This window comes from Haliotis rubra, unplaced genomic scaffold (genome assembly GCF_003918875.1).
Source record: "Haliotis rubra isolate DU_JTF1 unplaced genomic scaffold, ASM391887v1 Scf27, whole genome shotgun sequence".
NCBI classification, from domain to species: Eukaryota; Metazoa; Mollusca; class Gastropoda; order Lepetellida; family Haliotidae; genus Haliotis; species Haliotis rubra.
Genome location: NW_025766780.1, coordinates 3,243,845 through 3,388,023, shown reverse-complemented (window position 1 = coordinate 3,388,023; position 144,179 = coordinate 3,243,845). Strand labels below are relative to the sequence as shown.

The window sequence follows — 144,179 nt, the reverse complement described above, 5'->3', positions numbered from 1 at the left end:
GCATGTAAAGTGATCATCTTGTGAAAACCATTGTAATATTCAGTTAATATGTAAGGAGGCATGTAAAGTGATCATCTGGTGAAAGCCATTGTAATATTTAGTTAATATGTAAGGAGGCATGTAAAGTGATCATCTTGTGAAAACCATTGTAATATTTAGTTAATATGTAAGGAGGCATGTAAAGTGATCATCTTGTGAAAGCCATTGTAATATTCAGTTAATATGTAAGGAGGCATGTAAAGTGATCATCTTGTGAAAACCATTGTAATATTTAGTTAATATGTAAGGATGCATGTAAAGTGATCATCCGGTGAAAACCATTGTAATATTCAGTTAATATCTAAGGATGCATGTAAAGTGATCATCCGGTGAAAACCATTGTAATATTCAGTTAATGTAAGGATGCATGTAAAGTGATCATCTGGTGAAAACCATTGTAATATTCAGTTAATATGTAAGCTAGCATGTAAAGTGATCATCTTGTGAAAACCATTGTAATATTCAGTTAATATGTAAGGAGGCATGTAAAGTGATCATCTTGTGAAAACCATTGTAATATTTAGTTAATATGTAAGGAGGCATGTAAAGTGATCATCTTGTGAAAACCATTGTAATATTCAGTTAATATGTAAGGAGGCATGTAAAGTGATCATCTTGTGAAAACCATTGTAATATTTAGTTAATATGTAAGGATGCATATAAAGTGATCATCCGGTGAAAACCATTGTACTATTCTGTTAATATCTAAGGATGCATGTAAAGTTATCATCCGGTGAAAACCATTGTAATATTCAGTTAATATGTAAGGATGCATGTAAAGTGATCATCCGGTGAGAACCATTGTAATATTCAGTTAATATCGAAGGATGAATGTAAAGTGATCATCCGGTGAAAACCATTGTACTATTCTGTTAATATGTAAGGATGCATGTAAAGTAATAATCTGATTAAAAAACATTGTAATTTTAGTTTATATTTAAGAAGTCATGTAAACTGATCATCTGGTGAAAACCATTGTAATATTCAGTTAACATGTAAGCTAGCATGTAAAGTGATCATCTTGTGAAAACCATTGTAATATTCAGTTAACATGTAAGCTAGCATGTAAAGTCATCATCTGGTGAAAACCATTGTAATATTTAGTTAATATGTAAGGAGGCATGTAAAGTGATCATCTTGTGAAAACCATTGTAATATTCAGTTAATATGTAAGGAGGCATGTAAAGTGATCATCTGGTGAAAACCATTGTAATATTAAGTTAATATGTAAGGATGCATGTAAAGTGATCATCTGGTGAAAACCATTGTAATATTAAGTTAACATGTAAGGAGGCATGTAAAGTGATCATCTGGTGAAAACCATTGTAATATTCAGTTAACATGTAAGCTAGCATGTAAAGTGATCATCTTGTGAAAACCATTGTAATATTTAGTTAATATGTAAGGAGGCATGTAAAGTGATCATCTTGTGAAAACCATTGTAATATTCAGTTAATATGTAAGGAGGCATGTAAAGTGATCATCCGGTGAGAACCATTGTAATATTCAGTTAATATCTAAGGATGCATGTAAAGTGATAATCTGGTTAAAAAACATTGTAATTTTAGAGTATATTTAAGAAATCATGTAAAGTGATCATCTGGTGAAAACCATTGTAATATTTAGTTAATATGTAAGCTAGCATGTAAAGTGATCATCTGGTGAAAACAATTGTAATATTCAGTTGATATGTAAGAAGGCATGTAAAGTGATCATCTGGTGAAAACCATTGTAATATTCAGTTAATATGTAAGGAGGCATGTAAAGTGATCATCTGGTGAAAACCATTGTAATATTAAGTTAATATGTAAGGAGGCATGTAAAGTGATCATCTTGTGAAAACCATTGTAATATTCAGTTATTATGTAAGGAGGCATGTAAAATGATCATCTGGTTAGAACAGTTGCACTGTTCAGTTATCATCTAATGATGCGTGGGAAGTGATAATCTGATTAAAACCCCTGCAATAATCAGTTAGTGATTAAGGATGCATGGTAAATGGGAATCTGGTTTTAACGTTGCAGCCAGTATATAAATTCAAAGTGAAACTGAGCAAAAGCAAACCATACGCTCGTTTTCCCTGGTTGTTACACTTCGCAACCGCTTCCGGAGACGACCACCAGTCGATGCTTGTGCCCCACCAGTCAGATTCCACTAGCCCGATAGGATAGTTCAGGTGAGGGTACATGCGTTCTCCAAACATGAAACATAATGCTGAAAATCCGTACAGATCCTCTGCAAAAGAAATTTGATCAGTCAAATATACATGATACTGCTCCGCATAGGGGGTTTGAAATTCTGCCCATGTATCAATGCTCATTGTATCATACTCATTCAAAGTGAGCTCAGACTCTCTAATCGGGTTCATTGCATGGCATTGTACTTGACAGTGTGGCAGGTTACCCTGAATATCTATCACACATTTGTCAGTTCCAGAATCGGTTATGAAATCACCTCCGTTATAGCTGAATTATTGCTGAGTGTGGCGTTAAACAACAAAGATATTACACAGGTACAGTGTGACCCAGATGTCAGTGGGTTCATTTCCATGTGCTCAGAAATACTACATGGTAACACAATCTTCCTGCCTGCTTGTGTTGAATCCTTTGGAGGCTGAGATGTGATGTTACAGTCTCAGGAGATGTTTAAAACAAGCATACATCGCGTTTACGATGTCGTCACCATTTGTAGTGAACACAAAGATGGTACTAAAGAATGTTGTTCATATATTCGAAACATGTATGGTTGCGAATGGGATCAAGGTTCTTTTAAAAGTAACATTTAACATTTAGTATGGAGACGACCTCACCAAACTCTAACAGATACATGAACATGGAAATTGAAAACAATAAATAAACACACGTGTAGCGACAAGGAACAAAGACATCCCAAATGGGACAGAATCAGACAGGACATTTTATGTCAGTGACTTGGAGCAAAGGTGTGGTGATCCATTATTGATGTCATTATTTTGAAGAGATCTGAACTGAAATATACTTGAGTTTGGAGTTGTCCACGGTATCTTGACCTTCTGTAGATCCATAAGAGGTGTCGATGATGACACATGCTCAGCCTTGAATAGACGTATGTCAGTGAACTTCAAGCCACTTTGTACTTCATATGTATTATTCAGAACCTACAAAGAAAAATACTTCAATAACAGGCGGGAGGATTTGGATTACCAAGCACGCGGGTTCCTCCAGGTGGTAATGGACATGATTTACATTCCATCGAGACAATAAGGCAATATGTGTTCAGTCAAACGGCATTCCCCTGGGCGTCAGAAAACAATGGGAGACGTTGTCAACACATGATACAGTGTTGCGCAACACACCGGGCACTCCAACAGGCATTCCATAACCCTTTCCATGGGCATACTTTGTGTGGAACTACAACTGTGTCCATGCATATATCGCATGTAGAGTTACAGCATATCATTAATTACACATTAATTACCTGATACATTGTAAACTCCATGTTGCTCTGTCCAGAACACACCCAGACATCGCCAAACAACACATCATGGAGACTCTTGCTTCCTTCACTAGATCTCACAGTCACATCAAAGGGGCCTATTTGGTAAACTGCTGACAACTTGACCTTCCAGAATCCTTTCCCATCTGATGCCGTTGTTACTTTACCGCTTCCCTTGGCAACACCGTTACCAACTGTTACTGTAACAGTATCGCCGATCGTAGTTGCCCGTCCAGTAATGATAGCATGCTTGGGACCTCTCTGTAGAACCATGTGGTCGCCATAGTAAGATGAGAATGTAATGTCTCCATTAACAACTGAAAATACACGCATCACATTGCAATCGTTTTCTCATAGAACTGATGATGCTATACATTTCTGCTGCACAAGCACAAGTGTCAATTTTTAAAACTGAAAGGTTTGTATGTTCATTAATCAGGATTGTTGTGTTATATTGTTCACCATAAACAGTCACTATACCGTATGTTCCACGCTAAAGGGAATGGAAACAAAGCCGTAATGGTAACACGAACGTCAGCATAGCCACATCGCACACAAAAAATATACTCACCTGTCAGGATCAAAAACACAAGCAAAACTCCATTAAGAGTCAACATGCTGACGTCCATACGAGACACCAACTGTACAACATTGTGACTTATCTCACTGAGACCACATGTCGTTTTCCCTCAGATGCAAAGGCACAAAAAGAAATATGCTTAGAACATGGTTTTAAATAACCCAGAAGATTGTGCATGCAATTGTTACAGCGTGCTGTTAATTCAAACGGTTAAACAACCATGTGCCTTTGACAATTTAAATATCATTTAGCTAATTATCATGTGCTGTCTACTTAAGTCAGTCATTATCTTCAACACCTTGTATTATACGTACCAGAGACCCGTGAAGATCCGAGTTAGAATTGATCTTCAGTAACCCATGCTTGTCGTAAGAGGTGACTAACGGGAATGGGTGTTCATGCTCGCTGACTTGGCGATGTCATCGTATCCAAATTGCGGATCGATGCTCATGATGTCGATCACTGGATTGTCTTGTGCAGATTTGACTATTTACAGGCCGCCGCCATATAGCTGGAAAGCTGCTGAGCGCGTCGTTAAACAACAACCAACCAGCCAGCCAATACCTACTAGGCTTCATATATATTAAACGTACAGTGGCTATGTACAAAATATGTGTTTGGTTTTTAACACAACACTCAGCAACTGGTGTGTGGTGTTTTCAAACTTGGTCAAGATTGGGATTGAGGAAAGTCAGCGGAAAACCTTTCCCATAGAGTATAGTACTTATCCAACTATAAACTACATATACTAGGCACATAAAGAAACTGTGCATACAAAAATTTAAAATCTAAATTTATCAAACCTGTATAGACACATAAGGATTTAAACTCAGAGATTAGTGACATGTATCCAACATGCATGCACGTGCCACGTTCCGTGACGTCAGTGGGTTCGTCCTTGAGACGTGCAATACGTTGTTGCACTTGCGTTCCTAGAAAGAGAAACAGAGCAAATGAATGCCACACAATACTGTCACTTTGGAAAGCTTAACCCCTGCCCTTGCGATCGTTCAAAAAATTAAACGGCTATTGAAACGCATAGCATGCCAAGGCTCACGTCTGCACAACGTCATGAGGCCATTGGGATGGTCCGTGGGGGAATGTCTAAACGACAAGTGGCTGCACATTTCCACTGCCACCGGAACACCATTTCTGCACTGGTGAGACGCTACCAGAACACAAATGACGTCATCGATCGGACACGTTCTGGACGTCCACGTGTAACAACGCCAAGACAGGACAGATGGATAAGGGCGACCCATCTTCGCCACAGGTTTCAGACTGCAGTGATGACTGCCCGAACCATCCCAGGACTTCGTCGTATCCACCCAAACACAGTTCGACAACGTTTACGTCATCACGGAATCAGACCACGACGTCCAGCCATACGGCCTATCCTGACACAACGTCATCGACAAGCTCGCCGAATGTGGTGCCGAAATCATGTCCGCAGACCCTTGTTTTGGTGGAGAAATGTTGTTTTTACAGATGAGTCCAGGTTTAACATTTCACATAGTGATGGACGTCAACGTGCCTATAGACGCGTGGGAGAACGTTATGCACAGGCCTGTGTCTTGGAGAGGAATCGCTTTGGTGGTGGTTCCGTGATGATTTGGGATGGATTAACAGCACGCCAAAGAACTCCTTTGGTGATTGTTCAGGGCAACTTAACTTGTGTGGGCTACAAGGATCAGATTCTTCGACCTGTGGCAATTCCTTTTCTGCAACGTCATGGCCCTGGGTTAACATTCCAACAGGACAATGCCCGCCCTCATACGGCAAGGGTTGCTATGGATTTCTTGCAACACCACAACGTTGACTCACTGCCTTGGCCTGCAAATTCACCGGATCTCTCCCCGATAGAGCATGTTTGGGACGAGATGGATCGACGTCTACGCCGTCTTCCTCATCCGCCAGATAACGTCCTTGACCTTGCAACAGAACTTGAGAGAATCTGGCGTGACATCCTACAAGCCTTCCTTGCACGTTTGATAAGCTCTATGCGTCGTCGATGCACTGCTGTTCTCAATGCCGATGGTGGACATACCCGTTATTGAGCTTGTGACATGGTCGCCTGTGGACTCGTGACGTCATTGTGATTGACTTTCCAATTGAAATTCTCCCGACTTGTTATGATCTTATGATCCCTCCATTAAAGTTTATATGTACCTTTGACATTGTTACCGTACTTATCACCTGGGATACAGTTTCTTTATGTGGCTAGTATATGTATATCCGTAGTAATCATCTGGTATCAGTAGGGGGCACGACACGTCTAGAGACGTTTAACACCTAATAAATATCTTTTCATTCATTATTCAAATAGTATTTGCCAATTATGGTCACTTTTTTTCATGCACGCAGTGTTGCTTAATAACCATGAATGAACCAGTTACCGTGTGCTGTGTGATCGTGGAAGCGGACTGAATGTCACGGTCTGTTTGGTATGTTTGTTTGTTTGTTTGTTTGGTGTGTAATTCCGCACTCAGAAATATCCCATCCATATGACGTCGGTCAGTAAATTATTGAGGCTGGAACAGAAAATCCAGTGACAGACATCATGAGAATAGATGACATTGAGTCAGCGAACCTGACCACCCGATCATATTTGCCATAGTTCCCATTCTAACCCTAAACTGAAACGAATATATCACAGCGGCGGGTGTACCCTGAAACAGACCAAGCTAAGAGACACCTGCTGCATACTAAAACTGTTTCAGCTATGCGCAAATTGGAAGTCCCATTGTTTTAAGCGGGATATTGAGAGGGTTTTCAGGTTTTCGTTTCTTACGGTCCATTGTAAAAACAAAATCATTGTTAAGATAAGAAAAAGCTCTCTTACTGCATTTAGCAGTGATATCTTATGAATGTGGAAAAGGTTTTGTTGTTGTATATATTTACGTGACAAGTGAAGTAGTTTTGAGAGTCAGGGAAGTAAATCGTCGTTACCCTTTGTCATCGGTGTTTCTATATAATATACCACCCATCAAAAGTTTTGACTCATTAGTGTAAATGTAGCCACTTACTTCAGTCAACTGTTCTAAACTACGTTTTGCTAAATATTCCATACTGTTTAAAGGTACTGTTTATACATGAATTGAACATATTCGCAAGTTTGAAAGTATACTTGTCATGAGTTCAATAAATGATGAAAATCAATGAAAATTGGCGAATTCTTAACAACACCTTACACCAAAAGGCAGCAGTGGACATGCACGATATTTGCACGTGCTATTCAGCATTTTGATGCATGTTCCTCGTGCAATTCATCTGCATATGGTTTGCAGTTGGTTCCCCTAAGTTAGTGGAGAAATTCATCTTCGATGTAACCATATATACAGTGGACTCTGGCAATACCGGCCTCTGTAAACACCGGCACTCTGTCTACATCGGCACAAAGTTTCAGTCCCGGCAGAAATGCACGTAATTATCATTTAGAAACATCTGTAAACATCGGCATCTGTCTATTCATGTATACATGCACGCACACGCACGCACGCACACACACACACACACACGCAAACACACACACACACACACAAAACACACACAAACACACACACATAACATAACATAACATAACATATAGTGAGTGCTTTAAGTGAGTCTAAACTTTTGATGGGTAGTATATCTTCAGTACACATTCACCATATATTCAACAGCAACATATAGTTGAAAACACTTTATTGACCCTGACAGACACATATATATATTACAATGGGTGACTAAAACCCATCATATTTCTTGAAGGGTAATGCAGGCAGATCGGTGTCCCTTCCATACACTGCACAGGACCTGAGAGGGCATGGGATCTCCCACCACAGGTAATGGACACAGGTAGACAACGTAATTGATGCTGTGTCGTGACTCACTATCGCAGCTTCTTACCAATGATCATGGGACTGACAGGTCCTATGGCCAGAGCAACAAACCTGTCACAGGAGATACATTCTTACAGATAGTACGACAAACCCGATTATAGAGATCGAATATTTCTGAAATCCTTTTAAAAGTTATATATAAAGGGTAGTCCCAATAAAGAGTGCAAATGCTAAATTTGTGACTAAATATATACTTGACATTAAAGTTAGCGATAATGAAAACTTTGTCAATATAAGTTTAATGCAGGCAGAGTACACAAGTTCATGAAAATATCCCCAAAATATTCATGATCCCTATTTTTTGTTCACTATAGCAGAACCCTCTACATGAACAGCATCCTAATTTGGATGTCTTTTGTTATACGCCCCACATGAGGAAGGGAAAACGCGGGGCATTTATTTCTCTGCAAATCAATTTCATAAATGCATTGTACCTCGTAACCATGGCTGTTTCTAACAATGTCCTGCTTGAAGCGAGGATGCACACTGTCGGGTACAACAAATACCAGGTCTTAGCAAACAGTGGAATCATGACGGCATCTACATATCCACATATGGCATCGGTGGTGGGTCCGCTGGTGTCTGGCCTGTTGGGTAGATGATCCTAAAGGAAGATCATAAATAGAGGACGCATCATGGATTGGGGTTAGTTGCATCTGTACCGTCCTACCACCAAGGTGAAACATGCACGGAAGATGGTGATTGTCCCTGAAGAGTTATGGCAAAGTCTGCAAGAAGAAAAACGTCAACGGCAGTTGCTCAAGTCCAACCTGTTGGAACAGAAACACTTGCACACGCTTCACGATATGGATACCCTCGTCCGTGATGACACGGTTTCCTTTAGGGACAGAGAGCACCAGTATAACACCTTGTTGCAACACACCTTGGCGTTTCAAGACCAAGCAGCGACCAAACCACGGTCTTTAGATGCAACTGGAACCCCTAGGACTGGAACCCCCAGGGTTGGAACCAGGGACGAGACACCCAGGGATGGAACTCCCCTAGCTCACCGTAAGTACGGTTTACTTACTGAGTCACACTCGTGATCGTCCCGCGTAGAGGTCGCATTCATAAGAATCAGTCCGCGAAGCCGGTCGTAGAGCAGTGGCTCATGTTTTTTTGTTCTTTGTTTCAGAACCGATGTCAAAGCGATTCTGAATGAAGTCGTGCAAACGGTTCCCAAAACGCTACAAGCCGAGGCCAAGCAGTTGATGGCACGTATTCAAGCCCACCCTGACTTGGGTTGGAATGGGAACGGTCAATTCGTGGTAGAAGGGGAACCCATGCCTGGGACTCACATGCTGGATCTCATCAATGATCTTGTTCGACAACGTACCAAATCAGACCCTCCACGGGGCTGGAATATTCTGGGCCAGTATCTTGCTTCCAGCAACGTACCCCATGAACTGATTGGCAACCCTCTACGTTGGTCCTGGATGATGAAAACCAAAGGGTCATCCACCCAGCCGCCTGCCACCCCCGTGAAGCGTCAACACCCACCAGGGGAAGGTGGGTTGTTTTGACCCCACCCCCATCCAACTTTCCTCTGGAACCCAAGAAGAAGAAGAAGTCAGCAACGACACCAACAACAGCAGAGACCCCCTCCTCCTCCTCCCCTCTCAACCGGGTTCGTCAGTGGATTCACTTTTCATAAAAGGGAGCAGAGGGTGATGTCAACGACAGTGTCAACATTAGAAAGAGAAACAACAACAGCAAAGAGTCCTCTTTGTCTCCTGCATGGACACGATGGCTCCACAACACCTATTACGATCCAAAATACCCAGCAGGCTATGGAGGGTGGCTTTCCTTGTGGCAAGCAACAGCAGCAGGACATCAAGCCAAAGCAGGACCCAGGAATGGGGGACCAAGACCCACACAACGTCAGGTTCGCCAATGGTTGAAAACCCAGGACGCGTACACCTTGCACACCTTGCACACCTTGCACCAGCCCGACGCTCGTTTCCCAGGGATCATTACCGTGTGGATGGCGTGGATGAATTGTAACAGGCCAATTTGAGCGATCTCCTTGCGTATCAGAAAGAGAACCAAGGCTACCGGGATTTGCTGTGTGTCATCGATGTCTTCTCCAAAATGGCTTGGGTGCAGCCCATGAAAGCCAAAACGGGTGCCACTTTGATAGTTGGAATGTCATGATTTGCACCGGATGGCTCCAACAACAGTGGAATTGTCAATCACTTCAACCCTGGTTCAGTGCCTCTTGGTGGATGTACTGTTTGTATGTACTGGCTCATCGTGCCCGTGGATGGTCTTTTGATGAAGTGATGGAACAGTTTGATCCCTACGATACCCCTGTCAATAAAGAGCGTGTCAGACGTTGGTTTCAACCCACACGCCTGACAGACAACAACAACCATGATCCACAACCCTGCCAAAGGACACAACCTTATCGTTCTGATGTTATGATGTTCTGATGTTACAGTTCATACTGTTTGTAAACAAAAGATCAGGGACGCCCCTAATCCCTTAGGGATTATGTCAACCTATCGTTGTTATTGTTGTTGTTTGCACTGGATGCAGCATTCTTTTGAGAGAGATGGGTTGCCCTGAGAAGGGCTGTTGAAGAGTGAGGGTGAATCTCACTCACAGTGTCCACAGCTTGGCCATACATTGGCGTGAGTGAATGTCAAGCTTTGTTTTTACCGGACACTTACTGCCATGCGTCAACCGGCGAATATAGGTATCCTTGAGGCTGGTACCACAGTAAAAACAGCAAAAAGTGCCATTGTACGCTATGGTGCCCTTGGCATACACAGGTAATCCTCCTCTGCATTGAGTACACTGCCATGCCGGCAAGGGTGGCGAGGGTGAGGGTGATGGTGTCTCCAAGGAAATCAATTCTGAGTCCCAGTTCTCTGCCATAGTGTGGGTTGTAACACTGCTTCGGTCACCCTCCTCATGATATAGGAGAGCTGACCATAAAATAACCGGTGCCACGTCACCACCACACGCGCGACCATGACGTCATCAATGCCACGTCATCGACGACACGTCATCGATGTCTCGTCGCCAATATAAACTCCAGCATTTGTAAGTGAGGGCTATCGCGATGTAACATGGACACAAGAAGAGTTGAAGTCATCGGACCAACACCTTACCGAAAAGATTGCGGTAGAAAGCAATGTCTACGATGTAGCCCAAGCTTGCAAGTGAAGACCGGTATCAAAATGGAAGAGGGTACAACAGCAGCAGAACCGGTATTGATCCCAACAACGGGAGCAGAAGCAGCGGCAGCCCCACCACCAACAATGACAACAGAAACGACAACCGCACCACCACCACCAACAACGACAACAGCCACATCTGAAAGCCTACCAAAATGGTCGTCAAATTGGCGGTTGATTATATGCCAAACCTGCTTCAAAGCCTTTCCCTCCAATCGCTTCGATGTAGTCCCGGGAGCTCCCTTTTACGTGTGTATCTTTTACGTGTGTGTGAAGGGATCACCAACTGCATGATGATGTCTGCCCAGGGACATTTATCTTCCGAGGCCTTGATCTGCTATGCCGGTGTTAAACATGCCTTGCCATGCCAACGTCCCTTTTCAGGGGCCACCCACCTCGCTCGAAAGAAAACCTGAGTGACAAAGCTTGAACCACACACTTCTCTAGGCACGCCATCGTCTTCTCACCACTCTCCCTCCCTCGCTCCCTCTCCTTCCCGTCCGCCGCTCGTCCGTCCGCCATCTTGCATTGTGTCTACGCTCGCGAGATTCCACGAGATCCCCACGAGATCCCACCGGATTGGCCGCCATCTTGAACAGGGCGTCCATCTTGGCCTGGAGGTGACGTCATCGGGATACGCCCGCACACCGGAGCCGGACGTGACGTCATCACGATGCGTGCACATACCGGAACCGGAACCCAAGTTATCTAACCGCCATCTTGAAAATACCCCAGGGTGACACTTAGGAGAAAAACATGATGAGTTGGCCAATTTCCAGGTGTTATTGAGTATTAGAAGTACGGGAATTCATTTGGAACCGACGGCGACAGCCGGAGGTTTCAAATTAAATATTCCTGTGCTTCAAATACTCAATAACACCCGGAAATTGGCCAACACATGATGTTTATCGACATTGTAAACACAAAAGTAAACCAAAAGGTCTACACACGTTTTTGCGTCTGCACTCATTGACACCGAGTATGGGTACAGCAGTGAAATGTCATCAGCCGGCCGTTTCGGCTGCCTCCTATGGTAGCATCTGGAACTGTTTATTTGTGACGTCATTCGGACTTTACGTCACAATATGATTTTAATGACGTCATCACAGCTGACGACGTAACAATACAATGGTGTGAGCGATGTTTGTATGTATTAATACGCAGCGAATTTCCGGGAATCGAATACCATTTGATCATGTTTTTCAACCAATCAGATTAAAGAACACAGTGACTTTTGGTTTACAATGTATACTACTGCTAGTTGTCAGTGTTATTAAAAATAATAATAAGGTTTGACAGCCTGTAGGTCGGGGGTTATAGACCTGACATTCTAGAGGTAGTTAGAAATAGCAAGAAAAACTGCTTCTGTCGTGTTGGAGACAAGTATTCTCTTTCCACTAGTACTCCTCAAAAGAAGTTAAGGGTCACAAGTATTTTGGATTAAAAGTATAAGATATGGAAATAAAATTGTGACAACCAATGACATAAACAAAACCTCAAGCTCTTAAGAAACGAAAACAAAAACAAAAAGTGAATTGATAAGACACAACTTTATTCCAAAATTCATCGAAGTCAAGTACCCCAAAATCAGAGTTCACACAAAGTCAGAAATCTTTAGTAACTCGTGTAGCCACCGTTAGCGTGGATGCATTCCTGACAACGTTGACGCATGTTGTTCATTAAGCGTCTGAAATACTGTTGAGGGCTTGCTGCCCATTCTGCGACTAGTCATTGACCCAGTTCCTGGAGATTGATGGCAGGGACGTGATAAGCTCGAATTCTTCGTCCTAACTCATCCCAGGCATGCTCAATTGGTGACAAGTCGGGTGAATATGCAGGCCACACCATGTGCTGAACGTTCTGCTGCTGCAGAAAGTCTGTTACCACCCTGGGACGATGGGGTCTAGCGTTATCATCCTTGAACCAGGCCAATGGTCCAGGTTGACGAAGAAGTGGCATTACCAGAAGTTGGATAATCTCGTTGAGGTTTCGAAGACCAGTCAAATTCCCATGGACGATGTAGAGAGCAGTTCTGTGGTGCACTGAGACACCCGCCCAGACCATCACACTTCCGCCTCCGAAAGGTAAACGTTGGGCAATGTTTACGTCAGCATACCTCTCTCGTTGACGACGATAAACACGGGCACGACCATCATAAATCTGGAGTGTGAAGCGGGATTCATCAGAAAAGATTGTCTGTGCCCACTGACCATGGTTCCAACGAACAAGCCGTCGGCACCAATCTCGGGGAGCTCTTCTGTGCCGCTCAAGTAGTGGTGGTCGCACTGCAGGACGTCGAGAACGCAAACCTCGGATTTCGAACTGTCTGATCGGATACGTTGGTGCCACGGCCAGCTCTCAGCTGATCCTGAAGATGTCTTGGGTTCACAAATCGCTGTCGCAAAGCCATCATCATCAAGTAGCGATCATCACGGGCTGTTGTTGATCGGGGTCTTCCGGAACGGGGCCGATTCTGGACAGCATTTGTTGTCCTGAACCTCTGCCATAGTCTCCCAATAACACTCTGGCTTACATTTAGTCGCCTAGCAACACTTCGTTGGGTTTGACCATCTTGAAGCCAACCTATTGCCCTTCCTCTGTCTTGGATGCTGAGCTATCGTCTGACCATCTTCAAATTTCTAATGAGGCCCATTTGAAAATGCTTGGTCTTTTTATTGTGAAAATTTGCATTCATAAAATGACATCCATGGACAGCACGTGTAAAATGTGCATTAGGTGGCATAATGGTTGTTTCGAGGACGAGGGTCAATTTAGTGTGGCCGAGTTCATGGTTTAAATCAAGAAGTCCGAATTTACTGTTAAATTTGACAGTTACCTAAGGGAACGGGTAATGATAACATTTCTCATACACTTATGATGTATTCAGTCCAAATAACACCCATACAGAAAGTTTCCTGTCCTAATAGTCTCAAAATTGCCTATTCTAATTTTGATGTGCACATTTTGTTTGACCCTTAACTTCTTTTGAGTAGTATATATTAATGTCTAAGAAGCTACTATAACATACATGTATGAAAACCGAACTCAGCATAAATGTACTGTACTGGCGTATGCTGTCATAAATAGTTCTATGTTCACGTGTTGTAGAGAACTTTCATAAAAGAGTTCAATACCAGCGCCTTGAGCATGCACTAGTGCGTGGATATGTGCGCTATATAAATATCCTATTATAATAATAATAATAATAAAAAAAATATTATCTTTAATCTATAAAACATAATAATAAAATAATAATAACTTCCTTTTTAAATAAAATAATAATAGTAATGTGTAGCATATATATTGGAAATAAAATCTAGAGAGGAGTTGTCTCAAAATAGATATTCAGATTGGTAGATGATACAAGTACATCGTGTCTGACCGTCCGATCCGGTAAATCACTTCTTACAAGAGACGAAAGCTGGAGACTACATCCAACCCCCATCAGCATTGAAGGAAAACAAAGTTCTATGGATAGTCAACTTCTTTATTGTAATGAGTGCGACGTTTCGGCGTAGGTACTAACTCTGTTATCAAGCAAGGGATGAATGAGTGAGACGTTTCGGCGTAGGTACTAACACCATTATCAAGCAAGGGATGAATGAGTGAGACGTTTCGGCGAAGGTACTAACACCGTTATCGGCAAGGGATGAATGAGTGAGACGTTTCGGCGTAAGTGCTAAGACCGTTATCGGCAAGGGATGAATGAGTGAGACGTTTCGGCGTAAGTGCTAACACCGTTATCAAGCAAGTGATGAATGAGTGAGACGTTTCGGCGAAGGTACTAACACCGTTATCAAGCAAGTGATGAATGAGTGAGACGTTTCGGCGAAGGTACTAACACTGTTATCAAGCAAGTGATGAATGAGTGAGACGTTTCGGCGAAGGTACTAACACCGTTATCAAGCAAGTGATGAATGAGTGAGACGTTTCGGCGTAGGTACTAACACCGTTATCAAGCAAGTGATGAATGAGTGAGACGTTTCGGCGTAGGTACTAACACCGTTATCAAGCAAGTGATGAATGAGTGAGACGTTTCGGCGAAGGTACTAACACCGTTATCAAGCAAGTGATGAATGAGTGAGACGTTTCGGCGAGGGTACTAACACTGTTATCAAGCAAGTGATGAATGAGTGAGACGTTTCGGCGAAGGTACTAACACCGTTATCAAGCAAGTGATGAATGAGTGAGACGTTTCGGCGAGGGTACTAACACCGTTATCAAGCAAGTGATGAATGAGTGAGACGTTTCGGCGAAGGTACTAACACCGTTATCAAGCAAGTGATGAATGAGTGAGGCGTTTAGGCGAGGATTCTAACACTGTTATCAAGCAAGTGATGAATGAGTGAGACGTTTCGGCGAAGGTACTAACAGCGTTATCAAGCAAGTGATGAATGAGTGAGACGTTTCGGCGAGGGTTCTAACACTGTTATCAAGCAAGTGATGAATGAGTGAGACGTTTCGGCGAGGGTACTAACACTGTTATCAAGCAAGTGATGAATGAGTGAGACGTTTCGGCGAAGGTACTAACACTGTTATCAAGCAAGTGATGAATGAGTGAGACGTTTCGGCGAAGGTACTAACACCGTTATCAAGCAAGTGATGAATGAGTGAGACGTTTCGGCGAGGGTTCTAACACTGTTATCAAGCAAGTGATGAATGAGTGAGACGTTTCGGCGAGGGTTCTAACACTGTTATCAAGCAAGTGATGAATGAGTGAGACGTTTCGGCGAAGGTACTAACACCGTTATCAAGCAAGTGATGAATGAGTGAGACGTTTCGGCGTAGGTACTAACACTGTTATGAAGCATTGGTCTTCAGCAAGCATGCTTGTCATTAGAGACGACTAAAGGGATCGGGTAGTTCAGCACGCTGATTGGTGGACACATGCCGTCGTATCAGGGTTCACAGATCGATTCTCATCAATTGTCAATTTCTGGATTGTATTGTTCAGACTCGATTCTTTACACACCGTTGTGATATGGTTCAATTATTGCTGTGTACATCGTTAACCAAAAATCAAACAGCCAATTCATTTGGTGACCGACAGACAGTCTCACCGAGGCTACTTTTATACACATTAATACAGTCAGTTATAGCTGAACGTGGCATGAAAACAGATAGGTTATAAGATTCTCTCCTATCTAACGGCCAGTTGTCACACAGCTATGTTTGTATTTACAAAGTAGTCACATTAACTTGGTTTCTGGCAAAGTTAACGATTGATTGGTACTTAGTAAAGCCCATCTGTATGTGATTCTATTTATGAGCAATTATATCAGTTCTATGATATTCAGTAATTTTTGGTAACCTCCATAATGTTTACTTCGCTCTGATTCCCTAATTTATACCTAGTCTTCCATTGTTGACAAATTTGCGAATGGCCCAATAGCAACGTGATACCTTATCAACGCATTGTTGCAAATAACTGAACATGGCGTCATCTTTTGTACATGGTTATTGGGCGGTGGGGTAGCCTTGTGGTTAAATCGTTCGCTCGTCACGCCGAATACCTGGGTTCGATTCCCGACATGGGTACAAAGTGTGAAGCCCATTTCTGGTGCCCCCCGCCGTGCTGAAATAATGCTCAAAGCGGCGTAAAAGCATACTCACTCACTCAGTCGTTATTTGTTACAATTGTTCCGACTGAGCTAAGGTGTCAAGTTGCTGACAAAACTACCTATTTCTACATGTTCGTATGTTTGGGGGTAGAATAGAACTGGTTTTGAAAGTTTCGTTTTAAAGAGCGTGTCTAAAACAAGGAATTCACTCGGGGCGGTTAATGTGTAATTTCTTGTTGCTCGTAGATAATTCTCGGAAATATTTCATGTTAGATGGACTAATCATGCATTTAAACACCTCTGCCGTACACAATGTTTTGGTGATTCGCCTTTGGATGGGTAGACAAACATTTCGTCCTGGAAATACAGTTATCACATTCATAAATATATACCAAATACAAATACATGTATCTACTAAAAACTGAGTGGGGCCCAGAATCTAGACTTGCGAAATGATTCTAGACTCGAGTAGGATTCCCTCTTTAATATAGTCCTTTTCTTATTGTCTATCTGAGTTACTACGTTACAATATATACAGTGCTATGTATAACAGTTTACAGCCCGTCACTTCATGTATCACTCTTGTTTGACAACGGTACAAGAATCTGTATCGAAACGTCGCACTCACGAAATAAAGAAGTTGTTATCCATAAAACTTGTTCTATATTGTACGTCTCAACTTCTAAAATGCCACTCAAACAAGTCAGACAGTTTAAACCCATTACCAGAACATCACAAGCTGTGATAGTGCGTCATTGGAGGGACGCCACGCGCCAATCAGCCCTACTTATAGATAATGAGTATTGTTGTGGACATAACTGGCCCTTAATGCCTTTAATTGGTCATAAACGGTGTTGATTTTTCAGGAATGTAAATTACATGTGAAATACGTTCTATAGCTACGACCTGAAAATAGTGAAACCCGATCTGTTTTTATCCTTGTGACCTAGGACGTTTCCATGGCGATGTTATAATGCTAGAATGAAAGACTTCTTCGATTATATACCAGATGATAATATATTGACTGTGTATATGAAAATGATGATTATCCCAAAGATACATTTGATATGCCTCGATCTTCTAGAGATCAGGTTTATAATAATTATGGGAAAAAACTTGCTGAATTATGTTGCACTTTTGGCATTCATGCCTTAAATGGTAGATTAGCAAATGATTTATGTGGTCAATTCACATGCTTTACTTATAACGGTTGCAGTGTAGTTGACTACATGCTAGCTTCTTCGTCACTATTCCCTTTCATCACGCAGTTTAATGTCGGCACACTAGATAACTCATGTCACTTTCCACTGTCATGCACACTCAATATCAACACACTTAACAGTAAACTCCCCTCTACTGCTTATTCTAATACGCTTACCTCAAACAGTAATGTACAAGAGGGTAAACATGATAAATGGACAAAATATATGTGGTGCAAGGATGAAAACAGTGCATTCATTCCAAACTTTCGGTCATTGTTTAATAATCAATACAGTCATTTAAATGCCCTCATCCATAACAATATCGACCAAGCACTTTCACATTTAGTAACTCTTTTCCAGAAAGCAGCTGATCACACAAAAACCATATGTAATGGTTTATTTCCTTCACAAACAAGAACTCAACCACCTAGGTGGGATCAGGACTTAGAAAACTTAAAGCATGACAAATATGCAGCACTCAGAGCCCATAGAGATCACAATGCAGACTTTAATATCTTCAGACAGTTACGAACACTCTTCAAATGTGCATTCAAGCAAAAAAGATTAAATTTCCAAAATAAACAGAAAGATAAACTAGTAGCAGCAAGCACCAACCCTAAATTATTTTGGAAAACACTTAAAAATTACAGATCTTCACCACAACTTTCACCCAATATCACATGCCAACAGTGGACAGATCATTTCTCAAATCTGTTATGCATTAATACTTCGCAAAAAACACCAGAACATTTACCTTCACCTTTACAATCTACAAGCAACAATGATTCTTTTTTGAACCAACCATTTTCCGAACAAGAAATATCTACAACTATTCTCTCTTTGCCAGTCAGTAAAGCCCCTGGTCCAGACGGAATTGCAAATGAATTTCTAAAGGAGTCGAGATGTTTCATTGTTCTTACTCTCACTGTTCTTTTCAACAGAATTTATGACTCTGGCTATTTCCCTCCCAGTTGGGGTAAGAGCATTATTTGCCCTTTGTTGAAATCTGGCGACAAGAACGACCCCGATAATTATCGTGGTATATCCCTCATTGATTCCCTTTGTAAATTATTTACATCAATTCTAAATAAAAGATTAAAAATCGGGTGTGATTTAAATAATATCATTTGTGAATATCAGGCTGGCTTTAGGGAAAACTATTCTACAACAGACCACATTTTTACACTTCAGGCTTTCATACAGAAGATTCATGTAAAAAACAGGGCAGATTTTATTGTCTTTTTATCGATTTTTCAAAAGCTTTCGATACTCTTAAACATGATATACTTATAGATTCTCTTCGTAAGGTTGGATTAGATGGGAAGTTCTTAGATATTATCACATGTATGTATAATTCACTTTGTACCTGTGTTAGAACCCCTGAGGGACTTTCTAAGCAATTTTCTTGTAATGTGGGTACCCGCCAGGGATGCATTTTAAGCCCTTAGATAGTTATAATATTTATTAATCATTTATGCACAATTATGCCAAATGAAGGTGGTAAGGGAATATTTGTCAATGCTGTTTTCAATAATGTGTATGCCCTTATGTTTGCTGATGATGTTTCGGCTCTTTCGGACACTTGTATTCAACTGCAGAAAAAGATAAATGCCCTTGAATTATTTTGTGAGGAAACAGGAATGAAAGTAAACGTTAAGAAAACAAAAGTGGTTGCTTTCAGAAATGGTGGGCCTCTTAGATCTTATGAAAAGTGGTATTTTAATGGGGAACAAAAAGAAACAGTATCTTTTTATAAATATCTTGGCATCATATTTACACCAAAACTTGTTTGGTCCAGGGCACAATTATGTTTAGCTTCTCAAGCTAGAAAGGCAATTTTATCAATTAATCACTTTCAAAGGAAATTCGGAAACATTAACTGTACAGATCTATTCAAAATTTTTGATGCACTGATCACACCAATATTATGCTACGGATCAGAAATATGGGGAACTTCCTATTGTAAAAGTATTGAATCGGTACAGCTTGATTTTTGTAAAAAGTATCTGAAAATAAATAGGTCATCTTGTAATTCCATGGCCCTGGGTGAATGTGGCAGATTGCCCCTGCAGCTTAATTATATGACCCGAGTAATCAAATATTGGTGTAGATTGTTACAACTTCCTCATGACAGATTACCTTTTCAAAGCTACCTTATGCTCAAGTCTTTAGATGATAGTGGTAGAACTACATGGGCATCAAAAGTTAAAAATCTTCTGTTTAATTTTGGTTTTGGATATGTTTGGTTGAGCCAAGATGTTGGTGATGTAAAGATGTTTATAAGCTTATTTAAACAAAGATTATCAGATAATTTAAAACAGTCCTGGTACTCTTCCCTGAGTAATTCTTCCAAATGCAACTATTATCAGTATTTTAAATCAGCGTTAAATGTTGAATGTTATTTATCGTTTAACCTTTCTACACATTTAAGAGCTGTTTTAGCACAATTTAGGTGTAGTAATTTTAAAATAGCTGTAGAAACTGGGCGTTATAACAACACTGATTATAATCAAAGATTTTGTACATCATGCAAATCTAAAGGTCTTACCTATATTGAAGATGAATTCCATGTACTGTTCATCTGTGAGTCCTATTCACACCTAAGAGAGAGGTTTATTACAAAATGTGTTAAAAAGCCTTATACTGTATATTCTTTAGCAAATCTTTTCAAGAATACTAATGTAGACACTGTAAAATCTGTTGCCTTGTATCTATTTTATGTTAAAGGATTATTATAAACACATGAAAGCACATTGTGCCCCTGACTACACTGAAATTTCCTTTGAATGTATTTTGGGCCTATGGCCTTTTACTGCAAATAAACTCTGTCTGTCTGTGTGTCTGTCTGTTATAATGCAACCCATGTGAATAAGTTTCTTTAAAACTTCGTTTATTCAAACTACTTAATTGTTTCAATATGTCCAAAGTGCTACGAAAGTCTATTTTCTATGTCTGTTTAATACATTTAACAAACGTTTGGTGTATCCCCTCTGATTATACACCCGGTTACAACAGACAGGAACCTCACCCCACAACGCTGTCTATACATGTTCGTTAACATCTCCTTACGTCGGGGAATCTTACGTATGTGTGTGGGTCAAGGACCTTGCACTGCACAGCGTGATATCTCAATGTCTAAAACCTGACCGTCATGGTCAGTCTAGGCAAAGGGCACATATCCAAAGTCGTCGCCTCAGGCTCGTGGACAGTGCTAGCCCTCCGCAATACCATGGACGCTGCGGTTTCACGTGTAAGCCCAACACACTGACTGCAAGCCCAGCGGTCCTTGTTGTATCCCTTAACACCGATGCCAGCCAGGGTATCAACAAGCAGCATCTTTAATAGCATTTTGGTTTGACTAACTGAGGGGAATGAATCACCGAGCGTCTGATCTCCGATCACGTGCTCTATCCACTGGCCCACGGAATCTTTCCCAAAAATCGTAATTTGAGATCATTTTAACATTGTCAATGATTACCTATAATTGCCTTTGTTGTCCCCAAATATAACTTTGGGGAAAATGGTTATACACCAGTGCCTGGTATGGAATATTTTGACATTTTGACACTGTCAAAATTGCCATTCTTTTGAAATACCAAATGTCATGTGAGTAGATTTAGTTGCATGACGCTCGGCATACTGTCCATTCCAAGTTCTAACTGGAGCGGCCATGGTTGACATGATGCGTGCGGCTGTTCTTGTTGGAGTTTTGTTGTCTGTGAGCAGTACGTTTGCAGGTCTGTATTAGCTAACTGTAAACCGAAATTGTAGATACGTGTTTAATATACAGGAGTGAATATCGGAGTAAGAGCATTAGATAGGTTGTTGTGAGCAGAGGGTGTGATTAAACCAGTAATTCTGTAATACCAACTTTGGCAGAAACTTTCATTAAAGTGGAACACATCTGTAACCTAACTGAGGTACTTAATCACAATAGCACGAGCATATATGTACGACATGCTTGGGTCCAAATAAGTTACAATGAACAGTAAGGCCTTAATTCATCTCCGTGCTATGGTTCCGGGCGTTGTAAAGTGGGGCTGCTCAAGCTTGACATGTATATTCTGCATTTGTTTCGCAGTAAAGTGAAACTTAGTTCTGTCTGGCATCTTGATTTAAATACAAACAATGCTACATCTTTACGCTTATCTGCAGCTGTGTTACTTCAAAGTTGTTGCCTTGCAGAACATTATGTGAAATGTTTAGGTGAATCATCACAGGTTGCTCAACCCAGTGCACGTGAATTATCGGAGGTCGTGGGAGCACAATGGGTGTAAATAATCGTTTACCATGTAGTTATATTTGTTACATCGTCTATGAATTCTGAACATCCTCTTTAAACTTCATCATCTTAGAAATTGTAAATTGAATTTCAGAATTTCGTCGTATTTGCTTTCAAACAAAAACTACACTAGCAAGATTATGTTACTTCCTTTGTCCGATACATTTTATATTTATTTGGAATTATTATACCAATATCATAGATATATGTAGGCAATATTTAAGATGCGATATAAAAGTTTAATTAATATGGCTGAGGACAGGACCTAATTATGAACTATATGATTCAAATCAAATTATGCTTTCATTGTTCATTGGAATTTACTCTACAAGTCATTTTTCAATTAAATAAAGCCAGTGGGCAGTTGATTGTAAACACTGATGAAGACGACATCTGTACTTGATAACATAGATTCGTGGTTCAAAAGAAATACTTGCTCATGCCTCGTTCCAAAATGGTCCATGATTTGATATTGATGTCCTGGATGGAGACATATAAAGGTTATAGATTTAATATTGATATGTTCGTCTGTGAGTGTATATATATAAAGCTATGGTAAGAAAATAAATTGCAATCTGTTTTCTGTCGTAGAAATATATCGTAAGGATATCTTAACTGTTAGTATGTAAGTATTTCATGTTGATCCAAGATGGTGTTATGTACTCCACTCCACCAAGCACTATCCAGCATACTGAGTCTGAGTTGGGTATTCGAGTGAAGTTGCAGGCTAATTTACCTCGTGGGCTAGCAGGGTGAAACCGGCATCAGTCCAGAGAAAGGCGCAGACACGCGCACATGCACGGACACACAGACACCCCCCTATTAATGTGCAACAGCATCTCGGCGTTAAACCAGTTTTACACCGCACCTCGCTTTGCTGCAGTTTTACATAATTCTGATTTGTTACAGATGCAAGTGTGGAAGATGAGTTGTGGGACAGGTTCCGACTGTGGTTCCACACAATGGACCACAATTACGACAATGTTATTTCCCTGGCGGATACAGAAAACTGTACGGCAAGACACGTGACTGAATCCGATCACCCAGCTACAGTCCGCGCAAAGTGTGAGGAGTTTCTGCCCAGGTGGTACAAATTCTTTATACTCAGAGGCCATGACAGCATCACAGAGAATCAGTTCGTGCAGAACTTCAGAGAATTGAGAGATGATGACATAAACAAGTTCGAAAAGATTGTTTTCCAAGGTTCTAAGATGTTCTGGATCATCATTGACATGAACAATGACAGAACCATAACACCAGACGAAGACGCCTGTGTGGGAGACAGGCCGTATGACGCCTTTGTGTTGTCTGTCAATTTTGCCATTTACATGCTGTATGGCATAACAGTGGAAGAAACAGTCGACCCCTTCTGTCCATGGGTATATTGATATTGTTGTTTCTGACAGCCGTCAAGTGACCCTACAATACTCCATAGCTTTGTGAAACTCTCACGGTCATGCGAGTTGCCGAGTTTAGTCCGAAACAGACGGAGACGGAACGATAAGGCGCCCAGGTAACCGATGTAGGCTACATCCTACCTGGAGGATCCAGGTTACCTCTCCGTCTGTTTCGGACTTAACTTGGCAACTCGCATGATCGTGAGAGCTTCACAAGGCGAGGGTCTGACGACCATTTCCTCAAATTACTTACACAAATACTCATGTACCATCAACACACATACAAGGACTAACACAACACAAGGTTCGATACATAAGCCGCAGTCAGTTCTTCAATGTACAAGTGCTTGGACAAGAGCAGACAGAACACAGATTGGCTTCCGGGATCGACAGAGATTCGACTTGCTGAGCTCACTGTGAAACCTGCACCAATCTCCTAATGGTTGAGCTGTCGTTTTGAAGTGTTCGAGCCTGTCCCGCGTTTGACATAGGCCCTGTTTCATCGTTTTGTACCCGGCTATTTAATTGTTTTGGCAATGCATTAACCTTGTAATAGTATTTTCCTTTAGTTACTTTCAGTATTAGAACCATATATTTAATACTTGCTCAAAATGTTCAATAAAATAATGCAAATGAAATAATGTTGTTTTTTAATTGGCAGTAAGTATATGTTTGCAATTGACCAACTGCAACTTAGACAGTAGCATAATTATATACAATTATATGTAATTGTATATGGTTTTGAAAAGTAATGGGCCACAAAGTGCGTTTTGGCGACTTTCGTGCATCACGAACACTGGCAATCGTTATTAAGCACATTTACATCAAATTTGATGGAAACGTCCAAACCTATTTATATAGCCAATAGCGAAATGGCTGATCCTCATAGTAATTTCACGAAATGACTGATTTCACAATGTGACTGTAACATATACACAATGCCAGTTTAGAAAGTGGTAAAATGTAACAAATGTTATATTTTGGATTTCACTTTATTAGTAAAGTACCCCTGAAGGTCCGGGTTAGAATATTGATCTTCAGTAACCCATGCTTGTCGTAAGAGGCGACTGAAGGGATCGGGTGGTCAGGCTCGCTGACTTGGTTGACACATGTGATCGGTTCCAAATTGCGCATATCGATGCTCGTGCTGTTGATCACTGGATTGTCTGGTCCAGACTCAATTATTTACAGACCACCGCCATATAGCTGGAATATTGCTGAGTGCGGCGTATCACTAAACTCACTCACTCACTCATTCTTAGTAAAATACAGATTCTAGTAATTTTGTTGGGTTGAGTACCATCCGGGATTCGATAGCACACTCAGATTCTGGCACCTAATGGCCAGCACACGGAGTCCGCCGCCTAACCAGCTCAGCCACCACGGCTTCCACAAAAATGGAAGTCGGGCAACTGGTAGTCTTGACGACGGACTTTGTGTACCCCTTTGATGAGTGTAAATTGACACGGCTCCTACGGCCGAAAGCTATGAATACACAATGCCATTTTAGAAAGTGGTCAAATGTGACTGTGAAACTCTCAGCTATTAAACATTTTACAGTTAAACATTTTGCAGTTATAAAACACTTCACGTTGGACGAGATGTCGAAGAATTGCCGACAGCCATTCTCTTTTAGTGCCAACATAACATATGTGGTGACAAAGCAAAGATCATTATTTATTAAAAAATCTGGGATTCGAACCCCCGATCCAGGCTAACAGGTGCGCCTAAAACTACTGGGCAAAACGTGCCCGTCAGTATGTAATTCCCAGGATAATAGGTAGCGTTACATATGTATTCCTTTTATATCACAAATAATCTTACAGAGGGTATTCAAAAAATACAACTAAAGCAATTGCAGCAGTCGAGATATTTGCACACACTAGTGTCACTGCCAAAGACCACATATTTGGCCACCCGAAAACAATCTGCCAGTTCCTGCAATTACCGGAAGCAGAGACGTGGACATCTGGTAAAGGTTATCTCTCTCCACACCATAACGTTTATGTCTCAACACCGCAGATGGCTGATAACGTTTTTTATGAAGACTCCTAAATCGTCACGTAGCATTACATGTACACTTTGCCTTGCTGTTCCAGTCATGTTCAGTGTCCAACTGTCTAAGAACTCCTCTGATATATACCGAAAATAAAAAGTTAAGCGCCAGCCTATTTCAAAACTAAGATGCGAAGCTGTGGAAATGTTAGGCTAATATAATTGGGAAGACCAATCCATGTTTAGAGAAGGTTCATCTGGTAACTGGTTTAGGGATATCATAATCATTGTATTTACAATTAAAGGAAATATTGTTAAAGATATGATGGCACTGCTTTTTAAAGCAAAATAACTATATCTATTCTCCTTATACAACACTAGACTAATGCTTAGTCTCTGAATAAATAATATTTTGACAGTAACAAACAAGCCCATTTAAATTGAAAAGGAGCCCTAGGGAGACCAGAGATTCAGAACCTGAGGAAATCTAGACTTGCTTTATTTAGGGTTTAGCACTGCAGAGAGGGCTTGGCAGTAGGGAAAATAATGTGGTTCAGGGATTGTGAGACAGACTAATACAACACTATTAAACTTAGGTGACAATCATGTGACCATATAACAGCCATGTCTGATTTTCACTTTTCAAAAATAGGTAACCTTTTTGAGGAAAACAAAATGCATGTTTTCCAAATGCGCATACACCCCGTTTAAAGTAAAAGATAATTTCCATAATGGTTTTATTTTTAAACTAAAAGTACTAAACCAAATTATGATAGTTGTTTTTTCTGAAAGATTTCCTATGAGACAACCTACATTGGCAAAATATACTGGGTGGCACTTAACTTTTTATTCACTGTATATATGAACCAGCCACTCTGTTTGGTTCTTGTAACCTATGATTAGAGCTTACGTTCATGATGTAATGCAAAAGAAGTGGGATACTAAAGTGGGCTTACATAAGTTACGTCAAACTAAACCTAGGTGGGTTACACCAGAGACAATAACATTTATTATATGGTCTCTGCATGGTTACACCTACTCGGGTGGTCAGGTTCGCTGACTTGGTTGACACATGTCATCGCATCCCAGTTGCGTCGATCGATGCTCATGCTGTTGATCACTGGCTTGTCTGGTCCAGACTCGATTAAACCCGTGAAGGTCCGGGTTAGAATATTGGCCTTCAGTAACCCATGCTTGTCGTAAAAGGCGACTAACGGGATCGGGTGGTCAGGCTCGCTGACTTGGTTGACATATGTCATCGGTTCCCAATTGCGCAAATCGATGCTCATGCTGTTTATCACTGGATTGTCTGGTCCAGACTCGATTATTTACAGACCGCCGCCATATGGCTGGAAGTTTGCTGAGTGCGGCGTAAAACTAAACTCCCTCACTCACTCACTCCAGACTCGATTAGTTTCAGACCGCCGCCATATAGCTTGAATATTGCTGAGTGCGGCGTTAAACAGCAATCGAACCAACCAAACACCGAAAAACTCCATTGGCGGATCCAGAGGGTGGGTTCAGGGGGTTCGGACCCTCCTCTTGGCGGCCTTGCTTGGCGGAGGCGAACCCCCTTAAAAACACACACACCCACCACACACCACACACCCCCACCCCCACACACACAGTGAAACACACCGTCAAAATTCCTGGATCCGCCCATGCACAGAAATGCGCCGTATGTGTGGGTCACGTGATGAGATCATGTGATTTACATGGGACATATACTATTGTTCAACATGGCGATTGTAATGTAAAGGAAAAACTATTTTTATCTTATGTTTGACTGATACCCCGCTTTCACACAACATGACATCGGAGATGGCGACCAGGGAGGTGAAACTTGGGACGAGGACAGTACAGTTTCCATCAGGCTATCTGCAGGAGTTGCAGGATTGCAATGATAAACTCAATGACGTCGAGGCTCTGCACAAAGAACTTCATGACAAGGGGTATGTCACCAGGCATTAAAACTCATAGGTTATCTGACCAACCTACCGCTAGGCCTATAGTCCGTTTGGCTCAAAAGCGGACCGATGAATTGCAATCTAACTCGAAAACTAATAAACATAAAATACTCAATGAAACGCTGATCATAATCAAAACATCATACCCACTCTGTGAGGTTTTTGCAGAATTTTTGCCTAAAAATAATAAAGTTGTTTAACAAACTATCATTAAAATATTGACACAGTTCACTGTTTGTTACGAGGGAGGAGTGCAGAGAAAGGGACCGCCAGGTGTTCGAGAATGGACGGAGACGGCACAGCACAGGTTAATGAATAAATAACTTTGTCTGTGAACGTGCTTCTCGAACACCTGGCTGTCCCTTTCTTTTAGAAACATAAAACTGTGGGCAGTCATCACAGGGGCTTGTAACGTTAAAAATGCCATCAAGATATACACTGTCAGTAACCCTGTCTTATGTTCTAATTCTCTTCGATCAACCGAACATAAAATATTTATTTTGTATAACAAAACACACATTAGGGTTATGTCCAGCTCAACGAGCAGACGAGCAGGTTTATTTACAAAGTACATGTGCAATGTTTACGCGATGCTTAGGCCGTACATTCGTCTTCCTGCAAAACAATGTATGCAAAATTAACTTTAATTAGCAGATAGTTGCAATATTTAAGAGAATGATTAAAACACTTAATACACGTTAGGATAAAACTCAAATTCACAATAATTTGTATATTCATTTCATATGTTCATATATATATATATATATCTAATTTTAAAGAAGAATACTTATCTTGTAAATTTCCGAGATATCGTCAGACGTCTCCAGCTCCGCCGCCCCATTCATGGTCTACTGGCTGATAATGACTCTTCAAAAACACTTGAACTTACGCAAAAGTACCATAAGGTTTCAACTGCCAAACAGCATGAACAACTTCCATACGGAATCATTTACTCAGTCAATTTAATGGAGATAGCTGCTCGCCTGCACAGTGCGAAGACCTCAAATGATTGTTCATTCTTCTCCATACACCAAGAAACCTCTCTCACGTGACTTCGTGACACCACTTTCACGTGCAACTCAACCCTGCTGCGTTAGCCACACCTGTACCGTATTTACCCAATATAAATTAATTTAGTACTACATGAAAGGATCCTGTAGTACTAAGACCCCGTCAGTGACAGTGTTTACCTTGATGGCAATTTTCAGCGTTACAAGCCCCTGTGGCAGTCATAGTACAGGCCTTCATTCTGCCATTGTCTAGCCTGTTAATATACTTTTTACTTAAAAAGACAGTCTAAAGTATATTTGCCTCTAGTGATTTATGACTTCTTTTTGAACTGACCTAATTCTAACTAATATAAACTAACATCTAGTCTCTGAAATGAACATATTTTACAGAAAAATTACTGTTCATAAAAATAATCATAAAATATAATGAAAAGGATTGCCCTGAGACTTTTTTTACTTGCATGGGCTTTCATTGGATATATTAGTTTCAGGGTCTGTACAACAGACTTTTTATAACTAACACATAGTTAAGGGGTCATTGTCGGCACGGGAACTATGAGTATCCCAGGTAGTTTTCAAAATACATAAACATCCCCCATACTCTAAACAACAGATGACTCCATAATAACCAACCCCAAAGGAATTGTATTTGTGCATTGCAAAATATTTGTACCTTGGGGTACATATATCTGTAGTACCCGTGCCAATGTTGACCCTTTCAGTCCACCTAATACATAAATACCATGTGACCTTCCTTGGCCACATCCCTTTCAAAGAACAGAGGGGTACACATTGTGCTTTGTGTGTATGTGTGCCCCTATTTATATTGAAAATTGCTTAAATTTGTAATTTTTCTGTATGAAAAAATGGAACTGTCATATTTTAGTTGCTGCAGTCCTTATAAACATGGGGATGCAGTCATGGCTGGAATATTTACAGACCTCCTTGATGTAGATTCAATATTGCAGACTCACATATCTGCACAGACAGATCATTTTACCTGATGACCATTGATCAAGCCATCTGTTACTTGTAATCTAAAATAATGGATTGATTGTACGTTGTGATGACTGTGTTTTCTAGATATCTGTTCATCCGAGGTCTCCACGATCGGGGGGAGGTTCTGGCAGCACGACTGGCAGTCCTACAGTACTTGAAGGACCAGGGGGAGGGGATCCTCCACCCGTCGGAGCCATTGGAGAAAGGTGTCCTCCAGCAAGGCTGTGGTGTTGGGTGTGTACCCACCATGGAGGTAAGTCATATCTGCCCTGTCTGCCGATCCTATGTAAGGTGTGGCGTCCTACATTTAGCGGGATGTGGGGTCATCCTACATACGACATTCTTATTTTGTCAAGGTTAACTAACCTCTTTGGTCAAGTGGACAAGGCTTTCTGACTTCAGATCTGACATTTTATTGCCGCTGCATTGGCACCCAATTTAGATGAGCATGTTAATATTAAATTTGAGCAAATTAAGTCTAAGTGCCCTGCTATGCGGCCCAGGACATGCCTTTGGTTGATTGGGAAATATGTAGTAGGGCATGGAGTCATCCAATAGATGACATCCTTGCAATGCAGCTTGCTGATGGGCTAACCTCTTTGGTCAAGTGGACAAGGTGTCTGACTTCAGATCCTAAGGTCCATGGTTTGAATCCAGGCATGTGACTCAGAAATTTTTATAGTTTCCCCTTGAATGTAGCAATAGGGTGCAGGGGACCTATTCTTATGTCACTTTTACCCACCATGTTGTTTGAATGGCTATCAGTTTTGCAGTCAAGTATGGCCCCTGCACAGTAAAACAAGACTACTGGATACTGATTTTAGATGTCCATTAATTGTTCTGATTTACCGACTTTATGAACTGTTTGTCATACATGATTTTCTTACCTCAAGGGAGTACCCGGTATAACCCATCAAGATCCTGTCAAAGCCGTCATTGAAGGTTCGAGACGTAAGTATCACACAAGAATAAAGTGAAATAAATTGGGATTTAACATCACTCTCAAGATTACTTAACTAGTATATATATATATGTCAAGGTGCCATAGAGATTTTTCCAGACCTCTTCTCTCTGTAACCATTTTTCCAAATGTCCTGGGGTTTGCAAATATGCATCAAAATGTCATGATATACATCACAATTATATTTTAAAAGGTACATTTATATATAAACAAATGGCAATTCCAAATTTGATGCAAAATACATTGCAGAAACCAATTTTACGACAAGCCCTCTAAATGTATTTACCCGCCCCTTGTTAACACATTTCCCTTTAGGCCTCTGCATCTAGTGATTATACATTAGGTTTATCAAGGTGTAGCAGGAGATTTTCAGGTCCAGGACACACCTATTTGCACAATTAGGTTTCATGACGATATTGGTGAGGGGCTGGTGCTTCAAACTTGGCACCCCAGAATCACCAAAGTCGAGCCGTATACACATAACTTGTATCATTCCAGCACAAAAGGAGGGTTGGATACTTCCTAGGGAGCTGAGAATGAAAACTGGAGTTTACACTGATTGACTTATTAGTTAAAAAACAAGAGCGCTTCAAGGATAAATTGTATGAGGGTGTTTACTCTTTAGAAGTGGATGAGTAGTTGTACAAGTAGCAGTAGGTACAAAGTATTGATAACATCTCACTCTCCCATAACTCTGACATGTTGGACTTTAATTCTACTGATTACCTCAATGTCAATCCTATTTATTAACAGCTTTCAGTTTCTTCAAGAAGTTCTTTGGGAAAGATGTTGCAACACTGGACTACAAGTGGTTACGGTAGGCACTTATTGACCCAGGAATTATTACTTGCCATTGCTTCTTACAGCAGCTGGAAGAGGCACAACAGTAACTCCTAGCTGTATATCTTACATTCATAACAATATACTTGTAGAAGGATTTATCTAAACTTGTTCAGTGGCCAAAATATGGCTACGAGTCCAAAGCAGTTGTCAGTAGAACATTATCACAAATAGAAATGAAGCAATTATAGCTCAGTATTATATGATAGTGAATGGTATTACTTTACTCCCGACCGACCGAGACGGTCTAGATTTCTGACGGACGGTCTAAATCTACAGCTAGCCAGCCTGATGGTGTGGTAAAGAATTTAGATGTTCAATACATCTGCGTAAATTGGTCTGGTTAATTCCATTTTGGACTGGCAACATTTTGAAGTTACCAGCCCTGATGTCTGGCTGGATTTTGGCTTATTTCATACACCGTGTCTAGCAGTGTTGTACGCAGTGTACAAATAAGTGTACTTTGGGGATGATTTGACCTAATGCTTCATCTTGGAATATCTTGTGTATCCATTTTGTTGTAATATATACCCTGGACCCATTCACAGCCAAAGCTTCATTTCTGAAGTAACACCACCACTAGCGCTCCAATCTCTAACTAGCAGGGATGGCAATTTTCCGCGGATTTTATTTCAAACTGTTCGTCTAAATCCATTGAGAAACCCCCATTCGATGACACAATATTAAGTTTTCCGCTGAAAATCGATGTTCCTGTTGCCAACCCTGACTAGTAGCTTAGACAAATTTCTCCTACTCAAGAGATCAATTTTGTTGGAAATCTGTTTCGAGGCATTGTGCTATTCATTCAACTGCATAGTATTTTCCCAACAAAATGGAGATGTTTGGGATGAACACGTTGTTGATGTACATTCCGTCTCTGCAGTGCCGTGCATACCGATGCCTTCACCGGGGTCCATGTGGACAATGTGTACATGAGTCGTGGCTCCAAGTCTCTGCTCACCATGTGGACGCCAGTCGGAGATATCAGTGTAGAGATGGGTGTCCTGGCCATGTGTGAGGGATCAAATCGACTACCTGGGTGAGTGATGGAGTGAGTGAGCTAGTTGGGTTTAACATCAATTTGTACAAGCCATGTCATGGCTTGTTGTGGGATAAAAGACTGAAGTAATGCAAGTCATAGATAATCACAACCTTGTGATACCTACATGTATATAGATATACAATTGCCCTGGAAGCAAACTGGGACAAAAGGTCATTTGGAGCGTTGGTTATTCACCAGGTATCTGGACAGGGTAAAGGGAGGCAAATGAGCAAAGCAGATTTTGGTGCTTTGAGTAGTTTGGATTGTGTTGAGAAAGACAGGATGTACTTTATATGTACAATGGATGCCAAAGAACAATCCAACTTGATTATCTGCCAAAACATATTCCACTAAAGCAGGAAAGGTGAAATAGCTGTGGAAATTATACTAATGGATTGCTGAAAGTCATTGATGATTCCAGGTTATAGAAAAACGGATGAACATCTCTTGCACTGTTAACTTCTTTGAGTGGCATTTTAGAAGTGAAAGTGAACAACAACCCAAAATGTGTCATCTACAAAATAAACTGTGATTGTGGGCAGAGCTACATAGGGTGAAACGTCCCGACCCATCAACACCCGAGTGAAAGACCATCAGACCTCTGTTACCAATTCCGACAGCATATCTGCCATTTCCGACCACATCAAAGCAAGCCCCAATCATCAAATAGAGTGGTCTGACATCACCATTCTCTCTAACAAACAAACAGACTTCACTAAACGCAAGCTCACCAAAGCCATCCACATCAAATGCCAAAAGCCCACCATCAACCGAGACCAAGGATACTTCATTCCATCCGGTTATGATGCACTCATCCACCAAGCCCAATCTACTGTATAAACTCTGCTGTATAAACATCTCATTATTATTTGTACATCATTGGCTTCCACGCCTGTCCTTTGTCTACTCTCTGGTTTCATCAGCTTTCTGCCTAGCCAATTATGTTAATTATGTTGTTTTCTTTGTTACATTGTTACATCCAGTATATATATACTTCCCCCTTCTTTATGTTCCATTATGCTTGACAACGGTACAAGTATCTGTATCGAAACGTCGCACTCACGAATATAAAGAAGTTGTTATCCATAAAGTTTGTTCTATCTTGCACTGTTTGTAGCATGAAATAATGCCAAATATGTTTGTGTTTCTCGCATTAAACACTGGTGAAAACATGGCATGTATACCCAAGTTGACTATATACACTTTAGGTGAGTTAGGTTGCCATGTCAGTTATCAGTTTGTTTTACACAGGTTCATCAAGCAGTTATGACAGTCGCCCACTGTGTATTACAGAGGGTCTTCTGTTTTGATAACCTTGTGAACTGCTCTAGTCTCTACAAGAAATATGCTTCTCACTCATATGGTGAAAATGTCCAATACAGCAACAGCTGGCCTAGGGAACAAACAACACAGCCATTGACATTCAGAGGATTACGCTAACTCATATGTAGCATCGCTTAGAACATGTAAAATCCGGATGGTGATCAGATTTCATTTTGAGATATGGCCAGACCAATTATATTTCTTGTTTTACGGATCCGCCTGTCATATTTTTTTCAAGAATAAGAAAAAAAATAATAATTAATTTTCCCCATTCAAAAAATAAAATCCTAATGTATTTATTGGCCAAAAATGTAAGCAATTTTGTTTTTGGATTGTTTTTTTAACCATATTTACTTCATAAATTGCCAAAAGTAACATACTTTGAGTATTTAGAAGGAATACTACTTTGACTTATTTTTCTTCTCTCCTTCCTTTAGGTTTTCTGAGGACAAAAATCCGTAAAACAAGAAATAAAATTGGCCTGGCCTATGCTGTATTTTTAATTTCCTACTTTTGATTTGATGAAGGGTAGCTCACATACCAAGTAGTTGGAGTTTAAGTTTGTGATTTTAGGTATTCTCTCTAAATCCCAGCTTTATGACGTTTCTGGCAATATTTGGGATTACACTTTACCCATACATTACAGATTCTAGTTCTCTTCGGGGTCCCATCTAGGATCTGAAGCCACACCCTCAGAGTAGGGCACCTTATCAACAGCACACAAAGTCGGCTATCTAACCAACTCAGCCACAATGGCTTCAACAAAAGTCTTGATAAAACCATGAGTTTCTGATTAGGTTTCATAGTTCAGAGGTGGAGCTAATTGCATTAATTTCATGCAAATTTGAGGCCAGGTATCAACACTTGAAGTATTTTGTGCTAATTCATGACAGATGTTGGTGTCAGTCCCAGCTATTGCTGGCTGTCAAAGGAGAAGATGAAGTTCAGTTGGTCCGACTTGGTGACTTGGTTGTCTGTGAGCCATCTTCTGCCAGCACCGGAGCGGTGGGGTAGCCTAGTGGTTAAAGCGTTGGCTCGTCACGCCGAAGACCCGGGTTCGATTCCCCACATGGGTACAATGTGTGAAGCCCATTTCTGGTGTCCCCCGCCGTGATGTTGCTGGATTATTGCTAAAAGCGGCGTAAAACCAAACTCAGTCAGTCAGTCAGTCAGTCTGCCAGCACCAGTTGGATGTGGCTCACAATACTGATGACTAGTTTGTCTGGTACAGACTACTGCAGGCATGGAGTGCCTGAGTGCATTAAAACACAAACATTAATAATAAGATTAATGGTGCTTTCAGCAGCTCTACACAGTGTCTGCAAATGTACCATTGTAAATGTATTACAATGTATAAATTTAAACAAGGCTCTTAAATTTGTTTAGGTATGTTTATGATTGTGTGATTGTGCTTGAATAATAAATGATTTCATTTATTTTATTGGCATATCTTAACTAACAGGGATGAATAGAATGCATTGTAAATGTAAAGTTTGAGTGTCCTATGGCAAAATATTACATGAAATATGTACATTCTTAGAACCTGGCACCACCTTCACCAAATGATCACTGCTTTAGTTGCCCAATATGGTATCATGAATAACTGCTGCTCTGTGTGTGAATTTATTGTTTCAACTTATCAGAATATTATTTAACATGTTTTGATCATGCTGGATATGATTATGAAACCTATCTGTTTTGATAAATGATAATTGTTATTGAATATTTCAGATTTGATCACTTCCAAAACACATATGGTAATCTTGATGCAGAGGAAGCAAGGCTCAAAGGTAGCTCTGACACTGTTGTTGTATCAGTGTTGATTGATTGATTGACTGATTGATTGAAAAAGTAAGTGAATGAGGTTAGTTTGATGCCACACTCAGCAATATTCCAGTTAGATGGTGGCAGAGTGAAAATAATCAAGTATGGACCAGATAATCCAGTGATCAACAGCATGTCTTTCGGTCTTCGCAATTGGGATACAATGACATGTCAATCAAGTCAGTGAACCTAACCACCCGATCCCATTGTTCACATCTTCGACAAGTATGGGTTACTGAAGACCAATTCTAACCCGGACATTCATGGGTCCACAAATTATTATCACAATACAATGTAGTACCAATACTAAGCATTATCTGGAACATTTCTACAATATAACTATTGAACATCCTGTATTCACACATTGCAATGTCTTTACAGTGTATTTCTATATTGCAGTGCCTTTATAGTGTATTTCTATATTGCAGTGCCTTTATAGTGTATTCACAAACTGCAACACCTTTATAGTGTATTCACGTACTGCAACCCCTTTATAGTGTATTCACATGCTGCAACACCTTTATAGTGTATTCACATACTGCAACATCTTTATACTGTATTCACATACTGCAACACCTTTATAGTGTATTCACCTACTGCAACACCTTTATAGTGTATTCACATACTGCAACACCTTTATAGTGTATTCACATACTGCAACACCTTTATAGTGTATTCACATACTGCAACACCTTCAAAGGGCATTCACATACTGCAACACCTTTATACTGTATTCACATACTGCAACACCTTTATAGTGTATTCACATACTGCCACAGATTTATAGTGTATTCACATACTGCAACACCTTTATAGTGCATTCACATACTGCAACACTTTTATACTGTATTCACATACTGCAACACCTTTATAGTGTATTCACATACTGCAACACCTTCAAAGTGTATTCACATACTGCATCACCTTTATAGTGTATGCACTTACTGCAACACCTTTATAGTGTATTCACATACTGCAACACCTTTATACTGTATGCACATACTGCAACACCTTCAAAGTGTATTCACATACTGCAACACCTTTATACTGTATGCACTTACTGCAACACCTTTGTACCGAATTCACATACTGCAACACCTTTATAGTGTATTCACATACTGCAACACCTTTATAGTGTATTCACATACTGCAACACCTTTATAGTGTATTCACATACTGCAACACTTATATAGTGTATTCACATACTGCAACACTTTTATAGTGTATTCACATACTGCAACACCTTTATAGTGTATTCACATATTGCAACACCTTTATAGTGTATTCACATACTGCAACACTTTTATAGTGTATTCACATACTGCAACACCTTTATAGTGTATTCACATACTGCAACACCTTTATAGTGTATTCACATACTGCAACACCTTTATAGTGTATTCACATACTGCAACACCTTTATAGTGTATTCACATACTGCAACACTTTTATAGTGTATTCACATATTGCAATTACTTTCTCATATATTCACATGTTACAATGCAGGCACCGGTTGGTTTACAACAGACCCTTTTGAAATAACAGACAAGTTTGGAGGCCAGTGGAAAACCACAGATTTCAAGGCGGGTGATGTCATGATCTTCGGAATGAGGTGAACCAGTTGATTTAATCTCTTTCAAATTTTATAGACAAGAAAAGTACATGTATTTAAAAGAATTAAATACTGTTCACAGAATGAAATGTAGGCTCACATGTCCTTAAATAACCTATCCTTCAGGTGACAACCAGCTTATACTTTGTCACAACCAGTGGCCACTACCCTGTATATAATCTGTCATAACAAAGTAGATATTTTTGTTTTACTTGGCTTAATCAAATAAAATTGTATGTATAAACGCTTCACACTTTAGAAACACAATCTACCAATATCTTTAATTGATTTTGTTGTCTATATGATTATGAATTATGATAATATCTCTGTTAGTCATTATGTTGTTATAATTTACAGGACAGCGCACATGTCTACCTGCAACCTGACTAACCTTGCCCGCATCAGCTGTGATACACGGTACGTCCTAAACATCCTTTAATTAATGTGTAAAGCATCTCTTGATTTGAATGAAGGGTATCCACAGTGACAGGTCCTACTGATGGGACTGGTCTACAGTGGTAAACAGCTTCAGTCTTAAGGTGGACTCTCACGGGTTGGCCTGTCCAATCGTTATGTCATATCGTCTGAGTGATTTATCAAATTCAACAAATCAAACCAGCACTGATTGTGTTGTGAGAGTGGAGAAACTGTTCCAGTTACACGGCAAGTTAGATCAAATTAAGTTTTGGTGTCATGTGGTAAATGTTCACATACAAGCGTGATACATGGCTTTGCCTGAATGAAAGAAACCACGCCTCGATTTTTAACGGGGTTGTATGCTGCATGAATGTCTTGGCGGAGAATCCAATCTTTCGTCCAACAACTTTTCTTGTTCTTCGCTTTGGCATTGCCGTCTTCTTCACATTGTATCACGCAGCAGATAACTTGCCAAGTCTGCTTCAGACATATTGATACCATGGAAACAAAATACTGGGATATATTATGAGATTGACACTAATATCGGCAGATCGATACATGTGAGAGGTAGCAAATCAGACAATATTCATACCACCGAACATGTTATTCAGTGTAAGGACGTCATTACAACATGCTGACCTATGTGAGTCTTGCTTTAAAGTGTCGAGACTGGGGCACGTTGGTCTACTGGCCCCAAGGCTTGACAAGCATACGTTGGTTGGTATGATGTGTGACTTAATGACTTGTGTCATCATACCCATCATAATGTGATTGACTATTGCTCATTCTGTTATCCACTAGCTTTTTTGCCCTGGTTTCCATGACATCGATCAAATATTACTTACATATAAGATCCTTTACTTATTAGAGGGTGGTGAATCAGACTTGACTCATTCTCTTTACAGTCTTTTCCCAAAGACCTGTGAAGATCCGAGTTAGAGTGATCTTCAGTAACCCATGCTTGTCGTAAGAGACGACTAACGGGATCGGGTCATCAGGCTCCTGACTTGGTTGACACGTCATCGGATCCCAAATGCATAGATCGTTGCTCATGCTGTTGATCACCGGACTGTCTGGTCCAGATTCGATTATTTACAGACCGCAGCCATATACATGTAACTGGAATATTGCTGAATTCAGCAGCGTAAACTCACTAACTCACTTTTCCCAAACTGAGCAATGTATCATATAGACATTGCATTTTTTGTACATACATGACTCTTTCAACTAATTTATTGTGATGTAATGTATGTTGTGACTGGATTAGTCATTCTCAGTAAAAGGCATTGCATATTCACTTTATCTGCTGTAGATGGCAGCCATCTGACGAGCCAACAGACAGCCGCTATATGGAGGGCAAGGATGGTCCCGAGCTTAAGTTTGGTCTCCATGCGAAGGATGAGAGCTCCAATGTCGAGACAACCATGGAATCGCTGAGACTCAGATGGGGGCTTTGAGCATCTTCAAAGTTTTCCTGTCTGACAGAACAAGAGCCATAATATATAACTTAAAGCAGGGAGACTGTATAAAGCTTCTCTGCCTCACTGCGGTATCATATCATGTTGTGACCAGTTCAGAAAAAAACTTTTATTACACACAGCTAACTACCACTGTGGGTGAGATAAATACTTACTTGTGCCTTGTACGTAGTATGGGTGAGTAAGTTTAACACTGCTTTTAGCAATATCACAGCAGGGGACACCAGAAAATGGGCTTCACACATTGTACCCATGTGGGGAATCAGCCTGGGTTTTCGGACGAACAGTCTAAACACGAGGCTACCCCCTACATGCTGCATGGTATCTAAATGGAGGACGTAAGAAGTTAAGAAATATAGACATATATACTTCCCATCAAAAGTTTAGACTCACTTAAAACACTTACTATATGTTATGTATATATATATGGTTACATCGAAGATTGATTTCTCCACTAACTTGGGGGAATCAACTGCAAACCTTATGCAGATGTATTGCACGAGGATCATGCATCAAATTGCTGAAAAGCATGAGCAAATACCATTCATGTGAACAGCTTCGTTTTGATGTAAAGTTTTGTTAAGAATTCGCCAATTTTCACTGAATTTTAGCATCTATTGAACTCATAATAATAATCTTTTCAATGTTAGGAATATGTTTTACAATACATCAGTTCATCTGTAAACAGTACCTTTAAACAGTAGTCAATATTTTCCAAAATTTAGTTTAGAACAGTTGCCTGAAGTAAGTGGCTATATTAATACTAGTGAGTCTAAACTTTTGATGGGAAGTATAGATATAATTAGGAATCACAGGAATGAGAATCAGTGGTCATAACTTGCATGTATAACAGCTAGTAAAGGCCTGTATAACAGCTAGTAAAGGCCTGTTCATGATGATTAAGACACTTGTAGACCAGGAGACCTGACATCGTTATTGTTTTAACTTTCTAAGAGACATCACTCTTCGTTGTTCATGTCAATACAGGGCCATGTTGTAGCACAGTGGCTGACGCATTGCTTGTCACAACAAAGGACCCAGTTCAATTCCTCACATGAGTAAAGTGTGTGAAGACCATTTCTGTTGTCCCAATGTTTCATATTACCTGTTCTATCTGTCCAAATATGTAATGTCGTGGCAATTTCTCATTCATCTTGGCTGCATTTTTACTATCTATAGTCATAGTATTGTAGTACAATTATAGTTGGGTTGCTGGAGGTATCAACAACTGAGGTGTGGCTGAAAGTGTTTAATCTCTTCCCATTGTGAAATAGTTCAGTATTTAAATACCAATTTTTGTGATGGTAATTCATACTTAGGACACATTACTTTACATGCTTAAGACACACTAGAGAAAGGAACTCAATGACACAATATTTTTACAGGTTTTTGTCATTGTTGGGTAATAAACATATTTTACTGACTTCACTTATTTTTGTAATTAAATGTACCAACATTGCCATGATCACTTTGAACGGAAACATCTACACAAAACACAAGGCTGACTGATAATGTTTTGGAGATGCAATGTCTGCTTTCAGCCATGATGCATATTCCGCACACCAACAAGACTGACGGTTAGTCTGCTGGTATTTGTAGCTTCTGGGTGGGTTGGGCTTAATACTACTTTCACTTAGTACTATGGCTGAACACAGCATTGAGTTAAATCACAGCACATCTGCTGGACAGGGATGGGAAACTCAATGAGTTACAAAAGCGTTCCAAATCCAGTCGATATATTTTATCGTGGATGTTCAGGTCCTACTAATCTTGATGTCAACACACTGTTATCCTTTCTCTGATTCCTGTGATATCCAGGAACAGGATAACCTTTTTTCAACCACCTTTTGTGTCTGCATATGTTAGGCTGAATAATATCATACCTGTCAGATATTGAGTATGCAGTAAGTATATGATATGTACAAGTTGTACAACAGTTGTTGCAAATATTGAAATTTTACTGCTTCTGGACATCCATGTACTGTATTGTAACCATGACAACTAGGGTCAGCCCTTTAAATGTATACTTGTAATGCCATAAGTAGTCATCAGGATCAGGTTAAGTGTAATAGTGAGCTTCAGTATGACCTTCATGATCTGATGTTACAGTAATTCAAGAAATTCTATGGATGCACTACAATGCCTTGTGGCTCTACATTCATGTCGGTGACCAGTGTAGGCGGGTTTTCTCAACTTTGAAGTGTATATTTAACAAAACAGACAACACCGAGACTGACTGATAATCATTTATTATTGATAAAACGACAAAGAAACTTGTATGACATTTTCAGCAGCTTCATCAATGAAGGTTTTTCTCCATCTCTCACTGAATATTTAACAGTTCGGAGTCATGGAGAACACCTTTGTGCATTAATATATACAGTAACTAAACAACATGTTGTACATGAACATCAAACAAATTAGTTGCTGAATGACTTCCAGTCACATATGCTTCATACAGGACAGAGCATTAGCTCACAATACTAACAGGTAAATCATACTCTTGTGATAGTAAGTACACTGAAGGTAAATCCTGGTATTTGTTTGGTGAAGGTGACAAGCACAAGCACAATAACAGTAACATTGTCTTTCATTGATGGCTGACATTATTGTCTGGTTTGTTGAAAGGCTGCTGTCACTGGAGTGAGTGAGTGAGTTTAGTTTTACGCCACACTCAGCAATATTCCAGCTATATGGCGGCGGTCTGCTGTCACAGGAACACTGATGACACTATTGTCTGGTTTGTTGAAAGGCTGCTGTCACTGGAGTGAGTGAGTGAGTTTAGTTTTACGCCGCACTCAGCAATATTCCAGCTATATGGCGGCAGTCTGCTGTCACAGGAACACTGATGACATTATTGTCCGGTTTGTTGAAAGGCTGTTGTTTCATGACGACTGATGACCACTGTTAGCAGCATTCAAAATACCTGTCTGCCCGACCGCCCGGGACGGGTTATTTCCAACACGGACTGCCAGATTCTCAAATTCACCTGCCCGACGGTCAGGTTAAAATTAAGACATGTATATGAAGTTAGTATTAGGTTTTCAATATTTTACAAGTTTTAATTTAATTATACCAAGTAAATTAGTATTTTTCGTGGGCAGGTAGGTTTTGGTCAGGGCTGGCAAGTTTTACATCTAACCAACCCTGTGGTCTGGCTGAAATGTTTGGGAGTTTCATACCCTGCTGTCGGGCTGTAAATACTTTATGTGAGAAGCTGTTGCTACTGGCAGAGCAGGACATGCTCATCCTTTTCTCAAACACCTGGTGTCATCAATATACAGGGTTTTACCTTGACTTACAGAAGTGGGGGTCCACAGGACAACATCAATAAATGTTCCGTGTCCTTGCTGGTGATATGAGGGTCCTATAAAGTAGTGGTGTTCCGATTAATTGAAATAATCGAAGATTGGTCGAAGTGACCAAACAACCAAGCAATCGATCACATTTTCTCATAATCGAACACAAACGATTTTGGAACTGCTGTTTTAGTCTTTGAAACACTTGATGATGGAACATAACTTCAAAGTTGTCAGGGACTGAAAACTTGTTCAAGTCTTAGAAAACTCACTTCACTAACTGAAAAGTCATGACTGAATATTTCTTGAAGACCCCAGAAGGTTTATGTTCATGATATATCAACATCACTTTAAAGTAGCAAGTTGCATCATGTTATACATATCTGCAATAACAACCTGGATAGGAAAATCTGAAAGTTGATGCTAACCAATTTTATCGATGATTGTTCGTTGGTAATGAAGCAATCATCAATGATGAGATTTCAACCAATTCCCAACACTACTGTAAAGTATTGATACAGTGTAGTGTGGTGTACGTTTAGATAATTACTCCAGAGCCTGGAATGAAGTAGTGATCATGTGGACAGTGGTCAAGACTTATGGTCAAGACTTATAGATGAAATTACTGACACAGATAACTAGTCCGGATGCACAGTAGGTATTTTTTAGCATCTCTTTGGACGCAGTCCATTCTCCACACATGTGCATATTGGATGCACACTTGTGCGTCGTGTAAAATCCTGCATATATTAAGCTGTCCATTTATGTAATTTTCACAGATTGTTTGTCCTTTATACTAAATAGAATCGTGAGGTTGGTCAAGAAAGGATATTCTTTTGCCTGACATTTACATTCTTCTTTATCCTTAAAATATAGACATGTCACTAAGTTACATCAGCTCAGGAAACATCATCAATCAATTTAAATCCCACTCAAAATATCCTTCAATTGTCAATTTTACAAACTTAAAAGCTTTGGTTGGTCAAACTGAAACTTCAAATTAATGTTTCAGTTCTATTTGTCCTGAAATTGAATGAAACTAAGGAGCACAGTATTTTAGCATATATATTTATATTGCAATGTAACAAAACGTAACATGTACTTGGTATTATTTTTAACTGTTAAGCTGAATTATGGTAGCTGTAAACATTAAAATGACTACTGATTGAGCTGTTGTGCAAATCAAAATCAATTTGTCTGATTGTGGTTTTCAGCAGTGGTTGGTCTGATAATGCTCATCAGTTGGTTTACATAATGCACATTGTTTACTGAATTGGTTAATTGTCAATAATAACCAATCATAAAGATAATTATTTTGTGTGACTTTCAGTGTCAAGTCAATTAATATCTCCCGAATATGAAAACCACTAGGTCAGACTGCATAAAATCTCCATAATCACGCTTCCTATATCTCATCTCATTACAAACAAACCTACAATCGAATTTGAAAAAATGAAGAAAAATGCATAAAAGGAATGGTACGAGAGGGGTGGCCACAGAGACAACTTGTACAGATACAGATGCTACACCCAGGGTTTCCATAATAACAACACAAACAAACACAGCTTCTTACAAAATATGGTGTAAAATGGAAATGAGGTGTTGATCTGTATGTACATGTAACAAGAAGTTGTTGATGACATTCAGAGATGATTCAGGCATCACCCGTGTTGCAAGTTCATCATGAAAATTTGCACTTGCTGAAGTCCATTTCCGGATGTTGTGTCATGAACCTATAAAGAGGCAAAAATACATATAATTAATGTACGTTAGGATGATCATGAACACAAAGAGAGACTTGAACCAATCTGCACTCCTGGCAACTTGCACTAAAACTGTTCAGCAGACTATCCAACATGCAATGTTACTCATCAGATCTGAAGAAAATCTGACTTCAGTGGCAATACAGATACACTAAATTGCAGCTACTTTGGTTGATTTTGAGCTCCAAACAAGGGCACAATTCTCATTACCAAGCACGAGTAGCCATGATTATGGTAAGAAATGAGAGAACAAATGAAGACACAGACTCACACATATTGTAAAGGAACTACTACAAATAAGCTACTAAAACATTGATATGGTGACTGATCTGCTGTCCCAAGACTTACTTATTGAGGATATCCTGTTTCTTCTGCTCATCTGATGTGGGCAGCCCCATCTCCTTCTGTCGCTGATCAAACATCATCTTCTCCACCATCGCCCGCGTCTCTCCATCCAGGTCAGACAGCTGCAACATTCACAGTTACATGTCTCAACACTCATGCACGAATGTGGTGGGCGATCAGTTCTCACAAATGGTTATTTCTAAATGAACAGATCTCCAGGTGGTGTGGAATTAAGTGTGAAAAAATCCTGTTGGGCCGATAAACTTGGGCCACAGTCACTGGTCCGACTGGCTAGTGAATTTTCATGGGGTCATTTTGTAAATATATCATACTTGTGAAGTTATAACACACTTTTAAATCATGCAAGGTTTTGGCCTGATAAAAATGTTTATCATATTAGCAGCTTAATGATGAAATTCGTGTCTACATTCAAATTTCGGACAAGTGAATTATTTTGTGGGCTGGTAACTTTCAGGCATAGCTGGCCCGTCTGGCTAGCAAAATTTGGAAACTATTTCGCACACTGGTCATGATGGAGTGCTTCTCTGAAATATTACTGGTGGTTTCAGTCACTGATCTGCCAGGTGAAGACTTGATTATGAACAGGTCACCAGAACACCAGTACTACTAACTGAGTGTCTTTTGATAATACAGTGTATCAACCTAAGTGGTTAAACATTCAGCTACAGGATTTGATACATTTGATAATCGAAATGAGCAAAGGACACAAAGGTAAGAATCTGTGGCAGAGACATTAGCAAAAATGTTTGACTGCAACATCATGGTAACTGCAAAGAACTGTGATGGTAGTCCAAGATAAAGCAGTATCTCCTGTGGAATGTTTGTGTGTAGCTTAATGCCACCCTCAGCAATATCCCAGCTATAAATGGCACTCTATGAATAAATCAGTCCTGATATATCAATCTAATGATGAATATCATGACCATCGATCAACACAGTAGGGTTACACTGGCATGCGTCAACCAAGTCCCAAACCAGACCACCCAATCCCATCATTCACCTCTTATGACAAGTATGGGCTGCTTAAAGCCAATCCTGTGTCTTCACAGATCAGTTCAGTCTGTTTAACCAACCAGTAGTGAAGAGGTTTTATATAAACCAAACGAACTCCCACCTTTGAATTCTCTGGTTGTACTTTCTTTGTGTTTATTTCTGGGTCTGTTGTGACAATGCGACTCCACCATTCCATCTTGTTAATCTGCAGACCAATGACAAACATTTCTCTGAGACACATGTAACTACAGATCACAAAGTGATAGAGGTGTACGATACAGAAATTTCACGAGACGATAGGTATTGCGATATCTTGGAACGATACGATTCGATTTGATGCATATCACAATATGCAATCTTATATTCTTGAAAAAAGTATTGTTTGATAGCATGTAACTGGGGTGGAAATAACCCATTGCCCGACGCCCGAGTCCAGTGTTTTTTTCTGTTGGGCAAGCAAATTTGTATATCACACTGTACCGGTGTCCAGTTAACCTTCCAACGTTAATTATGTTGTTTATTTAAAAAATCAACAAGAAAACGTCCAGTATAGAGGAAAAATTATCAGGGCAAGTGATTTTACATGTGCCACTGTACCGGAGTACACTAGCAATTTAAAAGTTATTTCCACCCCTGATGTAACAGTGTAAATGTTGACAACCATCAATTTCTAGTGAAAAATAAAAAAATTTAAGGTCAACGATACATATCACGATACGAAAAAAAGTATCGATATATTTATTGTCAGATAAAGTATCACGTTTATTGATACTACGATGTATCGTCACAGCTCTATTAAATGAGAACATTCAGTATCAAGGTACTACATCAAAATATCAAAAATGGCAGAATTTACCCCTTACTTGTGCAGAACAATTTTAGAATGATTAGAAAATACTAGCAAAGTTACTTCACAAAATCCAAACAATGTCAAGATATTTTGAACAAAGTACTGGCGAGCACATGTACTTGAAACACAGTAGATCATTAAGCCATTTTCTAAGATGCCTAGCGGTTAGAACAATCGAAACAAAACTACATTATCAGACAATAAAGGTAGAGTTTTTTTATGACGTAACAATTGAATGACGTTATCCCTTCACTGCACCATTCTAGTGTGCCCCCTCGTAATCGAACCATTTTACATTACGTCACAATGTAAGCGACGTCACGATGCAGGTCAGTTGTCATCGCCTTGTACGGCCTGCTACAGTAAACTACTCCGTTGCATCCTGTTTCTTGGTTTGCAGTTGCTTCACGCAGCTAACATCACTGGTGGAAACATTACGTTTATGTTTTATGAGAGTTAAAATGTGTCAATTCGACTCACAAGTGTTCAGCGACATGGTAACGTTCGCAATGTTTACATTCCCACAATGCAATCGTGGAATGTCGCTTGACAACTTCATCTGGAGGTACTGATCTAAACTTACGTTGGGCAGACACATCAATAGAACAGCGCACAAGTTAGCCCTGTGCGAGGATTCACTGACAAGGTCGTATGCTTTCTCAGTTTCTGCCTAAATTAATCGTAATTATGCTTGGAAAGTATTAAATTTGGCATCTTAGAAAAGAAATACAGTTAGCTCTACCACCATGTATAGTGTAATAAAGAACACTTTCGCCCTAAACTATTATAACGTTAAAGCACTCGGAGGCAAGCGTCCTCGTACTTTAACTATAATAGTTCAGGGCGAAAGTGTGTTTTATTACACTATACAGTGTACTCTGTCAATACCGGCATCAGTCGGGACCAAATAAAAATGCCGGTTTTGACAGAGTGTCGGTTTAGCTAGGTTCGCTTATGACGCCTGCGCACACGGAAGTTCGCTGTCGTACTGTCACTTTAGCATTAACAAGATGTTTGAATAAGAAACAAGGCAGTGTCTGAATGCACATTCATGTTGTTTAAATCAAATAAAAATGTCTAAAATCTCTTATTAAATTTCAACTGATCATATATTATCGGCAGAATTAAAATTATAAACTATTTTTCGCAGTGTTATTGAAAACAACGATTCTTGTTTATGCTTCGCAGCTGGTCTACAATAGAGCAAAGAGCAAAAGTAACGATGTTTTAAACATCGAGGAAAACAATAAATAAATTGAAATCAACAATAACATTCATAAAGTTGTCAAGCGTACATATAAAATTACTATTTCCATACTTTTGTGCGATCATGCAATGTAAGTCAAGTCACTGACAAGTTACATCTCGGCTTTCACCGCCTCCGTCTTGGCGCACCGGACACGATGCTTAATGTGAAAATATATGCATGAAGCATTTTGTCATAGGCCATAACCTAGCACGATATGTCCAATACGTTCCATAATTTCACGTATAGGTAGCGATATCTTTCTTAATATGTTCAGAATAGCATTATTTTACCCAAAACCGGTATCCATTTCCAGAATATGATTGGCTGCTTAGGTCACGTGTCTGATTTTGACCAATCACCGACCCTTATAAGCAGAGTGTAGTGAAAAGCGCCGTTAGAAACCAATCTTTATCCAATAAAATCGCTTCTTACAAATGTGAAAATACTCTCGGCAAGAGTACAGTGATATTGTTGATGTTCAGAGCTTTAGAGCGATACCGCCATCAAGCGATTAAGCCTCTATGTAAGTGACACGTGCCACTCACTAATTAACAAGAAACTGATTGACACTTCCCGTTTATGAATAATCTCGGAGTCAATACCCGCTGAATCAACAAAATGTAAACACTTGCTTGTTTATACAGTCAAACTGCCCACAACATGTATTAATTACTCAGGGTAAGTGTTACGTACCACTCACTGATTAACAAGATACTGATTAACACTTCACGTTTCTGAATAATCTCGGGAGTCACAGCGAATTGTGTTGTTACATCATTTGGACCTAATTGCATCAAAGGGTTACGCCGTCTTTCATGTGCCGGTTTTTACAGATTCGTTTTCATAACAACTTGTTCGTTGGGACTGAAAAACAATGCCGATATCCTGAATAGACAGATGCCGATGTTTACAGAAGTTTCTAAACGATAATAACGTGCATTTCTGCCGGGACTGAAACTTTGTGCCGATGTAGACAGAGTGCCGGTGTTAACAGAGGCCGGTATTGACAGAGTCCACTGTACATGGTGGTAGAGCGAACTGTATTTCTCAATTAACCATGACAAACTGGACTCAGTTTCACAATGAGCCTAAGCATCATTTTTAAAGGTATTCCCAAAGTATAGCATTTTTTCTGTTAGATGCACTTACAATATACTTCATGGTCATATTCAATCTTGATCTGAACAAAGCAACTCTCACATAAGAACAACTTTCAGTCTGCCTCAGTACCCTTGTGCACATGATGCTTTCGTCAAAAAGATCACAAACAATGTATCACAGCTTCTTATCAAACATGTTCATCTAATCATGAGACCTGACATTTTCTTGTGTTGACAATTTTCACTCCTGATTAAACTCCCCCATGAAGACATGGACATTGGTTACTGACTAACCTTCTCTATGTTGATGATTAGCACTTTCTTGTCCTGGATGACCCAGGTTGATTCCTCTATCTTCACATTGTTGTATAGCTCGCCATCAATCACAGGTGGATGACCTTTCAGGCCAACCTTTAGGTGCTGTAATCAGTTTATATTGATTACTTGGTAATGGAAACAACAGTAATAGTCCATTTGTCATGCACATTTCTCCATGCACAATGCATGCTCGAAACGCCAAAATGATCTGTGCATTATTATTACCCCAGATAACCCAAGCTGCCAGTTAGGTAGGTTATAGTCACATGACTTTATCCCAAGGGTACCCATTTTCTGCTGGGTGAATAGAGGCATTTTGAACAAACTCACTTGCTTTAGGTGAGACTAGAAACTTAACTAAACCTGCAGAGGTTTCCAATTCTTTGAAGAGAGTCGTCCTTGGGGTACATATATGCTTTTTCTGCGGCTGAAAATGTCCTGTGACAGTTGTATCAATGTTTTAATAAAAATATTGTACAATAAATATAATCTTTTTTATCTATTATACGGCCCCCACCACGTGGAGTTACCTCCCTGCTATGCATGCGCCGCCAACCAGGTAAGTACCTAGGCCTGTATCATCATTCCTTCTGCTGAATAAATCAGTGAACAGAATTGTGGGGAGGTGGGCGGCATTACCCAAAGGACGACTCTCTTCAAAGAATTGGAAACCTCTGCAGGTTTAGTTAATTCTTTTTCAGAGAGATCGTCCTTGGAGTACATACTGACACGATCTGGATGGGTCTGCCGACATAGCATGTAAGTTGCCGACCCTACGCCCAGATGTTACCGCCACCAGAAATACAGCCTTCCATGTTAACAACTGAATGGAAATAGCCTATAGACGTGAGAACGTAGGACCGGACAGCCAATCTACTATCTATCACAATTGACAAATCCCAAGGTGGGCTGGTTCGCCTGACAGCAGGTCGAACCCGATCCACGCCAGCTCCAAAGCACTGCATGAGAGGGTGCTGCCCCAGAAGACGACCATCGACAGGGGTGTGAAAAGTGGAAATAGCGGTGGAGTAGCCACGAATGGTCGAAGCCGCCAAGCCTTCTTCCAAACAAGCTTGCAAAAACTCCAATACTCGGACTAAATCTGCAGAAATGGCATCTGCCATCCCCTTATCTGAACACCAGCACGCATAGCGGGACCACCTATCCTCATACTGAAGGTTTGTCAAATCCCGCCTCGAAGCCAGAATTGTGTCTGCAACTGCTGCAGGAATTCCGCGTGCTTCAAGGCTAGACCTGACAGAGGCCAAGCCACCCACTGAATCCTAGGATTGGGGTATGGCGCGCTGTTCTCAGTGAGAATGTCCGGTCACAAAGGTAATAGTACAGGAGGCTGAGCCAGAAACCTGAGAATTACCAGAAACCAGCTCTGTGACAGCCATAGCGGTGCCAGTAGCACAAGTAGCCGAGCTGGCTGGGTGGACAGCTGGGAGAGGACCTGGGGAAGGAGTGGTAGCTGCGGGAAAGCCCAGAGCACTTTGCCCAGTCCAATCCAGCAGGAAGGCGCGGAAGCCTCTGGTCCGGTATTTGAGACCAGAACACGAGCATCTGATTCGTCCCGCCGGACGCAAACAGATCCACCTGGAACGATCCCGTACAACTAGGAGATAACTCTGAATATCTGTCGGTCGAGCATCCACTCGTGCGGGGCCAGGATCAGACGAGAGAGCGCGTCTGCTCGCACGTTCTCCAGCCACGGGAGGCAAACAGGAAGCACCTGACAGTCGCGCATTGGTCACACCAGAGGAGAAATTCCCACATCTCCCGAAGGAGCGCTAGGGACACTGTACCGCCTTGCTTCAGGATGTACGTCATGGCCGTACGGTTGTCCAACTGAAGACGAACCACCTTGCCCTGAACATGCCACCGGAAGCTCGAAAACCAACCACACAGCTCTCAGTTCCAAGACGTTGATGTGAAGGCGGGCTTCGGCTTCGGACCAGAGTCCGGACACCGACAGACTGCCCAGAACAACCCCAGCCCGTGAGTATTTCCAAAGGGATCCCCTTGGAGAGATTCGCGACATTGGTCCACCACTGAAGGTGAGGAGACAACCACCCGGGGACTGTGAGACTCTTCTCCAGATCCTCCGAATGAGCCCACAGACTTCGCCAAAGCTTGCTGTATAGGGCGCATCCTCAACCGCGTCCACCACACTACAGAGATAGTCGCCGCCATATGGCCGAGTAGAAGACGGAGCCAAGTCCGCGCTGGGGCCTGGGGCTGGGAGAGGAACGAAGACACCATCTCCTGTACTCTGGTGACCCGATCGGGTGACAAGGAGACAAGATCCTTGTGAGTAGGGAAATAAAAATATTAAATAAAAAAAAAAAAAAAAAAAGATCCTTGTGAGTTTGGAATTGTGCCCCAAGAAAAACCAAGTCCTGGGTGGGTACCAGGTCGGATTTCTTGAGGTTTACGATCCAGTCGAACTAGAATGTCTATCACTGTGTGGGTAGAATCTAGGCTCGCTGGCTGAGTTAGAGCGCTGAGCAACCAGTCGTCGAGGTAAGGGTAACAACGCCTTCCTTGCGACCTTGCGAGGGTAGCTGGCACTAACATGAGCTTGGTGAACACCCTGGGGGCAGTGGATATGCCGAAGGGGAGCACCGCGAACTGGTAACCCATCCCGTTGTAAGAGAACCGGAGGTACTGCATGAACAATGGATGAATTGGCACATGTAGAAACGCATCCTTTAGATCGACCGACGTAAGCCAATCGCCGGGCTGAACAGAGCAGATCACCGAGTGAAGTGTCTCCATCTTGAAGGATGCGATTCAACCCCTTGAGGTTGAGAACCCATCGTCCTTCTTCGGAACGAGGAAGTACGTGGAATAAAATCCCGCCTGTTCCTCGCCCGGTGGTATGCGCCCCATGGTGGACTTGTCCAGCAAAGCCTAACTTCGTCGCGCAGTATACCCGCCCTCACCTGACACGACGACTCCGGAGTGCGACGTATGCCGGTGAATTCTGGCGGGCCTCGCTTCCACAGTGGTAGATGGCCGACACTGACAGTGGATAGCACCCAAGTGTTGCTGGTAGCCTTCTCCCACTCCAGCAGGAATAGAGACAGGCGGTCCCCCCCCACTGGGACGTGTGGTAAAAGAGCGTGAGTGGTCCCTTGCAGACGAACTGAGTGGGACGGACCCACGGCGACAGCCTGTTGGGTTAACGGGAGGTCGGGGCAGTCGGGAGCCAGTCGAAGAGGACTGCTCCTTGCCCTTACCTTTGGGAGGGCTTCTCCTCCTACCCCTGCCCAGCAGCCGAAGCCAGCCGAAGGAGAAACCCGCTACGGGAGCACGGGGGCAACAAGTCCGCGTATGCTCCAACAAGGCCTTAGAGTCCTTGAAGGAGGTAGCTGCAGCAGTAGCTTAGGGGCAAACGCCTCGCCCGGCAGGCGGAATTCAAATGAGTCATAGTGACTGGTGGGTACCGCGGCTTGGGGAATGAACTCAGCAATACGCTTCCGCACCCCCCGGAGAGCCAACGAGAAGCGGAAATTGCCCTCCGTCTCCTCGACCTCCCCAACTTCCATAGACTCGGCACCTAAGCCCGAGTCAGAATCCGTGTCTCCTCGCGAAGAGGATCCGAACCCCGACCTGGTGGGAGGCCGAGCCCCAGACACAGAGGAAAAGAGAGAGCCGAAGGAACTCCCCGCTCCGGCAACCGACACCACACTCAACCCCGGTCCCGAGACACAGGAGGAAGACCAGGCAGAACTGGCTCCTCCGCTCTCATGGGGCGGGGCGGCGTAGGGAACAGAACCCCAGGAATCCTCAACGGACCCTGAGCCAACACCGAGAGGGGGACTGGGAGCAAACACACACACACACACACACACTACACCCCTCACCTCCACACACACACCCCGGGATAGCCGACGCCTCCAGGCTAAGGGATCTAGCCAGGCTCGGTGATCCCACCCCCGGACTCTCCGTCCCCTGCTCAGAGTGGGCGAGGAACTCCTGACGGAGACCTCCAACCGACTCATGAACAAGGGACTTAAGTGAGTCCATATGCTGCTGGGAAAAGTTGTGTAATTTAAGACATATCAAAACCACTGTGTGACTGAGGAGTCGCCTTATGCAACTTAGGTTCCTTAGCCGGCTTAGATTTTTTAGCTTTAGACAGGGGGACCTCCTGGGTCAGTTCCCCTCCCGCCTCTCGCAACTCTTTGTAGAAGAGAAAATCCGCGGACCTCCGTTTCTGGGCCCGGGGAGAAGGCCATGCAAAGTTCACAAATATCAGGGTTGTGGCCGATTTTCTCGAGGCTCTGGGGATGTTCTGCCCGCAGACAGAACACCCAGTAAACGTCTGAAAGCAAACACGCAAGCATGTAGCTAACAGCGGAGCCAGCAGCATAAATATACATGTACAAAACATTGAAAATTATGTGAATGTGACCACGGGAAGAAATACTTGGTTAATAACACAATATGACAACCACGTGGCACGCTAAATTTCCCGCCATGGAAAAGCAACACGTGCGTAAACCATGGGAAAGCTAGCGTAAAGTTTAATACAAAGTCACATTAATGAGAAATAACAGACTGCAAAAGTCTTATAAACTGTTCTGTCAAGAACAAATAAAGACCATACATACAGTTGAAGTCTCAGACATTATTCTTTAAACAAGAGGTTTTCAGCAAGGCAACTCGAAACACGTCTGAACGGTTGAGTGACAGCAGAAGCAATGATGATACGGGCCTAGGTGCTTACCTGGTTGGCTGCGCATGCGTAGCAGGGAGGTAACTCCACGTGGTGGGGGCCGTATAATAGATAAAAAAGATTTTATTTATTGTACAATATTTTTATTTAAACATTGATATAACTGTCACAGGACATTTTCAGCCGCAGAAAAAGCATATATGTACCCCAAGGACGATCTCTCTGAAAAAGAATCTCAGGAGTCTAGCTGCCAAACTTGGTCGCCCATCCAAGGACTCTCAATGCCCAACGCTGCTTAACTTCACCCGATTTGTGGCCTGAGCTCTAGGCAGAGGACCACATACCAACCACAAACATTCCCAGCTTTGCTGATTCCCACTGTAGTGAGTGAGATAAAGTTTAGTCATGTAGGCAATATTTTAGCCATATTGTGACTAGTCATACATAAATATGTAATTTTTTGAGTAAAATTGATATTTTTTATTTATCCTGACTCATGCTCTTTTGCTTGTCCCCTTCCTCTTGCGAACATAGTGGAACACTTGTATCTCCTTAATTGAAGCTCCCTTCAATGTAAAATCACTAATTGGTACTCACCCAAGAGTTACCTCCCCTGCCGAAAGCGCGGGAACAGGTGTCGCCACCCTCTGGCCTCATGCTTCACTCTCTCCTGATTTTGCGAGCCCAACACTTGAATTTACAGGGAAATCCAAAGTGTTATGTGGGGAGGATGGGAGGGCTAACCTCATGAGTCAGGATAAGTATAAAATATCAATTTTACTAAAAAAATTACATATTTTTCCTTATCCTGACTCATGCTCTTTTGCTTGTAGAATCCACCGGAGAGGTGGTGGGTAAAACAGAATACTTTGGATTATAATTAGTGATTTAAATAAGTGATATTGTAATAACCCCTGCGGGAACTTCATAAGGCATAGAGACTTAGGATATTTCCTTTATAATAAGCCATAAGATATATATTACTATAAGTGGGGTATTACATTACTAATATACTGATATACCAATATATATATAAAATGCTACTCTAATAGAGAAGCTGTACACTGAATATAAACTCAGTATGAGCTTAAGGTTGAATAACCTAAGCTAAATATGTACATAGCCCTAGAACTCCGTGGAGTTATAAGCTAATTAATATATGCATAATATACATAATAATCTCGTGGGGGTGAATATTAACGCCTACGAGGGACTGTCAGTTGCTGAGCGAGGACCAAAGGACCGAAATGGTGAATGCCAGGAGACGTCCTCGGTGGTGATATCTCTCAGATAGTGATTAGCAAACACCATGTTAGATTTCCAGAAGCATCCTTCCATAATTGTATTTAATGAACAGTTACCGTGAAGGGCGAGGGTGGAGGCCAATGCCCTGATTTCATGTGGATTTGATGCTGTTGGAGGGTCCAGTCCTGCTGCCTTATAGGCGCGTAGAATGACAGTTCTTATCCATATAGATATGGTGGTACGAGAGACTTCTGTCTGATTTGTAGGCGATAACGGGATGAACAATCTTCTGAGCGATCTTCGCCTTGTTTTGGAAACAGCGTAAATAGATTATGAGAGCTCGTTACTGGGCATAGAGATAAGTCCAATGTATCTTGAGATCCGAGAATCGAGGATAGCGCAGGGACGATGAAATAACCTGTCTGGTTGACCTGGTAGTTGATTTTGGCGATGAAATCCCATCTTAATCCCAGGTGCGCTGTGTTTTGATTGTCATCAAACTGTATCCTCTCATAATCTAGAGCGTGAATTTCAGATATTCTGGCTGCCGTGGCTAGCGATAACAGGAAAACTGTTTTCTGTGAGAGAAATTCAAAAGTTGTCGATTCCAATGGTTCATAATCCTCACTTGTGAGGTGTTGTAACACTACATTCAGATCCCAAGCTGGGCGTGGAACTTCTGCTTTTGGTCCTCCAATCGAAAGCACGTAGTAAGGCCAGTAACTCTGGTGTTTTGTCAATTTAACACCCGTTCTCATAGAAATCACAGAACTAAAGCGGCAAGATATGTTGACAATGTCGAGCCTTTTAAATGTTTGTTTTGCCGTAAGTAACACAAATAGTCTGCCACTTGAGGACGCGTAGCATCTCTTGCTGTAAAACCCTTGTTTGCTGCATAATTTCGAAACTTTGCCACTTGTCATCGCATTACCACGCGTTGAGTATCGTAAGGCAAGCGTGACCGCTTTTGCGCCCTGGTAGAATATCCTCTCTTGTTTAAACACATTTTAATACAGTCCATAATTGAAGTTTGAATACTTCTGGGTTTCTGTGCACCTGTTTGGTGTGTGGATGTATTAACAGGTTTGAGCGCTTGTGTAGCTCTAGTGCCGGTTGACCGATTTCTTGTATTAGAGCGGGAAACCACGTTCTGGCCGGCCAGTAGGGCGACCAAAATGAGTTGTAGGCTCTGTGTTTGGCTGATTTTCTGTAATACTTGAGGTATTATTGCTGGGGCGGAAACGCTGTGACGCATTGAGGCCTTCCCATGATATGCTTAGAGCGTCCGTTGCCCATGCTTGTGGGTCTGGCACTGGTGACACGTAATGTCGGTAGTTGATTGTTGAACCTTGTGGCTTAATAGATCTACTAGCGGGCTCCTATTTGCTTGATTATCTGTGCAAATATCTCTGTATTGAGCATCCATTCTGTCGGCGACGGTAGATGTGGCCGAGAGTGCGTCTGCTAGTATATTCCTGGCTCGGGAATGTGGCATGCTTTGACATGTAGATTTAGATCTTGGATTAATTCGAACAGTTGAAAGGTTAAAGTCAAAAGGTTCGGGCGATCTCGCTGAGCCTTGCCTGTTCACATAAAACGCCACTGTCGAGTTGTCGGTATGTATCATCAGGTGCACATTCTGTAGAATGTTGCTCCAATGTCTTATGGCGTTGATTACAGCTTTCATCTCTAATGCGTTTATGTGGAGTTTGCTTTCTAGCTGATTCCATAACCCTGATGCCGTCCGGTTGGTGAGATGAGCTCCCCAACCTTGGAGCAACGCGTCTACATATAGATGGGTTTTGAATTCCTGCTCTGCTAAACAAATCTCTTCGCAGACATTCGATTTCTTTGTCCACCATAGTAGATGAGGTCTGAGATGTTCCGGTAGACTGAATGGTTGTAGGTCGTCGAGATGTGTGTTGATGAAGACCTGTAAGGGACGTAACTGTAATCTGCCTATGACTGTCAAGTCTTGGGCTGATGTTAGAAGACCTAGTAAGCTCTGCCATTGTCGAAGTGGTAGCGGAGAGAGTAGAGCTGGTGGAATGATCTGTTGGATCTTGAGCCAACGGTCTTCTGGTATGACTATACGGTTGAGATTGGTGATAAATCGAATGCCTAGGAATTGCAGATCTTGCGATGGTACTAGGTCCGACTTGTGTAAGTTTACTAACCATCCCAGCTGTGTTAGTAGCTTTATGATGTAGTTTAACTGTAGTTTGAGATGCTGTGGATCTTGATCTACTTGTATCCCGTCGTCGAGGGAAGAACGCGACGCGTAGCCCTTGACGATGTAGATAGGTGACAATCGGTTTCGTTATCCTCGTGAATAACCATGGGGCTGATGCTATTCCGAATGGGAGTACTTTCCACAGGTAATGTAACCATTCTAGCGTAAACCGTAGGTATTTCCTGGATTCGGGATGTATAGGGATGTGCAGATAAGCATCTTGTAGATCTATACTGCCCATGTAGTCCATGGGGTGAATCATGTGCCGTAACTGCGGTAGATGTATCATGCTGAACCTGGGTGGTCTGCTTAGATAAGTCTTGTTGAAGAAGCTCATGTTGTAAATGAGTCTGTATTTCTCCTTGGAGTTTTTCTTGGGTACTAGGAAAACTGGGGAGTAGAAACCTGGTTCGATGTTTCCTTGCTCTATTACTTCTATGGCCTGCTTGGTTAGGAGTAATGTAACAGTCTCTCTTAACTTTAGTAGTTGCTGTGCCTGTACCTCGAACTTGTGAGAGTTGACTGTTAGTGGAGGCTTGGCCTGTAGTGGGATACGAAATCCGCGTTGAAGAATGTTGGAGACATAGGTGTCTTGAAGTATTCCCCAGTTTTCCCAGTGTAGTTGGAGACGTCCACCCACTTGTGACGGTTGTACTGGAACGGCTGGGGGTGGAAGACTCCAGTCGTTCCGAACCTGTCTTTCAGCGTTTATAGTTGCGGGGACGAAAAGAATCTCTTCCCCTGGAACTGGCAATCTTCCTGTCTCTTGCTCTTTGTAGGCCCGTGAATTTAGATCTTCCTGAGTATCTTTGTGAAGTCTGTCGAATGACACTGGCTAGCGTGTCCATCGATTTAATCATCAGGACTTCTCTGGAATCCTTGGTGACTTCCTTGGAGACTCTGTCTATTCCTCCGTCAAAGATGGATGGGGAAGACCACGGGGGCTGTATATAGTGGAGCTGTAAAGTTCTCACCCCAGTTGCAGGAAGCGAGGAGGCCTTGACGACGAGCTAAGGTCAGTGCTGCTGAGACAGACGTGAGATGATCTGTTAAGAACTGCTGGTCCTTCTTTTGCATCAGTAGGGCCGAGTAAATCATTCTATCATCTTCAGAGGTCGTGTTCCGAAATCTGGTGATAAGTGTCTCATTTATTGTTCTAGATCTATTTAGACCAAAGAACATACGCCTCGTCATGGTTTCTATCTGAACCAATTTTCGATCATCTATCTTGTAGTACTTGTTCTTGGCATCGGAGATCAGCTTGTAGTTCTCATCGATGTCTTGCGCTTTGAAGAAGGGGTCCATATTATGCGTGGAGAACTTCTTGGCGTGGAAATTTGGCAGATGTGGCGTCTGAACCTTCGTGGCTTTGTTAAATGCTGTATCTAGGTTCTGTGGCACCGCCGCAATCGGGTCGATTGGGGGTAGTGTAATAGCATCTGCATCGTCTTCTTTCATCAGATAAGTCTGCGCCGAATTGCCACTCTTGGAAGGTGATGGGAGATCTAGATTATTGACCATCCAATATCTTATCTCTGCATCTGAGAAAATAATTCCTCCATCATCTTCCATTCCATCATCATAAATAAGAGGTTGTTGCTCTTCTGATGTAGGGCTGTGTGGCTCTATCTCTATATCGTTTGACGCTTGTGGAGATCTAGTTGTAGGCTTATGTGCAGACCTGTGAGGTGATCGACGTGGAGATCGGCGTGGTGATCGGCGAGGCGATCGTCTTGGTGATCTACATCGATAGGTTGATCTTCTTGGCGACCTATATGAGGGGACTGATGGTAGCTTAGCGAAGCTCTTGTGTAGTCCCTCGATGTCCTTTTTAGATAATGGCGATCTGGGTTCAGGTGTCGCCAGCGAAACGCCAGCGAAGAAATCTGGCGTCGTCGGTCCTGGGGAGCGGTGATATGACCTTCGCGAAGGCTTCCGTGTGGTCTGATGATCAGATTCCGTTATCTGAGTATGGCGCCCGAAGAAGGTGATGATCTTTCCGCCTTCGCTGAAGGCTGTACATCTGGGTCCGCCGTCGAGGTGGTCTGTGACTTCCGCCAGCGAAGGCTGCATCGTCGTGGCTGCTACGTTGACAGGGGGTGCCTCTGGGGTGCTGTCACGTTGGAGCCTTCAGCGAAACTCGGACCCTGGGATGGCTGCTTCTCCAGTCTGTAGTGGCCTTCCATCATGATCATGATCTGCTTCATAAGATCGTCTGGGATGATCTGCGGCGTAGTAGATGGTGCCCTCTGGGCGGTGCTAGCGGTGGGGCCCTCAGCGATCTCGTCTGACATCAGTGTAGAGGCATCAGGCTGCATGGTGATCTCTGCTGAAGTCACTGTCGCTGTCACTGGTAAGCTTCTTGTGGCGTATGTCGGGTATGATGATAGGCTGGTCATCGTTGAGGCCCAATTCTGCTGCTGGAGCGATCTCGGCTGAGAAAGTTCTCGATGACCGTGAGATTTCCCTTTGGAGGATGGCGCTGCCCTGGGGAAGTCACGAAGTCTGCGTTGAGAAGAGCGTTGAGGCCCTCTTGGACTTTGTCTGCGATGAAGAAGGATGTCTGGGGAGGCGGTCGCTTCTTAGAGGTGACGGACTGCATCCCCGTCCCTCTTCCGATGGGGTCTCAAGCAGAACACCAGAGGGGAGGGATCGCTTTCGACAGCAGCTGACTGGATGGGCAATCCGAAGTATCGGCCATGTCTACACCTAGTTTGGCGTGACCTATCTGCAACACGTCTCAAAGGCCTTAAAGATGGTATTTATTAAAGGCAGAATTGGTTAAATTAATGCAGTAACTGCAAGCGTGAATCAAAGCGCACAAAGTAGTACAACTAGGGCATACTACATGCGGATCCGCCAGCGGAAAAACGTAATCTACAAATAGTACAGTTTTTCATCAGCGTAAAACTAGCTGAACAATCCACGAACTCCATTGAATAAACAGTAGAAATACGATAATTTATCAATGCAAATAACTGAAGGATACTAGCTATACCTTTATAGTAAACTATAATAGGTAACTAACTAAGAAAAACCAAAGGATATAGTGTGTAAGAAGACACAGGCGCTCTCACATCCTGCTCACGGGCGAAGAAGGAGAGAGTGAAGCATGAGGCCAGAGGGTGGCGACACCTGTTCCCGAGCTTGTGGCAGGGGAGGTAACTCTTGGGTGAGTACCAATTAGTGATTTTACATTGAAGGGAGCTTCAATTAAGGAGATACAAGTGTTCCACTATGTTCGCAAGAGGAAGGGGACAAGCAAAAGAGCATGAGTCAGGATAAGGAAAAATCATATTTTTTTCCCTCAGTATATATCCTTGAAAACAAGACCATCATATTTTAGGTTGTGAAAGAATCTAACACTCAGCCTCATAGGTTACGTGGAGGCGCACAGATCAGACCACAAGTGTGTCACATCAGCCTTTGTCTGTGGTGAGCATTGTCAGGCATCTGCCTCCCATTAACTTCACATCTTCAGGTCTCAGTAGACAATGATAGTCACACAGGTTGCCAAGGTTACATATACCATAATCAATACCTGATAACATCAAAGCAGTAAAACAGATAACAATTTACATACCTTTTTCTGAATGTCAACAACCACATCTTTCCCCTTGAGATTGAACTTAACATCAAATGGAATCCTTATCTGAAATCCAGAGATCTCTCTCATTATCATAAAAAACTCAATAAAAGAACATGAACACTCATTCTGAAAACCTTCAGTTTCTGTACATGTGCATGACAATACATTATTCACATTGTATGTTAACAAAGCAAGGCCCATTTCCACAAAGTGATTTGTGGGGAGGACGTCTGATCAGCAGCAATATTTCTGGACCTGACACTTGAGAATGCAAGATCATCCTTGTATTGGCCATAATTCGACTAACAGTTAAAGATAGATGACCATGGGAATAAAGTCTCCAAATGGATGACCAGTTGCCTATTACCTCTACTTCCTCCAGTGTCTGGGTCCAACGGTAGTGCTCCAAGTCAGCTCCATTTTCAGAATTGGGTTTCAGCTTGCCTTTGTCCTTTTCATCCTCCTCCTCATCAGACTGCAAGGTAAATATCTACCATGAATATACATCATACAAACTGACATGACCACCACTCATATTAATTATGTGTGTTTCCAGATGAGAACCATCTGATCACCTTCCATACATATACTTCAGTCAGATGAAAGCAATGAGAGTTTTTAAGCTATGTATACAAAATATCTTGTAATAGTTCATACACATAAATGACAGATACTGTGGTTACAGCTGTCTTCCTCATAAAGTCTACGAAATTCATGTGGCACAATTTCAGGGCATTATCAGTACCTAACACACTGGCATGTTGTTGTACACGGTCTCCGTACACAGCCTCACAGTTTCTGTACACAGTCTCAATACAGTTAAGGTACATAATCTCTGCATAATTACCTCCTTGTCACCACTGTTGTCTTCCTTGGATTCACCATTTACTTCAGTGCTCTCTGCTGGCTTGGACTTTTTCTGTTATGAAAGCAATAATCCTGAATTGTTAAAAACACAATACTTAAAACAGCCAGTTTTATGTCAATTATAAGGGGTCTGAAGTTACACTAATTACAGCATATGTAATTGCTTCAACTTCCCAAACAAAAGACTACTTCATTTTTCTTTAAAATCATGCTGTGACTCCAACAAATTTGAAATAGACAAAATATATAAAACGCATCACACCTCTGAAATTTCTTTCTGTAATTTCTCAGCCTCTTCATCTGTCAGTTCTTTGATTTTGGGTTCCTCTTTCTGACTTTCCTGTTGTTTCTCCTCCGCAGCTTTCTTCTTTGCTATCTTCTCTTGTCGGCGCTTCTCTTCAGCCTCTTTCTCTGCTTTGGACTCAGCAGCCCTGGCTTCAGCTTGCGACTGATACTTCTTAAACTTCTCCATAATCATCTGAAACACCCAGAGTACAGACTGGGCTCCGACAGCATAGTGGTACCATCTCATACAACATGTATGGAACATATCTTACAAGTCCAGTGATCAACAGCATAAGCATAGATCTAGCCTAATTGTGCAGATCGATGCTCATGCTTTTGATCACTGGATTGTCTGGTCCAGGATTGATTATTTACAGACCGCGGCCATATAGGTGGAATATTGCTGATTGCTGCATAAAACTAAACTCACTCCCTAGAACCATGTGAAAGATAAGTGTATAAAAACTAGTTATGAGGAATATCACCATTGTTGTCGAATGAAATAAATGAAGTCAAATGTAGATGGAAATTAGTTTTCAAATTGTGCTGGGTGAGAGTGAGAAACTAATGAACACGTAACCTTGGGACTAACTTATTTGGAAATGTAAACATAAACCTACAAGGTGTCATGGCAGCCACTTATTAGCAGAGGCCCTAATGTGTAGGTGACTACCTGAGAGGGGGTCACTCATTCTCGTGACTGCCTGTTCACTGACAGGGAAATTTTGCATGTCACACAAAATTGTGTCTAAAAGTGTTATTTATGAAAATAATTGAACAAACTTTGGTACAGTCATTAATACATGTTTAAGCTTATGTCATGCTACAACGTGACACAGGTTTAAAGATTCTCAAGCAAAATTGCTTGCCATCATAATTGTTTAACTCATCCAACATGATGCTACAAATAAAGTGAATGTTGAAGGGTGAATAAAGAGTTTATTCACATTATATTCCTACTAAGAAGCAACCTCTGCGAAATTTGTGTGCTACCGCTGGCAATCTAGTCCTAACCGCAAGAGACACATGAATAATCATGTGATAATGTCAAAGAGATCTGCAATTGATGATCGAGGTACCTTCTCTGCAGCTCCTTCTCCACCACCCACATAGAAGTCGGTTTTCCTTGACAAGAAATTGAAGAGCACATCCAGCAACTGCAAAGAGAGAAACACATAAAGGTTGTTAGCTACTCCATCATTAGACCACTGACATATTTTTGCAGACAACAGGCTTTTTTCAGTTTTTGCAGGATAAAGTTTGTAAATTGCAATCAACATAAGAAAAGTTTGCTAACACCCCACCACGATGTGCTGGCCAGTGGCAATGTGAGTGTTTAGTTAATTGCGCCTAACAGGCAGCATGGCTGTATGATCCCAGGAAGTTGAAAAAGTATCGGAAAGTATGATAAGTGTCCTATGACCAGGGATAGTAATGTGTGTAGTGCCATGAGCAGGCAATGTGCCTGGATATGAGAGCCATATAAGCGGACTCACGGGGGCTTGTAACGCTTAAAACTGCCATCAAGGTATATACTGTCACTGATGGGGTCTTAGTAAATAGTATTATATCCTTTTATATAGTACTAAGACCCTGTCAGTGACAGTATATACTTTGTAGCAGGTTTTAGTGTTACAAGCCTCTGTGATAAAATGGACAGCTTTCTAAAATTGCCTTAGATTTTTTAATTACAAAAGTTAGTTGACCCATACCCTACCTGACACCAACCTCTACACAGTAGAGAGAGATGGACCCGTTCAGCATGTTCAGTGTGCAAGTGACTACCGGAGAGAGGGTCACTTACTTAGCTGACAACAGAATTCTGAACGTAGCACAAAAATGTATCTAAGACGCTGAAGCTGTTTAATTTCTTCTAAACAGCCTACAGCTGTCTTGGATACAAGTGCTAAGGAATGTTAAGGTATGCTCGGTGGTAGGGGGTGCATGTTTCACTGTATGTGTCAATGTAAGTAAAGCCTTGTATATCACGTGTTTTTGTGCACTTAACTTTACTGTAATGTTCGTATAGTTCAGTCCTCTCATCATTTTTTTCAGACTAAGACGGGGACAACGTCAATACACCATTTTAGTTTAGATCCTTCGGTTGATTGTCATAATGATCTTGGTAGTCTCATGATCTTAGCTTTCAGGAGGCGTTTATTCCGTCTGTATTTTTCTAGATGTTTCCAGAACTTAACTCTACACATCGGCGTCGCACGATTTCGTGACTTGATATGTGAATTTACCACATAATGAGCAGCATAGTGTGATCTTACCTCTTGAACACCGCCTTCACATTGTGAGGCCATGCCTAGAAGCATCCCGTCAAATCTCTCGGGGTCTGCCATTTTCGTCTTTCTTTACTTTCGCTCTTAGATCACTCGCCAGCAAAGACAACCACCACTAGCAACTCTGCACGCTAGGCAAATATCCACTTCCGGTTATTGATAGAGGAAATTGTATAATACGCATGCGTCGTATCTAGCATAGCTAACTTCCGTAAACAATGTCGGCTTCTCTGTTCTGAAAGTGTGACAGCTGGGCCCAAAGACGTATATACGTCTTTGCTGGGCCTGAGGAAAACTCAGTGACAATGAATCCCGACCCTGATTTCGTTCTCCGTGGGAAATCTCCTTCGTACTGGTATGCTTCTTTCCCAGTCACATTGCATATGAATATTTTCAGTTTCTAGGCTCCATGAACCGCGTCGACAGAACGGCGGTCACAACAAAACAAGTGTGAACAAGACTTTGGCTAGTCACAGTATTCACAGCACCAAGTTAAGGAAAGAAATAAGGAAAAACAATTCTAATTTTTTATGAGACATTTTCTTTCTTTATGTCAATGTCAAAATTCCTTATCATAAATTAAACTTTAAGTGGCAAGTTACAATAAAAACAACTGTGCTATGTCATACACCTACATGACAGTATATTTTCTTTCCAGTACAATTCTGAATTATTATCAAGATAGGGTAAATGAGAAAATTTTGCAAAACATCATTTGCTTCAATGAAAGTATTGTACGTTGGATATTTTCACCAACAACGATGACCTGAAAATCATATATCCTCATGGTACAAAGTGCTTTACTCCTGTACTTGCATGACCATTGCTCAAAATATATTTGTTATTGCCAGATAATCATCAAGAATTTTCTCTGGCATAATAGTTTTTAAAAAACAGACAAACAACATCTAAATGTCAGGGCTCCAGATAATTTTTCATGATCAGAGAGTACGTACTCCTTATTTTTCAATATAGGAGTACTGGAAAACAATAAGAGTACTGAATGGAATTTAATTGAGTATCAGTAATCTTGTGTTTCGTTTCATATATGCACCACAACATTGCTACTCTTGTGTAAACAGGTCAGTACACAATAAAACAATACTTTTTTCAGATAAATACGTCTGTAGGCGATTCTAAGACCGTACACCATTGCTGTGGTGCGTATCTGCTACGTTTTCTAAATTATTTCCTACCGTATCGCGCTTATTTTATATCCGTACATACGCCGATACGGCCCTTATCTGGAGCCCTGAATGTGATTATTGTGGTATATTTCTATCTACATCAGAAAAAGAAATTTGTGAGTCTGTTTGAAATTTTAATGTTAGAATCAGCAAATTATATTTGTTTCAGCCAACAAAAATAAATGATGATCATCATATTCCCATGAAGGAGATTTCTAAACCCCTGGAATTGAATAGATTTTGTTGGGTTTTTTAGTTGTTTGTTTTTGGGGGGTTTCTTTTGGTGATCAACTCTATACGTTTTTAATGTGAAAATAGAGAAGTTTTTTTCTTCTTCTTCTTTTTTGTTGTTCCCAAGATTACAATGTCATATGTACAAAAGTGAGGTGTATACAGATAGATGATGTACAGGTATTATGTCATAGATTTTGTTGTTGACCTGTTGTAATACATGACATCACTGTATATGTGCATAAGTCACATCCCACTGCTAACATTCAGTGTTATCTGAAAAATCTGATTGTCATCTCTGTTTTCCTAGCATTTCTATAAATTACGTGTGTGCGTGACATATTTTTGTTCTGACACATGGAGTTGTCTCCCCCTTAACCATTGTTTTAACGTGCTGCCCTCATATATGACATGCAGATGGATGTTCACTCTGTTTTATCTAGTGTCCTGTATTGGAAATCCACTATCTTAGCATAATTAGCATCATGGTGTAATTCATTTAAAGTAACTTTTCCCATTTCTTCCCATTACCATGAGTACCATAACAGTAAAGGTAGAAACAGGTGAGGTGAAATTGGGTTTAACGTCGTGCTTGAGAATATTTCGCTCATATGACGACGTGCATGCGTGTGTATGTGAATGTGCGGCTGCTTGTACTAGCCCAGACTTAAGCTGGTTTTATAGTGCTAGCCCAATGAGATACCGTGCCGCAGTGAAGCATGAATACCCCACTCAGACACATTATACTGACTCCAAGCCGACCAGTCCTTGTTGTACCCAGTAATGCCGAGCGCCAGGCATGGACCAACAAGTACCATATTTAAACGTTTTTTGGTATGACACGGTCGGGGATCGAACCCGCGACCTTCCGCTCTCCGGGCGGACGCTCTAACCACTACACCACAGAGGCGGTAGGTAGATACAGATAATCATAATACATTTATATAAAAATACTTGATGGCAATATTTGTTATGAAATGAAAAGTAGAATACTAAATGGCTGCAGCATTCAGGCATGGAAAATATACCTAACAAAATTGTTAATGGTTTAGTGTAATAGGGTGTTGGTTTATTTATGTTATTTTAGCCTTAATAACCTACTAGGCATTATATATTGTTTATGATTTTGAAAAACACATGAAATATACATGTATACAAGAATACATTTTGCCATGTTGAGAACAAACTTGAATCTTTGACAAAACAACTCTGCAAACTACCCATAACTGCACAGTAAAGGAGAACATTTATATATATTATTTTTACAATTATATTCCAAATATAACTAGAATGCTGATAAAAGTGGCATTAAACGCAACCTATTTATATTTTTTAAACTGACTGCCTGATAGTAAAATATTGACATATATGTGACATGGGTACATCATAAGGCCCCCAAAAATATAAGTCTGCTTCCTATTACATGCTTTTTAAAAATAGGGTAGGTGGGTCGGTTTTATCTTCATTTTTTTACTCTTTTTTTCTAGTAGCACAAGGCACCTGAGAATGTCTTCAAGGATACCGTATCATGTTGTTACAATGTCATGTGATGAAACATTGATAGATTTCTATATCAAATCATTATTTATGTTATTTATTTGCAGGTTTTGTCAGTGAGAGCCCATTGTGCCAATTCAATGCAATCCATTTTAGCCCTACATACACTGAAAAACATGAAAATATCATACTCGATTTGGATGAAAATGATGAGTTGAAATGCACTCCAGTCATGATTTTGACTTGGTTAAAAAAAGATTTAGGGTCGGGGGTGTGGGGTGTGGGTGTTAAGGATAGGGTCGGGTTACCGGAAACCAACATATTTTTTTGGGGTCATTTGCTTGAAATTCAAATATGACAGACAAATACCTGATAACAGATACACGATAACAACTTTTCTGATCTCACCATCATATCTCATGATCCCTTAGCTCATCATGATGTGATGTTATAAGCAGAGATGGTTGTTATAATAACTGAGATGATTACACTCTTGGACTTGCCAGAGATGTATGATTGAGAGGGTATGTTTCTAAGCTTGCCAGTTCCTATGCAGGTTTTTCCAAAGTGAGAAAGTTCAGACAGCCAGTTCAGACTTTCCTCCCTCATCAAGACGACACACCTTGTTATGACCAGAAAACTGGTCAAAGTGGCGTTAAACTCATTCACTCAATGGTGTTATTGTATGCAAACTTCACTGACTTTAAATATTTACAAACTGCTATAAGGGACCATTCATAACTTATGGCGGCGGGGAGAGAGGGAAAGAAATGATGATTTTAAGGGGGGTCATCCATTTTGTTCTGGTGAGCTACGGGGGGTCATCAATTTTGTTCATACAAATATGTTTAAAATTATGCTTAGAAGTTATGGGGGGAGGTCATTGATTTTGTACATGTCATGCAGGGGGGTCACTTATTTTGTACATAATTATTTTATTTTTTTTTTTGGGGGGGCATTTACATTGTACATGCTTCTCCATAAAAATCATCATCACCCCCCTAGCCATAAATTATGAATGGTCCCTAACAAAGAATTTATATTGCTCGCTGGGACCAAAATGTATCCTAAAATATATTCACTGACCGTGTTGATTTTTCAAGTAATGTGTGGATTGAGTTAGAGTAAGGAGAACTGTTTACTACTTTACTAGTGTCTGACATGCAACTGACAGAAATATCCAAACACAGTCAGAAGAAAACTATTTCCAGTTCTTTTTTTCAGGTCCAGACCTGGATATCTTAGCAACAGCCAACTGACTACCACAACAAGTGGAATGGGAAGATATTCCCCAGACTGTTACCATGACAATTATGACAACAAGAAATTATCACAGTCATTAAGAAGCATGAGTCATAATCTTAACAGAGTAAGTAGTAATTTAAAACAAACCCTACTTGGAAAAGATTCAGAAGTATCAACCTTATCTCAATCTAAAGATTTCCACAGCAGTTTACATACAAGTGCTACAGAGGCTGAGCTAGCTCGTTTAATGCATCAAAACTTAGATTTGGAAGATTCCTATGATGGCAGGCCACGGTCAAGGGAGGAATCACAATGGTACACAAGCCCTGTCCATATGTCTCAGACATACCTCCGGCCATCAAGGTCCATTTCACCTGTACATAAAACAGCTGGAACACTTGGGGCTTTAGTGGATCAGGAAATGGCATCAGACAACCAGGTACAGAGAGAAATGGCTTATAAGGCACTAGCTGATGAAGGTGCCCTTGCATCCCGATATTTCCCCGTTACACTTGGTGCAGCATATTACCTACAAGCAGCAGACAGGCAGACAGGGGCTCCTCTCTCATCCACCACACTTGTCAAGTCTAGGCCATCGAAGTCACAGTCCAAAACTGGAATTCTGAAGAAATCTAAACGGGCAAAGTCGGCAGCAAGAGCTGATGAGCTTCTTGGTAACACTGAATACAAGAATCAAGATGATATGCACTTCATGGCGAATGAGGCCCCATCTATTGGTAAGCTAGAGTGGAACCTCAGCAAGTTATGGAAATGTACGGTATAGTAAAACACCATTTAAGAGTTTTGCAGTTCTTCAATGCTCTCTACATGAAGGATAATTAAGAGTGGTCCCTGTGTACAGTTTTTTTGGGTTTTTTTTATAATGTTTAAAATCTATCATGTTAATAACTGGTATTTAAGAATTTGCTTCAATATTTTTTGAGTTGATGAAAAAGAGTGAAAACTGTGTGGACGGCATGGTACATTGAATGGGTACAATGAGTGAAGCCCATTTCTGGTGTCTCCCACCGTGATATTGCTGGAATATTGTTAAAAACAGTGTAAAACCAAGCTCAGGCGCTAGCTATCACTCCCCCCACCAACCCCAACCCCAAACCCCCACACACACACACACACACACACACACACACACACACATCCCCACACACACACACTCACTCACTCACTCACTCACTCTGCAGTACATTTATTCAGACAGGTATTCCTGCAGATGTCAGGGATTGAACAAGTGTTGCCCTTAAGTGTGCACTGCAGGCTCTTGAACATTAACCATTATCATAATGAATGTAACTGTGTCTTTGGCACTGTAATACAAGAGACACTTATGTGTTTTTTGTCACCTCAGCATCAGCAGTGAAGTTAATAACCGTCACGCCATATCAGGCTGAGCTGGCCCGGCTGCGGATGGAGAGACTGAGGATGGAGGAGGACCGGTTGCTGGAACTGAAGAGACAGGAAGAGTTGGAGAGAATACGAGGACCCAAGCAGAAATGGTAAGGTATCTTTAGGTACTGAATATGTTTAATTTTATAGGCCTCAGAGTAGCAGTGTAACATGATTATATGGAACACTAGGAAGCAAGAGAAATTCTGTGATAAGAGAGGTGCAGGTTGTGCTGTCATGAAGCAATGGCGGTAATGTCTCCAGGGTATTCATTGTACTACTATGGAGATGAAATGCACTGGATAACTTAAGATGGCATGTGTCCTTCTTAATGAGCATACTTGAGTCGTTTCAGATAATGTAACAGGTCAGTTGTAAGCATGTCCATACCACAAGTGCAGATTGTATGGCTTGATAATAATTCATATGATGTGAGTCCATGTCCTGGTGAGCTGGTGGGGGTATGATGATGGAAACTGAACTTGTTGGTAGGTGTTAGTCAGGATGTGTTGGGATGCTGATCGGGGATATTGGTGGTAATACAGGTGGTTGATCCTGGTAAGGAATGTTTAGAGATGCTGGGTGGGAATCATCCTCGATAATCTCCAGGGTATATGTTACGATAACTCTCCACTATACCCTGGATGCATCCACGGCTTGGGGCAATGATTTAATTACCTTCCTTTGGCTGGCTTTTTATCCAATCAGGTGCCTACGCTGGAAAGTTGAGCAACACAATTGATGCAGAGGTACTCTGAAAGAAGTAGAAGGAGTTCTGTCATATATTTTTTTAAAGTTTCAGATCTGTCAATTTGTCTTTATTATTTCCCAAAAAATCTGAGTGGCACTGCGAACAAACTCAAGGGCTGCTAAGTTATAGAGTTTAACAGAACTTATGATCATGATGATAGAGACCGTTGCCTTTCCTAACCACAGAAGTGGATCCATTGTTTTATTTCTTCCTCCTAGGTACGAGATGAAGACTCCCGAGTTCCACTATGAGGCTCACAAGAACAATCAGCTCATCAGGTCACGTGACAAATGGCAGGATCTTATGACATATCGGGAAGAGCTGTCTCATGCCTCGGATGACTTTCATCGGTCCTGGGACTCCCCACTCACTGCTTGAAACTTTACAACTTGGCAGCATGGAGTTGACCCTTGAAGCATAGAGTTGACCCTTGAAGCACAGAGTTGACCCTTGAAGCATAGAGTTGACCCTTGCACTATCGAGTTGTCCCTTGCAGCATAGGGCTGATTATAATATTGATCATTATCTCAAATGAACTTCGTGAAAGAACCTGAATTTTGAGAATTTGATTTAGAAGAATATATCAAATGAAGAAAAACATGTGGAATTTTATTGGTCTTATTTTTTCCGCATTTAATGTATTGTTGATCTGTTTCATTAAAGTTTCTATTTTCTCTCTTAGAGAATCTTGTAGAATGTAGTGTTACATATTTCACAAGCAGTAGATCTGTTTTTAATTGAATAATAGGAGTATATTATTGGCAAATAGCATTACAATGTATTTTTTCAAACTAATAACTGAAAAATATGAAGGAATATAATGTATACTTAGCAAACTGAACTTTCAGTTGTACCTAATGATGTCACAGTGAAACTATAGTATTACCAGAATCAAACATTCTGACCACATATTGTTGTTTAAAGTTAATGTAAAGTTTGTGAAATTCATTGTAAAATTTGTTCTTGATCTGTTCATTCTGTAATGTCAGTATACAGGAAATAGATATAAACTTTCAACTGTGAGAAGAGACAATATATCATGAAATTTTCTACCAGTCAAATTTATAAATGTCTTGTTTTTGTTGTTTTCTCAGTGCAAGATGATGACATGAGTTACTACTGACAGTTCTGGTCAATCTGCATTTAGTAACTGTGTAACTTTGTTGAATATATATCACTATATATGAGTCACAGTGTTGTTATATCTTTACCATCAGTATTCCAATTCTTCAATCACATGGCTGAATCAATCAACATAAAGTATCAGTATGCTTCAAACAGGTCGGGTATACATCCTTCTCACCACCTCACACCCTTCTCACCTCACCACACCTTTCTCACCCCACCACACCCACCTCTCACACCACTCAAGACCCCACACACAGAACCCTTCCACACACACCTCCACACCCTACCTCACCACACCACACCCTACCTCACCACACCCACCTCACCACACCACTCAAGACCCCACACACAGAACCCTAGACTAAGGCTTAGTCTCTGAATATATATAATATTTTGATAGTAACAAACAAGCCCATTTATGTTGAAAAGGAGCCCTAGGGAGACCAGAGATTCAGAACCTGAGGAAATCTAGACTTGCTTTATTTAGGGCTTTAGCACTGCAGAGAGGGCTTAGCAGTAGGGAAAGTAATGTGGTTCAGGGACTGTGAGACAGACTAACAGAACCCCTCTACACACACCACCACACCCTACCTCACCACACCACACCACACCCACACCACTCAAGACCAAACACACAGAACCCTTCCACACACACCTCAACACCCTACCTCACCACACCACACCCTACCTCACCACACCCACCTCTTCACACCAGTCAAGATCATGCACACACAACCCTTCCAAACACACCAGCACACCTCATCTCTCTACACCATTTTACTGTCAATGAATGGTGTAAGAATAGATACTGTAAATATTGAAAAATACCTATCAATCCAAAAGCCTAGTGTATGGGTTATTGTACATGTGTGTCAATGATATAGGAGATAAAGATTAAGTGTTACCAAATGCCCCCTGGAAACTCATCACATGTTATATAATCCAGGATTATCAGCAAGTTTCCATAGAACTCTCAACAAGAACTCTCACACCTGTATCAGAGACATGACCAAGAGAGACGCTGCCATTGGCAGGACTAACAGAAGGTGGTTAGTTGGGTAGTTGTTTAACGCTGCACTCAACAATATTCCAGCTATATGGCGGTGGTCTGAAAATAAGCAAGTCTGGACCAGACAATCAAGTGATCAACAGCATGCGTATCGACCTGCGCAATTTGGATATGTGTTGACCAAGTCAGCGAGCCTGACTACCTGATCCCGTTAGTTGCCTCTTACGACAAGCATGGGTTGCTGAAGATCAATTCTAAACCGGATATTCACCTTGGGTACAGACGTTTGTATTGAATGTTCTCAAAAAGTGTTATGTTCAACAAACAGTTATGGGAAAGGACAGATGGATAAGGCTACGGTTACAACAAAAGAAACCGATCAAAATAGACTGAGTGAGTAGGATTTAACTCCCCTTGTAACAACATTCCAGTTATATCAAGGTACGTCTGAAGGGGGAGGAGAGTCTGAAGTGACCCTGGTGAGAGGTGTTATTAAAGTACATCCATGAGCTTCGATAGGGTGCTAAGAAAAACAGAAACAAAACAGGATGCTAAACCACAATCCTGTAAGGCGAAAGGAAGGCAACCCTGGACAACGAATTGCAGGTGCCAAACGTACTGTGTCACAAGTGCCCCGCGAGACTAAGCGGCTGCAATTTCTGATAATGTGTGTGTGCATTATCATGGTTCAAATGTGTACCGTGATTCAGCACAGCACAATGTAGCTAACAGTTACCTCAAGTCTCATTGACCATTACACAGTCATTGACTGAAAATGTGTTACTTATAAGTGGATGAAGGAATGAGTGTTTGAACACCATAAACGGATTTTGATTTACTCATGGCAATAAAATAGAAAAATCAACGAATGTGAAAGAAAAGTGTCTGTGTTGGGTTAGGAAAACCCTCATTGAAGAAACCTACAACGAGAAAAGGATAGGCCGACAAATCATCTGTACCCTGTTCAGACTGGATAAGGCTGGTTGACAAGTATCAGACTGTCATCTGGAAATGTCCTCCTCGTTTTCTACACAGTGGAAGGATTTAAGATGACAATTTATCTTGGACTGAGAATTTCCCACAAAATTATGCTATCAGATCCCTGTGTTCAAAATTTGGACTTCAAATCCACAAGGGCTGATATATTTATGATTTACCACCCTTTAGCATTGAAACAATGCTCCCGAGAAGGACCCTCGGAGTTCCATGTTTCCACTAGAAGCGACAAAACCCTTTCCACACTCAGAAGATATCTCTGCCAAAAGCAGAGTCGATTGTACGAAAGGTGGTATTTTCTGGATGTGATTTACTAGACACAGATCTAAAATATATCTAACCTGTTTACAAGACTCTCTAGTGCTGTTTAAGAAAACAATATGAAATTTCAGATGAACAAATATTTATTCAAGAGAAAGAATTGCAAACTAAAGCTTTAATATTCGCATAGCATCCTTACTGGCATTTAATGGTTATATACAATAGTGGGGTAACAGACACATTTGTTCTTGACTGGCAAAGAGCAATTATCAGTCATAACGTGACCCAAAGAGACCATTATTTTGTCTCAGAATGTTTCTCTGACAAGGGTTCTGTCGGGGAGAGAGTTGCAGCTGTTGTGGTCTCCGTAGACTGCGTTGAACCGGGGCAGTAGTTCCTTGCCTGTTCAGGGGGACAGTTCCAGCTTCCATCACACGCACAGGTGCATCTGAAAGAAACACAGCCTTTTCGTAGTTTGAACTGTGAGTTTCCAGGATATTTCCTACCCTGAACGACACATCTCTTGCACGTTCCCTGACTCACTGTAGGCTCGCTGGAAGGTTTGTTACAGATGTCCACAGCAGCGTCTGTTCGACATCCCCATCTGCCATCACAGGGACAGTGACATGGGTACACTTTGCATCCTCTTTTGATTTTAAATTTCGATCCTCCGGCATAATCCATTCCATCCACAACGCACGTCTTACACGACGCTTCCTGCGGTGTCGGCTGTAGTGTGGTTGGCAAAGGTTGAACAGATGTAGTCTGGCATATATTTACAGCCGTTCTGTCATCACATTCAACAGATCCACTACATGAACATCGGCAGTCCTTGGCAATACACTGGCTTGTGGTCTTGAACGTCGAGTTTCCCGGATACCTCCTTCCCTGAATAAGGCACTCCTGGCATGGCTCTGAGTCTTTCTTTGGTGAGGTTTCAGTCTCATTACAACCACGTGCCTGGTACCGTCTACAGGTATGGTTACCATTGCATGAACATATGCATCTGTCGGTGTGGCATCTATTCTGTAAGTCAAACTGAGTATTCCCATCGTACAGTGTTCCATTAATTAAACACTTCTTGCACTCCCGGGGTCCAGGTGTCCTCACAGTCTGGGTGGTAAATACCTCAAACAGTGGCTGGACGGTAGGTGGACGAGTGGCACATATGTTTACAGCACTTTCTTCGTAACACTCTACAGTGCCACTACAAGTACAGGCACAGTCGAGTGCTGTACAGCCAGTGGTGAACTTGAACGTTGCATTTCCAGGGTAGTGCACTCCCTGTAAGAAACAGCCCCGGCAGACCCCTCGATGATCAACTAACCCACCATCGAACCCTGTGTCATCATTACAAATATTACGTGCCCAGTTCCGAATGCATGAGTACCTGCCGTTGCACAAACAGAAGCATGTGTCAATGTAACACCCCACCTTGGCGTTGAACTGTGAGTTTCCGTCAATCAGTCTACCTGCCACCAGGCACTGCTGGCACGTCTGCATCTTCACCTGTTGGTTGTTTACCTGTATTTCTAGTTGGGGCTGGGGAGTTTGCTGCGCAGAGTCGCATCTGTTCACTGCAGTTGACTGATCACATTCTATGGTGCCGTTGCAACTGCAGCTGCAGTCGGTGGTGATGCAGTCCCTGGTGTACTGGAACCTGGATTCCGCGGGGTGTTCTATGCCTTCGATGACACACTTCTGACAGACCTGATTTGGCTTGGAATCGACTTGGGATGCCTCTGGTCCTGTTTTGCTTTCTGAGACACAGGTATTCTCTGTTTGGTCAGGTGAACAATGTGACGTGCCATTACAGAAACATTTGCAGTCTCTAAACAAAGTGCAGCCATCTTGCAGTTCAAACCTGTCATTCCCTTCGATGATTTCTCCTTCAACAGTGCAGCTGTTGCATACAGGCCTGTCCCTCTCCTGCATACCTTGATCACAGACTTTCACTTTGTACTGGGCTGGGCAGTCATGGGTCCCATCACAGTGGCAGATACACTGGTACTTGTGACAGTCCTCTTCATATGAAAATCTGGAGTGCCCACGGAAGGTCTGGTTTCCGACTTTACAGTCCGTGCAACCTGCAACCAAGAGACAGTAGCTTACATGAATCTGCACCATGATATACATACAAACCACACGTTAACATACAGTACCCCACATGAATCTGCACCATGATATACATATAAACCACACGTTAACATTCCGCATGTGTGGCAGTGTGTTCGATACGCACTAACAATGACACTTCTATCTGTTTTTGTAGTGAGTGAGTGAGTTTAGCTTTACGCCGCACTTAGCAACATTCCAGCCATGTGGCGGCGTTTTGTAAATAATTGTGTCTGGGCCAGACAATCCAGTTATCAACAGCATGATCTACGCAGTTGGGATACGATGACATGTATCAACCAAGATAGCAAACCTGACCACCCGATCCCTTTAGTCGCCTCTTACACGCATGGGTTACTGAAGATCAAATCTAACCCGGATCTTCACGGGTTAACTGTAAATGATCACACAGAAACGGGCAATGCATTGAATAAATGTTGATGATACATAAAACACCACTTACGGCTTCTAATCAGCTTTTCATATTCGGATCGTTGCTGGCTTTGGGATCTTTCTGTGGTGGGAGATGTTGGACTGGTTATGGAAACAGTGCTTTGTTCAGTGTTTGTGTTATTCTCAGACCTCTCGAGGTTCTCTCCTTGTGGCACTTCCCTGCTGTGTTCTCTCATGTTCTCATTGCTCCTTTGCTTATCATAATAGTCTTCCTTTTCTTTCATCAGTTTTTGGCGTTGTGCCTCTTCCTCAAGTCGAAGTATCCTCAGAACCTCCACATTCTGTCCTCTCTGCTTTTCTAACTGTCTTCTTTTTGCTTCAAACTGTCCTCTGCTCCCTGGTGACTGTTTTCGAATTTCTTCAGCTCTACGTCTTCCGTCTACATCAACCTGGACTGTGCCGATTCTTTCTAGCTGACGCGTCCTTTCTTCTTGTCTTCTCCTTTCTTCATCTAACTGTCGCCTTCTTTCTTCGTCTAATTGCCTTCTCCTTTCTTCATCTAACTGTCGCCTTCTTTCTTCGTCTAATTGCCTTCTCCTTTCTTCATCTAACTGTCGCCTTCTTTCTTCGTCTAATCGACGTCGCCTTTCTTCCTCTAACCGTCGTTTTTCTTTTGCTAGCTCCCGTTTCTCGTTCTCCTCTCTTTCCCGCTCTTCCGACTCTCCATTGCCTTCCACCTGTCGATGTACACCCTGCTGTACCGCCGGGGAGACACCCTGATGAGCATCAGTGGTATTAACCTCATTGGCTGCTAGTTTCCGTGTGTCTCCCCCTACCGGAACAGCTGTGCTCACACCAAGTTGAGGATCTGTCTTCTCTGGTTGATATGTGTTCTGGTCTTTGGGTTGTCTGTCTCTCTCATTATATATCGAATTTTCAGAATCGTCAACGTCCCCGACTTCACCTTGTCCGGAAGATTCTCTATGTCCTTCTTGAAATGCGTTGTTATCTTCTTCATCATCTTCTGAGATCTTAAAACAAATACGTAGTGTTCAGAATGAGCATGACAACTCGCATTGACTCTAAACTGTTAAACTGACAATATTGCCCTATCGATTGTACATCAACAATATATTGGTATGCCAATAACTAAATAACACACGCGCACGCGCACATGCACACATACGCGCGCACGCACACACACATGGACTCAACACCAGTGTTTATAACAACGTCACATTCCAATGAATTCATATCGGTATAACGAGTAGGTTGTTTCACGTTTCAGCCAGGTCAGTCCGATCATGCAAATCTAATGCTGTGTTTCAGACTATCAGAAACGAGTAGAATTTTAGTTATATGCCGTGTTTAAAGACGCAATTATAAACTTTCTACGTTTACTGTTAAAGTACAAGCCAGGAATTTACTCCGACGTTACAGTTATATCTCCTCACCCTCCGTTCGTGTTCGAGCTTTCTCTTCCGCTCCCACGATGCCAGATACCTCCGCTTGCCTATAGCAACTTGTCTCCTAGCTGCAGCCAGTATCACCGCGGCTCCTCTGTATCTCTGGGGATTCCCGGCTCGTTTAGCAGCTTCCTTCGCCTTCATCCTTCCCTCGAACCTCCTCCTGAACAGGCCAACCGCTACCGCTGACCTTCTGTGTCTGGTAACGGTACCTTCTTCCATCATGGCAATCCAGGACTTGATTGCACTTGAATCTAATGTACCTTTTGGCCTTTCCTTGATGGCTCCATGGCCGCTGAACGATGACTTGCTCAGGGCCTTTGTAAAGATATCGTCCTGACCTGTTCCTTTGAAACCATCTCTACTGACCTTGGCTGATTCGGAGACCGGGAGGTCTACTTTGCCTGAATAAGTTATACAGAATTGTGCGTATATTACATATCTCTATAAGACAATCGACATAATTATTTTCAAACGCAAATGCTAAAGCCTGTGATCGTCTATTGATAATGTTAAGCAGAATGATCAAAATGTACTTACATGCAGCCTGTTTGAAACTGCAGCATAGCACTCCGATAACGACAACCTGCAACTTCCAGCAACAAGTGATTAACAACTGATGTGTTGAAAACAAGGGAGACAACTCTCCCCTGTGAAACGAAAGGTGCGTGTGTGAGAATATATGGTGTGTACGTGCGTGCAAGCTTGTGTGTGTACGTGCGTGCATGTTTGTGTGTGTGTGTGTGCGTGCTTGTGTGCTTGTCTTGCGTGTGTGGTGTGGGAAAGAGGGCGTCTGGCTTGGTGAGAATGGTGTTCCCAAACGAAAACTGGGATACCAGACACTGGATTTGGACTACAACATAAGATAGACCCACAATAGATGACTTACACCTTTGTTGTAGGCATTTTAAAGTCAAAAGTAATGTTAAACAAGTGTTACGGGGAATGATCATTTAGTAGAATTTACAAAGTAGTTTCTGTTCTCACACAAACAGACATGCACAAAATATATTACATACAGTATTATGCACAGTGGTGTATCCCTGCTGTTACATATTAGTCCCGTCCTCGGCTTCATAACATCCTGAATATCATGCGGACACGCACCGGTAATAATCTTGTAATTTTATCTGTTGTGATGTTTTTAGTTATCGCTATGTGTGTGTTGTCCTGAGATGCTACTTGAAGTGTCCAGGGAGGAGGCCAGTAGTTGCTTCAGTATCACACAGTCCACAGCACGCAGAGTTGGGGGATCCGGTCATTAATGGCTTATTCCGGTGTAGTGAAAGTGTTTCTTGTCTTCACTTGACACAGTGGATCTCAAGATGTATATATATATGGCTTTGTTTGTTCAGCGCTAGACAAGTGTCTGTGTGATGGAGGCATTGATGATACAGTTATACACATGTACATACGCTCTCATCTTGTATTCACCATACACAGTTATACCATACCTTAAATAACACATTACTAGTGTTCCCTGTTGTGATAGTGCTGAAATATTGCTAAAAGCGGCGTAAAACCACACTCACTCGCTGACTCACTAAATAATACATTATATAAACCCTGTCAATCAAAACCTTATCTTCAGTAATATAACACTCCTTCATTATCGCGCTTTCAGTTTGGTCGGGACGTGGTGTATTTTAGTATTATGAAACATTTGTACATAAACTGGTAGTATATACTGACAGCGCAACAAGCCAAGTCTACATTGAAACAGCAACGAAAAAAATCGAAATAGGATGTCAAGTTTATCAATGTTTCCAGTGAGCGATACGTGTTTGATATTTGTCACCTTTTTTAAATACGGACTAAAACCAACGTTTAAAAAATTAGCGGTACTATCAAAATCGTTGAATGCGATACATATAAACGAGGATCTCTACTAAGTTATGAGGAACACAACATTTTGGAATATATTATTACTGGGTAATAATGTTAATGTCTTCCATTTGTCCATTGCCATGATCTAACAGCGCCATTTAACTACTGGCTTCTCAGTGGAAACCTTTGTTATGTTATCACTTTGGTTGTTTTCACATGTACATATATAAGCCCGCTTCCTTGCTTTAATTCTCCTGCTCAAGGAGTAAGAATATACTCCGCTACAGACCATGACATCCCTACATCTTCCCCCTTTAGGATGAACATTCTCCACACATAATAATGGTGAGCATATGTCCGGCCAGCGACAGACATATTACAGGTTTTGTGCCATAAACTATCTAAAAGTGTGCAAGCAAACTTTGTTGCACAATTCACACATACACCACCCTTGTAAAACTGCACAGACCTACCTGCCCCCATATCTTGCAGCGACTGGCCATAGCTGAGGTGTGGGCTTTGTCCCAGAGATTGCAGATGGCCGCGGTATAAGGTGGTTCCGCTGAGCACACTTCAGGAAACGTCCCCTTCATCTGCTCTACATCACTGACCATGAGATGTCCATATCTTGGTGGTACGTTATACTACTCAAAGTTTGATAAGGATCATATTTTTCAGCACTTGTAAAACTTTCAACAAAGGTGAATGACAACCAACACAGAGTGATTGATGTTCAGAAATGTTTACTTCAAGAAATTGTGACAGAAAAATTTGGCAAACATGACATTTCATCGCGTACTCCTAAGGTAAAGGGAGAGTACCATAAAAAGCATGGTAATTTCATGATCACGAAATTGTTTAAACTCTGCACATTCCATTTCACACTGCACAAACAAGTGTCAATAGCGGGTATGGCCTCCGTTAGCTCCAATGACAGCTTGGCAACGTCGTCTCATGCTTCCAACGAGGTTTTGAATGGACGCAAGATAGAGATTGTTCCATTCTTGGATCAGAACATTTTCAAGTTCCTGGAGGGTGGTTGGTTGTACAGGACGACGTGAAATCGCTACCTGAAGCATATTCCAGACATGCTCGATAGGGTTGAGGTCTGGAGAACGAGCTGGCCAGTCCATACGAACAATTGTCTCACGTTCCAGGTACTCGTCCACCACCCTAGCACGATGTGGACGTGCATTATCGTCCATGAGGATGAAGTCAGGACCAACAGCACCAGCATATGGTCTCACGTACACATCCAGGACTTCATCCCTGTAGCGCGCTCCGGTCATCGTGCCTCGCCTTAGGACATGGAGATCAGTTCGTCCAGCTCGACTGATTCCTCCCCAAATCATCAACGACCCACCACCATATCTGTCGTGTTCAGCAACATTAGCGTCCTGATATCGTTCTCCTGCCCTTCTCCACACTCGTGCACGACGATCTGTGAAGTCAACACAAAACCTCGACTCGTCTGTGAAAAGTACAGGGGCCCAATCAACAACCCTCCAATTCATGAGCCCTGGCCCAATTCAAACGATCTTGTCTGTGTCGCTGAGTAAGAGGGATGCGAATACAGGCTCTCCGGGAACGAAGACCAGCTTCATGAAGACGATTACGCACAGTTTGCGTGGAAATGTTAACTCCAGTTGCATTCAGAAGATCATTTCTAAGCGCAGTCGCCGTTGCAAACCGATGACGAAAATCTTGAAATCAAGAGAAAACGGTCATCTTGCTGCGTGGTGGACCTTTCTCTGCCGCCTCCATGTCGATGAGAAGCTGAACCATGAGCTTGATACCGGTTCCAAGCTCTGCAAACAACGCTCTGACTGACACCCAATAGCTCTGCAACGTGACGTTGTCTTGCACCATTTTCGAGCATTCCTATGCATCTGGCCAATTCTTCAACAGTCAAACGACGTCTTTGACGTTGTGGAGGCATTTTCATAGAGTAACAGTGACTTAAACGATGTCAGATGTAAAGACAATGCCCAAATTCAAATCAACGACAAGCACTCAGAAATGTGAAAAATGTGGGTACCATGCTTCACGTGCTACTCATGATCATTGCAGCATGCATTTCCCTACCTAACCTGTGTTTTGAGGCTCAAGAGGGGTCAGTCCAACATTGTGATGAAATTTGCGTGTCATATCAATTCATATATTGATTTTATAATGTAAGAACTATATGATCCTTATCAAACTTTGAGTAGTATATATGACCGCATTTTCGCAGATTGAAGAATATGTGTTCATTCTGATTTTAGGTGTGAGATAAGTTGTTCATAAATATATGTCCGTCCTTTGCACTCTTTCTTATCATATGTTTATGACTGCCGGGTGCATCTTATTTAGTGCTTACAAACATTCCCCAAACTGGTCCAAATGAAATCCTGATATCTTAATTCATGTGCACATATGTTCCATAAAGGGGAGCGTCAGTAAAGCTTACGACAGTGCACATATCGCTTAACACCATAGCGTGAGCTAGTAGGCTGATTTGAACGCCTATTTGTATAGTATTTAAAGGGAGGAAAGACCGAAAAATACGGTTTTGAGACATTTGATCGTGTTTGTTTGGCATATGCAAGGAACGCAACCCTTCACAGTGAATTACGTCCCTTCATACGACAAAGCCTTCAGCCTAACCGCCCTCAGTGAAGCTTGTCCACCTGTATATATTGGTATATTTATTGACCTATTCTCGTGTTAAGGCCTGATTTAGATTAGTTTTCGCCACGTTCTGCTCTCAGTCAGTCGCATAAGGAGATAGAAGGGTTGTTTGTTTCTGTATTAAGTTGATTCATTTCTAGTCACAATCTAAATAACTGCTTGATTTTTTCACTTTTCTCTGTTGGAAGTATTATTGTATGGGTTATAGTTCATTTAAACATAATGAAATATATCTTCAACTTACTTCTCTCTTACAGGCACAGCTATGTATGATTCACGACAAACACTGTGAGCTGTAACGGTTTTTCATGATCAACACAGATGTGTTCTGGTGATATTGACCTTGACCCTGACCTCGGCGAATCATACTGGCCCTCAAGCCACATTTCGTGGGGTCTTAAAATTTTCCAGTCCCGTCATGAGATTCGAACCCCGCACCTGCCGAAGTTCGACAGCTTTTCCACATGACTAAAGAGGTTAACCTCTCAGCAGTATGACATGGTAAGGATGTCAGGTGTCATCAGACGGCACGTCCAGGGCTGTAACGTAGGGCTCTAGGACATACCCAACATTAAATGAACCTAGTCAGTCCCGCATCGGACGCCTTCATAAAACATGTCATCGCTTCATGTATATTTAAATGCACGTTTTGGTATTTTGAGATGATATAGGGGAAATATTTTGGGATATCTTGGTCGTCTGTCGTTGGTGAATTCGATTTGTTGTCGACCCTCTAGTGCGGTATGTAATGCAGTCGGTAACTGTGTTCATCATGGTATAAAAGGTCGTCATTTCAGTTAGAGGACAGTTCTATGCGTGACGATACATGCACGTATTTTGTGTAACACCGGTTTAACATTCTTCAACATGTTTCTGGTGTCTACACATTACACAGCAAACAGAGACACGTTGATGTCATTACCGTTTAATCGCTCTAATATGACTTAATCGTGTAGAAAGATGAGTCTTTCTTTTCGCCATATAGGCCTGTAAAGAAAGAGAATGTAGTTTCATTAATACACCAAAATCTGCGGTGTACATACACACATAATCTGAACAGTCACTCGCACATGTATATGGTCGTATAGTTGTTTGTCAACATAATCAAAATGAGGATTCTCTATCAAGTGCTATACAGCAATGACATGTATATATACCATGAATCCCAACTATTACCCGGGTTAGAATTGATCTTCAGTAACCTATGCTTGTCGTAAGAGGCGATTAACAGGATCGGGTGGTCAGGCTCGCTAACTTGTTTGACACATGCCATCGGTTCCAACTTTGAGTAATTCGATGCTCATGCTGTTGATCACTGGATTGTCTTGTTCAGACTCGATTATTTACAGACCGCCGCCATAGCTGGAATATTGCTGAGTGCTTCGTAAAACTAAACTCACTCACCAAATATTACCATGGCGTCGATCTGGAACAGACACGTCCATCTGCACCTCTCGTATTACTATGGTATCGTGCTTGAGGATGTATTCATAAGACGAGACCAATGGGTCTCAAACCGAAGCTAGTTAGCGACTGGGTCAAGAGTATTTTCCATAATATAAATTGAATGAAATCAAGGATATATAAAATGGATTTCAGTTATAAGAATGGGTTCATGGAAGCAGACTTATCCCCCAGAGCTTAAGTGCCAGCACGACTTTAAAAACTACGAAGACATATAATGGGACCTTGTGTGTGTTGTACAACTGTTGCTTCTCAGTTTTCATGTTATATACAGAAGGTACAGTTAGGATATTTCAGTTGTAAGACAATGTAAAACTTCTATGTGTGGTCATTTAGTAAACTTAAATTATAATTACCTTGTGTACAGAATGTTTCACTTGAGGATAGCGTTAGTCTTGCTGCCATCTTCAGTCTCTGAAACTGTATGGAAGTTGCTAGAGCTGCATCATCAGCGAATTTAATAGTAAGACAGTTAATGTATTTACACGGGCAGTCATTTGTATACAGATTTGTGTGCAGATAACTGAAGAGCAAGTGCCGTTTACAGAAACAGACTGCGGCCTGTTGACCATAAAAGCTTAAATCCACATTATAATGATAATGCGTTGATGTCCAACAGTGACATGACCAGTATTTTACTCTGACACCATGCGTGTTTGCTGAATCCTGGGAGGAGAGCTTACGGTGATGCAACCCTTAAACATAAAACGCTTGTGAGTCCGGAAATAGCAAAAACAAATCATGGCAAATCAAAAAGCGGATCCTGCACACAGACAACCTGACCACCGGTTCCATTGACTTTTAAAAACATCACATGGACTAGTAGTATACACAATGGGGCTACGGGACCAGGTGCTTAAGCTAGCAGACTTTATACGCAACGGGCTGGTCGGTTTTCAACAGGAGTTTGGCGTGTTTCATTTCGGAGTCCCGGTTTGTTATATATTTGTATACATATCTACTTTTTCAATATGTACGTGACGCTTCCGGGAATCACGAGCGGCAAGTCCGTTCAACTGCTGCACGCGATCGATAGCACGTCTGGTCAGCTCGAAATCGCGCTCTGCGACATCACCTACTACCCGCGATGGACCAACATCAACGGCAGAAACAACAGGCTGTTCGTCAATAACGTCCGCAACCAAATAACAGACGGCTACGGCTACTACTACTCAACGAAGATATCTTCAAACACGTGGGAGCCGAACTCAAAATGAACGACTCGAACGGCACGGTCATGTTAGAAAACAACGGAAAAAACGACTTGAGACTCAGTCGGCGGTTGGCTAAAACGCTCGGGTTTACGTCGAACGACATACAACCGGAAACCATCGGGACCGGCACGAAATTACCCGATCTCGTTCCGTATCGCGAACTGTGCATTCATCTCGATCAGCTGAGCACGACCGACAACGTTCAAGGTGAACGACCCTCCACACTGCTGAGTTAAAACGGAAAAGTACAACGACGGCAGAACCGAATCATTTTCGTCGTGGCAGTACAAGAAATTAATCCGAGGCAACATCACGGAATTGAAAATATCGGTTTTAGACATTAGACACGATCCCGTAAGCTGCACATGCAACAATGACGGAGTCTCAAGGTCCAGGACCACGCGTTAGAAAATGCGCCAACATAGCGATCTCCGACCTCGGGGACACGCGCGGATTCGACGAACCCGGAGTCAACGGCAAACTGTACGCCTTGCAACTGAAAAACAACACTTACAAACGCGTCAAACTGCCGCCCTCTACTACCGCTGGTGGTGGTGGTAAGAACAACGACCTAGGCGATTTCGTCGATACCGAAGGAGCGGTCATCAACACGCGACATGACCTGATCTGCAACGACGAGGACGAATGGACGATAACCCCAGCGTTCCGCAGCAGGCTGTTCCACCTGGACGACGTCGAGACCACGGCCGTCTCCAGAAACACGCAGTACACTCTCATCTTCAACGACGACAACAAATGGGTATTAGTGCCATCCCAAATCGACTGGAATCTCAACATCACGCTCGACTCTCCCCACGTTTTCACGGACAACAAAGATCACTACCTGACGAAACGTAACGCTTCTCGTGGCTTACGTCCCTACGCAAAGACGCAGCGTGATCGTCAGCACGTTGAGGCAAAGAGTAGCCCACATGCTGTCGAGCAGACCCGGGACGCAAAACGTGGGATTGCACATGGTGTCGGAATTCGACAGCGTGGTAGACATCCTGGAAAATCTGCCAGCGAAATCCACGCTGTACATCCAAGTCTACCTCGGCGCGTGACGTCGTCGAAATCGTGAAAGGGATCAAACTCCGCTGGGCCAAACAACAACAATACCAAGTTTGCTCCATTTACGTGCGGGTGAACGTTAACGCCTACACCAGTGTGCAGGGAGTCACCGTGACCGTGGAAGACACAATATCGCTCACCGAAATTTTCCTACTCAACAACATACTCATGGGTTTAAAGTGCACGTCCGAGGAATTATCCGATAAACCAATTGAAAACCATTTCGTAATTTTGTATAAAACAACCGATGGACAACCATCATCCCAACGTAACGCTAGCCCATCTCGAGGACATGCGGGGAATCGATCTGCCCGGCGAGGAAAACACCTTGTACGTTCTGCACTTAAAAGATTGTCGTCGCTGTTTATTTGTGAGTCGAACTGAGACATTATATCCGTCGAAAAACATAAACGCAATGTTTCCACCAGTGATGTTAGCCGAATAACTGCAACTGCAAACCAAGAAACGAGGTGCTACGGAGTAGTTTACTGTAGGAGGCTGTACGAGGCGATGACAACTGACATGCATCGTGACGTCGGTTACCAAGGCAGTGACGTCATTACAGTGACGTCATGCAAATATTGTACTACAGTACAAAACTCTTCCGCAACCTCTTTATGAAACCGGTTTCGGTTTGAAACCAAAAACATAACAAAATTACGCTATTTTGTCAATTTAATGCATGTAAGACGTGGGTAATAAATAAAATACCACACTCGGTCTCATTACATACGAATTATACGAAACTCGTGACCTTCCTATGTTACCTGACCTCGCTTTCGCTTGGTCAGATACCATAGGAAGGACACTCGTTTCGTATAATTCGTATGTAATGAGACCGAGTGTAGTATTCTCTATATACGAGCGGGTGTCACTAGCAGACTTCAAACAGCCCGACTGGTTGATCAACATGACCCTCACCTCACCCGGCATATCTTTTAAAAACGGTGGTTACGTCTCCAAAATTACGAACAACGGGAGTTTGATGTATGTACGTGTTATAGAAAAAAATTCGATTCATGTCTCGAATATTTACGTGTACGATAATCTAAACCTTATCAGGCTCAAATACACTGATCGGACATTAACGGAAAACCAATTAAATATTATTTTATAAAAAATATATATATATAAACACACAGGATGGGACTGTACCCAGTCGTGGATGAAGTAGCGAAAACACTGGAAACCGTAAACGAGTTTCGTTTGCGACAGATATGCGAGATCAAACAACAACTAGAACGTGAACGCGATACGTGGTCGGCATTACAGAAAAAATATCACAGGGCCGTCAATTCCGTGGACAGTGTTGACAGCGCTCTGGTTTCAGTCAGCATGGGATTAGGCGTAGCAGGTATCGGGTTATTATCCACCATCGTGGGCGCACCCGTGGTGCTAGACATCGAAATAACACCCGGAGTGGTAGGGTTGATGGGAGTGACCCTTAAGTTCATATCTCGCAGACTGCAACGTAAAGCATTGAAACACGACGAAATTAGAATTCTAGCCGAAGCGAAGTTAAACACGATAGACGATCGTATTTCCACCGCGCTCACCGACTCTAAAATCTCCGAGGAAGAGTTTCGTTTGGTGCTATCAGAAATCGCAAAATATCACAGAATATGAAACAAGAGATTCGGACCAAGTCTCGTAAAAACGCCGTCATTTGCGAAGACGAGAAAACAAATTTCATTGAACTAAGGGAAGCAACAGGCCTGACAAGCCTTCATTACGAAAACCAAACAAATCATAGAAGGAGATTCACAATAAACTGTTTCGCGGACATCAACATAACGTAGCCAGCCGGCCAGCCAGCCAGCTCAGCGAGCTGTAGGTTAATAGCCGAGCCGAGACACACACACTGCGACTCGCCCACAGCGCTCGCTCGGTGATACCGAGACGACGACCCGGGGAGGAACTGACGAGAGAGATGCGTTTCATTCACTTTCAGACATCTGTAGCCTCGCTAGTCAGCCGGCCGTGCATCATCATAGCCGAGTCGAAACACACACGCACACACACTTATACTCGTCCACGGCGCTCGCTCAAAGCAACCCCCGAGACGGTAGCGAGGTGATGACTGCCGTGACATGCGTTTCATTCAGCTAAAAACACCTCTCGCCTCGATATGATGTAGAGGGTAATGTGCGAGGTGACTCTCCATTCCTTAAAAATAATGGAGCCGAGGCCCCGGAGACCGAGGCGTTTCATTCAGAATAGAACGACACCTCTCTTAAATTACATTCGATTGGGAATATTTCTGTCATCAAAATTAAATGTCAAAATGACAAAATGAAGGTTTTATTTTGAAACTGGTACACATCGCTCCATTCCTGAAAAGTAATGGACCGAACAGACAATGGAATGACGTCACAAATGTAATTTAAATAACAAGTACGACAATACGTTCGATTGTTAGCCTTTCGCAAGACCGACCACATGCTCACTAAAAAGTGATTATTTCCTAAACTATTTGACCGATTTTCGTGAAATTTTTGTATGCATCTCGACAGATGGTTACGCTAAAACAAAACGGCATTGGAAACACTCTCGATGACTTCATTAGATTAATTAAGACTTAATTACGACAAAAAGTTGGACATTTTGCCTTTTCCCGACCGACCCCATGCTCTCTTAAAAGTCAATATTTCAGAAACTATTCGACCGATTTTCATCACATTTTGCATGCTCCTCAGTAGTAGTATACACAATGGGACTACGGGATTTGTAACAGGCAGTTAAAAGACCATTATTTAAATGTGTGTATTTGTGAGAAACCTACGTTTTTCATTGTCGATTACTTCACTTTCTCCCTCGTGTTCCACAAACGAACGTATGGCGTCCTCATTGTCCAGTCGTGCAGAAAGACTGTGCCTAGAATTGATATCACATACGTAATGTACTTCTTCTTTCACCTATACTTAAATTCCGTTTCGTCTAATAGTATGTTTTGGATCCCGGTATAGGGGCTTTCCTCCCGTGACATTGTGAACAATTTGTACAAAAACCTAAAACGGACAATTGATCAATCACATGGTCCCACTGTCGCGCCTAGGCTCATGTCGACATGCCCGCGTGAGTGCGACAACGCATGTACCCTCCCTTATTTCACATATTTATTATGAGCTTAATAAGGTAGGCAAAATGTGTATAGTACTTGGCCTGATCACCCTTATATGAGCGTCAAGGCACATTGGTTGCTATATACTGTGGGTTAAATACCGAGGAAAACAGGTAATATATTTAAGAATTACAAGTTGTTCAAGGTTTCGATGGGCATTTATAACAATAACACTTACGCCTTACTCTCCTTCCTGCGGTTGCCTTCTCGGCGGAAGACGATGTTTATGAAGGAGTTCGCGAGAGGAAGAAGCACAAGCATCACTAGCATCAATTTCATGGTGTTGCGTGAAAAATGTAGAAATCTAGAAAGAAAAATGTCACATGCTATAAACGTCTTATAATAAGATGTTTTGTTTCACTCTGTATGAGATTTTGTTGTTGTAAATCTCAATTACACGATGTCATACAATACCACGTACAAGCGAGTCCGGTAATTCCGCACAGCTGCAATAGCGTACTTCCGTATCGAAGGTAAACATCGTCTGCTACCACATTTACGCTTGAAATGAGGACATTTCTACAAGGGACTGGCTTTTAATCACTAAAGGTAAGTAAATAACAGTACTTGACAGATAAATTGACAGTTTTATGAAAATTCGTTTTCTTCAGACTTTTAAACCTTTTTCTTCATTATTCATAATTGGATTTAATATGAAACATTCTTCCTTACATTGATGAAGTGATTTTTGAAAATAATCTGGCCCTAATACGCTTCCATACTTCGGATCTCCAGCTGGATGTCATGGGCATCAGTTGCTGCGCAGAATTACCGGACAGCAAGCTATGTCGTCAGAACGCCGGTAAGGTCAACCGTACGGCATAATACAACGTTAGAATCTTATAGTCGTCAATAAAACTTTTATTTCTAGCTACACATGATGCATACCAACATGTTTAGTCACATAAACTACAAAAAATAAGAGACGTTAGTTGCCGTGTGGCGATCGATGTGCTTATGTGCGCGGAATTACCGGACAGCATCATTGTAGAGCAATGACGGCATTCATTGTGCAATGTTCTAACATCATCATATTTGGCTAAGAAAAGTATCAGTGCAACCATTTCTATTAAATATAATATAATATATAAATGTTTGAGTCGACAGATGAGGTATGGCCACAGGTATACTACTAAAGCGGGGTGAAACAATAGAGCATCTTTTCGTTAAGTTTCTGGTCTATCTGTTCCGCTGCGTGTCAGTTAATCTATTTCCAGCAGTAGAATACAAACAGCGAAATCCAATTCAAACTTGTTCTGGTTTTTATTTCAAGGATAAGCACACGACGTTTCCATGTACAACTGAAATATGTCTTGAAATCGAAATCTGATATTATCTTCCATGGTTTGTTTGCATTTTAACGCCGAAGTTCGGAAATATTTGAGCTATATGACGGCTGTCAATAAATTATGGAATGTGAACCAAACAGTCCAGTGATTAACATCATGAGCATCGACCTACACTACTGGGAAAGGATGACATGCGTCAACCAAGTCAGCGAGCTTGACCACCCGATCCTGTCGCTTCTTACGACAAACATGGGTGTCTGAAGACCAGTTGTAACCGGGAACTTTACGGGGGCGCTTCCAAGATGAGCAACAGTGGTACGTTGACCCATGAATCACAGCGCGTTGCGTACGAAGGGGGAACGCTGGAGGTATCAGTGGGCTAAATACGTCCACCACACTGAAGGCCCTGGTTCGATCCCCGGTGGAGGCACCGAGGTGGGCACATTTGCGTAGTATCATTGGACAAGATACGTAGATCCACATTGTCTCAGTTCACCAAGCTGTAAAATGGGTACCCGTGAGGATGTGCTGGCAATGTGAGTGTTTAGTCCATTGCGCCTAACATACAGCATGTCTGTATGATCTAAAGGGAGTTGAAAAGGTATAGGATAGTACGATAGTGTCCTATGACCGGGGATAGTAATGTACGTAGCGCCGTGAGCAGGCAATGTGTCTGGATATGAGCTCCATATAAGCGGATAATTACAATTACATACAACTAACACTCAAAATCACATGGAATAATTTTCAGACGTGACACAATCCGTAATCCCTGTTGCTCGTTTGATAGTTTCAAAATCACAAAAATAATTGAAGTCATGATGCTCAAGAAAAACATGTTTTGGGATACTAATGTTTCCCATACAGTACACTTGGATGTGTTTTTAGCCTGGGTGAAGGGTCGCTACAATAGATATATCACTACATTTAATAGAGTTATGTGCCCCTGGTGTGTAGACAGCATGTGAGACGAGGAGCAGACAAAACTTTCTATATTTTGTCTATAAAAGCTTCCTGAGGACACATCTTCATGTGAGGAACTATATAGTAGTGTATTCATTATATCTGGATCGAAAATGGTGAAATTCGATGTGTACCGAGCCCGTATCGGAACTTTCACCCAACCTGTGGGTACCCTGCAAGTGAGACTAGCGAGAGACAGTGAGTACACGCCATACACGGTCGGGACCGATGTCCAGTTCAGGCTTTTGATTTGTGCTTTATTGTTCACACTACACCTACAAGCTTCGTTCTGTATTTTGCACCTCCATGAAAAAACGAATTTTGAGCATTATATACCAAAAGAAAATATATTTCTTTGTGTATCATGTGACGTCACAAGCTTCGTATGTCAGACAGTGATTGGCTGCCATGCACTGAATGCACGGGTCTCATGCTTTCTCGCAGGCGATGTGTCACCAGCCAGGGTTATCACTCAGATACTCATGTGTTCGAATGATATCGAAACTAACCCGGTCCACTGACTCTGGAAGAGGTTAAAGATGTTTTAATGAACTACGCGAGGTAAAATCAGAAATCTCTTCACTAAAATCCGAAATGCAATCTATAAACTCGACATGTGGACAACTTGAAAACGCAGTCAAGGAAATACGGTCTGATATCAACAATATGAAGCAAAATCAGGATTTGATATATTCGGACATCGATGCTGTGAATGATAGGGTAGACGAAATGAGCGAAAAATTATCAAAGTTTGATGAAGAGTTGGATAGACTTGAATCGATCAGTCGTCGTGATAATGTTATTATTTACGGTATCCCCGAATCAGAAGGTGAGAAATCTATGGCCTGTAAACAAACCGTGTTGTCAATTTTCAACGAACATGTGACGTTTAAGACCTGGCAGTCCACCGACGTCATACGTGCCCACCCTCTTGGCGCCCGACGCGTTAACGATACAAAACCACGCCCTGTGATCGCCAAGTTGCAGGTTTCGGATGACAAGGTAAGAGCGCTTAAAGCACGTAACGATCTTAAAGAAGCTGGATATGGGATCTCGAGCGACATAACTACGCGGCAACGCCGACAACTACAGGAACTGAAAGGAACCGGAAAGTACGGATTCTTCAAGAACGGCCAACTGGTGACCAAGCAACGCACGGATAAGGACGCACCTGCACAACGTGGAACAGCAAGAACCGTGGCAAGCATTAGACGCGAGAGACGTGAACGTGAAACGTCCAGTTAGGACACTGGCCGATCAACTTGTGAAAACAGTTGATTGTTACACGTACCTCGGTGTTCGTTTTTATCATACCTTCAATATGAAAAAAAGTGTTTATGATCTCTCCCTACGTGCTAAGAAAGCTCTTTTCCAGTTAATACCGGTTATTTACAAGACTGGCATGTTAACACCAGGTCTATTTTTCAAACTTTTTGATGCCCAAATACAACCAATTTTATTATATGGTTCAGAAATATGGGGATTTCAACGTTTCGATTGTTTAGAAAAAATACATTTATTAGCATGTAAAAGATTTTTGGGAGTTGGATCGTCAACACCAAATATTATGGTGTATGGGGAGTGCGGGAGATACCCACTTTACATAAATTCACAGATAAGATGTTTAAAATACTGGTTTAAAATTCTTAAAATGCCTAACCATCGTATTCCAAAACTGCCCTATAATATGTTGGTTCATTTAGATAGTATTGGCAAAGTAACGTGGGCTTCAAGTTTAAGATATTTATTATTTTCTCATGGTTATGGGTATGTCTGGTTAAACCAAACTGTTGGTCATATCGATGTTTTTATTAATGATTTTCGCAATCGAGCTATTAATATGTATCACCAGGAATGGCAATCACGTTTGAATAATAGCACACGCTATGATTGTTATAGGACATTTAAAACTTTACTACAACCAGAAAAATATTTATCTGTACTTAGATGCAACGATTTAAGGTATACATTTATAAAATTCAGACTAGGTTTGCTAAATTTAATGGTAAATGAAGGAAGAAAAATGTCCATCGAGAGGAATCAAAGAATCTGTCCATTATGTAAAGAAGCAGTAGAAAACGAAATTCACTTCACCTTTATCTGTAAATCTTATGCTGACATTAGAAAGAAATATATACCGGAGTATTACATGTCAAAACCCCCCGATGTAGCTTTTAAATCACTATTATGTTCTTGCAATGAACAAAATATTAGAAATCTGTCATTGTTTATAAAACACTCCAGTAAGTTAAGAGATCAATTGTTGAAACATTAGTTACAACTTACTTGTAAAAAATATTTTTGTATAACTCTGTAAACTGTATATGGGCCGGAGGCCTTGAATACAATAAAATTCTTGTCTTGTCTTGTCTACTCGTTGACTAAAACATTATACTCACAGAGTGTCCACTTCAAGTCTCCGCTGTATGACAACGTATTGAGGGTTACTCCCCTTTATAGAGCCAGGATTGCCTACCTTCTCACCTCAGGGGCGTGGACGCCTGATCGACGTGACAGAGATGTGATGATGAGATACGTCCAATACTGATATGACAGGAACGTCTCTCACACATGGAGCGTGTGACAGTTCCGATTGGCACGATTACAGCCCTACCTTGGTGTCTTGTGTATTTGTTCTATAGCCATTCAGTCTACATTCATTATTTCTCGTTAATAGGTACTGTACATTGTTTGTGGAGTGTAGAGAGAGGCAAGGAGTACAAACATTATCACTTAGTTGGCAAACCACTGATGCACTTAAACTCTGCAACAGATTGCAGCATCAGTGGTATGACATTGTGTTAGAATATTCAGGTGTAAACACACAGATGGTAGGTGAGCAGATTCGTTCGGGGATATTGGAAATTATTTGTAATATTTGTTTCTTAGAGTGACATTTTAGAAGTTGGGAAGTATAATAATCAATAAAGACAAACGTCTTTATTTCAATTTTGATTGACAAGCATGAACGATAAAGCGTTCGTAAAATATTAGGGACACTTCCTCAACATTTCATTGAACAGGAAATTCATTGATTCATTAGGTTAAACATCACTTCCATCATAACATTTCTTCGGACATTTATGTTTTAGTGGTGGTAGGTTACGTTCACATGAAGCTATGTGGTCACGGACCCACATACATAAATTCGAAGACCGCCACACACACTTCAGGAACCGGAAGCCTGTTTGGTTCGGGGATGACCTAAGATTCCTCAAGCTTTCTTTCATAGACGTGTCGATACAGAGACGGCGATTTGCCGTTGCTGTCGTAGTTAACGGATAACACTCAATTTTGAGATTGGCACGACTGAAACTGGTCATTTCTGTTTTGTGGTGTCCTGTTGCCGGGAGGAGTTGGTAGTAGAAACGGATGGTTTTTATTAAACACTTAATTTGTTAGCAAATGTTATAATATTTTCACGTTGTATACTTATGTTTTATGGTGTTGTATACTTATATCTTGAGTGTCCGCATGTTATGGGCGGAGATTCTTTACCAAATGGATGATGTACAGGATCTTTTCTGAAATAGCTCTGTGTAGTATATATATTCACGAGTTGAGACTAGGTTTACAATCTGTCGTGTCTTGCAAGATCCTCGCTTAGAGTCGGCAAGTAGAAATGGCGAATTTATACTCCGACATATTACATTTTGAGTAAATGATACGGATTTTCCTGACAATGCGTACCTTGAAAGAGCCTCGAAGAGGTAAGGTTCTTTTACCCAGCTCTACGTTCCCAGTTCATGGCTGTCGAAAGTAACTAAACCCCTGCAGGAGGATCTGGTGGAACTCATTGATAGGACCCAACAAAACAACAAATCTGCTGTCAGGTTTATTAAGGATATGTGGAAATGTGGACAAGACAATGCTTCAGTATCATGATGGACATCAGAAAAAACAGATAACTCGACGACCCGCAGTGGATTAGTCTCTGAGTCACTCAAAACTCATCATTACACCAAGACACTCTACAGCATGTAGGGGAAAAGACTTAGGGACATTTAAACACAAAACATAACATATTTCGTGATAAACTTCCCGTTTAATATGCTATATGCCAGTTAATGGTCCATAATTGTGTTCATTAATAAGTATGCCTAAAATGTGTGCGTATATGTGTACGTGTGTAGTTGTGTTTGCAGCCACCTATCGAACCATGTATACTACCCATCAAAAAGTTTAGACTCACTAGTGTAAATGTAGCCACTTACTTGTCCACTGTTCTAAACTAGCTTTTTGCAAAATATTCCATACTGTTTAAAGGTACTGTTTAGTTATGAACTGGTGTATTGTAAAACATATTCGTAACATTGAAAAGATTATTGTCATGAGTTCAGTAAATGATTAAAATGTGTGAAAATTGGCGAATTCTTAACAAAACTTTACACCAAAACGAATCTGTTCACATGCACGACATTTGCTCATGCCTTTCGCAATTTGAAGCATCATCCTTGTGCAATTCATCTGCATAAGGTTTTCAGTTGGTTCCCCCCAAGTTGGTGGAGAAATTCATCTTCGATGTAACCACATACATATACATAACATATAGTGAGTGCTTTAAGTGAGTCTAAACTTTTGATGGGTATATAATGTCTGGTCTATGTTAATACATATTAGCATGCAGTATTCACGAGTGGATCTTAACTGTGAAAGAAAATATGCGAAAATGTGCAGGAAAATTGAAACATAAATTCATGTTCATGTCTGTGTTTTGTGTAATGCATGCCCACTTTTAGAACACTACGTACATTCTAATTACAAAATTGCAATCGGTGTTCAGAAGGAATGTGTCTGCTAGTGTCAAATCTGTATGCTCTGAGAATGCGATTAATACTCGTGTATGACATACAAGCAATTGTGAAAAAGGTACATACGTGCAAATAATCTGTTTTCATTTAGATAGCAAAATGTACCTTCCTGTTGTTTCATATATACGACACAAAATCTATGAACGGAATTTTTTCTACATAAAGCGAGGTTTGTTATGAACGTGGCGAAAGGCGATGCACATATGATTTAGTACATCTTAATGATGGTGAATACCATGAATGCATTGATGACGATACATGGACTGTAAGAAGCAAACTTAGCAGCGAAGGACCCAGGAGATTTAAACAGGACATTTGCATCATTGGGTGTCTCCTCCACGGTGTAAGGGTTTTCGCTAAGAGTTAGGTTCCCTCCAGTGTACAGCATTATGTTACGGCCTTTCGGGATAAATGTCTTCACCCTGTTACTGGGTAGGTCGAACTTGAAGGCAAAATCTACCCGCCCAGCGTTCATATTTGCCTTCCAGCCGTTTTGGTAGTTGTTCTTAGCAATTGCCTCCTTGCCGTGGTCGGGACTCAGACCTGTGCCATACACTCCTGCAACCAAAGGTGGATCGTGATCAAGATGCCGGGACAGATCGGTGGGAGCGACCGCAACAAGGCGTAACAGAGAGTAGCCGTTAGTAACCCCTGGTACTACTGCCTTGCTGAACCTGTTAGTTAGTTTGATGTTGTGGAGCACCGCACTCAGCCTTACACCAACTATATGGCGGCGTATGTAAATAATTGAATATGGACCAGGCAATCCAGTGATCAACATCATGGGTATTGATCTACTCAATTGGGATACAATGACATGTGTCAACCAAGTCAGAAAGCCTGACCGCCCGATCCCGTTAATCGTCTCTTATGACAGGTATGAGTTGCTGAAGATCAATTCTAACCCTCAATTATTTGGAAGAAATATTAATGCTACTAATGTAATATTGTAATGTAATATTAATCTTCAATGTTTCATCGGGTAATATTCACCGATATCATACCCATGTTAAAGTTTAAATTTGTAATTTTTTAATGAAGTCAAAACCATGTAGCACAAACATTTACCTGTTCCAAAGTGTGCATATTTCGGATTAGTACTCTGTTTGATATAGCCGGTCTGTTTAATGCCGTTAACGCCGGCTTGGTTGGTGTAGTGGTAGAAGACAGCTGCATATCCGGGAGACGCTGAAAGTACAATCGTCCAGGAATAAGCGGTCACGATCAATAAAGTGTTCAGAAGATTTTATTGCACACTTATCATTTTTTAAGTTTAACAAATTTCCGGTGTTGAATTATCAACCATTTATAGTCCGTTTGGCTCAAAATCGGACCGATGAATTGCAATCTAACTCGAAAACTACTAAACATATAATACTCAATGAAACACTGATCATAATCCAAACATCAGACCAACTCTGTGATTTGCTTGCAGAATGTATGTCCTAAAAACAAAAAAAAAGTCATTTAACAAACTATCATTAAGATTTTGACACCGTTCACTATTTGTTACGAGGGAGAGGTGCAAAGAGAGGAACAGCCAGTTGGTCTGATGTTTCGATTATGATCAGTGTTTCATTGAGTATTATATGTTTAGTAGTGAATATAGCGGTTGTTACATCCTTATGATACGGCGATTACTACATCATTATGATACGGAGATTGCTACGCCATTATGATACACCGATTGTTACATTTTTATGATACGGAGTTTCTTACATCCTTATGATACGGCAATTGCTACGTCATTATGATAAACCGAATGTTACATGCTTATGATATGGAGAATGCTACGTCATTATGATACACCGATTGTTACATCCTTATGATACGCCGATTGTTACAACCTTATGATACGGCGATTACTACATCCTTATGATGCACCGATTGTTACAACCTTATGATACGGCGATTACTACATCCTTATGATACGAAGATTGCTACGCCATTATGATACCCCGATTTTACATCCTAATGATACGAGGATTGCTACGTCATTATGATACAAAGATTGTTACATCCTTATGATACGGCGATTGCTACGTCATTATGATACAAAGATTGTTACATGCTTATGATACGGAGATTGCTACGTCATTATGATACAAAGATTGTTACATCCTTATGATACGGAGATTGCTACGTCATTATGATACACCGATTGTTACATCCTTATGATACGGCGATTGCTACGTCATTATGATACAAAGATTGTTACATCCTTATGATACGGAGATTGCTACGTCATTATGATACACCGATTGTTACATCCTTATGATACGGCGATTGCTACGTCATTATGATACAAAGATTGTTTCATGCTTATGATACGGAGATTGCTACGTCATTATGATACACCGATTGTTACATCCTAATGATACGAGGATTGCTACGTCATTATGATACAAAGATTGTTACATCCTTATGATACGGCGATTGCTACGTCATTATGATACACCGATTGTTACATCTTTATGATACGGAGATTGCTACGTCATTATGATACAAAGATTGTTACATCTTTATGATACGGAGATTGCTACGTCATTATGATACAAAGATTGTTACATCCTTATGATACGGAGATTGCTACGTCATTATGATACACCGATTGTTACATCCTTATGATACGCCGATTGTTACAACCTTATGATACGGCGATTACTACATCCTTATGATGCACCGATTGTTACAACCTTATGATACGGCGATTACTACATCCTTATGATACGAAGATTGCTACGCCATTATGATACACCGATTTTTACATCCTAATGATACGAGGATTGCTACGTCATTATGATACAAAGATTGTTACATCCTTATGATACGGAGATTGCTACGTCATTATGATACAAAGATTGTTACATGCTTTTGATACGGAGATTGCTACGTCATTATGATACAAAGATTGTTACATCCTTATGATACGGAGATTGCTAAGTCATTATGATACAAGATTGTTTCATGCTTATGATACGGCGATTGCTACGTCATTATGATACAAAGATTGTTACATCCTTATGATACGGAGATTGCTACGTCATTATGATACAAAGATTGTTACATCCTTATGATACGGAGATTGCTACGTCATTATGATACACCGATTGTTACATCCTTATGATACGGCGATTGCTACGTCATTATGATACAAAGATTGTTACATCCTTATGATACGGCGATTGCTACGTCATTATGATACACCGATTGTTACATCTTTATGATACGGAGATTGCTACGTCATTATGATACAAAGATTGTTACATCCTTATGACATCCTTATGATACGGAGATTGCTACGTCATTATGATACACCGATTGTTACATCCTTATGATACGGCGATTATGTCATAAGATTGTTTACGTCATTATGATACGGATTGTTACATCCTTATGCTACGTCATTATATGATACATCTTTATGATACGGCGATTGCTACGATTGTTACATCCTTATGATACGGCATTATGATTGCTACGTCATTATGATACAAAGATTGTTACATCCTTATGATACGGAGATTGCTACGTCATTATGATACACCGATTGTTACATCCTTATGATACGGCGATCCATCCTTTATGATATTATGAGATTGCTACATCATTATGATACACCGATTGATTTACATCATTATGATACGGAGATTGTTACAAACATGTTACATCTTTATGATACGGAGATTGCTACGTCATTTATGATACAAAGATTGTTACATCCTTATGATACATCCTTATGATACGGAGATTGCTACGTCATTATGATACACCGATTGTTACGTCATCCCTTATGATACGGCGATTGCTACGTCATTATGATACAAAGATTGTTACATCCTTATGATACGGCGATTGCTACGTCATTATGATACAAAGATTGTTACATCTTATGATACGGAGATTGCTACGTCATTATGATACAAAGATTGTTACATCTTTATGATACGGAGATTGCTACGTCATTATGATACAAAGATTGTTCATTATGATATTGCTACGTCATTATGATACACCGATTTTACATCCTTATGATACGAGGATTGCTACGTCATTTATGATACGGATACGGAGATTGCTACGTCATTATGATACAAAGATTGTTACATCCTTATGATACGGAGATTGCTACGTCATTATGATACATAGATTGTTACATCTTTATGATACGGAGATTGCTACGCCATTATGATACACCGATTGTTACATCTTTATGATACGGCGATTGCTACGTCATTATGATACAAAGATTGTTTCATCCTTATGATACACCGGGGCAGATGGGGTAGCCTAGTGGTTAAAGCGTTCGCTCGTCACGCTGAAGATCCGGGTTCGATTCCCACATGGGTACAATGTGTTGAGCCCATTCCTGTTGTTCCCTAAATAGCTTCCTCTTTTTAAACATTGACCGGATTCTGAACAGGTTAACATGGATCTAGTCAGTGACACGGCGTTAGGTTACCAGCCGTCCTTCATATCCTGGTGTGTCAGCTTGATCTGTGAAGGTCCGGGATCCTTTTGAGAATAGTATGGTCTAGACAGGCATAGTGCACTGACGGGCAGTCGACTATATTTGATGAGTTTTTAGTTCCAAATGAAGAGAACGGCAGCTAAATTATCAGTTCACTTATGATATACTGTCATGAGACAAATGTAGTGTGCTCCTAGTGTCATCTTCTGACTAGGGGTGTCGCGATACGAGAATGTATCGATGCATCGATACATTTTTACTGACGATACGATACGCGATACATGCTTGCGTGTATCGATTCCTATATTAAAACTTTATCGATTCAAATTTTTATGCTATATCCATCTCCTTCAAAGTCTTGATAGTAAAATTATACGAGATCGCTCCGATAAATAGATGTAGCTAGCTTTACTTAAAAAGTAGGTTGGAAACTAACAGTTTTTGTAATTGGCTAGACTATTTTGATGGACCAATCAGCGAGCGCGTACGTTGCCGATAAGGTAATGCTATGAAAAGGCGCGAAAATTATGTATCGCGATACGTATCGTATCGTGACCTTAAAATCGTGATACGTATCGTATCGTGAGATTGGTGTATCGTGACACCCCTACTTCTGACTCTTTAGAAACAACTGACTCAACGCTTCTCTGTATCTTAGTATATTCCAAATATACTTGTGTTGAATTGGGATGAACATTGTTTCCATCACACGTCTTTTAAATGTCAAAATTTCAAACATAAATCCAACCCAGCGATTTTCTCAATTTGAGATGTACAACAATATGAACGAGAAAGGAAAGTTTAAGCGTGACTTTATTTTATCCCAAATCTGGTTTGACTTCAGTAGTTTGTGTGTACACAGAATATGTATCAGTTTGTAAGTATCCACAATCCAATAAATAATAATTTTGAAGAATTTTCTGTTGTCAAAACTTCTTTAGATGAAATAAAACCCTGTAATGTTTTGCCTTCTATACTCAACCACTTTTGCGTTTCGCAGGGTGTATTTGAATGCCTACTGGAGCAGTTCACGTCACATTGCTCATTCTGACACTCACCCGATAACAGCACAAAAACCACCAGCAGTCCAAACAGCTGCTTCTTGAAGTTCATCTTGCTTTTTTAAAAACAAAAGAAAACAAACATGTTCATATTATACATCAAGGAAAAGTATCAAACTATCAGAAATGAGTTATTATATGAGCATACCGCCTGCTAGCTGTTTTATATGACCTTATATTGAGACAGGCCATGCGCCCATATACGTTTGCGTTCAGGATATCTGTGATACATTTTTTTAAATTGCTCATCGAGTAAGATAGAGTAGGGGGAATTCCACAGTCAATTATAAATACTCTCAATGGAACACTGACCAACTGTGAACTCGGATATTCTTTTAAAAAAACAGGTTTTGTTCTCGTGACGAGAACAAACTGCATCCACGTACGCGTTGTCACGGTTTTTCAAGTACCAAGGTAATTCTGGCTACATGCCAATGTGTGTCTCCACATTACAAGGACGTGAGAGAACATGACGTATTGCAGTGGTTACAAAGTTACTGGATTTCATCCCAACTACGATTTTGCTGGAGATTCTTTCTTATGATGTGACAAAGGTTCCAACGGTAACTGTTTAGGCGTTTAAAGTACAATTTGGACACACTGAAGCAGTGCAGTTGATGCGACTTTTCGCTGTAGATGCTAACACCGTTATTAAAGGTCACATGCAACCAAAAAAAAACAAATATAATTAAAACACAATTATCACCTATTCATGACATATAATATACATTGCTGAAACTTATAAGCGTACAATCGCACATCAAAAGTGCAATATTTTGTACTTGGGTTTACTTCCCTCGAAACGAAGCACCCGGGATACCTAACCCAGTCAGAGCGGGTTGGTGTGCACTTAAGTGTAACGAAGACTTTCATTGCCTGGGTCATTTGCCGATACACTTTTACTTTTACTGAAAATGACTTGAAATGGTTGCAATGTAGTATTATTCACAATATCCTCGGAATTATTATTATTATTATAAGAGAATTATTATTATTACTTTATGAAATTGGATATACACCTTCACCAATATGTCCGTTTTGTGAAACAGAAACAGAAAGTATCAACTATGCTATGGAATGCGAATCTGTCCTTAAATTATGGAAAGAAATAGAATCATTGTTGAATTCAGCACAGTTACAATTTGAACTTACAAATAAAATCATTATATTGGGAATGAAAGGGGGAAAAAAATAACCCGATTTATGAAATCATTTTAGTAGTTAAACAGTATATCTATAGATACAGCATAAATGGTTTCAGACCAAAGTTAGAATATTTAAAAAATGAAATTGTCCGTTACTATGATATGTCAAGATATGGTATCCTTCAACCGGAACTGGGCAAATGTTTGTTCAATATTGGTCAACTTTACATTTATTATTTGGAAAGTAATTCTGACTATATGGAAAAACAAATTGTCTCGATAAAGGGCAAACTACATTGTACTGTATAAGCCATTTTGTGTGTAGTTCGTCATGGTTTTGTACTTAACGCGTAAAATTGTAACCACCCCGCCACCCTATGTATTCTTAACTGTATATCTGTACCTCAAGGCCTGAGCGTAGTAAAAGTTCTGTTCTGTCGAAAGATTATTTTACAGAGCACTATATTGAGTTTGAAGAACATAATGAGTCAAAGGCCATCGGAATGATTTTCAATAATTCTACGTTTACTAGTATAATGTGAATATCTTTACTGTCAGAATACCCCAAAGTTTAAACTTTTCTTTCAAATAGAGATCCTACACAAACCCTGACATGAAATCTGAAACGCAGATGAAGGAATCATCGGAAAGAAATCATACTCACAACGACTTGGTGGTTCGAGGTGTAATGACAAGCTGAATCCTGTGAAATATGTCCGGCTAACTCTCATGATAGTTCCCTTCCTGTTTGGGATCATGTTGGTTCTGTAAATAGTTGCGATGTTTGTACATACAATTCTTGGGGAATAAACACTAGACGCGGGGGCGTATGAATGTGGTTATGAGTGTTCTAGGGGCGTCCAGAAAGTGACATAAGTAATGCAGGCCGGGTGTTTTAGTAACCTCTAGTGATACATATGTACAAAGTAACCTGTAGTGATATAGGTGTACAGAGTAACATGTAGTGATCTACATGTACAGAGTAACCTGTAGTGATCTACATGTACAGACTAACCTGTGATATACATTAGTCTTTCATACAGACCCTGAAGCAAATATATCCAAGAAATCCCACTCAAGTCTAGAAAATGTGGCAAGTCTGAAAAAACTCTTAGGGCTCCTTTTTATAAGATTTTGTTTTTTGTTCACAATGAGCCCTTTTTCTGTAAAATATGTTCATCTCAGAGACTAGTTGCTAGTCAATGATATACATGTATAGAGTAACCTGTAGTGATATACATGTACAGGGTAACCTGTAGTGATATACATGTACAGAGTAACCTGTAGTGATATACATGTACAGAGTAACCTGTAGTGATATACATGTACAGGGTAACCTGTAGTGATATACATGTACAGAGTAACCTGTAGTGATATACATGTACAGGGTAACCTGTAGTGATATACATGTACAGAGTAACCTGTAGTGATATACATGTACAGAGTAACCTTCAATTTGTAGCGATGAGGTTGATTTCATAATGCTCAGTTTACTGTTGCTTGTAACACGTGTCAACGTAAGGACGATAAATATATTTCATAAACGTTTGCATTGTCTTTCCTTCAAATATTTCAACTTGATCTGCTATAATCTATTTGAACTGTATAAAGGGGGTGTCTCAACGTGTCAGAGACTTTTGTGCAAGTCCTTATCAGACGACGTAACACACCATGTCATCTAGAACGCACAGTTCCCGGGAAAGACTCATGTTTTTACGAGTTTCCAGGAAACGGGACGCTGGTTTGAACCTTTCAGTTACAGCCACAAAGCACTTGAGCTCTGAAGGTCAGCAGGGTGCATCAATTTAACGCACATCATGCTGATTTCACTGTAGAGATATCCCTAATTATATAATAACGCACATCTTGTAGGTATGTATGCTGATTGCACATTGTAGAGATATCCCTAATTATATAATAACGCACATCTTTAGGTATGCTGATTTCACATTGTAGAGATATCCCTAATTATATAATAACGCACATCTTTAGGTATGCTGATTGCACATTGTAGAGACATCCCTAATTATATAATAACGCACATCTTTAGGTATGCTGATTTCTCATTGTAGAGATATACCTAATTATATAATAACGCACATCTTTAGGTATGCTGATTTCACATTGAAGAGATATTTCAAATTATAGATTCACTTCACCATGGAAAAGATGCCTCTAAATATATAATAACACTTGTTTATAGGTATTAAGACTTTGCAGTTTAAAAATATAATAATTTAATCCCACGTTTGCATGACTTAGTTGATATTTACTCTGTTTAGTCTGACCCATCACTAGTACTCCAGTAACCTAACCCAGTCAGCAAGGTGCTTCATAAGATGCTCTATGAGTAACCCAGTCAGCATGATGCTTCATAACATGCTCTATGAGTAACCAAGTCACCGAGATGCTTCATAAGAGATCCTTTATGAGTAACCCAGTCAGCATGATGCTTCATAAGATCCTTTATAAGTAACCCAGTCAGCAAGATGCTTCATAACATGCTCTATGAGTAACCCAGTGAGCAAGATGCTTCATAAAATGTTCTATGAGTAACCCAGTCAAGAAGATGGTTTATCAGATGCTCTATGAGTGATCAAGTCAGCATGATGCGTCATAAAATGCTGTATGAGTAACCCAGTCAGCAAGATGCTTCATGACATGCTCCATGAGTGACCCAGTCAGCAAGATGCTTCATGGCATGCTCTATGAGTAACCCAGTCGAGAAGATGGTTTATCGGATGCTCTATGAGTAACCCAGTCAGTAAGATGCTTCATAGGATGCTCTATGAGTAACCCAGTCAGCAAGATGCTTCATGACATGCTTTATGAGTGACCCAGTCGAGAAGGTGGTTTATCGCATGCTCTATGAGTAACCCAGTCAGTAAGATGCTTCATAGGATGCTATATAAGTAACCCTGTCAGCAAGATGCTTCATAAAATTCTGTATGAGTAACCCAGTCAGCAAGATGCTTCATAAAATGCTCCATGAGTGACCCAGTGAGCGAGATGCTTCATGACATGCACTATGAGTGACCCAGTCAGCAAGACAATTCATAACATGCTCTATGGGTGACCCAGTCAGCAAGATGCTTCATAAGATGCACTATGTGTAACCCGGTCAGTAAGATGCTTCATAATGCTATATGAGTAACCCAGTCAGCAAGATGCTTCATAACATGCTCTATGGGTACCCCAGTCAGCAAGATGCTTCATAAAATGCTCTATGAGTAACCCAGTCGAGAAGATAGTTCTTAACATGCTCTATGAGTAACCCAGTCAATGATATGCTTCATCACATGCTCTATGAGTGACCCAGTCAGCAAGATGCTTCATGACATGCGCTATGAGTAACCCAGTCGAGAAGATGGTTTATCAGATGCTCTACGAGTGACCCAGTCGACAAGATCCTTCATTAGATGCTCTATGAGTAACCCAGTCAGCAAGATGCTTCATAATATGCTCTATGAGTAACCCAGTCAGCAAGATGCTTCATAGAATGATCTATGAGTAACCAAGTCAGAAAGATGCTTCATAAGATGCTCTATGAGTAACCCAGTCAGCAAGATGCTTCATGACATGCTCTATGAGTGACTCAGTCGAGAAGATGGTTTATCGGATGCTCTATGAGTAACCCAGTCAGTAAGATGCTTCATAAGATGCTATATAAGTAACCCAGTCAGCAAGATGCTTCATAAAATTCTGTATGAGTAACCCAGTCAGCAAGATGCTTCATAAAATGCTCCATGAGTGACCCAGTGAGCGAGATGCTTCATGACATGCTCTATGAGTGACCCAGTCAGCAAGACAATTCATAACATGCTCTTTGGGTGACCCAGTCAGCAAGATGCTTCATAAGATGCACTATGTGTAACCCAGTCAGTAAGATGCTTCATAAAATGCTCTATGAGTGACCCAGTTAGTAAGATAGTTCTTAACATGCTCTATGAGTAACCCAGTCAACGATATGCTTCATCACATGCTCTATGAGTGACCCAGTCACCAAGATGCTTCATGACATGCTGTATGAGTAACCCAGTCGAGAAGATGGTTTATCAGATGCTCTACGAGTGTCCAAGTCAGCATGATGCTTCATACAATGCTGTATGAGTAACACAGTCAGCAAGATGCTTCATGACATGCTCCATGAGTGACCCAGTCGAGAAGATGGTTTATCGGATGCTCTATGAGTGACCCAGTCGACAAGATGCTTCATAAGATGCTCTATGAGTAACCCAGTCAGCAAGATGCTTCACAATATGCTCTATGAGTAACCCAGTCAGCAATATGCTTCATGACATGCTCTATGAGTAACCATGTCAGTAAGATGCTTCATAGGATGCTATATAAGTAACCCAGTCAGCAAGATGCTTCATAAAATTATGTATGAGTAGCCCAGTCAGCAAGATGCTTCATAACATGCTCTATGAGTGACCCAGTCAGCAAGATGCTTCATAACATGCTCTATGAGTAACCAAGTCAGCAAGACGCTTCATAACATGCTTTATGGGTGACCCAGTCAGCAAGATGCTTCATAAGATGCACTATGTGTAACCCAGTCAGCAAGCTGCTTCATAACATGCTCTATGGGTACCCCAGTCAGCAAGATGATTCATAAAATGCTCTATGAGTAACCCAGTCGAGAAGATGGTTTATCAGATGCTCTATGAGTGACCCAGTCAGCATGATACTTCATAAAATTCTCTATGAGTAACCCAGTCAGCAAGATGCTTCATAAAATGCTCTATGAGTGACCCAGTCAGTAAGATAGTTCATAACATGCTCTATGAGTAACCCAGTCAACGATATGCTTCATCACATGCTCTATGAGTGACCCAGTCAGCAAGATGCTTCATGACATGCGCTATGAGTAACCCAGTCGAGAAGATGGTTTATCAGATGCTCTATGAGTGACTCAGTGATCGAGATGCTTCATAAAATGCTCCATGAGTAACCCAGTCAGCAAGACGCTTCATAACATGCTCTATGGGTGACCCAGTCAGCAAGATGCTTCATAAGATGCACTATGTTTAACCCAGTCAGTAAGATGCTTCATAAGATGCTATATGAGTAACCCAGTCAGCAAGATGCTTCATAAAATGCTCTATGAGTAACCCAGTCGAGAAGATGGTTTATCAGATGCTCTATGAGTGACCCAGTCAGCATGATGCTTCATAAAATGCTCTATGAGTAACCCAGTCAGCAAGATGCTTCATAAAATGCTCTATGAGTGACCCAGTCAGTAAGATAGTTCATAACATGCTCTATGAGTAACCCAGTCAACGATATGCTTCATCACATGCTCTATGAGTGACCCAGTCACCAAGATGCTTCATGACATGCTCTATGAGTAACCCAGTCGAGAAGATGGTTTATCAGATGCTCTACGAGTGACCAAGTCAGCATGATGCTTCATACAATGCTGTATGAGTAACACAGTCAGCAAGATGCTTCATGACATGCTCCATGAGTGACCCAGTCGAGAAAATGGTTTATCGGATGCTCCATGAGTGACCCAGTCGACAAGATGCTTCATAAGATGCTCTATGAGTAACCCAGTCAGCAAGATGCTTCATAATATGCTCTATGAGTAACCCAGTCAGCAATATGCTTCATGACATGCTCTATGGGTGACCCAGTAAAGTAAGATGGTTTATAAAATGCTCTATGAGTAACCATGTCAGAAAGATAGTTCTTAACATGCTATATGAGTAACCCAGTCAATGATATGCTTCATCACATGCTCTATGAGTGACCCAGTCAGCAAGATGCTTCATGACATGCTCTATGAGTAACCCAGTCAGAAGATGGTTTATCAGATGCTCTACAGAGTGACCCATGCTCTGAAGTCGACAAGATGCTTCATTAAGATGCTCTATGAGTAACCCAGTCAGCAAGATGCTTCATAATATGCTCTATAGTAACCCAGTCAGCAAGATGCTTTATAGGATGCTCTATGAGTAAACCCAGTCGACAAGATGCTTCATAAGATGCTCTATGAGTAACCCAGTCAGCAATATGCTTCATGACATGCTCTATGAGTGACCCAGTCGAGAAGATGGTTTATCGGATGCTCTATGAGTAACCATGTCAGTAAGATGCTTCATAGGATGCTATATAAGTAACCCAGTCAGCAAGATGCTTCATAAAATTATGTATGAGTAACCCAGTCAGCAAGATGCTTCATAACATGCTCTATGAGTGACCCAGTCAGCAAGATGCTTCATAACATGCTCTATGAGTAACCAAGTCAGCAAGACGCTTCATAACATGCTTTATGGGTGACCCAGTCAGCAAGATGCTTCATAAGATGCACTATGTGTAACCCAGTCAGCAAGCTGCTTCATAACATGCTCTATGGGTACCCCAGTCAGCAAGATGATTCATAAAATGCTCTATGAGTAACCCAGTCGAGAAGATGGTTTATCAGATGCTCTATGAGTGACCCAGTCAGCATGATACTTCATAAAATTCTCTATGAGTAACCCAGTCAGCAAGATGCTTCATAAAATGCTCTATAGAGGACCCAGTCAGTAAGATAGTTCATAACATGCTCTATGAGTAACCCAGTCAACGATATGCTTCATCACATGCTCTATGAGTGACCCAGTCAGCAAGATGCTTCATGACATGCGCTATGAGTAACCCAGTCGAGAAGATGGTTTATCAGATGCTCTATGAGTGACTCAGTGATCGAGATGCTTCATAAAATGCTCCATGAGTAACCCAGTCAGCAAGACGCTTCATAACATGCTCTATGGGTGACCCAGTCAGCAAGATGCTTCATAAGATGCACTATGTTTAACCCAGTCAGTAAGATGCTTCATAAGATGCTATATGAGTAACCCAGTCAACAAGATGCTTCATAAAATGCTCTATGAGTAACCCAGTCGAGAAGATGGTTTATCAGATGCTCTATGAGTGACCCAGTCAGCATGATGCTTCATAAAATGCTCTATGAGTAACCCAGTCAGCAAGATGCTTCATAAAATGCTCTATGAGTGACCCAGTCAGTAAGATAGTTCATAACATGCTCTATGAGTAACCCAGTCAACGATATGCTTCATCACATGCTCTATGAGTGACCCAGTCACCAAGATGCTTCATGACATGCTCTATGAGTAACCCAGTCGAGAAGATGGTTTATCAGATGCTCTACGAGTGACCAAGTCAGCATGATGCTTCATACAATGCTGTATGAGTAAACACAGTCAGCAAGATGCTTCATGACATGCTCCATGAGTGACCCAGTCGAGAAGATGGTTTATCGGATGCTCCATGAGTGACCCAGTCGACAAGATGCTTCATAAGATGCTCTATGAGTAACCCAGTCAGCAAGATGCTTCATAACATGCTCTATGAGTAACCCAGTCAGCAAGATGCTTCATAACATGCTCTATGGGTAACCCAGTCAGCAAGATGCTTCTTAAAATGCTCTATGAGTAACCCAGTCGAGAAGATAGTTCTTAACATGCTCTATGAGTAACCCAGTCAATGATATGCTTCATCACATGCTCTATGAGTGACCCAGTCAGCAAGATGCTTCATGACATGCGCATGCGCTATGAGTAACCCAGTAGAGAAGATGGTTTATCAGATGCTCTACGAGTGACCCAGTCGACAAGATCCTTCATTAAGATGCTCTATGAGTAACCCAGTCAGCAAGATGCTTCATAATATGCTCTATGAGTAACCCAGTCAGCAAGATGCTTCATTACAGAATGATCTATGAGTAACCAAGTCAGAAAGATGCTTCATAAGATGCTCTATGAGTAACCCAGTCAGCAAGATGCTTCATGACATGCTCTATGAGTGACTCCAGTCGAGAAGATGGTTTATCGGATGCTCTATGAGTAACCCAGTCAGTAAGATGCTTCATAGGATGCTATATAAGTAACCCAGTCAGCAAGATGCTTCATAAAATTCTGTATGAGTAACCCAGTCAGCAAGATGCTTCATAAAATGCTCCATGAGTGACCCAGTGAGCGAGATGCTTCATGACATGCTCTATGAGTAACCCAGTCAGCAAGACAATTCATAACATGCTCTATGGGTGACCCAGTCAGCAAGATGCTTCATAAGATGCACTATGTGTAACCCAGTCAGTAAGATGCTTCATAAAATGCTCTATGAGGACCCAGTTATAAGATAGTTCTTAACATGCTCTATGAGTAACTCCAGCAAGATGCTTCATCACATGCTCTATGAGTACCCAGTCACCAAGATGCTTCATGACATGCTGTATGAGTAACCCAGTCGAGAAGATGGTTTATCAGATGCTCTACGAGTGACCCAGTCAGCATGATGCTTCATAAAATGCTGTATGAGTAACCACAGTCAACAAGATGCTTCATGACATGCTCCATAGTGAGTAACCCAGTCGAGAAGATGGTTTATCGGATGCTCCATGAGTGACCCAGTCGACAAGATGCTTCATAAGATGCTCTATGAGTAACCCAGTCAGCAAGATGCTTCATAATATGCTCTATGAGTAACCCAGTCAGCAATATGCTTCATGACATGCTCTATGAGTGACCCAGTCGAGAAGATGGTTTATCGGATGCTCTATGAGTAACCATGTCAGTAAGATGCTTCATAGGATGCTATATAAGTAACCCAGTCAGCAAGATGCTTCATAAAATTATGTATGAGTAACCCAGTCAGCAAGATGCTTCATAACATGCTCTATGAGTGACCAGTCAACCAAGATGCTTCATAACATGCTCTATGAGTAACCAAGTCAGCAAAGATGCTTCATAACATGCTTTATGGGTTAACCCAGTCAGCAAGATGCTTCATAAGATGCACTATGAGTAACCCAGTCAGCAAGATGCTTCATAACATGCTCTATGAGTAACCCAGTCAGCAAGATGCTTCATAAAATGCTCTATGAGTAAACTCCAGTCGAGAAGATGGTTTATCAGATGCTCTATGAGTGACCCAGTCAGCATGATGCTTCATAAAATGCTCTATTGAGTAACCCAGTCAGCAAGATGCTTCATAAAATGCCTCTATGAGTGACCCAGTCAGTAAGATAGTTCATAACATGCTCTATGAGTAACCCAGTCAACGATATGCTTCATCACATGCTCTATGAGTGACCCAGTCAGCAAGATGCTTCATGACATGCTCTATGAGTAACCCAGTCGAGTCGAAGATGGTTTATCAGATGCTCTACGAGTAACCAAGTCAGCATGATGCTTCAAGATGCTGTATGAGTAACACAGTCAACAAGATGCTTCATGACATGCTCCATGAGTGACCCAGTCGAGAAAGATGGTTTATCGGATGCTCTGAGTGACCCAGTCGACAAGATGCTTCATAAGATGCTCTATGAGTAACCCAGTCAGCAAGATGCTTCATAATATGCTCTATGGTAACCCAGTCAGCAATATGCTTCATGACATGCTCTATGTGAGTGACCCAGTCCAGTAAGATGCTTCATCGGATGCTCCAGTAACCCAGTCACAAGATGCTTCATATGGATGCTCTATGAGTAACCCAGTCAGCAAGATGCTTCATAACATGCTCTATGCAAGAGGTGACCCAGTCAGCAAGATGCTTCATAACATGCTCTATGAGTAACCCAGTCACCCAAGAGCTCGGCAAGACAAGACAGCTTCATAACATGCTCTATGGGTGACCCAGTCAGCAAGATGCTTCATAAGATGCACTATGCCTATGTAACCCAGTCACCAAGATGCTTCATAACATGCTCTATGGGTACCCCAGTCAAGCAAGATGATTCCTACCTGAAAATGCTTCTATAGTAACCCAGTCAGCAAGATGCTTCATCATGATGCTCTATGAGTGACCCAGTCAGCAAGATACTTCATAAAATTCTCTATGAGTAACCCAGTCAGCAAGATGCTTCATAAAATGCTCTATGAGTGACCCAGTCAGTAAGATAGTTCATAACATGCTCTATGAGTAACCCAGTCAACGATATGCTTCATCACATGCTCTATGAGTGACCCAGTCAGCAAGATGCTTCCATGACATGCGCTATGAGTAACCCAGTCGAGAGAAGATGGTTTATCAGATGCTCTATGAGTGACTCAGTGATCGAGATGCTTCATAAAATGCTCCATGAGTAACCCAGTCAGCAAGACCTTCATAACAGCTCTATGGGTGACCCAGTCAGCAAAGATGCTTCATAAGATGCACTATGTTTAACCCAGTCAGTAAGATGCTTCATAAGATGCTATATGAGTAACCCAGTCAGCAAGATGCTTCATAAAATGCTCTATGAGTAACCCAGTCGAGAAGATGGTTTATCAGATGCTCTATGAGTGACCCAGTCAGCAAGATGCTTCATAAAATGCTCTATGAGTAACCCAGTCAGCAAGATGCTTCATAAAATGCTCTATGAGTGACCCAGTCAGCAAGATAGTTCATAACATGCTCTATGAGTAACCCAGTCAACGATAAGATGCTTCATAACCAAGATGCTCTATGCTCTATGAGTAACCCAGTCGAGAAGATGGTTTATCAGATGCTCTACGAGTGACCAAGTCAGCATGATGCTTCATACAATGCTGTATGAGTAACACAGTCAGCAAGATGCTTCATGACATGCTCCATGAGTGACCCAGTCGAGAAATGGTTTATCGGATGCTCCATGAGTGACCCAGTCGACAAGATGCTTCATAAGATGCTCTATGAGTAACCCAGTCAGCAAGATGCTTCATAATATGCTCTATGAGTAACCCAGTCAGCAATATGCTTCATGACATGCTCTATGAGTGACCCAGTCGAGAAGATGGTTTATCGGATGCTCTATGAGTAACCATGTCAGTAAGATGCTTCATAGGATGCTATATAAGTAACCCAGTCAGCAAGATGCTTCATAAAATTATGTATGAGTAACCCAGTCAGCAAGATGCTTCATAACATGCTCTATGAGTGACCCAGTCAGCAAGATGCTTCATAACATGCTCTATGAGTAACCAAGTCAGCAAGACGCTTCATAACATGCTTTATGGGTAACCCAGTCAGCAAGATGCTTCATAAGATGCACTATGTGTAACCCAGTCAGCAAGATGCTTCATAATATGCTCTATGAGTGACCCAGTCAACAAGATGCTTCATAACATGCTCTATGAGTAACCAAGTCAGCAAGACGCTTCATAACATGCTTTATGGGTGACCCAGTCGAGAAGATGGTTTATCGGATGCTCTATGAGTGACCCAGTCGACAAGATGCTTCATAAGATGCTCTATGAGTAACCCAGTCAGCAAGATGCTTCATGACATGCTTTATGAGTGACCCAGTCGAGAAGGTGGTTTATCGCATGCTCTATGAGTAACCCAGTCAGTAAGATGCTTCATAGGATGCTATATAAGTAACCCAAGTCAGCAAGATGCTTCATAAAATTCTGTATGAGTAACCCAGTCAGCAAGATGCTTCATAAAATGCTCCATGAGTGACCCAGTGAGCGAGATGCTTCATGACATGCACTATGAGTAACCCAGTCAGCAAGACAATTCATAACATGCTCTATGGGTGACCCAGTCAGCAAGATGCTTCATAAGATGCACTATGTGTAACCCGGTCAGTAAGATGCTTCATAAGATGCTCTATAAGATGCCCAGTCATAAAATGCTCTATCGGTACCCCAGTCAGCAAGATGCTTCATAAAATGCTCTATGAGTAACCCAGTCGAGAAGATAGTTCTTAACATGCTCTATGAGTAACCCAGTCAATGATATGCTTCATCACATGCTCTATGCGTGACCCAGTCAGCAAGATGCTTCATGACATGCGCTATGAGTAACCCAGTCGAGAAGATGGTTTATCAGATGCTCTATGAGTGACCCAGTCGACAAGATGCTTCATAAGATGCTCTATGAGTAACCCAGTCAGCAAGATGCTTCATAACATGCTCTATGAGTGACCCAGTCAGCAAGATGCTTCATAACATGCTCTATGAGTAACCAAGTCAGCAAGACGCTTCATAACATGCTTTATGGGTGACCCAGTCAGCAAGATGCTTCATAAGATGCACTATGTGTAACCCGGTCAGTAAGATGCTTCATAAGATGCTATATGAGTAACCCAGTCAGCAAGTTGCTTCATAACATGCTCTATGGGTACCCCAGTCGGCAAGATGATTCATAAAATGCTCTATGAGTAACCCAGTCAGCAAGACGCTTCATAACATGCTCTATGAGTGACCCAGTCAGCAAGACGCTTCATAAGATGCACTATGTGTAACCCAGTCAGTAAGACGCTTCATAACATGCTCTATGAGTAACCCAGTCAGCAAGACGCTTCATAACATGCTCTATGAGTGACCCAGTCAGCAAGACGCTTCATAACATGCACTATGTGTAACCCAGTCAGTAAGACGCTTCATAACATGCTCTATGAGTAACCCAGTCAGCAAGACGCTTCATAACATGCTCTATGGGTGACCCAGTCAGCAAGATGCTTCATAAGATGCACTATGTGTAACCCAGTCAGTAAGTTGCTTCATAAGATGCTATATGAGTAACCCAGTCAGTAAGATGCTTCATAAGATGCTATATGAGTAACCCAGTCAGCAAGATGCTTCATAACATGCTCTATGGGTACCCCAGTCAGCAAGATGCTTCATAAAATGCTCTATGAGTAACCCAGTCAGTAAGATAGTTCATAACATGCTCTATGAGTTACCCAGTCAACGATATGCTTCATCACATGCTCTATGAGTCACCCAGTCAGCAAGATGCTTCATGACATGCTCTATGAGTAACCCAGTTGAGAAGATGGTTTATCAGATGCTCTACGAGTGACCCTGTCGACAAGAAAGTTTTATCAGTTATATCAGGGTACTCAGTTTTTATCAATTAGTGAAATAGCAAGAACAACGTTGACTGAAACAGTTAAACACCCTTTCTCACTAATGAGGTGCAATTGATGTCGCCAGCCATTTGTTCAAAATCAAACAAATATTGTGCCCAGTATTTGCATTATTCACAAAGTCTTATACTCGCCCTAGCCAATAAACACTGTTTCAGGTCTTCTGTCCTTATGCTGGCAATGCAGGAAAAGTCAAAGTTGGCAAAACGATACGTACGTTACTGTCGCCATGTCGGAGACGATTCACTTAAGTTAATACTGTCATTTTGATATTGCAGTTTGGGTTCAGATTGAATATTTAAAGAATAATGTACTTATTACGTTGCATTCAAATGAGAAAAAGAAGGCAAACCATCCAAATCGGAATAGTTATAGAATGCTGAAATGTTGTCGCTAAACGTTGGATACATACGTTGTGTTTTTCTGGATGACAGTGTAGCGGCGTACCTCTCTGGCTTAAGGTAAGTACAATATCAATTATTTATACTCAAAACATTTACCAATTCAATTACGACAGGTTTTAACTATAAGTATAGTTCAGTATTAGAAAAAATACTTTTCAACACCATAAACAGGATGCGTAGAAATCAAGCAATACATACGTTATCATGCCAATAATTACTTCAATTTTTATAACACTTCACTCAAAACATTATACCAACAACACACATTTCTAGCATTGTAAAACAGCTCATATCGCGATCAGTAGTGTGTATAGATTTGCAAAAATGAAAATGAAAACCATTGAAAATATACATACGTAACCGTTACCTACGTTACCAGCAAGTATGGAATTAAGTGTTCGAAACAATGTGATTAGGTTTTGGCTATACCTACTTCATGTGGCGACAGTCATCGAACAGCAGACACATTTTGAGAGAGAAAACACATCAGTTTTATGAGGTAATGTTGTTTAAAATTCAGGTGATCCTACTATGCGTAATTAAAGACGTCACGTTAAACATGTTACAAAGTGTAATTCTTTCAAATTGTCATTGTGTGTTTTAACTACCATCATAACAAACAGGAAAGCGATGCTAAGGGCATCATTTGGAGGTCCAGCTTTCGATCAAGGCAGGCTAAAGTAACTGATACATACGTTATCAACGGTAACGTAGGTAACAACATTTGTTGAAGGTTTCAAACGTAAATGTCATATCATTTGAAGCCAGAAACTTTGGGTTTTTTAAAAACATTAAGACTTAAACTGGCAATCAGTGTTATTTCATGCCCTTATATTTTCACATAATGAGCTATGTGTTGGGAAAGAGATGGTCACCTCTCTGAATGATATGAATATTGATATGAATATTTGATTGTTTAATGGGATGGAAGGACTGATGTACAAATGAAAGGTACTTTAGTAGCTTATCAGACAGAGTTTATATATTTGTAATAACATTTGGATTAGAACTGGGTCTTTGTTATGTGAAAGAGCATAATTATAGGGTAACGTATGTATCGAAATATATTATACATACGTTACTCATTTGTTTCTTATTCCAAGTGGTAAATAGTAGAGCCGAAATTCAGACAGAATATCGGTATATTCTGAAAGCAAAAGGCTCCGCCTCCCTTGAGAAAGAACGATCGAGGATACAGTCCTCTTATGTTCCTTTTGCCAAATTTATGATGATTAATATTGATTACCCTGATATTGTCTTTATGTAGTACTAAAAACTTTAAAGGAAGAAAATATAGAATCTTGTAATCCTGAAGAAAAGGATGCTGATGTGTTTTAATCGATGTTTTAGGTAAGTAAAAGTATTATTCTTCATGATAAAAATCTTAATTTTGAAACAATTGAAAGTTGGGCTACATACGTTACTGTTTGTACTGCAAAAAGTGACTGTTAACTTTCATGAGTTTTATGTTGTTGCAACTGGCGATCGATCAAATATTTTGCTACTCATTTTTTGGTCTACTACGCCCACATATTGTCGGCTAATCTAGATATCAGGTTTGATTTGAGACTGTTTTTGCAATTTGTTGGTATTTTTGAAAAGGAATCTGATTAATAATGATTTACAATGTGTATGTCAAAGGACTTCTAAAGTCTTTGAGCAGACATGTGTGCTACTAAATCGCCAAGCTCATGCGGAATATTTGATAGGTTACTCACATAATTCATCACATTGTCACTTAATTCTCTAGTCAGAAAAACTAGTCACGTACGTATCAGGTGATAATATTTTATAATTCAAGGTGTCACATTTAGATAACAGCTGTATGGTTATTTGTACAATGGTGTGGGTGAAAAAGTGATATGTAATAGACCATATACCAAACTTTCTAAATAAAATGTTTTTGCATAGATTTTGTATAGTTGATTTTTGACTTACGACGCTTACCCATTTGCACCTCATTAGTGAGAACGGGCGTAAAGTCGACCCTTAGCTAAACAATAGCAGATGGTAACTTATTTGAAACAAGACATAGAAGCAGGGTAATTTTACATCCTTTCCCGTAAACACTACCTCACTGGAAGTGTGACAGTAGTGGGCATGTGTACGAAGACTGAATTGACCAGCATATTAGGTCTGTTGTTCCTCGAAGATTAATTCAGAAATACAGTTCGCTCTACCACCATGTATAGTGTAATAAAACACACTTTCGCCCTGAACTATTATAGTTCAAGTACGAGGACGAGTATACCTTTATTGTCTGATAATGTAATTTTTTTTCGATTGTTCTAACCGCTAGGCATGCTCCGTGTTGTTATGTGCCATGTATGGTGATGACATAGTTGTACCTTGCTCTCACTGATGGTTCTTTATCAGAGCACGTGTTGAAACAGTGTATGAAATAGGTCCGCGTCCGACCGACCGACACGGGCTAGATTTCTGACGGACGGTCTAAATTAACAGCTAGCCAGCCCGATGGTCTGGTATCGATTTTAGATAACATGTTCCTTACATCTGAGTAAAATCAACATATCTTAAAATCTATTTTTCAAATTGACCGTTACAATTACACTTGACAATTACGGTTTGAACATTAGGACAAGGAGAGTGATCCCTTCGACTGACCCTGACGACAATTCCTGACCCTGACGAGAATTACTGTTGTGACTAAGACAGTAGATGCATGTCTGGCAGGGTTTTTGGCTTATTTCCTACACTGGTTGAAACATTAGTGAAGTTTGGCACTGTGTATTCACAACGAATTGGAGAAGACAAAAAAAATGTCTATGCCATGAATCGTTAACATCTGAACCTAATTATCAAATACGTGAATTATAAGTATTGACTTCTACAACCTCATGGCATGGCAAGGATGGGCATCCGTTTGTACTCAAACGCTCACGAAACCTGTTGTGGATATTACATTCATATGCCTTATTTCAAGGAGCCACCTGATAATGACATAAGTGATTCCTTGATGACTCACCAAATGACTACGCATACTGTGTTATCAGGTGACATATAACATCCTGGTACATCGGAACCTAATATTTAGGCAAGGGTGAAATACGGTGCGTACGTGTTGTGGGCAAGGTATCTTCACAATAAATCAACAATGTATTCTATAGTTTAAAACGGAAATATAGTGTATTATAAACGACCTTAATACGAAGGATGCAGGACACACAGGAAATATGACCTATTCTCATATTGTGTTATGTGAAGTAGAATAACACGGTCTGGTCACTGGTCTACACACAGATATGGTGTGGGATAACAGGGGCCACTAAATGTACACACAGATGCAGAGTAGGATAACAGGGGCCACTCAATGTACACACAGATATATAGTAGGATAACAGGGGCCACACAATGTACACACAGATATATAGTAGGATAACAGGGGCCACACAACATGCATACAGATATAGAGTAGGATAACAGGGGCCACACAGCATGCATACAGATATAGAGTAGGATAACAGGGGTGACTCAATGTACACTAGTGGTGTAACGATTCATCGATAGTATCGATGTTTGCATCGTCAACTACGCGATACGAGTGCATCGATACAAAACACATTTAGGCAATATATGAGGATATTTATATCGCAAGGGTCCATGATACATCGATGTATCGCCACAAGAGACAATATATCCCGATACTTCTTAAATACTACTTTAAGTTGTAAGGAGTATTGCATTAGGAGTAGGAAGGGAGTCTCTTTGAAATACTTCTAAATATTAAAAACAAAATGAACCTTATAGGAATCTGTTTGTGTCTGCCATCTTTGTTAGATGAACAAAGGAGTTGGTGTATCAGTGAAAGAATGTGAACATTTTTCAATCTGTGTGAACTGTAAAAGACTTGTCCTTAAGTAATTGAAACATGTTTTAGTTGTTTGACAAATAACACCATTTATTAACAACTATGAACGATGTGTTAGCTTTGTTAAGAAAGAGAAGATATATTTAGAAAGCATACTTAAGAGTTTTTTTCAGTGATTCTGGTATAAATTACATTGAATTGTCTGTGAAAGCATTGGTGCAGAAACACAACTTTCCAAGGGAAGCCTAGATCAAAGGTTTATGTTTGAATTGTACTTTCTTAAGCATTAAATGCTGAAACTTTATTACATGAACAGCCTTTTAAGTGTGTGTGAATGTAGCACATGTTCTGCTGTATAACAAATAAAGATTCAGTCATTTTATCTATCATATATGTCCTGTGTTTAGAATTGTAAAGTATGGGGAAACGTATCGTATCGCCATCACTGTATCGTGATGATAATCGTCTCGCAGGTTCCTTGCCAATACTTTCATGATATATTGTATCGCCTCACTAAACTGGTATCAGGATATATCGTCTCGCCACTCAGGCACCGATACACAGCTCTAATGTACACACAGATATAGAGTAGGATAACAGAGGCTATACAATGTACACACAGATATAGAGTAGGATAACAGGGGTGACTCAATGTACACACATATATAGAGTAGGATAACAGGGGCCACTCAATGTACACACAGATGTATAGTAGGATAACAGGGGCCATTCAATGTACACACAGATATAGAGTCGGATAACAGGGGCCTCTCAATGTACACACAGATATAGAGTAGGATAACAGGAGTGACTCAATGTACACACATATGTATAGTAGGATAACAGGGGCCACTCAATGTACACACAGATGTATAGTAGGATAACACGGGCAACTCGATGTACACACAGATGTATAGTAGGATAACAGGGGCCACTCAATGTACACACAGATGCAGAGTACGATAACAGGGGCCTCTCAATGTACACACAGATATAGAGTAGGATAACAGGGGTGACTCAATGTACACACAGATGTATAGTAGGATAACAGGGGCCACTCAATGTACACACAGATATAGAGTAGGATAACAGGGGTGACTCAATGTACACACAGATATAGAGTCGGATAACAGGGGCCTCTCAATGTACACACAGATATAGAGTAGGATAACAGGGGCCTCTCAATGTACACACAGATATAGAGTAGGATAACAGAGGCTATACAATGTGCACACAGATATAGAGTAGGATAACAGGGGTGACTCAATGTACACACAGATATAGAGTAGGATAACAGGGGCCACTCAATGTACACACAGATGTATAGTAGGATAACAGGGGCCACTCAATGTACACAAAGATATAGAGTAGGATAACAGGGGTGACTCAATGTACACACAGATGTATAGTAGGATAACAGGGGCCACTCAATGTACACACAGATGTATAGTAGGATAACAGGGGCCACTCAATGTACACACAGATGTATAGTAGGATAACAGGGGCCACTCAATGTACACACAGATATAGAGTAGGACAACAGGGGCCACACAGTATACATACAGATATAGAGTAGGATAACAGGGGCCTCTCAATGTACACACAGATATAGAGTAGGATAACAGGGGTGACTCAATGTACACACAGATGTATAGTAGGATTACAGGGGCCACTCAATGTACACACAGATGTATAGTAGGATAACACGGGCAACTCGATGTACACACAGATGTATAGTAGGATAACAGGGGCCACTCAATGTACACACAGATGCAGAGTAGGATAACAGGGGTGACTCAATGTACACACAAATATAGAGTAGGATAACAGGGGCCTCTCAAAGTACACACAGATATAGAGTAGGATAACAGGGGGCTCTCAATGTACACACAGATATAGAGTAGGATAACAGGGGTCAGACAATGTACCTACAGATATAGAGTAGGATAACAGGGGTGACTCAATGTACACACAGATATAGAGTAGGACAACAGGGGCCACACAGTATACATACAGATATAGAGTAGGATAATAGGGGCCTCTCAATATACACAAAGATATAGAGTAGGATAATAGGGATGAGTCAGATTGTACACTCATAGTACAGGATCAGTCAATGCAAATATATCAAGTACTTGTTTTTAGAATATTCTTCGTATGAAGACACAAAATTATGTTATTTCGTTTATTAGGCATATATACAACAGCTATGTATGGAATAAGTATACCAATATTACCGTTGAGCAAAACACAAAAATAATGCTTATCAATATCCTGGAAACTATCGAATACTACAAAACAATTATTAAACGCATACAACGTAACCCGATGTAAGCAATAGAAACGGAAACAAACAACAAGATACACTTCAGTATCTAATCATTATTACTGCTAACTGTCTCCTTCAAGCCCTGCTGGTAGTAAGTGTTGAATGAAGCGTTCTGGCCGAACACGTAATGCTGGGACATGTTTGGGGAGTATCTGCTGGCTGGCGGTTGACGCCCGTATCCTTCCGCGACTATTCGCATAAAGCTGGCACTATTTCCGCAACATAGTCCCACGTACTGCACCCCCAGATCAAAGGCCTCCTGGGTGAACTCAGCGATTTGAGTGCGACTGCACAGCTGGGCTGACAGGTTGTGGGGAACGCCCGTGTACCTGGAAAAGGTGTAGCAGTAAATAATGCTTATATAGCATTCACCTTTACATAGGTATATCATCAATACAATGCACCAAAATATTACTCATAATATTGTATGTACATGGTATCCTAATATTTGAGTAGTATTTTATTTGACGATATGTAATACAAGAAATAAAGAATAGTTTGTATTTTTAAATAGTGAAATATGATGAGTTCCATCATATATTGGCTGAATGTACAAGAGGTCTGTGACCCTATGAAACTCCAAACATTTGCTATAACACAAATTAAAGGTCGGGGAATTTTAAAGATATCATGTGGAATCATTTATTTGGGGACTGACAGTCGCCTTTAAATGAATCTCAGTGGTGTACCTTTCAGCTAAATATATAAAGCAAGAAGTCACGGAGTTGGTAGATATGGCATGTTTTGTTATAGAAACCATAGTAAAGTTGTAGATGTGTTTTTGACACGACAGTCATTCGTTAGCGCACTGCAGTCATATGTGATGTCCCAGAGCGTCCCAGAGACACGTGATTAATGGTCAACATTACGCAGCTCGTACTCTATTTGCAGCTTTGGTCTTCAGATACCAACCCGTGTCCAGCAGCATGTGTAATTCAACAGGTGTACATGGTGCAACGATAAAATGAAAGCGGGTATAGCACCTGTTTCTGGGTCCTTCAGCGACTGCATTGTGGGTAAATCCGCCGTGGTTCGGTAGGGAACGGGCAGGGCGGCAATAGGACCCTGGCAATGAATTTCTCAAGTGAGTAAGTGAGACAGTTTGAAAGCATGTCAATAATATCACCGTTTCAAGTGACAGACTAAGGGTCGCTATTGTTGCAAGTATCCTTTCTTACGATCACCGAATATTCCCTCACCATCTGGATACATTGAAGCAATAGTAACCCAACTCGCAGTAATTTGTGTGTTATTTTCTGGGAGGTCTATTGGTCACATCAACAGATATTTTACCATTTTTCAGTATTATAATGACGAGATAAGACCCGTTGTATTACAATATAGATATTGATTATCGATCAGATCGCCAAGTCCGCCATTTTGTTTAACTTAAGGCCAACAGAAGAGATGTTGAAGGTGTATACATCTTCACAGCTTCTGGTGGCGCTACGATCAAACCACTAAATTTCAGCTTAGGTCGGCAAGGGTGGTTGCTGGGGTCTACTCCCATTTGTGAGAACTCCCAGTTGTGAGACTCCCAGTTATGAGACAGTAGAGCAGGTAATTAGCAACGAAAACACACCATACTCCTGTCTGATAGAATGGATTCACCCTAGCCAATTACTGATTTGCTATGTACCTGAATCTTGTGGAGGTAACTTAATGAAACTTTATAAGATAAATTGATTAACATACAGGTAAATGTCTTTAATAATTAAACACTTTGTGTAGGTAACTTAGTGATCAAAGAGAAATTAATTTACCTACTCAGATTTACTCAGTCTCCGAAACTACAAGCTATAGTTTAAGAAATAACTCTGAAATTTACAGTCGAAATGCCCCTTATGCCAAACCCTTTCTACCCAACACAATAAATTTGGAATGGAATGCTCTACCAAATTCCAAAGAGTCATGAAGTCTCAAAGAATTTTAAAACCTAACTACAAAAACCGAAAACAAGATTTATATTGATCTTAATTATGGCTCTTGTTTTTGTCAAATCGTTCATTGCTGCCTCAGGCTCGGATCTAGCGACCCAAACGCCGATAAGTATTTTATAACACACATTTAATAGACAGTGCATGTTGCTCTTGTGGATATCAACTACCCGTTATAACCTGGATAATTTTTTTAATGGAAACAAAGAATTTACTCCTTGTGTAAACCGGAAAATAGTTGAATCCGTCCACGATTATATCATCAAGACACAACCTTCAAATTTTCACAGGAAATACTGAAATTAACTCAACAACCTTCTCGTGATTGATTTATATTCCTACAATAGCTTGTTAGACACACACAACTGTAAGTCTCTAATTATGACTACTTAGAGAATAGTTGTATTTGATGCAATCTGTATATATTTATAAGTACTTAAAAATATATTATGCAATAGTCAATAGCGATGACGTCACATCCTCCATTTCATTTTATATTGCATGGGAGCGGTGTTAACATAAGCAGTAATACTTCACCAATCCCAATTCATTTTCATAAATAATAATAAAATATGTTTAAACCAAAATGACTTTCAAACTTCATAATAGTCAATAAAAATGTGTTATCATAATTACATATTCTTCTGAATAAATAAAATATTCAATGAACTATTTCTTCTGTGTAAATATAATCTTTGATAATCTATTTCATTAATCAACTCATCAATGAACTATGCCTCCTGTGGGTACTGGGCTGGACTGATCCCACTTTCATTGTAGGGATGTGGAAACACCACCTATGTGCACTGAACCATGAATTAATGTGTCTCACAACTGGGAATTCTCACAAATGGGAGGACGCCGTTGCTGGTAGTCAGTTAACCTGAACACGGGAAACATTCGTGACGGTTGCATGGGAAAATGACAAGGGTCAATTTCTACACCTTGGCTTATCAATACACGGAAGTCCTTCACATTAACCCTACGACCGCTAGCCACCAACCTTGCAAGCCTTTCTCACTTCCTTCATCAGGCTCATGGTCGTCCTCGGGCCCCTGTGGCAGTTTAACCCCACCACGGCAGCCCCTGCCTCCTCGAGTCTCCGACACGCCTCGGCCATGGGGACACCGTCATGCGTAGTGTCCACAGTCTGCGGGGCCAGGGTGACGACGGCAGGCATACCTTGGCATACAGAGAGTTAACGTCGCTTGCAACAGCACAGTTACATCAAGCATGTTACAGAAGTTACATCAAGCATGTTACAGCACAGTTACATCAAGCATGTTACAGCACAGTTACATCAAGCATGTTACAGAAGTTACATCAAGCATGTTACAGCACAGTTACATCAAGCATGTTACAGCACAGTTTCATCAGCATGCCAAGCACTGTTACTTCAAGCATGTCACTGCACAGTTACATCAAGCATGTTACAGAAGTTACATCAAGCATGTTACAGCACAGTTTCATCATGCATGTTACAGCAGAGTTTCATCAGCATGTTACATCAGTTACATCAAGCATGTTACAGCACAGTTACATCAAGCATGTTACAGCACAGTTACACCAAGCATGTTACAGCACAGTTACATCACGCATGTTACATCAGTTATATCACGCATGTTACAGCACAGTTACATCAAGCATGTTACAGCACAGCTACATCAAGCATGTTACAGCACTGTTTCATCAAGCATGTTACAACACAGTTACATTCAAGGAAACCATCGAACGATGTCCAGCGGATGAAAGATCTAATGTGACATGTGATGTCAATACGTTTCGTCCATCTTTGAATGACACCAGTGTTATGTACGCTCGCACTCTTTATAAGAATCCTGCGCCACGAATTAAGGGTAACACTTAAAACAATAATGAGTGAGTGGGGTTATTTTACGCCGTTTTATAGGTATCCCAGCACGACGATCGACACCAAAAATTAGCTTACGTCTTGGGCTTTAACACGATGGAAGAGGAACAAACCGACGTGTTGCAGGTGTAAGACGTTTACCGCACGTGTTCATTTGGCAGATTAAGAGTTATTTAAACGGGGCATGTTTTGGATCTTGCTACCTATGGATCCGTGCACGGGTTGCAACATGGTCCCAATTATTCCGTATGTGCATAAGCTTCAGGTCACGGGGGCGGTGAGGTAGTCTAGTGGTTAAAGCGTTCGCTCGCCACGCCGAAAACCCATTGTACCCATATTCCCCGTATGGGTACAATGTATGAAGCCCATTTCTGGTGTCCTCCGCCGTGATATTGCTGGACACTTGCTAAAAGCGGCGTTAAACTATACTAACTCACTCACTCCTCGTCAGCATATTATGTCAGTTCATAGATGTTACCTATTGTTAGTGTACCTTTAAATGGTAGTACTGAGTCACGGTAAGGGTCACTAGCTCGTACACCAATCCGACAACTGGCCATACTTACAAACCCGCCAAAGGCTAGATGGCGGAACAACGTGGTCACCTACCTTGTCCGTATTTCTTTATAGACTCCAAAGCAATCTGAGCTTCGCCCAGATCACTGAATGTTTCAGCAACCATGAAATCGGCGCCATATTGTCGCGCCCACTCGATCTGTTCCTGAATAGCAACAATAAGTTGTCAATCTAGGACCGAAAACTTGAACGTGAACCTCCTAAAGACACCGGTTCAGTCCCCAGACTATATACTCAGATAAAACACAACAGCAGCAGCACAGCCCTGAAGTCAGGAGTCCATGTGCTGCTTGCACATCAACATGGATAGAATCAGACGTTAATCTCGCGAATGGGTTAGTGAATAACGAAGGACCGAGAACATAGGTAAGATCAGAGACCACATAATATTATATGGTCTCTGGTAAGATAAATGGCCTCTTGCTTGCACTTTGAATAATAAAGCAAGACTTTGATTTTACGTAAAGTTTTTGTATTGGTTATATATATCACGCTGGAGTTTATGTATTGGGTATCTATATCACGCTGGAGTTTATGTATTGGTTATATATATCACGCTGGAGTTTATGTATTGGGTATATATATCACGCTGGAGTTTACGTAATGGTTTATGTATTGGTTATATATATCACGCTGGAGTATATGTATTGGTTATATATATATCACGCTGGAGTATATGTATTGGTTATATATATATCACGCTGGAGCTTATGTATTGGCAATATATATCACGCTGGAGCTTATGTATTGGCAATATATATCACGCTGGATCTTATGTATTGTTATATATATCACGCTGGAGTTTATGTATTGGTTTATGTATTGGTTATATATATCACGCTGGAGTATATGTATTGGTTATATATATCACGCTGGAGCTTATGTATTGGGTATATATATCACACTGGAGTTTACGTAATGGTTTATGTATTGGTTATATATATCACGCTGGAGTATATGTATTGGTTATATATATATCACGCTGGAGCTTATGTATTGGTTATATATATCACGCTGGAGTATATGTATTGGTTATATATATTACGCTGGAGTATATGTATTGGCAATATATATCACGCTGGAGTAAATGTATTGGCAATATATATCACGCTGGAGCTTATGTATTGGCAATATTTATCACGCTGGAGCATATGTTTAGCAATATATATCACGCTGGAGCTTATGTATTGTTATATATATCACGCTGGAGTTTATGTATTGGTTATATATATCACGCTGGAGTTTATGTATTCGCTATACATATCACGCTGGAGTATATGTATTGGTTATATATATCACGCTGGAGTTTATGTATTGGTTATATATATATCACGCTGGAGTATATGTATTGGTTATATATATATCACGCTGGAGCTTATGTATTGGTTATATATATCATGCTGGGGTTTATGTATTGGGTATATATATCACGCTGGAGTATATGTATTGGGTATATATATCACGCTGGAGTTTAGGTAATGGTTTATGTATTGGTTATATATATCACGTTGGAGTATATGTATTGGCAATATATATCACGCTGGAGTATATGTATTGGCAATATATATCACGCTGGAGTATATGTATTGGTTATATATATCACGCTGGAGTATATGTATTAGTTATATATATATCACGCTGGAGCTTATGTATTGGGTATATATATCACGCTGGAGTTTACGTAATGGTTTATGTATTGGTTATATATATCACGCTGGAGTATATGTATTGGTTATATATATCACGCTGGAGTATATGTATTGGCTATATATATCACGCTGGAGATTATGTATTGGCAATATATATCACGCTGGAGCTTATGTTTGGCAATATATATCACGCTGGAGCTTATGTATTGTTATATATATCACGCTGGAGTTTATGTATTGGTTATATATATCACGCTGGAGTTTATGTATTCGCTATACATATCACGCTGGAGTTTATGTATTGGTTATATATATCACGCTGGAGTTTATGTATTGGTTATATATATAACGCTAGAGCTTATGTTTGGCAATATATATCACGCTGGATCTTATGTATTGTTATATATATCACGCTGGAGTTTATGTATTGGTTATTTATATCACGCTGGGGTATATGTATTGGTTATATATATATCACGCTGGAGCTTATGTATTGGGTATATATATCACGCTGGAGTTTACGTAATGGTTTATGTATTGGTTATATATATCACACTGGAGTATATGTATTAGTTATATATATATCACGCTGGAGCGTATGTATTGGGTATATAATTCATGCTGGAGTTTACGTAATGGTTTATGTATTCGTTATATATATCACGCTGGAGTATATGTATTGGCTATATATATCACGCTGGAGATTATGTATTGGCAATATATATCACGCTGGAGCTTATGTTTGGCAATATATTTTACGCTGGAGCTTATGTATTCTTATATATATCACGCTGGAGTTTATGTATTGGTTATATATATCACGCTGGAGTTTATGTATTCGCTATACATATCACGCTGGAGTATATGTATTGGTTATATATATCACGCTGGAGTTTATGTATTGGTTATATATATCACGCTGGGGTTTATGTATTGGTTATATATATCACGCTGGGGCTTCTGTATTGGTTATATATATCACGCTGGAGTATATGTATTGGTTATGTATATCACGCTGGAGTATATGTATTGGTTATGTATATCACGCTGGAATTGATGTATTTGTTATGCATATCACGCTGGAGTTTATGTATTCGCTATACATATCACGCTGGAGTATATGTATTGGTTATATATATCACGCCTGAGCTTCTGTATTGGCTATATATATCACGCTGGAGCTTCTGTATTGTTATATATATCACGCTGGATCTTCTGTATTGGTTATATATATCACGCTGGAGTTTATGTATTGGTTATATATATCACGCTGGAGTTTATGTATTGGTTATATATATCACGCTGGAGTTTATGTATTGGCAATATATATCACGCTGGAGCCCCTGTATTGGGTATATATATCACGCTGGAGTTTATGTATTGGTTATATATATCACGCTTGAGCATATGTATTGGCTATGTATATCACGCGGGAGCTTCTGTATTGGTTATATATCACGCTGGAGCTTCTGTCTTGGCTATATATGACGCTGGAGCTTCTGTATTGTTATATATATCACGCTGGAGTTTATGTATTGGTTATATATATCACGCTGGAGTTTATGTATTCGCTATACATATCACGCTGGAGTATATGTATTGGTTATATATATCACGCTGGAGTTTATGTATTGGTTATATATATCATGTTGGGGTTTATGTATTGGTTATATATATCACGCTGGAGTTTATGTATTGGTTATATATATCACGCTTGAGCATACGTATTGGCTATGTATATCACGCTGGAGTTATGTATTGGTTATATATCACGCTGGAGCTTCTGTCTTGGCTATATATGACGCTGGAGCTTCTGTATTGTTATATATATCATGCTGGGGTTTATGTATTGGTTATATATATCACGCTGGAGCTTCTGTATTGGTTATATATCACGCTGGAGTTTATGTATTGGTTATATATATCACGCTGGGGCTTCTGTATTGGTTATATATATCACGCTGGAGTTTATGTATGGTTATATATATCACGCTGGAGCTTCTGTCTTGGCTATATATATCACATATCTTTACAAGCCAGACGTGCATGTTTCCCTCTGTTTCAACTGTTCACCAAGTATCAAAGTATGTCTTTAACTATTGCTAATAATATATTTGTCAGTAAGGTACTACCAATTCTAACCTATGGAAGTGAAATTTGGGGCTATACTTGTAGAACGTGTATTGAAAAGGTTCATAGTGAGTACTATAAAAGATTTCTGTCACTCAGTAAAAAAACTGCATCATGTGCTGTACTTGGAGAAATTGGCAGATATAACTTGTGTGTACATTACCATTTAAGGTGTATTAAATATTGGTGCCGAATTATTCGTATGGACCAAAATAGATTCCCGAATGCCTGTTATAAGATGATGAAAGCCTATGATGATAACGGAGGCACAAACTGGGTTTCACATGTTCGAATGCTTCTATTTACTACAGGTTTCTCCTATGTCTGGTTAGCCCAAGATTGTGGCGATGTAAATCACTTCATGTTTGAGTTCAAACAACGCTGTATAGATATTAATATACAACACTGGAATAGCAAAATAAGAAACTCATCAATTCTTGTAAATTATTGTACATTTAAGACACTTCTTGAACCTGAACTGTATATTTCCTGTGGCGCATGAAACAAAGATCTTATGCGAATGTTGATCAAATTCCGATGCCAATCACATAACTTGAATATACAAAAACAACGTTTTTCAAAGATAATTGTCCCATATAAAGAATTAGTTTGTAACAAATGTACTTTAAACGTGCTTGAAGACGAATATCACTTGTTGCTAATATGTCCATTTTATAACCGATGCAGATCCCAATGTATTCCAGCCTATTTCTACAGCCCACCTTCAATTGTCAAATTCCAAGCCCTTATGAAGATACACAGAGTCACTGTTTTTAAAGGAATATATATATTCCTGAAGCAAAACAAACGTTAAAATAATTGTATTATGAATTATATTTCACCTCTACACACCATGACAATGTTGTATTACCTGTTGTACTCTTGGCCACATGGCCTTCAATTCTGAATAAAGTGAAGTGAGTGATAAGTGATATATCACGCTGGAGTTAATGTATTGGTTATATATATCACGCTGGAGACGAATCAGTGTTCCCTAATCCCTAATTAATACTCTGGTACAGCTACAACAGAATACACGTTTGTTTAAAGTAGGACTCACAGTCACCTCATAAACAGTCCACAGAAGAGAAACACAATCGAGACTTATCTTTCCATTGTATTTGTATTAGGGACGGTACCATTCTTCATGTGGTTCTCCATTAACGGTACAGTATGAGCTATGATTAGCACATGTTTGTTGGAGTTAAATCTGACAATGAACGTGACCTTGAAGTATGTCAATATCATGATAAAAATGGCAATGACACTGCGAGGGCGGAGGAGTTGACCAGTCTTAGCTGGACAGTTTCATGCATATGCCTTTTTATTGTGTAGTACATGTTGTCTGAAGTCACTCTTACAGCACAGAGTGAATGAGTGAATATGGTTTTACGCCACTTTTAGGCGGACACCAGAAATGGGCTTCACACTTTGTACCCATGTGATGAATCAAATCCGGGTCTTCGGCGTGACGAACGAACTCTATAACCACTAGACTCCTACACCTCCCCTTGTCATCAAGTACCACCGATAGCGGATTAGTACGCAGGTTGGTGATAACATGAACCTAGAATTTGTTCTCGGAAGACTCCCCCGCAGAGAACCATTAATGTCTACTCCTGAATGAACAGTTCTGAGTATTGCTTGTAAACTCGCCTTAAACATTGCCTCCGTTTTTTCAACTGAGTCTCTGTTGTCCTTCACGTAGACGGTTGTGTTGCAGATGTTGCCTGCCATCAACGTCCCCGTCTCGTCCGCAACGTCACGTGCTATCTTCAGGGCATCGTGGTTGAGCTTCTCTAGGAGATGTTCCTTTCCAATAAGACGGAGCTTCTCACGGTGGCCATAATACTGAAGTGGTCAAGGGTAAAGTGTGGTGAGCAAGTGTTACCCTAGCTCCACCCCCAGAGGTGTAACCTATACTTATTTGTTTACTCATAGGATGAATCGCCTGAATTGTAAGTATATATTCACTATACATGAGTACTTGGACATAACGGAAGTATACCGCCACCGAACACCAGAAATGGGCTTCACACATAGTGTCCATGTGGGGAATCGAACCCGGGTCTTCGGCGTGACGAGCGAACGCTTTAACCACTAGACTACCCCACCGCCCCGTAAACAAAAAGCAACATGAAGACGACGCTATTACATTACCGTGAATGCAAGAACAACGTCACTTCCAGCGTGGACAAACTCCTCGTGTATGTTCCGAACAAGATTGGGATGTTCCAGCACGACTTCCGGAACGAAACATCCGGCTCTGAGGTAGCCTCTTCTCTCGAACTCAAACACATAGCCTTCTGCGACCAGCACGTTCCCTCCATCGGACAACCGCTCTACTAATCCTAAACAGAAGCACATTATATCTCGAGTGAGTTACGTTATTCCTGCTTAGTTCATAACACAATTTTGCTTATGCGATAATGGATCAGGCTACCACAAAACTTACAGATTCAGACTGGAATCGGCAACAAAGAAATAACGTTTTTATTCTTTTCTATGATATTGTGTACTATGTTCTTGTATACTATGGGCCTGTGGCCTTCAGTATGAATAAAGATTGACTGACTGGTTGCCAGTTTGGTTAAATAACGTTCGTAGTCACTGAGGTTTCAAAACCTCGGAACACCCGTGTCTTTAATCAGGCGGAGGAGAATAGTTTGTCGTTGTGTGTAATACTACACTTTGGTTATTTGGGCTTAAACAGGTACATTTATGACATTTGTATGAGGTACTTGCAGTTATTACGGATTACATTTGTCTGGAAAACTTCATTGAAACCGGAGGCTACCGAGCTATCTGTGCTTGTCGAGGCGATTGTCAGGTGGTCAGGCTCGCTGACTTGGTTGACACATGTCATCGTATCCCAATTGCGTAGATCGATACTCATGATGTTGATCATTGGATTGTCTGGTCCAGACTCGATCCACAGACTCCATTTCCCGCCGTATAGCTGGAATATTGCTGAGTGCGGAGTTAAACAACAAACAAGGTTCCTACGACAGTTTCTTCCCACTTCCGAAACATACTGGCATTTACCAATATGATAACGAATAAGATATAAAACCCTTCATCTTCATGCTAAACGAAAACAATAAACAAAACGTATGAACCATAATGGATACGATAGCATGTGTCAACCAAGTGTCAACCAAGTCAGCGAGCCTGACTATACTGTCCAGGTATATCTTTCTTGTGTACACTACACATTATACTTTTGTACGGGCATGTATATATGTGTGCATGTGCGCGCGCGCGCGTGCGTGCGTGTGTGTAAATGACAAACCCGGCATTCAATCAGACACGGAATCTTGAATCATATACCTTTGTAAAAGTTTGAAATTAGTGCAGCGGAACCTTTTATCCCGGGCTGGGTAAAGCGTTTTGGGGATATCGTCTCTTCAAACACAGAAGTTCATCAGTGGGTCCACAACACTTTATTTGTCAGCTAAGTATGTAATTACATGATAGTGCAGCAACGGCCAGGCAGCATCACAGAGGCGATCGTCAGCCCACCTGCCTAGCCGCTGTCCGAGGGTCAAGTCCCCTTACATTAAGAATTCATTGTCTTTATACTACTGACTGTCCGGCTGCCCTGTATCGTATTACGATACATCTATGGTCAACCTGCAGTATCCAGCACCTCGTCCACAATGTTAAACTTCCGTGGCCAACCGGCCATACTCTAAAGTTAATTAGGGTTAATTACACGCAGGCAGCTGACCTGTACATGGCTGTGCTGATGGTCATGATAATAAGCTGCTGATATTTCATTTATATTGTCAGCACTGTGATTTAGATTTAGATAACACAACTTTAACTTAACTCAGAGTATATACAAACATGTCTATATTTCACGATAAAACCCATACCCCATCCAAGTGCCTACGACACTTTTGTTCTGAAGTTTATGCATCAAAACAAATACAAGCAATACTTTGCTTCATTTTATCGTAAGTACTTTAGAGGTTTTGTAAAAGCCACGATTTCTCATCAAGCAAGTAGCATGAAGAAGCTCATGAAGCGTTATAGATTCCGAGGTATTCGCCACTTAGCAGAATGATCCGAGAGGACCCGAGTGGAAAAGATCCTTTAACCGAGACTCTTGTCACAACCTTCCTAGACAATAGCAAATGAAATAAACATACAAAGTTTATGAAAGGTAAACGCGTTTCAGTGTTCTAAACCAACCTACCTTGGCCCGCCATTGTGTTGTGACTTGTGATGCGATAGAACGGTTATATATGTCAACGATAATTATGCAACTCGGGATTTGAGGCACAGATAACCTGCCTACAAAGGCCCTGGCGTGCTACTGTCACTGATGGCACCATTCGCTGTTTAATTATGTTAATGAATAATTCTGTTCTTTATTGAATCATAGAAAGGCAGCATCTGCACCAACTGCACGCCCTCATCAAAGATAGAAAAGCAAGGAAAGAACAAGCATTGAAATACTCAGGAGTCAGAAGTGTTCCTGCAACAACAGAGACAATGTGTGTCCGAGTTGAGAAGTGCAGGTTATGACGCCGTATCGAGGTATTTGGCAGGGATGATCCCAGAGGACCCGAGTGGGAAAGATCCTATATTGGAGACTCTTGTCACAACCTTCCTAGACAATAGCAAATGAAATAAACATACAAAGTTTATGAAAGGTAAACGCGTTTCAGTGTTCTAAACCAACCTACCTTGGCCCGCCATTGTGTTGTGACTTGTGATGCGATAGAACGGTTATATATGTCAACGATAATTATGCAACTCGGGATTTGAGGCACAGATAACCTGCCTACAAAGGCCCTGGCGTGCTACTGTCACTGATGGCACCATTCGCTGTTTAATTATGTTAATGAATAATTCTGTTCTTTATTGAATCATAGAAAGGCAGCATCTGCACCAACTGCACGCCCGCATCAAAGATAGAAAAGCAAGGAAAGAACAAGCATTGAAATACTCAGGAGTCAGAAGTGTTCCTGCAACAACAGAGACAATGTGTGTCCGAGTTGAGAAGTGCAGGTTATGACGCCGTATCGAGGTATTTGGCAGGGATGATCCCAGAGGACCCGAGTGGGAAAGATCCTATATTGGAGACTCTTGTCACAACCTTCCTAGACAATAGCAAATGAAATAAACATACAAAGTTTATGAAAAGTTAAAGCATTTCAGTGTTGTAAACCTACCTACCTTGGCCCAGCATTGTGTTGTGACTTGTGATGCGATAGAACGGTTATATATGTCAACGATAATTATACAACTCGGGATTTGAGGCACAGATAACCTGCCTTCAAGGGCCCTGACCTGCTAGAGCACCATTCCGTGTTCAATTATGTAAATGTATAATTCTTTTTTTATCCAACAACATAGCAACTTCTGCACCACCTGCACACCCTCATCAAAGATAGAAAAGCAAGGAAAGAACAAGTATTGAAATATTCAGGAGTCAGGAGTGTTTCTGGAACAACAGAGACAATGTGTGTCAGAGTTGTAGTGCAGGGTATGGCGCCGTGCCGTGTGCTCTTCCCACCTGCCGTAAACACATTCGATAACATGATGTAACGCTAGTCCAAGTCTTACATGTGTCATACTGGTTCATGTTTTGTAATTGAACGAAAATAATAACATTTGTTGAAGATAAAGTTGACTTAACATCTTTATAAACACAACTACTTCTACGGACACCTGTACATTATATGTTGTTTAACGCCACATGCAGCACTGTCCAAGCATACGGTCAGTTTTCCAATTCAAGGTAGTGCGATTACATATATAGGTAAACACACTTGTCTCCTAAATAATAATGGTCGTGCAGCTAAGAACGTTTTCAACATAATCAAATGGTTTTTTTGTTTGTTGTTTAACGCCGCACTCACCAATACTCGAGCAGTTGGGATAAGGTGAGACGGTGACCCACATACAGGAAATTTCCATAATAGCCTATACAGCTAATGGTGTCTGTATGGTAACTTTGATCCCTTCGCTAACAATGCTTCTTACCGTCGATACTAATTTTGTATGATCGGTATGGGCTTTTGCTCCCACTTCCGCGGTTATATGAAATTTAGACATCTTGAAAAACTTGACATGTACCCACTACCAACAACAACACACACACACCTAATTTTATTACATTTTAAATGGCCGAGTTCTGGCCATATTATTTTCCGTTTGCAGTATAGACAGAGTGCAAAGATCAGATTAGGGTCTACGTTTAAAATATTGAAAAAACAGAACGTATACACATGAGCATTAATCACGCAGCACTATATATATAACACTACGATCACACTACATGTTGTTGCAGATGCTTTGAAAAACAAATTCCATGTACAGTACAACCAGAACTTATTGAGATTTAAAGATTGTAATTTTTAAAAAACAATTCACTCATTACTCACGTATTAAATGTGAATATTAGCAGAACATAACTCCAGATTCAAACACAGGTGAACAGTTAGTATTTTGTCAAGTCACCATGGGCAGCAAAGCAGGCTTCAATGCGGCGGGGCATACTACTGATCAAAGAAGTTAGAAAGTCGTGGTCCATGCTGTACCAATATCGGACCACCTCTTCTTTCATTTCAGCAATATTGTCAGATTTTTCTTATTGACACTTTCCTTCATAAGTCCCCAAACATTTTCTATTGGATTTAGGTCAGGGCTATAGCTTGGCCAATCTAATAATGTCATATTTTGGGTCCGAAACCAGGCCTGTGAATGCTTTGAACGATGTTTTGGGTCGTTGTCCTGCTGGAAAATTCAAACATTTCCATAGAACACGTGAGCAGATGGAAGTAAATGTCCCTCGAGAATATCTGTGTACTGCTCACTGTTCATATTGCATGCAGCTGAGTTCTAATTGTCTCCTTACAGACAGGCACAGTTCCTCTATCAATCATATCCAGCCTTAAGTTTTCTAAACTCCTTCGTTTGTTTTAAGAAACAAGAACACCAAGCCGCTTCCTGTCACCGACAGTCAATTTTCTGGGCCTACCTGCGCCTCCCTGGTGCTCAATGCCATATCCATTTGCAATGGTTCTGGTGGAGAGTTGGACGACGTTCCCTGAGACCAGCAGTCCGCAGCCACCTTGCGATGGTACTGGTGGAGAGTTGGACGACGTTCCCTTGCGATGATACTGGTGGAGAGTTGGACGATGTTCCCTGAGACCAGCGGCCCGCAGCCACCTTGCGATGGTACTGGTGTAGAGTTGGACGACGTTCCCGGAGACCAGCAGTCTGCAGCCACCTTGTGATGGTACTGGTGGAGAGACCGCCTCCATGGTGTAGTGGTTAGAGCGTCCGCCCGGAGAGCGTAAGGTCACGGGTTCGATCCCCGACTGCGTCATACCAAAAGACGTTAAAATATGGTACTTGTTGGTCCCTGACTGGTGCTCGGCATTAATGGGTACAAGGACTGGTCGCCTCGGAGTCAGTATAATGTGTCTGAGTGAGGTATTCATGCTTAACTGCGGCATGGTATCTCAGTGGGCTAGCACTATAAAACCAGCTTAAGTCTGGGCTAGTACAAGCAGCCGCACATGCACATACACACGCATGCACGTCGTCATATGAGCGAAATATTCTCAAACACGAGGTTAAACACAATTTCACCTCACCTCACCTCACCTCACTGTTGGAGAGTTGGACAATGTTCCCTGAGACCAGCAGCCCGCAGCCACCTCGCGATGGTTCTGGTTGAGAGTTGGACGATGTTCCCTTGCGATGGTACTGGTGGAGAGTTGGACGACGTTCCCTGAGACCAGCAGCCCGCAGCCACCTCGCGATGGTACTGGTGGCGAGTTGGACAATGTTCCCTCAGACCAGCAGCCCGCAGCCACCTCACGATGGTTCTGGTGGAGAGTTGGACGATGTTCCCTTGCTATGGTACTGGAGGAGAGTTGGACGATGTTCCCTTGCGATGGTACTGGTGAAGAGTTGGATGACGTTCCCTGAGACCAGTTGGACGATGTTCCCTTGCGATGGTACTGGTGGAGAGTTGGACGACGTTCCCTGAGACCAGCAGCCCGCAGCCACCTCGCGATGGTACTGGTGGCGAGTTGGACAATGTTCCCTCAGACCAGCAGCCCGCAGCCACCTCACGATGGTTCTGGTGGAGAGTTGGACGATGTTCCCTTGCTATGGTACTGGTGGAGAGTTGGACGATGTTCCCTTGCGATGGTACTGGTGAAGAGTTGGATGACGTTCCCTGAGACCAGTTGGACGATGTTCCCTTGCGATGGTACTGGTGGAGAGTTGGACGACGTTCCCTGAGACCAGCAGCCCGCAGCCACCTCGCGATGGTTCTGGTGGAGAGTTGGACGATGTTCCCTTGCGATGGTACTGGTGGAGAGTTGGACGATGTTCCCTTGCGATGGTACTGGTGGAGAGTTGGACGACGTTCCCTGAGACCAGGAGCCCGCAGCCACCTTGCGATGGTACTGGTTGAGAGTTGGACGATGTTCCCTTGCGATGGTACTGGTGGAGAGTTGGATGACATTCCCTCAGACCAGCCCACTCTCCATTGCACCCCCACTCTCCTGCCGGAGCAGTTCTTCGACATGGGTCATGGGATTGCGTCTTATCAGACAGATGAAATGGGACTCTGTCATCCTATTCATTGGTGACTTCCTCGGTCTTGAACAATCTTTTATTTTACCGGTGGCCACGTGCTTAGTCACACGTCGACTAATAACCGAATCCCTGTGTCATACATGCAAAAATTTGTCATCATGTTTTCTTAAAGTCTTCGTCTTGCCATGTTTAGCCAAGAAGGTACTTTTTACTGCAATTATGAAATACCACAATATGCTTGACACCTTCACAACAATTGAACATGCGACCTACAGCTTTCGATATTGTGTGAAATTGGTCTTGAAGCCAACGGGATTCAAACTCATTGAACAAAGTCAAGTCTTGTACTTGTTGGGATAAGCATTTGAATTTCAGTTTCATTGGTCCTGCAGTTTCTTTGATGTTTACAGATGGCTCAGCTGATGGAACACATGATATATAATCACTCGACTTTAAGTCAGGTTAGCCTTAATTATAGCTTTAGACCACAGAAAGTATTTCATTCCATAAATAACACAACCAAGGCTGTATGCTTCAAATGTACATCGATAGCACATCTTTATTCATCTTATACATAATCAATCATTAACATAACCCTACATTCTTTTCAAACATTCTGCATTTGACAAATGGACCCTTTTATCACTTGCTACTCAGTACTCTCAGCACTGGATACAGACTCGGATCAGTCTTGACTTCTCCAATCCTTAATTAATCTTGAAATCTCTCACGGGAGTCAACGAGTCTACATCAGTGCTGTGTGGTGCTGTACAGTATTAAATTAAAGTGTGAATGATTCAGTTGATCTCATTCCAATCTGTGAAGAACAGTCCAAATACAATATCAGATTGGTCAATATTTAAGCTCTCTGATGATTTCATTTCACTAAGATACATATTACACGAGTATGGTAAGAGGAATGACCTATGGAAAACTATTATGTTGACAGAAAAATACCCAAGTGTCCATGGCCATTCATCTCTAGAAAATGTTGCTGCATATGATGGCAATAGTCTCAAGTCCTTCAACCATATTTTCCCTTCCACACAGTCCTTTCTGTAATACAAAAGCTCTAAATGAAGCAAGTCTACATGTTCCTCGGGTTCACTATCTCCCACCTCACTTGGACTCGTTTTCAGTTTAAATGTAGTTTTAGTTTCTAACAACATTATATACTTTCACAGGAGAAGCACGTTACCCACTTTCACAATGACCATGAACTCAACTCTCACTGATTGCTCTCCCATATTCTAACATTGCCAAACATGTGTGTCTTTGAGAGTTGTACATTCTCACCATACATCATAACCCCAAATTAAACAAAAGCAATCACATTTCAAAATCCCTGTTCAACATCATTAACAAACACGTAACATTTCATGTTTTGTCTGTACATGTAACACAAATGTATGACAATCATTATGAAACAGCATCAAATTTCTTATCATTTGATTTAAGGGCATACATCCAGCATATCAACAGATTAGTCATTTTAGTAACTAGTTGTTATGCAGAGGCGGATACAGCTTTTTGAGAAAGGGGGGGTGCACACTATTGAGAAAAGGAGGGGTGCACACTTCATTTAACAAACTTTCAGCACAAAAGGGGGGGTGGGGGTGCACCCCCCTGCAACCCCCGTCTGGATCCGCCTATGTTATGATATTAGAGCTGGGAAGATATGTCAGGTCACACATTTTCATAAAACTAAATATACAGAGCATCTCATTTTGTTGCCTGAGATAGTTCTGTTTTAAACCTTCTTATAAAATGACAACCTATAAACTGATAGCAAGGAATGTTTAACACGGATGTTACCAATACATTCAGATGAAAAGATTTCTTCTACATGATTTGATAAACAAAACTAACTTCACTATCTTGCAAATGTCACATAAAATATATGCCACTAGATAGCTGTTTTTGTTATGATGTCAAGGCCAGACAAGTGCACAAGCAGACAGATGAAAACAGTATAATGTTATGAAATCCAAGTTTCATGTGTATGTACATATACACTGAGTGTTGGATTGTAAATGGGCATACAAGTGACATTTTTAACCAGCACTCCAGATTCTCTTTTTCAGTCTTTATATAATTTTCAGACAACTTATTTATGTTTCTAAAAAAGCCTCCCTTCTTTATACTCTTCCTTACTCCCATTTAAACCAACAAGAATGTGATTACACTGACATTACAAATAACAAAGTGGTAGCTATGTACACTGTGATCCGGCCATCAGCATTATGTGAAATATTTCCTTTTGCTGTTTTCCAGTTTAAGCATCATTGTCAATGCACTAGTGTTAAAAGTCTGCTCCCTAGACTTGAAAACTTCTGAAGTAATTTGAGGACCACCGTAATTTGGACCAGTGGCTTGCTATGTAGTTGTAAGTCCACACAGTCTATGTATGTTACAGCGACAAGTTATTGCTACATGAGTGAGTGAGTGAGTTTAGTTTTACGCCGCTTTTACCAATATTCCAGCAATATCACGGCGGGGGACACCAGAAATGGGCTTCACACATTGTACCCATGTGGGGAATCGAACCCGGGTCTTCAGTGCGCCGGGCCAACGCTTTAACCACTAGGCTTCACCACCCCTATTAATACATGACACTCAACATCCAGGGGGTTAAAGCTGTAAATGTCAAATAAATATGTTGGTATGTCATACGTTGGCAAACCATTAATACATCTGTATCCTATTTATACAAATAAATACTACAACATATTTATATAGATGTACATATTATGCCAGCTTCACACATTCATGGAAAGCCTGAAACACTTGACAAAAATCAATTCATGATAACTAATAAGTTAATAATTTGTTCAAGGGCTCAGTGAGTGAGTGAGTTTAATATTACACCTCACTCAGCAATATTCCAGCTATATGGCGGTCTGTAAATAATTGAGTTCGGACCAGACAATCCAGTGATCATTGATCTACGCAATTGGGATACGATGATACGTGTCAACCAAGTCAGCGAGTCTGACCATCCAATCCCGTTAGTTGCCTCTTATGATAAGCATGGGTTACTGAAGACCAATTTTAACGTGGATCTTCACAGGTACCCTGGCTCTGTGACAGATGGGTGATACCCTTTAACTCTGTGCACATTTTAAACAGGACAGAGCCTGTTAGTGAAAACTGATGTCAGCCTCTACACACACGGCCAGTGCTGAAGAAGTGCACACTTTCAGATTCAAGCATGGGTTACTGAAGACCAATTCTAATGTGGATCTTCACAGGTACCCTGGCTCTGTGACAGATGGGTGATACCCTTTAACTCTGTGCACATTTTAAACAGGACAAAGCCTGTTAGTGAAAACTGATGTCAGCCTCTACACACACGGCCAGTGCTGAAGAAGTGCACACTTTCAGATTCAGGTGACAAGTGGAATCCTCTTAAGTACTGACTGTCTCTTTTCGGTGAAATTGTTTCACAAGCTTCAGAATTAAAAAAATACTGAATATAGTGAATAATATATATTTTAACGAACTTTTAGCAGGAAGCATATAAACCAACAATTTTCTAAATTAATGTATATGTGAGCACTAGCTGCTAATGTATGTGACTCACATGAAGCATGAATGTGTGCTAGAACTACATATACTGACGGAAATAATTAGCAGAACTTCACTATATCGCAGTTTTCATTTATTCATTTTCAGATTTTCACCACAATGCAATACAAGCTTGGGAAGGAACCTGAAAGGGAAGCAAGGAACGGTTTCACATTTATGCGTTCCCTTATTTGTTTATGTCAGTATATATTCCAGCAAGTAAAACAAGACAGTAACACACGTCAATTTTCTTTGTGGGTACATGGGGAGAAAACCATAATGTGGCTGGTATTTGGCAGCTGGTGTGCAGGATTATGGCTCACGGAGTAATGTCCCTTGAGTGTGTGTGTCGAACAATATCAACATTATATTACAATCAATCTGGAAATTTGGAATGTTCACAAATACATTTTTGGATATCATAATTTATTGTTAGTATTATTATTAGTAGTACTATAATAGGTATTAGTAAGTCAGCACCTGTGCCAACATTGTGTACACTGGCAGAGGTGTAGGCTTCTGTACATGATACACTCTGCAAAACTCACATCCATGATACCGCATGACTTGGACACTTCGGACACCATTTTGTGTTGTCAACAGGGATGGAGAAATCCTAAAGGTGACACTTACTCACTGTGTTGAGCTGGAGGGAAATCCAACCGGGACTTCAGGATTACGAATATAGGTGGGTGAGTTTAATTCAAGCAAAAACAGGTGTTGAGACATAATATTTCTGTTACAATTTGAATCTGAAATGCAACGCCATGGAAAACACATCTGTCTGATGTAGAGACTCACTGCAGATTAAAGCCAATGTTCCAGGGGAGGTAAGGAGCTATCAAACAACATAACTTACAACAATCAGAATCTCATGACATGTTGTTTGACAGTCTTGTACGGCCCCAAACGTCAAACTTTGGCCCCCATTCTCTACCCTTTAAAAATCATATAATCATACATAAACAAAGAACATCATAGTTGACCTGACCCACACCAAGAGAAGGACGCACCTCGGATCGGCTGTTTGATTGTGTCTGGTACAAGAAATAACATGATCTTTATGGAAATGGTACCCTGATTTACTCAACAAACAAGACCTTATCATAGCATTTCATGTAAGGGTTGAGTGCTATTATGCCACAAGTTCTGCTTATCTTGATTCAAAGGCTGATTATCCAGACTTACAACAAATTCTTCTTCTTCTACCCCTATACAGTTGTCAGTGGTAGATGTTTTTCATCTAGTTGGCAACTCAATTACCACACAGACAATATCTTTGGTCTCAACAGGTTCAACAGTACTAGAATTTACTGATAAAAATACTCACACAAAACTCATCTCACTCTTTGACCTTGTGGTAGTCATAGCACTTTGCAACTTCCTGAGGCATCGGAGTTAATTGACTCAAAACATCCTGTTCTAACCCTTTCCAAACTAGGCTGGAATTTCTGAGTTCTGTGCAGATTTTGGTTGACAGCAGGA

At 41.0% G+C, this 144,179-nt stretch overlaps 8 protein-coding genes and 1 long non-coding RNA gene across 14 annotated transcripts in view; 3 read left to right on the top strand and 6 right to left on the bottom strand.

Annotated features, from left to right (window-relative positions):
- LOC124280600 (sialate O-acetylesterase-like) overlaps positions 1 to 4,185 on the bottom strand; it is a 6,770-nt gene extending 2,585 nt beyond the window's left edge. The window contains exons 1-4 of the mRNA XM_046716580.1: positions 4,085 to 4,185; positions 3,496 to 3,830; positions 3,037 to 3,175; positions 2,109 to 2,274 (exon numbers count right to left, since the gene is read on the bottom strand). Coding sequence (XP_046572536.1) covers positions 2,109 to 2,274; positions 3,037 to 3,175; positions 3,496 to 3,830; positions 4,085 to 4,142 — 698 coding nt within the window. The 5' untranslated portion in view covers positions 4,143 to 4,185. The remainder of the gene's footprint in view (positions 1 to 2,108; positions 2,275 to 3,036; positions 3,176 to 3,495; positions 3,831 to 4,084) is intronic.
- A 17,369-nt stretch (positions 4,186 to 21,554) lies between these two features.
- On the top strand, positions 21,555 to 24,236 carry LOC124280541. The gene is made up of 2 exons (XM_046716489.1): positions 21,555 to 21,656; positions 23,111 to 24,236. Exons 1-2 carry the CDS (start codon positions 21,590 to 21,592, stop codon positions 23,587 to 23,589), a joined length of 546 nt encoding a protein of 181 aa, XP_046572445.1. The 5' UTR covers positions 21,555 to 21,589; the 3' UTR covers positions 23,590 to 24,236.
- A 3,067-nt stretch (positions 24,237 to 27,303) lies between these two features.
- LOC124280599 lies at positions 27,304 to 40,494 on the top strand. Its single transcript, XM_046716579.1, has 9 exons — positions 27,304 to 27,545; positions 29,654 to 29,822; positions 30,463 to 30,520; positions 31,284 to 31,347; positions 32,254 to 32,409; positions 35,467 to 35,525; positions 37,066 to 37,171; positions 37,529 to 37,588; positions 38,901 to 40,494. The coding sequence occupies exons 1-9, from the start codon at positions 27,403 to 27,405 to the stop codon at positions 39,043 to 39,045; spliced, it is 960 nt and encodes a 319-aa protein (XP_046572535.1). The 5' UTR covers positions 27,304 to 27,402; the 3' UTR covers positions 39,046 to 40,494.
- Positions 40,495 to 43,931: 3,437 nt separating this feature from the next.
- Positions 43,932 to 64,338, bottom strand: LOC124280598 (nuclear migration protein nudC-like). Its single transcript, XM_046716578.1, has 10 exons — positions 64,187 to 64,338; positions 62,990 to 63,067; positions 61,888 to 62,103; positions 61,606 to 61,677; positions 61,126 to 61,233; positions 60,753 to 60,821; positions 48,981 to 49,106; positions 45,609 to 45,692; positions 44,477 to 44,595; positions 43,932 to 44,098 (listed from the first exon to the last, which is right to left on the bottom strand). Exons 1-10 carry the CDS (start codon positions 64,256 to 64,258, stop codon positions 44,047 to 44,049), a joined length of 996 nt encoding a protein of 331 aa, XP_046572534.1. The 5' UTR covers positions 64,259 to 64,338; the 3' UTR covers positions 43,932 to 44,046.
- A 144-nt stretch (positions 64,339 to 64,482) lies between these two features.
- LOC124280597 lies at positions 64,483 to 71,700 on the top strand. Its single transcript, XM_046716577.1, has 4 exons — positions 64,483 to 64,553; positions 68,338 to 69,095; positions 69,725 to 69,872; positions 70,732 to 71,700. The coding sequence occupies exons 1-4, from the start codon at positions 64,504 to 64,506 to the stop codon at positions 70,889 to 70,891; spliced, it is 1,116 nt and encodes a 371-aa protein (XP_046572533.1). The 5' UTR covers positions 64,483 to 64,503; the 3' UTR covers positions 70,892 to 71,700.
- A 2,332-nt stretch (positions 71,701 to 74,032) lies between these two features.
- Positions 74,033 to 80,316, bottom strand: LOC124280595. Of its 4 annotated transcripts, none has more exons than XM_046716575.1 (6): positions 80,182 to 80,316; positions 78,422 to 78,473; positions 77,870 to 78,285; positions 76,959 to 77,446; positions 76,486 to 76,910; positions 74,033 to 75,994 (listed from the first exon to the last, which is right to left on the bottom strand). In XM_046716575.1, the coding sequence occupies exons 1-6, from the start codon at positions 80,299 to 80,301 to the stop codon at positions 74,205 to 74,207; spliced, it is 3,291 nt and encodes a 1,096-aa protein (XP_046572531.1). In that variant the 5' UTR covers positions 80,302 to 80,316; the 3' UTR covers positions 74,033 to 74,204. The 4 variants fall into 4 exon arrangements, with proteins under 4 accessions (XP_046572531.1, XP_046572532.1, XP_046572528.1 ...); XM_046716576.1 differs by having other exon boundaries at positions 76,486 to 76,985; positions 77,034 to 77,446; XM_046716572.1 differs by having other exon boundaries at positions 76,486 to 77,446.
- Positions 80,317 to 83,287: 2,971 nt separating this feature from the next.
- Positions 83,288 to 93,911, bottom strand: LOC124280596. The gene is made up of 5 exons (XR_006899721.1): positions 93,900 to 93,911; positions 89,427 to 89,552; positions 88,910 to 89,001; positions 84,199 to 84,262; positions 83,288 to 83,365 (listed from the first exon to the last, which is right to left on the bottom strand). It is a non-coding gene; the product is annotated as an uncharacterized LOC124280596 (long non-coding RNA).
- A 2,403-nt stretch (positions 93,912 to 96,314) lies between these two features.
- Positions 96,315 to 103,756, bottom strand: LOC124280594. The gene is made up of 4 exons (XM_046716571.1): positions 103,653 to 103,756; positions 101,841 to 101,899; positions 97,380 to 97,499; positions 96,315 to 96,869 (listed from the first exon to the last, which is right to left on the bottom strand). Exons 2-4 carry the CDS (start codon positions 101,893 to 101,895, stop codon positions 96,520 to 96,522), a joined length of 525 nt encoding a protein of 174 aa, XP_046572527.1. The 5' UTR covers positions 101,896 to 101,899; positions 103,653 to 103,756; the 3' UTR covers positions 96,315 to 96,519.
- An 18,480-nt stretch (positions 103,757 to 122,236) lies between these two features.
- LOC124280593 (betaine--homocysteine S-methyltransferase 1-like) lies at positions 122,237 to 135,875 on the bottom strand. Of its 3 annotated transcripts, XM_046716569.1 has the most exons (7): positions 135,744 to 135,875; positions 132,717 to 132,907; positions 132,213 to 132,407; positions 126,811 to 126,922; positions 125,335 to 125,513; positions 123,378 to 123,459; positions 122,237 to 122,723 (listed from the first exon to the last, which is right to left on the bottom strand). In XM_046716569.1, exons 1-7 carry the CDS (start codon positions 135,754 to 135,756, stop codon positions 122,584 to 122,586), a joined length of 912 nt encoding a protein of 303 aa, XP_046572525.1. In that variant the 5' UTR covers positions 135,757 to 135,875; the 3' UTR covers positions 122,237 to 122,583. The 3 variants fall into 3 exon arrangements, with proteins under 3 accessions (XP_046572525.1, XP_046572526.1, XP_046572524.1); XM_046716570.1 differs by lacking the exon at positions 135,744 to 135,875 and having other exon boundaries at positions 122,237 to 122,719; positions 123,373 to 123,459; positions 132,717 to 132,923; XM_046716568.1 differs by lacking the exon at positions 135,744 to 135,875 and having other exon boundaries at positions 132,717 to 132,923.
- Positions 135,876 to 144,179: the final 8,304 nt, after the last annotated feature.

What these genes read in the sequence shown, in the direction of transcription:
- LOC124280594 (XM_046716571.1), bottom strand. Translation starts at nt 101,895, where the DNA reads ATGAACTTCAAGAAGCAGCTGTTTGGACTGCTGGTGGTTTTTGTGCTG. An exon ending in GGTTTTTGTGCTGTTATCGG is followed by an intron (nt 97,500 to 101,840) that starts GTGAGTGTCAGA and finishes TTGTACTTTCAG; the next exon opens with CGTCTCCCGGATATGCAGCT. An exon ending in ATATGCACACTTTGGAACAG is followed by an intron (nt 96,870 to 97,379) that starts GTAAATGTTTGT and finishes CTTTGGTTGCAG; the next exon opens with GAGTGTATGGCACAGGTCTG.
- LOC124280599 (XM_046716579.1), top strand. Translation starts at nt 27,403, where the DNA reads ATGACATCGGAGATGGCGACCAGGGAGGTGAAACTTGGGACGAGGACA. An exon ending in CGTCATTGAAGGTTCGAGAC is followed by an intron (nt 30,521 to 31,283) that starts GTAAGTATCACA and finishes ATTTATTAACAG; the next exon opens with CTTTCAGTTTCTTCAAGAAG. An exon ending in CGCATCAGCTGTGATACACG is followed by an intron (nt 37,589 to 38,900) that starts GTACGTCCTAAA and finishes TATCTGCTGTAG; the next exon opens with ATGGCAGCCATCTGACGAGC.
- LOC124280598 (XM_046716578.1), bottom strand. Translation starts at nt 64,258, where the DNA reads ATGGCAGACCCCGAGAGATTTGACGGGATGCTTCTAGGCATGGCCTCA. An exon ending in TACAGAAAGAAATTTCAGAG is followed by an intron (nt 61,678 to 61,887) that starts GTGTGATGCGTT and finishes CTTTCATAACAG; the next exon opens with AAAAAGTCCAAGCCAGCAGA. An exon ending in AAACAGGATATCCTCAATAA is followed by an intron (nt 44,099 to 44,476) that starts GTAAGTCTTGGG and finishes GCCTCTTTATAG; the next exon opens with GTTCATGACACAACATCCGG.
- LOC124280595 (XM_046716572.1), bottom strand. Translation starts at nt 80,301, where the DNA reads ATGAAGGGGACGTTTCCTGAAGTGTGCTCAGCGGAACCACCTTATACC. An exon ending in CAGTTTCAAACAGGCTGCAT is followed by an intron (nt 78,286 to 78,421) that starts GTAAGTACATTT and finishes TAACTTATTCAG; the next exon opens with GCAAAGTAGACCTCCCGGTC. An exon ending in TGAAAAGCTGATTAGAAGCC is followed by an intron (nt 75,995 to 76,485) that starts GTAAGTGGTGTT and finishes TCTTGGTTGCAG; the next exon opens with GTTGCACGGACTGTAAAGTC.
- LOC124280541 (XM_046716489.1), top strand. Translation starts at nt 21,590, where the DNA reads ATGGTTGACATGATGCGTGCGGCTGTTCTTGTTGGAGTTTTGTTGTCT. An exon ending in TGTGAGCAGTACGTTTGCAG is followed by an intron (nt 21,657 to 23,110) that starts GTCTGTATTAGC and finishes GATTTGTTACAG; the next exon opens with ATGCAAGTGTGGAAGATGAG.
- LOC124280593 (XM_046716570.1), bottom strand. Translation starts at nt 132,923, where the DNA reads ATGTGCTTCTGTTTAGGATTAGTAGAGCGGTTGTCCGATGGAGGGAAC. An exon ending in AAACGGAGGCAATGTTTAAG is followed by an intron (nt 126,923 to 132,212) that starts GCGAGTTTACAA and finishes GTTGCTATTCAG; the next exon opens with GAACAGATCGAGTGGGCGCG. An exon ending in TATAAAGAAATACGGACAAG is followed by an intron (nt 125,514 to 126,810) that starts GTAGGTGACCAC and finishes CTGTATGCCAAG; the next exon opens with GTATGCCTGCCGTCGTCACC.
- LOC124280597 (XM_046716577.1), top strand. Translation starts at nt 64,504, where the DNA reads ATGAATCCCGACCCTGATTTCGTTCTCCGTGGGAAATCTCCTTCGTAC. An exon ending in GGGAAATCTCCTTCGTACTG is followed by an intron (nt 64,554 to 68,337) that starts GTATGCTTCTTT and finishes TCTTTTTTTCAG; the next exon opens with GTCCAGACCTGGATATCTTA. An exon ending in GAATGAGGCCCCATCTATTG is followed by an intron (nt 69,096 to 69,724) that starts GTAAGCTAGAGT and finishes TTGTCACCTCAG; the next exon opens with CATCAGCAGTGAAGTTAATA.